The following is a 144,179-nucleotide window of genomic DNA, read 5'->3' on the forward strand; positions in this document are numbered from 1 at the left end:
CAGTGAATCACCTGCACACACATCCTCGTCTCAGAGCCAGTTTCTGGGATCCGCCCTAAGATAGGCCACCTCTGTGTGTGCCCGTGTGTTTATAATTTTATTTATTTATTTAGTTTTGGTCACACTGGGTCTTCATTGCTGTATAGGCTTTTCTCTAGTTTCGGCCAGCGGTGGCTACTCTTCAGGCCGTGCACAGGCTCTCACTGTGGTGGTTTCTCTTATTGTGGAGCATGGGCTATATAGGCTGCAAGGGCTCTGTAGTTGTGGTTCCTGGGCTCTAGAGCTCAGGCTCGATAGCTGCTCACAGGCTCAGTTGCTCTGAGGCATGTGGCAACTTCCTAGACCGGGGATTGAACCCTTGCTTCCTGCATTGGTGGGCAGATTCTTTACCACTGAGCCACCAGGGGAGCCCCCTCTCTGTGTTTTATAATATTCATGCCCATTGTGCATTCCGTCTCATAACATACCTGTGTATTTTAAATATTCTTATATACGTTTCAGGGGTACAACATTATTAAAACCTATATATACCTGTGCATTTTGATCTAAAGATGTTATCTATAACCTTCAGGGAAGGTGTTCCAAGACGTGAGTGTGGCTCCAGTGCCCCTGCAACACGCTTGGTGTGACCCAGGTTGAGCCACGGGAGGCCAGGGAAGATGTGATGTCTGGGTGCCTCCATCTGTCCTACCCACCCCTCTCTCCACAGCAAGCCCAGCCACACACGCAGGCCACAGAGCACGCTGGATCCTAACCTTGTTCAGATCTCTTTATTGAAAAATTAAAAGTCATAAGCTCTGTATATAAATACACTGACGTCGCTGGTCACCTGCAAGGCCTCTGGGATAGGCTGGGGGAGCAGTGGGAAGCTGGGGTCTTGCGATCCCCAGGGGTGTGGGATGGAAATAAATAATAAATAACATGGGGGATGAGGAGCTAGGAGAAACAGGGGTGTGAATGGGGGTGCTCGATGCTTATTTGTGGCACTGAAGGTCCCGCAAGAGGCCCCCCGGGTTGGGGGACATGTCCACGAATTCTTCCGCGACTTCATTCCAGACAAAGACTCCTGCATCGGGGGATAGGCCAGGTCCTAGCTGGCCAGGGAGCACTCAACCCAGAGTTACAGGCCCTGGGAGGCTTCAGGTGAAGACACAGGTGCTCCGCCCTTCCCCTTTCTTTCTCCCCTTCCTGAGGGTTCACGCTTGTATTGAGCGCCTACTGTATACCAGGCATTGCATCAGACCCTGACTTGACCTTCTGTTTGCCTCGCCCAGCTCTCTTCTCCTGGTTCTGGTCCAAAGGGCCAGTACGGAATGGGGGTAGGGATGTCTTCCTGCTACCCTGGCCATGCAGCTCCAGCCCCCGACGGAGCTCAGTAGTGCCAGGAGGGAGGAGGGACCAGGGCCGGGGGCTGGGCAGAGGCGGGAGGCCCTTGGGCCTCGGCCCCTAGAGCAGCACATTGAACTCCGTGACCAGAAAGTCGATGTAGTCACGCTCCTTGGTCTTGAAGGCCTCCGCGATGATGCGCGCGGCTTCCCGGTGCTCCTTGCCCCGAAGTGTCACCCCGTTCACTTCCAGGATCACGTGCCCCACCTTGAGCTGCCCACAGTTGTGGGCTGAGCCGCCTCGCTGCAGGAGTGAGACACAGGGCATGTAACCTCGGACACCCCAGGGCTGGCCTGGACTGCCCCCCACTGCCAACAGGGGAGCCACAGTCTGTGTCCACGGCCCTGATGAGGAAAACTGAGGCTATGAGCCAAGGTGCTATGAGCCGGAGGCTGCCTGTGGTGCCGGGTTCCTCTGGGCATAGCAAACCCCTGCGGATGCTGAGAGAGGGACCCTCAGGGGTAGGGAGAGACGGTCAAGCAGGTCCCTGGGGATGTACCTGAATCGTGACGATCCTAGGCAGGGGCTGGCGGGTGTTGGCACCACCCTCGATGGCAATGCCCAGGGTGGCCGCACTTTTCTTCACGCGGATGAGGGTGGACGTGGGCTCCAAGAGCCCGGGCTGCAGGTATGAGGAAGGAAAGTAGTGGAAGCCTTCTTGATGGGTGGGCCTGGCCTGGGGGCTGGCCTGGCCACGACAGGCTCTTGGGTCAGCAGGGCGCAGACTCCAGCCCTTTGCTGGGAGCCTGCCGTGTGCTAGCACTGAGCACAGCGCTTGGTGCACCCAGCTGTCTAATTCTGAGGCTCTGGAGGGTAAGCAGCTTCCCCAAGGCTGCTAGAGGTGGCCACAGGCCTTGAATCTGGCCTGACTGCCTCACCTCCACCCTACGCTGGAAGGGAGTTTAATGATCCATGAGAACAACCTTCAGCGCCTGGCCTGTCTGCATCAGTGGCAGAGCAGCAGCCTTCAGACTCTGAACACAGAGGTCTCTCCGGACACCCACATCCGGACAGCACCTCCCTTGCAGTCACTTGTCAAGCTGTACCCTGGTCGGGACTTCCTGTTGCTCACCCCCAACCAGACTTCCCCCCGCCTGCCTTTTGCACACCTCCCGTCTCACTTACAGGTTTGGTGGCCCCCTCGGCGGGCCTCTCATTCCGAGGCGTCTCCTTGCCACTCCTGCTCCTGGTGGGCGCCGTCTGTCTGCCTCGGCCAGGGACGCTGGCCTCGGCCTCGCCGGCGTCCACGCCACTATCCTCGCTCAGGGTCTGCCCGCTATCTGAGAGCTGGGAGAGTGTGGAGGCGGCTGGGGTGGGAACAGGAGGAGAGGGATTTGTAGAGCTGGGGTCAGTAAGGGCTTCCCGGAGAAGCTGAGGGACAGGCCAGAAGGCTGGGCGGGGGATTCCCTGGGCAGAGACTCCCTGCCACCCTCCACCTGTTGAGACCTGCCCTTCCAATAGGGTCTGGCCCCAAGGCTGCCACTTCCAGGATGTCTGCCTTGACAGCTTCTGGCAAAATGGTGAAAAAAAAAGAAAAAGTCAAGAGGCAAATCCAGCCCACAGATATGGGATTTTTTGTTTGTTTTAACTCTTAGTGTTATCAATGTTTAATGATGGACCAACACATTCAAATTAGGAGATTTCACATTAAAATGGAATTCTAAGCTTCTTGGGGAAAACAGGAAGGTCTGGGGGCGGGGGGGAAAGGAAGGTCTGCCATACCTGGTCTGTGCCCTTGCTGACCCCACCTGGCCTAAGCTAAGGGGAGGAAACATGCCCTCTGGTGCAATAGTCAAACCCAATCCACTCCACTAGGTATGTAATGGCTTGGCCCCTGAGTTTGAGACACTCTGGGGTCTGGCAGTGGGGTCTGAATCCCCTCTGACCAGCTGTGCAATCCTGGGTGAGTTACACAGCCTCTCTGAACCCCAGTGTTCTGATTCCAACCCAGGGGCAATGATGCCTATCCCATAAACACTAATAGACAGGACATATGGGGTGAACAGGCTTACGCTAGCCTGCCTGGCTCCACGATTACTGCGTCTCAGTCTCTTTCGCGTGGAAAATGGGGGTGATTACAGTACCAGCCTCACAGAGCTGCTGAGAGAACTGGGTGAGTTACTAACACAGGCACGTTCCAAAGAACAGTGTCCTTGGCTTACGGAGAGTGCTGTCACCTGTCAGCTTCATCATCACGTGTGTCCGGCTCAATGCCAGGTCCAGAGCCATCTATCGGACAGCTCGGGTTTCCCTCACCACATCCTGCCTTAGCAGCCTTCCCTCAACGAGCTACTGAATGCAGGAACCCCGCCTTCCGCATCCTAGTCCGACCCTTACTTGCATACCACAGGCGCTCAGCAAATGTCCCCTGACCTGGTTGGCCACCCACCCTCCTTGGCCACGGCGGGCCTACGTGTCACATTAGCCACGAGATGGCAGCAGAATCCAACAAAACGGACCCTGGCCTCGCAGTGGGCTCAGGCTTACGGGGTGGAAACCAGCGCTCCCTTCCCGCCACCTCCCCAGTTGGACATCCTCTGAAAACCCCGGGCTGCAGCCCCGGGCCGGCCTCCCAGGTGTCTGGAAGGTGGACCCTGCACTGTGACCCTGCAGCCCCGAGCCAGGAGACCTCCAGGGATCCAGAGGTGACAATTTCAATGTGCACCTGTCCCTCGGCCCCAGCTCTGTGTGACAGAGATCACAAAAGCCACCCCTGCCCTGAACAGGCTCAGTCTTCCTGGGGAGACTGGTAGGTGGGTGCAGGGTGACCAGGTCTGGGGATCCTAGAGGAGAAATCCCACCCTCACAGCCAGCTGGCAGAACTGTTGCTGTTACAGCAACAGTTACAGAACTGTTCCAGCCCGCATGGGATGGCCCAGCAGCCGTCCACAGTCAGACACGGCAGATCTCGGACTCACATTCCAGCCTCTGCCTCCAAAGCCCCTCAGAGCAGGCTCGGGGCCCTGTTCCCCGGCTCCCCTGACCCTTAATGGGAGAGGACTGGGTTCAAAGGCTTCCCACTGGGTGAGCACCTGGCCCCACCTGAGCTGTGCCAATGAGCAGATGAATCCCCCAGTGGGGCACCCCTAAGGGGGCGCAGCGGCCTCCCGAGCCCCGCCCACCGGGGCCTGCGGTACTCACTGCGTGTCTGGGGCAGCGCCCTCACTTCATTTACATCCGGCTCGCTGTCCGGGCGGTGCACCTCCACCATGACAAAATGCTGGTTCGTGCCCGCCTGGTCTGGGTGGCCGGAGGGGGAGGGTGGGGGAAGGCCACCACCGGCCAACGCAGCCTCTGCAGGGGGGCTTTTCAGGTGTGGCGGTGACTGGACCCGCGGGAAGGGGCCGATGGGGTGCTGGTTGACCAGGGCCAGGTGGGTGTCCAGCGGCCTCTTGGAGCCGAGGTTGGCCGGGGAGATGGAGGCATAGATGGGGGAGGAGGGTGAGTTCTGTGCTGTGGGGGCCTCCGGCACAGGAGCGGTACCCGCGGGCGGGCTGCGGTTCTGCGGAGCCGAGAAGACGATGCCCGAGTGGGAAGACGCGGAGGAAGGCGGCTGGAGGTCCTCTCTGCCCGGCTTCCTCGGCTGGATGAGGAGGTGGTCGTGGCCTTGGATCAGAGGGGGTGGGGGAGGCGGCGGCTTGTAGCTAGGCAGCCCCTTGGAGGTGGACTTGACATCATCCTGCCAAAAGACCCAACAGGAGTAGAAGGAGTCAGAGCCCATTGCGGCCATTAAGAGGGGAGACCCGAGCGCCCCAGTGCGCCGGACCCTGGCTGGAATTCCGTCCTTGCTCTATCAGCTCCTGGCCACGCTGCTCTGAATTATGCAACACCCGAGTGGAAAACTTCTCCTAGCATCTGAGCAGCTGATAAGCATCGGGATCTTGTCTCTGGGGATGGCATCGTTACCTTCGGGTACTGAAGATCTTGGCATCGGCCAGGGCTTGTCACAGGGAACGGGACTTAATTAGAGGTGGGATGCAAAGATGAAAACAGAAAAGGCCTCTCTTTGGCTTTTCTCTTTAGGGGATTATCACGGCTCCTGGAGCCTAGAGATATGACAGGACTGATGGGAGAGGATGGGTAGAAGGTGGACAGAGGTGGGCCAGGCTGCTATGTGGCCCTGGGCAGGGCACAGCACTTCTCTGAGTTCACCTCGGGGCCATGGAGGAAACGACCTACTCAGCAGAGTCGTGGGGAGGTGAGAAGTAGCGCGTGTGCTGCACTAGCAAGGGGCCTGAGATCCAGCAGGTGCTTGGTGAGTGGCAGATTCTGTCGTCACTATGCCCCCTCCCTATGCCAGCATCCAACACTGGCAAGGCTCTAATGGCCATGCAAGCACTGTTTCCAATGCTTTACTTAGAATAACTGATTTGCCCTTTGTTACAGGCTTATGGGGTGGTACACTATTATTGGACTTCCCTGGTGGCTCAGATGGTAAAGCGTCTGTCTACAATGTGGGAGGCTTGGGTTCGATCCCTGGGTCGGGAAGATCCCCTGGAGAAGGAAATGGCAACCCACTCCAGTACTCTGGCCTAGAAAATCCCATGGACAGAGGAGCCTGGTGTCCATGGGGTCGCAAAGAGTCAGACACGACTGAGCAACTTCACTTTCACACTATTATTACACCCCATTTTACAGATGGGAAAACTAAGGCACAGAGAAGTTGAGAAACTTGCCCAAAGTCACACAGTCAGCGGCACAGGCTGGGATTTGGACTTGGCAGTCTGGCTTCAGAGCCCAGGTCATTCAAAAGCCACGTGAGTCAGATCACAAAGCGAGGCTGCCCGGACTGCTGCTGAGTGCGCATGGGCGTGAGGTCACGTTTCACACCCTTTCCCAGCGCAGTCACAGGGCCTCCTTGAGGAGAGCTCTTGTCACACACTTCATGCTTCAGTCCTTGCTATGATAATGTTCAGATAACGTATCAAAAGTAACACCAACTCAGCAAACAGTCAAACAGCCTGACGGCCCTGCCTCAAATCCCTGGAACTCGCTAAGAGCTCTTCGCTGAGGGCCTCAGTCCTCTTCCTGTGGTCTCACCAGGGAGCCAGCCCCCAGGGGCCCCAGGCAGACCCAGGAGGGGGAAAACACAGTGAAAGGGTCTTCCCAGAGCGGGGTCTCACCAGGGAAACGTCTGAGAGGGTGTTCGCATTGCCCTGGACGGCCTCCCCGGTCTCCTCCAGGTCCAGAGTGTTCTAGAACAGAGAAGAAAGCCTGGTGAGCAAATACACATTGAGGGGGGAAAACCACTTTGCTCTCTAGGACACAGAACTCTGCAGGCCCTAAGACACCTTCGTGGGGCTTCCGTGTTTCCTGACAAGCCCCACTCCGGGGGAACTTACATGGTAAAATGAATGTTGATTTTCCTGCCTTTCACTTTGAAATCAATTTCAAGGAGTTCAATTTCTTGGAGACTTTCCAGGCCTCCCCAGAACTACGTGGAAACGTTGCGGGGTGGCTCTGGCCTTAACTAGCAATCCCCGAAGCTCGGCCCGCGCTCAACAGGCTCAACTCCTCGACCCGAGGGTTCTCTCTTCAGAACCCCAGGGAGGTGTGAAAATGGCAAGTGAGGGGCGGAGGGGGAAGGTCTCTAGCTCTTTTTAGTTCATCAGTCACTCGTTCATTTTGGCTGCATCGGGTCTTAGCTGCGCATGCGGGATCCTTCACTGTTGTGCCCAGGCTTCCTTCCAGCTGTGGCTGGCGGGCTTAGTTGCTCCCTGGCAGGCATGTGACATTCTAATTCCCCGAACAGGGACTGAACCCTTGTCCCCTACACTGGAAGGCGGATTCTTAACCACTGGACCACCAGGGAAGTCCTTCTCTCTCTTTTTTAATTTTAAGGGTTTTAATGGTGTATCCTGGGGGAGGGGGGAAGGGTTATGGTTTCAGTGGTGCTTATTTTGCAAAGATGCTCATTTCTTCCTTCTTTTCCTAACTTCAGTTCAGTTCAGTCGCTCAGTTGTGTCCGACTCTTTGCGACCCCATGAATCGCAGCATGCCAGGCCTCCCTGTCCATCACCAACTCCCGGAGTTCACTCAAACTCACGTCCATCGAGTCGGTGATGCCATCCAGCCATCTCATCCTCTGTTGTCCCCTTCTCCTCCTGCCCTCAATCCCTCCCAGCATCAGAGTCTTTTCCAATGAGTCAACTCTTTGCATGAGGTGGCCAAAGTACTTTCCTACCTAACTTACCAGACGCCTAATGCTTCCTCAAGTGACACTGAGCTGCCGTGAGGCCATGGCTAGACACCCCACACCAGGAGGTTGAGCAGAGCTCTTCTTTAAACTCCTGAGGGGGCTCCTGAGGGCTCTGCAATCACTTCTCTCCACCCCACAGGACCCAGGCTTGCAAACAAACTTCCCTGACCATCACCCAGCTCAAGTCTCAAGTTCAGGGATTAATACTGGGCAGTCTCAGTGCTCCTGACTGAGGGCCTGGGGACTTAGAGGAAGTGAGACACCTCCCCTGCCTTCAGTAGCTTAGAGACAGTGTGCGCACTCAGCTGCTCAGTCGTGTATGACTCTGTGACCCCAGGGACTGTAACTCGCCAGGCTCCTCTGTCCATGGGATTTTCCAGGCAAGAATACTGCAGTGGGTTGCTGTCTCCTACTCCAGGGGGATCTTCCCAATTCAGGGATCAAACTCGAGTCTCTTGTATCTCCTGCATTGGCAGGCAGATTCTTTACCATTGCCCCACCTGGGAAGCCCTAGAGAGAGCAGGGTCGACACAAATTAGCCAGGAGGAGGCTGCACAGGGTGAGGAAACACAGTTATATAATGCAGCTAAGGAAGAGTCATCCAGGAAGTCTTCCTGGAGGAAGGAGCATGGGTTAAAGCTGGGAAAAGTAAAGAATGATGGGTGTTTCAGAGGGTGGGGGGTGTGCATAAAGCTGGGAGGATAGAGGATGCTTGAGAATCTTCAGCGGTTCTACAGCAGTCAAGAGCTGCTTAGACCTAAGCCTGAGGACAGTGGGTTGCCATGGAGATGTAGTCAAGTCTCCCTTCTAAGAAGATCCCCTTTGCTCACTTCCCTTCGAGTCACACTAGAGCTGTGCAGGCATGTCAGGGCTTTTATACTGGCCCTTCCATCTGGAACATTCTTCCCCAGAACTATCCACAAAGCGAGCTCTGTTTGTTCACCTCCTTCAAGACCTTACTCAAATATCACCTCCACAAAAAGATCTACTCTGACAACCCCACCTAAAATCACAACCTTCACCCCTGCCCTGCTTTATTTTTTTCCTTTGCACTGATCACTGTTCCTTACCCAGCAGCCAGGATGTAATCTTGAAACACAAGTCAGATGATGTCTCACGCCAGCTCATAACCCTCCAGGCTCCTTCCATCTTAAGTGGAGGGAATTCCAAACTGCATTCACTGGGCACAACGAATTCTGGGCCCTTTCTTGCTACTCTTGCAGCAGGACGGGGTGGTTCCTGCCTCAGGGCCTTTGCACTCACTGCTCTGCCTGCAGAGCACTCCTGGTTCATTCCTTCATTTTAGACCTGGGTGAGGCTTTCTTTGACCAGCCCTGTTTCAAACAGCACCCCCTCCACCCCCACACCTCTGTCTAACCCTTGACCCTGCTTCATTTTTCTGTGTAAGATTTATCACCACCTGATGGGATACTATTGATTTGCTCATTGTATGTCTTCCTACTAGGATAACTCCTCAAAGGCAGGACTTGTGACCACCTGGTCCCTACTGTATCCTCAGTATTCAGGATAGTAACTGCTTGATAAATATTTACTGAGCAAATTAATTAACCCATGAATGAATCGATGGGTGAATGAATTAATCAATAACTCTGTCTGTCATGGGGAGGAGGCCTGAGTAGACAGAGAATTGAGCCAGGCTGCTACAGTAGGTCATGGAGAGCAGCGATGATGGTTTGAATGAAAGTGAAGGTATAGTGAGAGTGAAGGTGTGGGGGGATGGGAGGAGCCCCCTGACTCCATACCCCCAGAGCAGAGGCTGCCAGGTCACTCCATACTGATCCCCGTCTCAAATAAGCCTCCTGAAGCCTTGAGTATTCTGGGCAGGCACCATGGGAACCCACTGGCCAATAAGATGCTCTGTCCTCCCAACCATGAGCCTTTCTCACCCAAGACACCTCATCTGGTCTTGTGACGCCTCTGGGGCAGTGTCACGCCAGGTCAACTGCCTTTCACCCGCAAAGCTGAGGCTTGTGCAAACATCCTGACATCTCCTGCCCTCCCCACCCTGATCTCTCACATACCGCTTCGCAGGAAGATGTTCCTGACAGCCCCGGTGATACAAGGACAGGGGCACCCTTGAGGAGGGGAGGGCTGCTCCTCCCCACCTTGCTCAGAGGCACCAGTTGTGGCTTCTCTGAGATCACTCCCAGCTCTGCCACTCACAGCTGAGTGACAGCGGACAACCCACTGGACTGCTCTGTGCCTCACTTTCCTCATCTGTAAAATGGGGAAATAGCAGTCCCTCCCTCATGGAGTGGATGCATTAACACTTGAAAAGTGCTCAAACAGAGCCTGGCACAGTATCTGAAGGGAGGTGACTGTCACACTAGAATCCTGGGATCTTGTAAATCTGCCCCAGGAACTGAATGGCTGCAGGTACCCTGGCCTAGGTGAGCACATCGATGGAAAGAAACAGTGGTCCTCCAATAAGCCCCTCCCCCAAAACCGCAATGTGTCCAGTGCTCCCAGGAATCAGTCCGCCTGGGCAACACAAGCCATCTAGGGTGAAGGTGAATGGCAAGGCAGGCTACATGCAAAGACTTCCCAAGACTGGGCAGTCACTGCCTTGGCCTCAGCAGGAGGCCCCCAGGAGGTCAGAGACCTGGGAGCTGTCAATAGCAAGGACGAGAGGGGCCTCCATCACCTGCAATGCAGCTAGCTACTGCCACCTGCCCCCAAACTCAGCCTGCAGACACCCTGGGGGCTTAGGTGACAGTCCATGGTTGGGCCAAAGATATAGGATTCTGTCCTGTTCTGGTATCAGGAGCTTTGAACATTCATTTAGTTGATCAACAAGCATTTAACAGGCAGCCTTGACTTATGAGAAAAGCTCATGGGGATAAAAGATGAGCAGGTCCCCGTGTTCCCAAGACCCACCAGAGGGCCATGCACACAGGAGCTGCCCACAAACTCTTGTTCGGAATCACTGATGGAAGCTGGCATTGTGATAGGGCCAAAGGGAGGGAGCAAGGAAAGAACCCAGAGTCTGATAACACCAGCACGTCTTTGCCCAGCACTACAGGGCGGCTGTGACTTAGAAAGGGCGTGGGAAAACTCCAAACTGCGGCAGGCCTTACTGCATGCTAGGCCCCTGCTGGGCATTTTATTTACACGGTCTCACTGATTCTCCTTATGACCCTGTAAGGTAGGCACTCTGATTGTCCCAGCTCACAATTTTTACACTTAAGTTCAGAGAAAGCAGTGACTTGTCCAAGGCAACAGGACTATTCTACAGCAGATTAGGTTTCTAACCCACATCAGGGTGACCCCAAAGCCCATGCAACCTTAGCAGGACCCCAGAATTAGATGCTGTAGGAACCAAGGGACTCCAGGAGGAGGACCCTCTCTGAAACAAGAGAGAACACGGCCATCACTGGCCCCTGACCTCAGTCACTCCCTGTTATTAATGGCATCCTGGAGCCAAGATGGAAGGCAGGGATGGATGGGTGGGAGGGTGAGGGTGGAGTGTGGACAGGCATCCAGCCCTGGGAGGAAGGCCTGAAGTGGAGCAAACGGCAGACGGGTTGGAGCCCAGCCCTGCCAGACTCCATCTGCCGAATCCAGACGCTCAGGAGCCCCGAGTCCCCGAGCCATGTTCCTTGTGCGTCTGAAATAGCTGCAGACAGCAGGCTAAGAACCCGGGGGATGCGTCAGCAGAAACGCTTCCGGGACAGGCTTCGAGAAGAGGATCAAGGTCAGAGCTCACGCAGGAGCCGGCCAGAGCATCTTGGCCTCCTTCCCATCCCCCTCTCAGCCCCAGCTGCTCAGTGGATGGGGGTGGGGGGCTCCTCCTGCACCCACGGGGGCCAGAGACTAGCTGAGGGTTTAGATCTGGCAGCTCAATCAATCCTACCAGGTGGGACCCTTTTTCATCAGTTCTACAGCTGAGGTGACTGAGGCTCAGAGACGGAAGGCCACTTGCCCAAGGTCACACAGCAAGGACAGAGCAGAAAGCTGAGCCCTATTCAAGGTCTGCGTCTGCCATCCAGAGAGAGGACTTCCCACAAGAGCCGGGATGCTCTCAGGACCTGCGGCGGTGGCTCCCTCATCCCCTTCCTCCTCAAATCTGTGGCGGTTCAGGAAATCTCCCTTTCAGACAGAACTTGTTATTTTTATTTTCTTGTCTGAGTTGGCCCCATCAGGGTTCTAGATATTCCAGGGTCTGGTTTGGGGGCACTGTGGGGCGAATACGAAGTCACGAGGGGCCATCACCGAGCTGGCCTCTGCCAGATGGACTCACGGTTCTGGAAACGGACGCCCAAAAGGCCTTGGGTGGCCCAGGTACCACCCCCAGCAGAAGGCTCTCTGCTCCCCGCCCCCTCCTCCCTTCTCTCTCCCCTCCCCCCCAGCCCATTCCCGGGCTAAGCAACCCCGCCCTCTCATTACAAGGGGAGGGCTCTTACATAAAGGTGCTATTTCCAGCTCTTTGTTCTTCTGGCTTCTTTACTCTGAAGTCTGGACAACAGGCTCCCCATCACCTCTGCCCCCACCCCTGCCAAATGCACCAGAAGCCTGAGACTGGGAGTGCCCTCCTCTCTCTGTCTCTGGAAAACTGAGGCAGGGAGTCACAGGGGCTTCTGGAAGGTCGCATCAGGGGGCTGCTGAGCGGAAGAGGGCCACAGGAGAGAGACAAACTAGAGAAGGGGGAGTGAGCATCAGAGGGGACAAGAGAAGGGAGGAGACCAGGGAGAAAAGACCTAGAAGAGGAGGACAAAGGGAGGACGAGGAGGAAAAGCCAGAGGCGGTGGCCCTGCTGGAGCTGGAGAAGAGGAGCTTGTTGGCCCAGCCACGGTGTGGGCGGTGGCAGGGGGCGGGCAGGAGTGACCGCAGCCGGGGGGGGGGGGGGGAGCCGGAGAGTCCTGGCGTTCTTGGCAGGTGGTGGGGCTGCCCAGAGTGAAGGGGACAGGTCTGGGGATCCAAAAGGATCAAGGGGTGGACCCCGGGGCGCTGGCTGTGCTGGTGGAGACCCATCGATCGAGCAGCCCCCAGCCTCTCTGAGCACCGGCTGGGGTGGAAGTCTGGATGCTGGAGGGAAGGGTGGAAGACAGGACCGGGGAGAGGAACAATCCCCGCACTCACAGAGGGCTGGGAGCCCGCGCTCGCAGACCAGGCTGAGGCTGTGGGAACCAGCACGGGGTCTTGGAGCAGCTGGCCCACTGCTGCTACCATGTTTGGCCACCGAAGCACAGAAGCAGAAAGGGCCCAGGGAAACCAGCGAACAAAGTCCTCCCGAGATGAGGGTGTCCCTCGTCCCAGCACAGCCCGGGCTTCCTTCTACCCCTTTGCATCTCCCTCCCAACGCTCTTAAGAAAAGGATGTCATTCAGCAGGCAGAGGGCATGAGGCAGAATCTCCAGGTCAGGCCCAGAAAAGTCCTCAGGATAGGCATTGGAAAGCAGGGCTTCAGGAAGGAGTCAGAGGCCCGTGAAAAACCCTGCATCCTTTATTTTCATTAACCTCTAACTGAAATGTAGCATCTCCTTCCATTGTGAGTGGAGGCAACACAGCTTTGTGCGATCAGCAGCGCCTGGGACACTGTCACAGCTCTTTCATATCACACTGCAGATGCCTCAAAGTCCCATTTATGCTCATCACGGCCTCATAATTGCAGCTGTTACCGACCTGCCATCAGACCTTGTTATGGGGCATGCTAAGAAAAAAGCACACCTTTCAATGTTTCTTCCCATCTTTGAAAACAGCATTTTATGACGTTTCCTTTGTCATTCTACATGTTTTCTTTTTAAATATTTAAAACTGTTACTCTGAGAAAGGTCCCCAGGGCTTTGCCAGCCTGCCAGAGGGGTCCATGGCACAGAAAAGGTGAACCCCCCTCCACCAGTCCTAAATCAGTGTTTAGTCTAGCTCTCCTAGGGGGTAGCTGGAAAAACGCAAGCTCCGAGGGGCGCGGGGGCTGGCCATGTTCCAGCAGGCTCTGACCTCCATGGACTTGGTTTTGTTTTCTGGAAGCAGTTCCCTCACCCCCAGTCCCCACACAGAGGGGAGGATTCTCCTCAATGCACCGGCTTGGAGGAAGGGTCCTTATTTCAGACACCAGCCCAGGGAAAGCTGCACCCGCCCAGAAGGTTATTAACATCCTCTGGTGAATCTATGGTTCTGGGGAGGTAAAGGGCATTGCTGAGGCCTCTCAGAAGGGAATGGGATGTTCTACTCAAGGGAAAAGACTAATTCCAGCTTCACCATGTCCCTGTCTGTGCACGGGGGAGCTTCCTTGGAGAGGGGCTATAGACAGCATCTCTGTGTGAATGAAGACATTGCTATCGTAGCAGTAAACAAAGGGAGGCAGTGGCCATCAAGCCACCACGTTAGAGCTGTGGGCCCCGAGGGAACTCGGGACGAGAAAATATGGGATACTGGCCCCAGAGAGCCGAGGCGCACAGCCAAGGAATGGTTTCAGTGAGCCCAGACTCTTGCATCTTCCCATATACAGAAAAGCATCAAATTCCTTGAGATACCTGGTTTTCTTTAGTGAACAGTAATCTCTTGTGGGTCTGACTACCTGATTTTTGTTACAAAAACTCCTATATATCCTGGCTCCTCTGGCCCTTGCCTCTTCGGAGCAGTCTCTTGAGTTTTCTGAGATGTTATATCCTCAGTTCTGTCCACCAAATAAAACACAACTCTCAACTTCTAGGCTGTGAGTATTTTTAAAGTTGCTATCATGTAAATAAGGAGCCACAGAGTGACTGGGCTCCTTAGATGGGCTCCTTCCTGCTCCCCTACTAGGAGGGGCCTGCCCAGCAGAGGAGCTAACCCAACCAGGCTGGACCAGAGGCCGATGCAGTAGGTGGGATGTCAACCTCTCATCACTTGCTCCCTCTTTCTGGGAAGGGGTGCTTTGACAGTCAGGGGTCTCTGCAGCAGGAGGCATCTGAAACAGGCTGGAGCTTCTCCATCCTTCTCTGGCCCCGGATGAGCAGGAAGGCATGGAGGCCAAGGGGAAGAGGCTGGCGCTACCAAGGGCTGCCAGCCACGCCCACACCCCCTTCTAGCCTTATTGCAGGGGAGATGGCAATGGCCTTTAGAGGCAATGACCGCATCCCAAGCATCCTTTGACAAGACTGGAGAGCCCCATTCTAGACACATGAGGGGCCTGGAGGGCAAATCCAGGAGGAGAAGGGCTCTAGTTAAGGCCCTCAGCAGGGCAAGTTCCACTGCACCCCGACCTGAGTGACATCTACCCGGTGGGCACAAGCTTGGCCTTGGCCTCTCAACCCCTTTTCCTCTGCAGTCCTCTTCAGTGCCCTTTGCCAGCCTTAATTTCCTTCCTTCCTTCCTTCTTTTCTTTTGCTGAGGTGGGTCTTAGTTGAGGCATGTGGAATCTGACTTGCAGCATGCAAACTCTTAGTTGCAGCAATGTGGGATTTAGTTCCCTGACCAGGAGGCAAACCCAGGTCTGCTGCATTGGGAGCTTGGAGTCTTAGCCCCTGGGCCACCAGGGAAGTCCCTGCTGGCCTTTAGAGTATCAGCAGAACCAATGCTGAGTATTCCACACCTGTAAGCCCACCCTGGATCTCACTTGATCTCCACAGCAACACACAGATGGCTGATCTTATCAGCTAATTGTGCAGATGCAGAAGCTGAGGCTTCAAAAGCTTAAGTCACCTGCCCAAGGTGACACGGCTACCAGTTGGGAGAGCCAACCCTAGTGTGTGAGATTCCAGAGCCTATACATTTAAGCCCCTCTGCCTCAGGCCTGTTTGCACCAGATGAGGAATTCAAGAAATGTCAGGCAGCCCTTTCTTCTTTTGCAAAGCTCTTCTGGCCGACATCTTTATGGGAGGGTGATGATACTGTCTGGAGGCAGCAGAAAACTGCCAGGGCTGACTCTTATTAGACAAATGGAAACTAAACACAATTTGTTGAAGCGGGAGGCTGCATCTGATTTCCTCTGATCGATTGTGTCTGGTTTGAGAGAAAACGGCTGCAGAATGAGCCTTGTTGAACCTGGGATGGATAACCTGTGCAGCACGACCCAGGGATTCTGGGCTAAATGGGAACCGGCTCCAACTGGCGCATCCATCTGGGGCATCTGGGTCACGAGAGCCAGCTGCCTGCCACCCTGCCCGTCTGAGCGCCAGAGCAGAGGACAGTTTCCTATGACAGAGGAGGTAACTGTTCAGGAGGCTGGAAAGGGAGACGATGATCCTGAGTGACCAGGGAATGAGGTTTCACTCCAGTTTCTGCTTCGCATTTCCTTGGCCTCCACCCTGTCCCAGGCCCTGGGCTGGCACTGGGGACGCAGACAGGAGAAAGCTGAGGTCCCTGCCGGTGGACCCCACCAGCTCTCCCTGTGTGCCGAAGAAAACTCAGCAAGAGGTTAAAGCAACGGGGTGGGCATTTTAACGGAGACATGAAAAACACGTGTGTTCCCTGGGCGAAAGAATTTTTGCACATGAGCAAGAAATGTTTTGAGTTGATGTCCATCTAGATTGTGGGGCTTGTTTGTTACTCAGCATCTCTGCGGCAAAAGCTCACTCATACATGGTGGTTTTGTGGGCTAGTGCTGGGCACTTAGCAGGGAATAAGTGAATGTCATTTCGACCCCTTAGGAAGAGGTTCCTTAGGAGGAATGATGCAACCCTTGTTCAAAAACAGGAAAGTAGCGGGAACACAGGGCAGCCATTCCTTGCGGTGCCTCCCCTGGAATATTTTCTAGAATCTCTCGACAGAGAGGACTCTCAGGGTTGGAGGAGCTTTGGGAGCCTACCTGGGTTGTACAGATGGGAAGACAGGCCGGTGGTGGGTGAGGGGCTTTCCCGAGGGCGCCACTGCGTGGTGGGGACAGGGCAGAGGAAGGGTGTGGGCTCCTACTTCCAGGATGGGTCTGGTGCCCTGCATTCCCACACAGAGGGGCTTCCAGGAAGAGGTGTCTGTCCTGTGGCTCCGCATGCAGGCAGCGTGGGGTGTCTAGCCCGAGACCTGCTGTGTGTGTTTGGAGGGAGGGGGTTCCTAAGAGACACTGAGGCCAGGGTTGACCAGGCAGCAGGAAGAGCTGGCCCCTGCAAAGCCTGTTATCACATCTCTTAGCAGCTTGGGCTGCACAACCTCCCCAGCACCTGCCTGGGAATGAACCCGTTCTGGGTTCAAACCCACGCTCATCTACTCTCAACAACTAAGGCAGACCAGTCAGACCAGTTGGCCCCTGTTCCAACCTCCCAACAGCTCCCATCTCGCTCAGACACAAACTCCAAGGCGGCAGCACTAACCCGCCACCGCCCTTCCCCTCACTTACTGCTCCAGTCTCTGGCTTCCTGGACTTTGCTCAGACACTCCGGGCTCCCCCTCAAAGCCTCTGCACTTGCTCTTCCCTCTGCTGGAAATGCTCTTCCCCCAGCTGTGGGCAGGACCGTCCTCCTTACCTCTTTCGAGTCCTACTGAGGTGTCACTTCCTGACCACGCCCGTTTCCTGTTTCCTATTTTCTCCTTAGCACTTTTCACCACCTAACATACTGCGTGTTTCAGTTCTTTATCCGGTTTAGTCTGCCACTCCTGCTCCACTCTAAACCGCATAATGGAAAGGATTTCTTTGTTGTTCACCACTGTATTCCCAGCACTGCAACTGTGCACGGCAGGTAGCAATCACTCAGTCGAAATTTGCTAACGGAACAAAAGGAAGATAAGGAGGAAGAGAGTAGAAATAGATAGATGGATCAATAGATTGATAGGTAGATGATGCTTAACAAGGATCCGGTTGAGCTTCAGGGAAGAATCACAACGAGAGTGCAGTGGTAACAGCACCAGCTCGGAGGTAAGCAGGCCTGGCTTGGAATCCACACTCTACCGTTCGCTAGCTGAGCAATCTTGAGCAAGTCACTTCTCCCTGAGCCTCAGTTCTCTTCTCTGTAAAATGGAAATCATGGTAGTACTTGCCACAGCTAGTTACCGAGAGGATCAAAGAAGATATACTTGGAAAGCATTATCACCGTGCCATGGAGACTCTTGACATGCCAGCTACCATTATTATTAAGAAAGGCCCAAATTATCAATGTGGACCAGGCTCTATGCAGAGCACTAGGGAATCAACGCTGACTCCAGACACGATTGCACCCTCAAGCAGCCCATGGTTGAGGGGGGTAACTGACCAGGCTGGTAAATATTATTAAAATATAATGACACAGGAGCCATAACAGCAGGAAGCCCAGGGGGCTGAAGGGTCCAGAGACTCAAAGTCACCCCTCTTGAGAGGATCAGGGAAGTCTGCTTGGAAGAAGAGGCATGTAAGCTAAGGGCTGAAGCACACACAAGAGATAGCCATGCCATATGAAGTGGGAAGAACATTCCAGACAGACAGGCTGTGTGGCACAGGCAACGGCGAAGAGGTCTCTTGACGGCTCCACAGCACAGAACTGTCATCATCATTTTATAAAACTGAGCTCAGGGAAGTGAAATCATTTCCTGAGGTCACACAGCAAGGAACTGGCAGAGCTGGGATTTGAACCACTGCAGAGCCTGAAAACCCTGATGGACTGGCAAACAGGAGAGAGAACACCAAGAAGAACCTGGTCTCCCCGCTGGGCTGGGTGCAGGCACAAAGGAGTGAGGGGAAGGGCCACAGCCCCCTGCCTCCGCCCCAGCTGAAGGACCCCCAGAGCCCCACTCGGCAAGAAGGACGGTACCTCCATCAGGTCTATAAGCCACAGCAGCCGCTCCTGGGGAGGAAGGGTGGGCAAAGGCAAAAAGAAAAATACGTCAAATAAACATAAGGGATGGAGCGGGCACAGCAAACCCCCTTCCCAAACACACATACACACACAAGGCAAAACAAACAAAAATTCCCCAAACTCCTTTTCTCTTCACGTGGACTGCTTTGGGCAGGAATAAAGGAGGGATGAGGAAGACCCCACAGGGACAGTCAGCATGGCTTCATTCTAACTGCTTCCTGGAAGGAAAACAAGAAAGGACAGTGTCCTTGAGAAGGGCCGTCAGGAGATGGCCATGCCCCCTGAGGGCAACCCTGGGAGTCTCCAGCAGGTGAAGCTAGGATCATTATTCCCACTTGGCAGATGGGAAAACTGAGGCTAAGCAAAGGGAAGTGGCTTGTCCAAGGTCACATCTGTGGCTGAAAGGCAGAGCCTGAAGGAGTGTGTTGTTTGGAAGCCTCCATCAGAGAAGACCCAGATTCCAGGGAAGCCCAGGCCCCATGTTGGCAGAGAACTTCAGTGCCATGAACAGGAGCCCAGGGCTGTGCCTGTGGAAGATGCCTAGTGTGGGATGACATTTGGAGGGGGAATGGCAGAACCTCAGCCCCGTGCTTTCCAGAAGGCCTCAAGTGCCTGCAAGTCCCCGGATACAGGGTGGTTACCTCAGCCAGGCTGGGAAACGGGGGAAGAACAGATGCTTCCTCCGCCCTCCAGGTGTGGGCAGCATGTCTGGGAGGTTACTTGTCCTTTACTCTCCCAACAAGCTGGGTAAAGGAGCATTGCTACCCCAGTGCAAGGAGGGAGAGCCAGGCGCTGCGGAGTAGGGTGCCTTTCCACACCGCCTCTCCTGCCTGCACATCGCTCTCTCAGCACCCACCTCCCAGAGCTCGGCCTGACCTTGGTCAGTCCTGATCTGACGCACCTGTGCTCTCCAGGGGTCTCAGACTCATCAGTTCAGTTCAGTCGCTCAGTTGTGTCCAACTCTTTGCGACACCATGGACTGCAGCAGGCCAGGCCTCCCTGTCCATCACCAGCTCCCGGAGTTTACTCAGACTCATAGTTATTCACATTTCAGAAGCTGGGAGACCCTTTCCATCTGTCCTACAAACTTCCTGCTCAAAATCATCCTGTAGCTTTTAGAACTGTGCCTTTCCCAGTGTGTTCCAATCTGGAAGGAAGGTGTCTTTGACAAGGCAGGGTCAGCTGCCACAGCGGGGCCTCAGATGGTCAGGGACAGTGCCTTCCAAGTACAGGAGAGACCCAGGCGCTGAGCTGGGGCTGGAACCCCTGCCGTGAGCCCTTCCTGGGGATACATCTCCAAATCCTGCAGCCTGGCCTGCCCTCGGGGCCTTGGTCTGCTGTGGCCAGAGTCACCAAGGACCTCAGGTCATTCTACCCACAGGGAAACCAAGGCCCAGAGAAGCTGGGCTTAAACCTAAGCCCCTTACCTCCCAGGCTAGAACACACCCCATCCCACCCACTGGATCTCTCATCCTCACTTCTAAAGGGATCATCCCAGAAGTACAGTATGCACCCCCTCAAGTTTTAGAGCAGTGATTTGTGGCTCCTGAATCCCCACATGGACATACTTAAGCCAATCTCAGTGCAGCTGGACGCAGAGAGAAATGAACCCTCAGGCCAGGGCTCCGCAGCCTGAAGCCAGCTCGTCACCCATGTGTGCCACATCAGAGCCAAACATGCAGCCCCAGGTGGGGGACAGCCTCCTCCCTGCCCCAGAAGTGGTCTGCAGCCGTGTCCAGAGCCTGGAGGAATGGGCGGCAGCTTCCTAGCCACCCCAGGAAGGATGAGGACTCGGGGGATGAAGGTGACTCTGGATGGTAGGGACAGGAGGTAGAGGAATAGAAGTTTCCCCAGAAGCTCAGATCCCCAGAGCTTTAAGAGAAAAAAAAAAGCCACACTGGGAGCTGAAGCCCACAAAGCGAGCATGCTGCGGGGCTGTCTCCTGGTGGCTGTGAGTGCACCTGTGCCTGCTGACCACCTGTATCTGCAGGTGGACATCATCGCATCCTCTGACCTCCTCCTCCTCCTCCAATAGGACAACCAACACTGTCTAATAGAGATTCCACCTGTAAGAGCTCCCAGTTCAGTGTCTGGGAATAACAGTGGTTAAAGAACTAGACTTCCTCCTCCCCCTCCACAGGAGAGAGGGGCTGAATGACTGACAGGCAGGGAAGCAGAGGACGGAGCCGAGCCGGCTCTCCTGACCTCCAGCTCCGACTTTTCCCACGGCATCGGTCTTGGTAACTGGCTGTGTCCTGAGATGGATAATAAGGCACTTCCCCTGCCCTTTCCTCCCCAAGGCCTCCCAGGGTTCATCTGCCTCTGAGCATCCTGGGGGCACAGCCACACCCTGAGGCGGCCCAGATGCCTTTCTGGGGGCTGGCGAGTCTGGGAGAAAGTCAGGCTGGGTTCAGGGGCTCCAGAGAATCAGGAGTGGGTCTCTCAGGGAAGATCCCGGTCACCACGACCATTACCATCAATGAGACCACCAGCGTGATGTCTCATGGGATCCTCCCACTACTGGTTCTGTTCGTCTGGTTAAGAAAAATGTTAGTCGCTCAGTCGTGTCCGACTCTTTTTGACCCCATGGACTACAGCCCAGCAGGCTACTCTGTCCATGGAACTCTCCAGGCAAGAATACTGCAGTGGGATGCCATTCCCTTCTCCAGGGGATTGAACCTAGGTTTCCCACTTTGAAGGGAAATTCTTTACCGTCTGAGCTACCGAGGAAGCCATTTGTCTCGTTACCTGCATTTTCCGCCTTTCTTCCCCAGCCCACCCGCCTGCATCCCACTCAGCCTGTGAGCCCCTGAGGCAGGGTCAATCCGTCTTGTTCCGTTGTGTCTGAGAGCCCATGCCTGGCACACAGGAGGCACCCAGCAATCAGGAGGTTTTCACAGGCGAAGAAACTGAGGCTCTGAAAGGGAAGGCCCAGAGCTGGCCAGGAGTCACATCCCAGCAGAGACTCCCAGGGCTGGATTCGAACCCAGATGGGTCTTAACTCCCTTGCTGGCTGTGAGGTCAGGCAAGGGGCAGGGGCTGCTCACCCTGGCCGAGCTGACGGTGGTGGAGGTGCCGTGGCTGCCTGTGGATGAGCCCGTGTCGCTGTAGGAGACCGTGGAGTAAGTGTCCCCGGCTGCAGGACCCGGAGGCTGCCGTGCCTTCATGGACTCAATCTCCCGTCTCAGCACCAGGTGGTCGAAGCGGTCCAGGTCTTGGGGGGAGATGGTGCCTCTCACCTCGGAGAGGAGCGAGAACTGGAGGCCGGGACAAGCCAAGCACTCAGCAGGGAGCTCCACCGGCAGGCATGACGGCCCTCTGCCACCCCAAATGCAGGCGTGCGTGCTAAGTCGCTTTAGTCACGTCCGACTCAATGGACTGTGGCCTACTAGGCTCCTCTGTCCATGGGATTCTCCAGGCATGAACACTGGAGTGGGTTGCCATGCCCTCCTCCAGGGGATCTTCTCAACCCAGGGATCGAACCCACATCTCTTGGGTCTCCTGCATTGGCAGGTGGGTTCTTTACCACTGGCACCGCCTGGGAAACCCCTGTTATCCCAAACAACCTTCGTGCAAACTTGGTCACTGCCCTCCCCTCCTTAACTCTCCATGGCTCACCACTGTCCTAGGACAAATTCCAAACCCCTAGATGCTGGGCCCAGCGTCATCGACCCCTCTCCCTGCTCACTTCTTCTTCCCTAACATCTCACCTTTCATGTCCGGCTCCAAGACCCTGAACAGGAAGCCCTTGCCTGTCCCTTCCCCTTCCTTCTTTTAAAACTGACTCCCCTCTGTTAAGTCTTCCCAAAGGTAACCACTCCCAGTGGATTTAATCACTTCTTTCTTGGTGCAGCTTCTGAACCTCAAACAGGCTTCTCCACTAGAGAAGCGTTCTCAAAGAGGGTAGCACGGTTTGGTCACGTGGGGTCTTGTGAAACATGCAGAGTTAGCCAGCCTGGGGTGTGGCCTGGGCATTGCTTTTTAAGAGCAATCCAGACGATTCTAAATGCACAGCCAGCATAAAAAGCTGCTACATTGGGACCCCAAACACAAGGCACGTGGACTGTTCCCTTGACAGTCTGAGGGGTTCAGGGGTGGGGGCTGGGGGTGGGGTCTGTCTTGGTCACCAGTCTCTGCCCAGGCTTCAGGCTGGGTCTGACTCTTTGTGGGTTCTCAGTAAAGGAGTGGGCTTCAGAGGGAGGCAGGGAAGGATGTCGAACCCCGGGGGAGCTGAAGCCAGGCCCCTCCAGCCCCGCCTTGCCCGAGGAGGCGCGGGTCACCTTGGCATGGGTGTTGAGCAGCTCGAACAGGGCCATGACTAGGGCCTCCACCGACACGCTGCCGCCGCGGTACTCCTCCAGGTAGTAGGCCATGGTGGCACGCTCCTGCTCAGTCAGCAGGTGCCGCGCCTGCTCCTCCAGCAGCACCCGCGTCTGGATCCCCAGGCTGCTCAGGGTCACCTGGGAGCCGGCTGGCCCCTTGTAAAACCCCAGCTGAAAGACAGCGAGACAGAGGTCCCGGGGGTGCCAGTCTGCTCTGGAAGCCCAGCCAGGTGCCACCCTGCAGACAGGTGGGGTGGGGCCCTCTGAGGTCTCCGCCCACGGGTAAAGCCGCAGGTGTTCCCGGACGTCCTCAGGGCACCAGGTCTCGGTTGCGTGTAGCTGCAAAGTGCTTTTCTGGCTCATGGGGCACTTTTACACGTGTTGTCTCATCAGAGCCCCGTGACCATTCAGGGTCAAGCAGTATTATTACGGTTCCCATTTTACTGTTTAGGTTGCTGTCTCTCTCTGGGTACATTGGGGATAACAGTAATGTTATTTCTGAAACGTGGCTCAGACCCGCACACACGGCATGCCTCCCAGCATGGCCTCCACCACCATCAGCCGTGTCTAAGAGGCCACCCGGTCTCCCTGCTTGTCCCCTCTACCTCTCCCTGTCGCCTACACAGAGCTGCTGAGGTGACCTCGTGAAAACATAGATCTCATGTTGCCCCCCTGGTGAAGCCTTTCAATGGCACCCCATTTGGCTTAGCAGCTAAACCTCTTCCCCGGCTCACTAAGTCCTATGGGATCTGACGATCCCACCAACAAGCCATGTGTGGCACCTGCCCCAGGGCCCTGGCACATGCTGTGCCCTCTGACTGCATCCTCCCCTCCAGCTCCTGCCCAGACTCTGATTTCACTACCACCATTTCATGTTCAGCTTACAGCCCAGACACTGTGTTGCCACCTTAGAGAGCCTTCGCCCTCTCCCTCTGCCCTCCCCGCACCTAAACATCTGCCGTTCTCTCTCCTAAGACCTGGCGCCTTTCTTGGAAGGCACTGAACGTCTTTGCTGATGAGATACGCACGCAGGTTTGCTTCACTTTGATGTGTGTCTCCTTCACTGGGTGTGACCCCCACCAGGGTGGGGACCTGATTTGTGCTGTTCGTGCCGCTAACTCCAGGGTCCAGGGTGGTGCCTGGAACCTGGTGGTCTGGAACATTCCCATGAGTGTGGGAAGGAGGCTACGCAGGCAGTCGGCGGGCTGCTCACCCTGCTGGACCCAGAGCTCCCCACTCGGGCACCAGTGAAGAAGCCAAAGATGCCCGCAGACAGAGGGCAGCGTACCTTGTTGGCCCCTTCTGCTGCGAGATCCCCGGGAAACCTACGAAGAAAGACAAGCACGTTCAGCCTGATGTCTGAGCAGTTCAAACAGGCAGGGGCCAGGGGATGGCTGCTTTACAGTGAGAGGAATGAAACTTTGGGAGAACCACGGGCCGCGCTCACCAGGCCCTCTCAAGGGAATATCAGGCCCTGGACAGACGGGCAGTTTCTGAACTCCTGATCAACCATGTGGATGGCACTTCTAAAACCAGGCAAGGTGGTCTGCTGAGTTGTTTCATGCCCTGCAGGGCCAAGTCAGGTAACACGCAGAGGAGAGACTAAATAATAAGTGCCACGTGGTCTCGGGGTCAGGCCAACCCAGGGAGGGTGAGGACGGAGGCACCTGGAGATGCTGAGAAACAGCCTGCAGGTGCCGCTCTCTTCCAGTCTGTCTCCATGAAAAAAAATGTGGTCTCAAGCTTCCAGAATCCCCGATTTTCAAGAAGCAGCCAGAAATCCAGGTGTTCCCCCCCTCCCCGCCCATGGGAAACCTGATGTCTTTTTAAATGTTGGTAACTAATTTTTAAAAATTACTGTACTGGGAAGGTGAAAGGAAGAGAGGAAGGAGGGGATGAAGAAAGGGAGAGAGAGATGCCCTGGGTGTGTTCGGCTTGGGGGACGCCAGTCAGTTCGGGATTTCAAATGGAAAGCCAAAGATGACACCTTACATTATTAGCAGCTCTGCAGCCACCTGGCAACTATCTCTCACGTTATGACTCCCAAGACCCTTTCACGCAAGTCACTCGTGGGATCCTTATCCACACACCTGGAATGCGGGCCGCAGTTAGGATTCCCACTTTTCAGACAAAGCAACTAAGGGCCAAAAAGGAAGTTATGAGATTTGCTAAACAGCAAGTAAAGAGCGAGCGAACTGGAGGCTGCGGTTCAGCTTTCCAAGGAAAACTGAGGCCAGAAGAGCAAAGGGGATGTGCCCATGGTCAGGCCCCGCAAACGGGCAGGAGCCTGGGGTGGGACCTCAGGCTCAGGGAACCGGGGCAGTCCCCACAGCTCGGGGCCCAGAGCGTGGTGCAGGGTGGAAGGGGCCGTTACTGGCTTTCAGGAACGGCCCTGGGATCCTGGGGCTCAGAGTGAGAGCGCGGCACGGCCGCACCCTGCGCAGCTGGCGGCAGCATCCCCGATCCGGGAACTGGCGATCCACTCGGTCTGATCCACGGTGGTGCGGGCGTGGGGCAGCCTCCCGACGTCCTTCACGGTCAGGATGAGATGCCGGGATGACTTGAGCAGCCTGACTGCCTCGTCATGCAGGATGTTGAGAAAGCTCCGCCCATTCACCTCCAGAATCTGGTCCCCAACCTGCCAAGCCCACAACATAACACAGTCACCTGGGCTGTCTGCAGGATAGTGACTCATGCCAGGGGCTCAGAGTCCAGATCGCAATTTTCCTCCTGGGTAGCCTAGGAAGGATGTCACCAAGGCTCAGACGGGCTATGTGGATGCTTGAGGGTCACAAAGCAAGAGACTCAAAGAGGTTATGTGAATGCCTGAGGGTCACACAGCAAATCAATGGCAGAACCAACCATCCAATCCAGATCCTCAGCCCATGACCCTGTCACTAGAAAGGGCCACCTCCCTCAACCGAACAAGGGCTTTGAGGACTGGGTCTTTGAAGTTCCCGAGGGTCTCCTTATCTAGAAAACAAAACCCATTTCAGAGGCCTGGATGCAAGTGGAATTGGGGGGAAGATGAGATGTGAAGGTACTGTTCCAGTAATTTTCCTTTTACACTTCTACATCATTAAGTTTGTCATGCATTCGTACACTGCCTTAGTGTAAACACCATTTAAATTTACTTAAGAGAAATCAGTAAATGAGAAAACTAGCCTACTGATAAAGGAATAATATATTGCTTGGATTTTTAGGACAAGACGGTGGTTTTATTTGGTAATGGAAGAACATATTTTTTAATGAAAGGATGAAAAAATAGAAGAAGAAAAAACCAGCCTTCCAATAAACATAAATATGTGACAAGACCAGAAAGGTTGTCCAGGAAGCTGTTTCAGGGTCAGCTGGGGCACTTTCAAACTCAGAGGGTTTGGTGCTTTTTTTACTTTCATTGATGGGTGACCGGAGGGGGCTACCAAGGGTCACAGCCCACCGTGGTCTTGAAGGGCAGCCCTATAACACCAGTTATTTCTGGCCCCTCTTCCTTCTTCCCTCCATCCCTGTCTGCTGATGGCACATGGTCACCCCTAGGGGCATTTTCCAGCGTTTTTAAAAGCAGAACTTGGAAAGGGTGAGCCAAACACGAATTTGGAAGAAAAAGAGAAAAGAAGATGTGGTGATGAGCCTGAGAACCAAAACTCTGGTCCCCAGTTTCCTGTCTTTTCTTTAACCCCTCACCTGCAACCGGGGAGTTTTCAGAATAGAAAGTGGTTATAAATTCAGTCTTTCTGTCTCCCCTCTGCTCCAGTGTTGATGTGTTCAGAGAAGGCCCTTTGCCTCCACAACCCCATCTAACACTTCCCGCATACCTCCTGTGTGCCAGGCTCTGCGCTGGGACACGGAGCCAAGAAAGACAGACCTCCTCCTGCTCTCAGGCTGCTCAGCGGGCTCCACCTTGTGCTATGAATGGGTTTTCCCGCCAGCCTCTCCACACCTTGTCTCCAAGGCCCAGAACACAGTGGGAATTCAATAAAAATTAATCCAATGAGTGCAGAGTCAGATACCAGTCCCCCCCAATCCTAGCTCCAGGACCATTTCTGCTGCAGCTCAGGGGGGCCAACACATGACACCAGCCTGGAGCCCCAAATTTCGAGCCACTTCTGACCAGATGCTGACTGTATGCCAAGAACCTTGTTTGTCCCTTTACATATCTATTTTTTCCCTATCTAATATCCTCCGCGTTCTGCCAAGTAGGGATCATTTGCTCTGCATCTGACCAGAGAAAAGACAGAGACTCAAACAGGTTAAGTAAACAGTTTGTGGTTACAGAGGCTAGTGAAGAGGACAGCGGGGTGGAAATCCAAGTCAGGCTCCAAGGTCCTAACGCTGTCTGATATTGGGCTGCTGTCAGGCTTCTGCTGTTCCTCCCTAGCCCTGCCTGTACCATCCAGCTCTGAAAACCCACCCTCATCATCAACTCTGCCTTTGTGCCCCCAATGCCGGAGACCCGGGTTTGATCCCTGGGATGGGAAGATCCCCAATGGCAACCCACTCCAGTATTCTTGCCTAGAGAATTCCATGGACTGAGAATCTTGGCAAGCTACAGTTCATGGGATTGCAAAGAGACAGACATGACTGAGCAACTCACACACACACACACACACACACACACTCTCTCTCTCGCCAGGAAGTCTCACCTTCCTCCCCCTACATCCGTTCCCTAACCTGTGGCCCCACCTGCTCACTCCTGGGGTCCTGGGCTGGCATTCTCCTCCGTGCATTAACTTCTAAACTGGCCCCAGACCTGGCACTGGGTTTTACTGTTTCCTGTTTCCTTAGCTTAAAAACCTGAATGGTCCCTATAACCCAGCTGGTGGCATAACCCTACAGTCAAAGGCTTCAAAGACCATCAGACTTGGGTAGACACTCTGGCTTTGCTACCTTCATGCCACATGAACTCAAGCAAATCCCCCAATAAACTTCTTTTTTTTTTAATCGATTAAAAGAACACATTCATTTTATTAAGGTACTTTTCTGTTACTTTAGGAGAGAAAAAAAAAAGCTTTCAAATAGTGGCTTGGTTTCAAAATTCATTGTTTTGGGTTTTATTTCATGCTATGTCAGTCCTGCTTCTTGGGAATAAATCTATAGCAAAACCTCAGAAGATCTATTACCTTGCATGAAGGCAGAAAAAAAAGGAAAACTATAGGTCAGGTTCGAGAGGAGTTTGGGTTACACCAGCATATTACTGCTGCTGCTGCTGCTGCTGCGTCACTTCAGTCGTGTCCGACTCTGTGTGACCCCATAGACAGCAGCCCACCAGGCTCCCCCGTCCCTGGGATTCTCCAGGCAAGAACACTGGAGTGGGTTGCCATTTCCTTCTCCAATGCATGAAGGTGAAAAGTGAAAGTGAGGTCGCTCAGTCATGCTGGACTCTTCCCGACCCCATGGACTGCAGCCCACCAGGCTCTTTTAGAGGCCTATTTAAATTTTTCTCAGGAAATTACTTTCCAAATTACATGTAGGAGCACATTTTCCACTGTTACTAAGAACAGGGGACAAAAATCCATTAAACTTTTGTCGCTTAGTTTTCTTGCACATAGGGAGGGAATCCTAGCCCAGGATTGCCCTCCAAATTTCTACAGTCATCAGTGTCATCGGTCATCAGCATTGGTTTTCAATGCCACCAGCAATATCCACAATTTTCTCTCTTTCCATATCTTTGAGCTCCCCAGTCGAAAAATCCCTGAGAACTTGTGTGTCCTAAGTCACTTCACTCATGTGCGACTCTTTACAACCCCATGGAGTGTAGCATGCCGGGCTCCTCTGTCTATGGAACTCTCCAGGCAAGAATACTGTGGTGGGCTGCCATTTCCTACTCCAGGGGATCTTCCCAACCCAGGGACTGAACCGGTGCCTCTTACACCTCCCGCTGGCGGGTTCTTTACCACTAGCGCCGCCTGGGAAGCTTAGGTAGCCTGAGTTGGTCTCCTTGTAAAGAGCTTAAGGGAAGACCCAATGTCTGATTTGAGGCTCGGCACACAGTAAGTGCTAAATAAGTGCTTATGCACAGGAGGTGTGGGTTTTGCCTCTTCCCTCTGTGCTTCTCTCCCAGTTGGTGTTTCCTGATGCTGAGAAGCAAAGCTGTGTTAAAGAAGACCTTTGCAGGCAGGTACTAGGGCCTTACTGAGAGCGGACTGCGATGCCAGCTCCCTCCAGCCCACTGTTCTGGGTCCTCACATTTCCCTGCATAGCGGCTGCACCTCTCCCCTGTGCCCCCAGCTTCCCCCTTCCCCACAGCTCTGAGCTGGAGCCAGGCTGTACTTTTCATCTGCTGAAGTGCTCTGTTTGCTTAAGTATCCCTCTCAATAGCTCTGGCTTTTGTTAAGCTAAGGGAATCAATTTTAATCTTTCCCACATACTTTATTTCATCTCAGCAGTTTAATTAAAGGAAGTAACATCTGAGAGACCAGATAAGTGGGAGCATCCTTTGTGAGCAAGCCCCTCCCTACGGGTCTAGGCCCTGGGGGCAAACAACTCAATTCCACAAACAGATACCAGGCCCTTTACAGTGAGGACTGTCCCAGATATTGCACGGGACTTAAGTACACTAAATCAAGTATTCGCTGTTTAACCGAAACTCAGATTTACACGGTGGCATCTGTTTTTATTAGCTAAAACTGGCAGCGCTGGATTGGGGGTATCAGTCTCCTCTGGAGGCAATGCTTGTGGGTGTGGGCAGGGGTGAGCCTATTTAGCGCTATGGTTTCCAAACTTCAGTTACTTTCCCTTGCCCTGGGCCGGGCACGTGTCATTTGTTCAGTCCTGTGAATCACCAGTGGACAGGTACTGCAGCTTCCTTGTAAGAATTAATATCTGGCAAATCGAAGGTCTGCTGTGCTAATCACATGCCTGTTGAATAAATCCCTACCCAGTCTGTGCATCAGCATAGGGATCATGTGCGATCCACCAGGGAACAGACTTGAAGCAGGAGTCACTTTCTGCTGCTGCTGCTGCTAAGTCACTTCAGTTGTGTCCGACTCTGTGCGACCCCATAGACGGCAGCCCACCAGGCTCCGCTGTCCCTGGGATTCTCCAGGCAAGAACACTGGAGTGGGTTGCCATCTCCTTCTCCAATGCATGAAAGTGAAAAGTGAAAGTGAAGTTGCTCAATCGTGTCCGACTCTTCGCGAACCCATGGACTGCAGCCTACCAGGCTCCTCCGTCCATGGGATCTTCCAGACAAGAGTACTGGAGTGGGTTGCCATTGCCTTCTCCAGTTCCTCTGAAAATCCCGATTTAATGGGGGTACATGAGCCTGTCCTTCCCATCTCTTTCCTCTCTTCTCCTATCTTTCTTCTTCAGTGAGTGAAAGTCGCTCAGTCGTGTCTGACTCTTTGCAACCCCATAGAATAGTCCATGGAATTCTCTAGGCCAAAATACTGGAGTGGGGTGCCTTGCCCTCTTCCAGGGGATCTTCCCAACCCAGGGATCGATCCTAGGTCTCCAACATTGCAGGCGGATTCTTTACCATCTGAGTCACCAAACCAAAACTCTAGATAGGGCTGTCTCCAGACAGCCCTTCGAAGCATCTGAGTTGGTCAGAGTGACTCCCATTTCTGTGTCCAGCTCTCTTTCATTCCTTCTACTTGTTGGAAAGCTTCCCGAGGCCTGCGAGCCCTGTCAGAAGAGTCATCTGCATGTTCAATGCCATTTAAAGTTCACCAGCAAGTTTCAAATAAATCCAGCGTCTCCCTGTTGACCCCAGCAGCCCCAGGCCAGCAGGCTCTGCAGTCTTGTCCTCGCGGTGCAGCCGAAAGATAACTGTTGTCCTAAAGCCAGGCAGCCAGGACACAGTGGCTGTGTGGCCCTGCCCAGTTCAAGGACACCCCGAGTCTGTCTCCTGCTCTGTACAAGGTACACAAGACTGCTTGCAATCCCCAGGTCACTGAGAAGCAAGTGGGACCACTTGGCACAGGGCCTGACATGAGAGAGGCTTTCCAGAGCTTTTCATTCGCTTTCTTTCCAAACCGCAGGGACAGGTCGACATGTCAGCTGGCTCAAGGTCACCGTCACATGTGAACAGTGAGCCAGCATTTGGGCCCAGCCTCTCTTGTATTCTCCCTCAACCCCGAGGCACTTGTATCCCCACGCAGTGTCTGGCACCCGGGAGACGTTTATGGGGAAGGGATGGCAGAGACCCCTCCTCCCTATTCTCTGAGGCTTACTTCCACTCGCTTCCCCTTTTCCTTTGGTTTGTGCGATGTGAAGTACAGGTGGAGTGTTTAAAGGTCTTCACCCAGCGCTTCCCCTAAAGCCCACCATTCCAGCCAACCCTTCGCCCAACCCCTCACTGCCGCCCCAGGCAACAAAAAACCCAGCTAAGAGTTCTATATGTTCAGTCATTGGAATGTTCCTCTCCTTCCCATGAAAGCCAGCTCTGAGTTAGACAGCTGGGGGCTGGGGGGCTGGAGGGGTGGGGTGCTAATCAAGGCAAAAAGTAAAGACAGGCAACGACTGTCAGGCCTTCCAGGGTCCCCTACAGATGGGGAGACTGCCCGGACAGGCAGCACAGGGACCTGTCCAGGGGACGCAGAGCAAGGCAACAGCCAAGCCCACACACCCTGAGGCTGATTAACCAAGGAAACAGCACCCACCCAGAGCTGTCAGGACACGACCCGCTAGAGAAGGGAGAGTGTGATCGAGTGTCTAATATTGCTCAGCTTGCAGACGGGCGCCGATGGGGAGGACGTGGAAGGATAAACGAATAAAGGAGGCTTATTTTATTTGTCACCACGGGCGTCCTATTCATCACCAGTGACGGAGGAGCGGAGGGCGGACCACGGGAGTGCCCTTCATTTTAAGGCAGAGCAAAGACTCCTCCATCATCCACAGCCCAGCGAGTGACAGGCTCGGGTTCAGGACGCTCCGTGGAGAGCGCAAAGGGACTTTAACAAGGACAGGACACTGATTTTCCCTGAACTTGGCCAGCCAACCACCAGGAAGCAGGAATTCATGTCCCCTGGGTCTGAAGCTCTTGGAGCAGCGGAAAGTGCTCAGGCTTGGGAGTGAGCCAGCCTTGGTAAACGGTTCCCTGTTACTCCCTGAGAGACCTGGGGAAAATACTGTTACATCTCCAAGTCTTTCTTCCCTCCAAACAAGAATAAGACCACCACTCACTAGAGTGTTACATCGTCTAAATGAGATGCCATCTGCTGTGTGGTTATTGAACACAGATTCAGGAGTCTTGTCCTCCGAGTCTAATTCCAGCTGCCACTTCCTAGCTGTGTGACCTTGGGTGATTTCCCTACCCTCTCAGTGACTCAGTTACCTTCTCTGGAAAACGGGTTAAGCATCAGTGCCTACCTCATTGTCTGATGATTAAAAATGAAGTCATGCACTCTCCACTGTAGCCCCAGCATCTAAGATAGCACTTGGCACATGCAAGGTGCTCAGTGAATATTCATGGAACGAACAACTACAAAGCAGGTAACACAGTATCCAGGATACAAAGTGCTCAATAAATGTTAGCTGCATTCTTGGAAACCATGCTTACCCTTAAGGGACCCCTTGGTCACTCACCAACCAAATGCTGCGATTCTGCCTCCTCGGACTCTCTTAAAGCCACACCACCTGCCTTTCCACCTGCTCCCTCTCTGGCCCTGCCCTCCATTTCAGCACTCACACGGACTGACCACACCTATGAGGCACATACTCATATCCCCATCTTACAGATGAGGAGACTGAGGTCAGGAAGTGAAGTGAGAAGAGCTGGCATTTGGCCGACGTTCTGCCAGCCTGCCAAGCCTCTGCTCTGACCAGTACTGGCTCCTCCTTGAAGAAAAGCCAGCCTACCCTTCCACCTCTGATATGACCCTCAGCCCCGGGGCATCCTGCCATGCACACAGTCTGTGCTCTGTTCATGCTTGGTGAAGGGAACAAATGAGCCCAAAGAACCCAGGGCAGGATGGCAGTGGGGCTATGCTCCTGCATCAGAAGGAGTTGGGGGAGAGACCTGCCAACAACTCGACCCCTGTGCTGAGCTGGGTGGGCGGGAATCTTCCCTCTCCGGACACGCACAGCAGTGGAACCCTCGCTGTGCCAGGGCCCCAAAGGAAGCTGACTTCAGCCCCTTTTTCCCCACCTTCCCAAGATTTTATTGAAATTTATTGGATTTTGCGGCTTCCAATGAGGACTCTGCTGATTGTACCATCACTGCAGTGAAAATTCAAATTCCACTGGAGAGTTTTATTGCAATTATGAATCTTTAATGGTCTACCATATCAGGTATGAAACTTTAATGGGCTTGTTTTCTTTTTTTTTTGGTACAAGTGAGCAATGCAGTTTTAATGAGACACCAGTAGTTTTTCCCAACAGTTCAGAAGTCAGTAAACCTTGTCTGTATTTAATAAAAAAGATCAAGGTAAATGCTCAGAAGGTGCCTGCAGGAACCAAGCTGGGGCTAAGAGCTGGGTTTGGGTGAGCTCAGCACACACCCTCTCTGGTTCAGGGTTAGGGTTAGGGCTCTCACAAGGCAGAACTCGCTCGAGACGCCACGGATGGAATTGGCAGTGGTGCATCCTCACCTCCCTGTGGTTCCTCCTTCTCACCGGGTGCATCCATTGTCAGTCCTTGCTCATTATTTTCAGGACACGAAATGAAATGTAAGATGCGCTGTGCTCAGTCGTGTCCAGCTCTCTGCGACCCCATGGTCTGCAGCCTGCCATGGGATCTTCCAACCCTTGCATACCCTGCACTGGCAGTGGGTCCCTTACCACTGCGTCACCTGGGCTTCCCCTTCAGAACACGAGCGGTCCTCACGGAAGGCCTGCTCTAACCCCAGGTCATCAATGGAAAAACAGGCCCAGAGAGGGGAAAGGACATGCCCAAGGTCACACTCTGAGTCCATGTCGGAGCAAGGGCAGAGAAGTCACTCCTGAGTCCTTCTCACAGAAGAGTCTGGCTTCCAAATAAACACATCAGAGCAATGACAAAGGTCAAACTCAGGAGAAAGAACAGCTACCAAAACCCCCTGAGCACCTCGCTTAGGCCAGCTACCTCGTACAATTTGACTCAACACTTAGAAAGCACCACTTGAGGCATGCATGGGTACAGCCTGTTCTAAACCAGGGCCATGAAACTCAGAGTAATGAAGTCACTTGCCCAGGGACACCCATCAGGATTTGAATCCAGAGCAGGATTTGAACCCAGTCCAACTGGTAGGCTGAGCCCCAGACTTGTATTTGCCTATGCAACATTTCAACTCAGATGACGCAAAGGCACTGGAAACCAGCACCGCCCAAAAGCACTTTGTGCAATAGCAGCTCCACAATCCTCATCGCGGTTTGAGACCACACTGGACTGTGAACATTGAGCTGTGGACCAGAGTACTGCATTCCCCTTGCATGGCACGCAGGAGGCACCGTTCCAAGGCCTGACAACATCAGTGAACTTGTGAATAAACAATCAAATAAATGGACAAGCAAATAAACAAACAGGAAAGCTAGTCCCCTTGCCCCTTCTGGCTTCTGCAGACGGGCAGGAGACATTTTCCATTTATGTAAAGGTCTAGTTTGACAAGGCCAGACTATGTAGGGAGGCTGGGTACCTGCAGCCCAGCTCTGTGCACGGCAGCGGGGAACGCATGTCCAATTTTTTCAATCACAAGGAAGGCAAAGAAGTAAAAACACAAGCCGCAATTTACTTTTGGCTGGAGTTTCACTCTGGGAAATAGTGCACGTCTATCCAGCCCTTCATTTTGGAAGAGTGAAAACTGGGATGATGGGAAGAGAAAAGATGTTAGGAGTCGGAGGCTTCCTGGTAAATCAGGGTAAAGCTGGCCTGGGCTAGCTCCCCCATCTGCTTTGGGCTTCTCCACAGACCTGTAAGAATCAGTGAGTTCTCAAGTTCAAGAGCACAGCCTTCACACACAGAGTGGCCAATCAGGAGATGAAATCCCATTTAAAACGGTGACAGAAGAGAGAAGATATTTAGGAAGAAACTTAACAGGAAATGTGCAACACATATGTGAAGAAAACAGTACACTCAAAATGACTCAACAAACAGGAAAAAAAAGATGCCCTGTTGTTGGAAAGGATTCAGCATCATTAAGATGTCAATTCTCTCTTATTTGAAAATTTAACATTATCCCCTTAAAAAGACCAACCGGCTTTTGTGAGGTAAGCTGACACAAAGGTTCATGTGGAAAAATAAAACCGCACATAGAGGAACCCTCAGTGTATATTGCTAAGTGGAGGAAGCCAATCTGCAAAGACTACATATTATATGATTCCAGCTGCATGACGTTCGGGAGAAGGTGAAACTATGGAGACAGTGGAGAGATCAGTGGTTGCCATGGGTTTGGCGAAGGAGGGAGGGCTGAGCGGGCAGAATGCAGAGCATGAAAGTATCCCATGTGATACTGTAACGGTGGGTACATTTCATTAACATTTGTCCAAACTCATAGAATGTACAAAACCCATGGTGAGACCTAATATAAACTATGGATTTTAGTTAATAATTATGTGGCTCATCAATGCAGTAAATGCAATTTATGAACACTAACGAAAGATGTTAATAACAGGAAATTGTGTGTGGAAAGGGTGAAGGGAGAAGGGATATATGAGAACTCTATATTTTCTGCTTGATTTTTTTATGAACCTAAAATCACTCTAAAATGAATCTATTAACTTTTTAATAATAGTTTTTAATTAAAATCAAATGGCAAGAATAGTTATGAAAACCCTGAGATCGAACTGCTGCAGGGAGAAGTATTAGATACTAAATCCTGTTCTAAAGCCTTTATGTGAACGATGGGGGACCGACCCATCAGAAAACAGATGGACATACAGGGGAACAGGCTAGAAATAAGTCCCAGGACACACAGAAATGCAGTATATGAGAGAGAAGCCACCACAAATCACTGTGGTAAAGATGTGCTTTGTAATACATAGCGTTGGGATAACTACGTAGCCATTTGGAAAGACAGAAGATTGAATCCATACCATATACAGCACACAAGAATAAATCAGATCCACACTCGGTTCAGGGCCAACATGTTGATCAGAGATTTAAAAAGAAAAAAATGTATTCACAAGTATTCAAAGAAAAAAATGGATAAACTAACTGCTCTATATCTAAAAAAGTTTTTCTAAGGAGAACTCAGATTCAATAGAAGGAAGAATTGGTAACCAAACTAAATGATAATCAAAAACTTGAAAAACAGCCTGGTGGGCTGCCGTCTATGGGGTCGCACAGAGTCGGACACAACTGAAGCGACTTAGCAGCAGCAGCAAGCAGTGTTGAAAGAAAATGACAATCAAGGAGAAAACATTTGCAATATTTATCACTGATAAAGGGCTAGCAAGTCCTGATATATAAAGAATTGTCAAGTTTAGGGGAAAAATCCAAAATCTTGACAACAGAAGGATAATAAAAGACACAACCACAAAACCATTTTTATGTTACAAAAAGACAAAATGGCCCACAAACCTACTAAAAGATGTTCCGTTTCTCTCATAATAAGAAAACCCCAGATTAAGCTACATCAAGATACACTCTCACCTGTCAGATTGGAAACAATAATTGGACGGCGCCTGTCGGTCGTGCTTGGACGCGTCTGCCGGGAACTCAGGAGGGAGCAGCACTTGCATCCACTTCTGCAGTGAACGCGACTTCGCAATATTGAGCAAACTATGCATGTATTCACCTGCTGACACAGAAATCTCACTTCTAGAAATCTACCCTGAAGATACACTTCCAAAATTGATAAAATACACACGCAGAGGCACTCATTGCATCGTTGTTTGCAACTGTAAGATGCTGAAAGTGGCCTGGGTGCTCAGAGGACAGCGGGTGAATTAAAGTACAGCAGAGCCACAGAAACGGAGTCCTACGCAGCTGTCTAAGAAAATGACAAAGATTTCTGTGCACTGACGTAGTGATTTCCAGGATACTAAAACTTTATAAATTAAGTGAAAAAGAATATCTACCTTCTCTATAAGAAAGGCAAAAGAATGTATCCATGTCCTTGCTTATTCTTTACAAAAAGAAACAGAAACAGGTCAGAAACTAGCTCATTTAGTTGTCTTGCAAGGAATGTCGGGGTGGGGGTGGGCAGAAGGGATATGAGGGAGAAGTAATACTCTGAGTATGCTTTTTTGGTAAAGTTTTGATGTTTTTGTTACTCAAAAAACAAAATTAAATCAGTCAAGATGCCAGTATCTTCGGTCCAAATCCTTCTCATAGAGCCATCTTTCTGGTTCTCTCATATGATTGTCTCCCCCACTTTTAGGGCCTCTTGTGATTACACTGGGCCCCCCCACCCCGGATAATCTAGAAATCTCCCCATGTAAAAGTCAGCTGATTAGCAATCCTAATTCCATCTGTAATTTTAACTCCCCTTTGTTATGGAACCTAACATACTCACAGGTCCTGGGGATCAGGATGTAGACCTCTTTGGAACTCACCATCCTGCCTACCAGATGTTGTTCAGTCGCTCAGTTGTGTCTGACTCTTTGTGACCCCATGGACTGTAGCCCACCAGGCTTCCCTGTCCTTCACCACCTCCCGGAGCTTGCTCAAACTCATGTCCGTTGAGTTGGTCATACCATCCAACCATCTCCTCCTCTGTCACCAGCTTCTCCTCCTGCCTTCAATCTTTCTCAGCATCAGGGTCTTTTCTAATGAGATGGCTCTTTGCACCAGGTACCCAGAGTATTGGAGCTTCAGCTTTAGCATCAGTCCTTCCAATGAATATTCAGAACTGATTTCCTTTAGGATTGGTTGATTTGATCTCCTTGCAGTCCAAGGGACTCTCAAGAGTCTTCTCCAACACCACAGTTCAAAAGCATCAATTCTTCGGTACTCAGCCTTCTTTATAGTCCAACTCTCATATCCATACATGACCACTGGAGAAACCATCGCCTTGACTATAGGGACCTTTGCCTACCACACGGGTGGCCCCAAACCTGGCGGCAGTCACGGCTGTCCAGAAAGAACCAGGGCATGCTACCTGTAAGCATAACACTCGGGGAGGACAGACACCACAGCTGTCGCTTGAATTTTCCCCTTAGTGTGGATCTCCCGGCATTTTCTATGGTGGACATGCTTTACTTTCAAATTCAAGTTTTTAAATGGTATCTTAAAATTGCCCATCTCACATGTCTTCCAGTGTGTTAAAGAGACTGGGAAGGAATATGCCAAAATGTTCACAGGAGCTGCCTCTGCGTGGTGAATTCCAAGCAATTTTAATTTCAAGCTCTTTAGGAATTTCCTGTGCCTTCTGGATTGCATGTGAAGACTATATTGTTGAGGCTAAAGAAAAAATATTCTAAAAAGAAATGTAAAAATTTGCTGGGAGACATGATATAACGCTAACATCTCGCTCAACATTCGGCGGCTTGGGGAGGAACAGGCCTGGGCCCTTGGCAGATCTGCTGTGCCCCCTGGAGAAGAATCTTTTTTATACCAGCCAGTCCAATCCTTGTCTCTTAGTAATTCGGGATAAGTCATTCCTGTCCCCCGCTGGGCTCAGCAGCTTGCTGGCACTGATGGGCTGAGAGATGATTTAAGCTCTTTCTGGAGGGATCCTCGGAGGTTTTTCTCCATTGATGCTCCTTTTAAAACATTATTTCAACTGGAAACAACTAAATGCATTGACTTCAAGGGAATGGTTAGGTAGATTATAATTCAGCCAGAAGATGGAGTATTATCATGCAGCTATTACAAACTGCACTTATGAGAAGTTTTTAATTATGTGGAAAAACACAAGTGAAAATGGGGGATGCAAAAGAGTGTATATTGTATAATATCAATCGTGTAAAAGCGTACAGAGGAAGGGATGAAAGAAGCTACATCAAGGTGCTAACAGATGGAGACGACCCACACGTCTATCAACTCACAAGTGGACAGACAAAATGTGGTATAGCCACACAGCAGAATATTTCACTATAAAAAGGAATTTATTGCTACACGCCACAGCATTGTGCCAAGTGAAGTGAGCCAGACACCACGGCCTTATATTCTATGATTCTATGAGGTGCCCCAAACAGGCAAACCTATAGAGGCAGAAATGGGGGGTGGCTGTTTAAAGGGTATAGGAATGGGGCCGGTGGGGGGAGTGTGAAGACATGTTTTGAAATTAGACAGTGATGACAGTTGTGCAATCTTACGAATATACTTCACTGATTTGTACACTTTAAAAGGGCAAATTTTATGATACATAAATTATATGTAAAAAAAAAAGATGTTAACAAAGGTTGTCTTTGGAAGGTAGGATGTCTGAGTCCTTTTGAGTGTATATTATGGATTGAATCTATTACTTTAATAGCTGGAAAAAAATAAAAAGAAAAAAGTCCCCCAAACAGTGTGAGTTAACAGCCCTAGGGCACAGCCCCACCCAGGCCGCTGGACCCCCCAACCTCTGAAAGCTTTGGCCTCCCTCTGTCTGCCTTGACAGCAAAGAGCCCCTTGATTCAGGAGTTAATGCAATCAGTCCAGGGCCTACGTGTGCCTCTGGGTCTGTCAGCCACCAGTGCAGTCTGGGAAAAGCCAGGGCATCCTTCCCCGCCCAGGCCCCCTCGCCCTGCCTCTCCTCTTGATCAGCCTCCAGGTCCTCCTCTGCAGACCTGTGCCCCCCAGCCCAAGCCTCTGTGTGCTGGCTTCTGCTCAGCCCGCCCTGAAGTTCTATGCCTGGTATAACTGCCCACAGCCAACACCCCAGCCAGACCACACAAGGGCCGAAAGCGCATGTCTTTTGGTCCTTGCTTCCTGGTCAGGCACACACGCACACCGGTAGCAAATCTCTAGTGAAGGCTCAGCTTAGGGAGCGACTTCTTCTCTGCAGCCACACTGACCCTCCTCCCCTGGGCTGATGGCTCCCTTCAGAGGTCCCAGCCCAGGCAGGGTGGTACAGTGGTTACTGCAAGGATTCTGAACCAGCCCTGTCTGGATTCAAGTCCTGGCTCCACCACTTCCTGGCTGCGTGACCTTGGCCAAGTCATTTAACCTCTCTGAGCCTCAAATCTGAGACCAAGGACAAAAACCCTTATTACAAAGCTTAAATCCAATCACTGGTATCCATAGAAGAGAAGAGAGATGGAGACATGCAGGGAAGAAGACCAAGTGAGCACGGAGGGAGACACTGGAGCAATGCTGCCATAAGCCAGGGAATGCTAGGGACACCAGGAGCTGGCACAGGCAGGGAGAGATTTTCCCCTAGGGCCTTCAGAAGAAGCATGACCCTGTCGACACCTTGATTTGAGTTGTTTTAAGCCGCTAAATGATCAGGGCTTCCCTCATAGCTCAGTTGGTAAAGAATCTGCCTGCAATGCAGGAGACCCAGGTTCCGTTCCTGGGTCAGGAAGATCTGCTGGTCAGGAAGATCTGCTGGAGAAGGGATAGGCTACCCACTCCAGTATTCTTGGTCTTCCCCTGTGGCTGTGGCTGTGGCTCAGCTGGAAAAGAATCTGCCTGCAATGTGGGAGACCTGGGTTCGAGACCTGGGTTGGGAAGATCCCCTGGAGAAGGAAAAAGCTACCCACTCCAGTATTCTGGCCTGGAGACTTCCAAGGACTGTATAGTCCATGGGGACACAAAGAGTCAGACACGACTAAGCGACTTTCAGTAATCACTGATGAAGCCACTGAAGTTATGACAATCATTCGCTACCACAGCCCTAGGAAATGAAAACAGGAAGTAAGTTATTCGCCCTCCCTTGAACCTACCTTCTGTTGTTGTTCAATCGCTAAGTGTTTCTGGCTCTTTGTGACCCCCAGGGACTGCAGCACACCATGCTTCCCTGTCCATCATTATCTCCTGGAGTTTGCTCAAACTCATGTCCATTGAGTTAGTGATGCCACCCAACCATCTCATCCTCTGTTGTCCCCTTTTCCTCCTGAGACTGGGTCATAAAAAGAATACAGCTCTACCTGCCTCTCTCTGGGACCCATGACTTCAGAATCCCCTTCTAAGCTGCCATGCTTAGAAGCCTGAGCTAGCCCTGTGAGAAGATGGCCCCAGCCAGCAGCCAATGTCAGTCTCCAGACACGAGACAAAACGAGCCTCCCAGCAGCTCCAGCTGCAGCCTGAAGGGTCATGGAGCCGAGACAAGCCGCCCTGCTTTGCCCCATCCACTTCTTGACTTACTGGACCCACAGCAAGGCAGAGGAGAATCCGGGGCTATTGCATATGTCTCGGTTTGGGAGTTGTTATGCAGCCATAATCGGAGAAGGCGATGGCACCCCACTCCAGTACTCTTGCCTGGAAAATCCCATGGACCCAAGAAGCCTGGTAGGCTGCAGTCCATGGAGTCTTGAAGAGCTGGACACGACTAAGCGACTTCACTTTCACTTTTCACTTTCATACATTGGAGAAGGAAATGGCAACCCACTCCAGTGTTCTTGCCTGGAGAATCCCAGGGACGGGGGAGCCTAGTTGGCTGCCGTCTATGGCGTCGCACAGAGTCAGACACGACTGAAGTGACTTAGCAGCATGCAGCCATAATAATGGTATTAATAGCACTTGCGGAATCATTATCTGCATTTGACAAGGTCCCTGACCATTCATATGCATGGTCAAGGGCCGGAAGCACTGCCCAGCCATGTTTACTGACCTCTCTCAAAGTGTGCGTGCCCCATCCTACAGCTGGGAAATGCTGCTGAAATGCTCATTGATCACTGTTTCCCCTGCAAAAAGGGAGAATAGGCTGACCTTCGATCCAGCAACCCATGCACATCCTGGATTGTTGTTTAGCTGCTAAGACGTGACGTCTGACTCTTTGTGACCCCATGGACTGTAGCCTGCCAGGCTCCTCTGTCCATGGGATTCCCCAGGCAAGAATACTGGAGTGCGTTGCCATTTCCTTCTCCAGGTGATCTGCCCGACCCAGGGAGCGAACCTGCATCTCCTGCATTGGCAGCAGATTCTCTACCACTGAGTCACCAGGGAAGCCCACACATCTTCAATATGCAGGCGCTGAACTTGGCATGGCCACAGGTGGAGCCAGAGGCAACTGCTGACCCCCTGTGCTGGTTAGTGGCCACCCAGCGTCTCAGGCTCTTCCCTTGGCCACTTGGGATGAAGGATGAGAAGGAAAGCCAGCCCTTGCTGACCCACTCCCTCCTGTGGACAGCATGGTTCACAGGGCCGTGGGAGCCTGAATGAATGCTATCACCTTTTCCTGTGACCGGGGTAAATGACAGCTGGGCTCCTGCTCCAAGTGGCCTCCATGTAGAAACTGTTACTCTTTTTGGCAGTAGCCTGCCTGGCAGCAATTACTACCCTGGCAGCGGCCCCTTTAAAAGTCAGGCAGACCTGAGTAGCAATAAGTACTGGCCAACCCTCAGCAGAGAAGGAAATGGCAACCCACTCCAGTGTTCTTGCCTGGAGAATCCCAGGGACGGGGGAGCCTGGTGGGCTGCCATCTCTTGGGTCACACAGAGTCGGACACGACTGAAGTGATGCAGCAGCAGCAGCAGCAGGACTAAGCAACTTGAACACTGCAATTTACTGAACCTCCACTCAGAGGCCAGTTCACAAACTCGGCTAAGAGAACAACTACGGAAGGACTGAGAATGTGGTCCAGCCGGCAGGGGTGGGGGCAAGTATGGGTGGGGTGGGGAGACGCTTAAACCGGGCCCAGCGTGTGCTGGGATTCCCAGGAAAGAAACCATCTTCTGGTTCCTCAGAAAGGTGTTCATCATCAGGGCAGGTTCATCAGCTACCGGAGAGTTTCAGATGGCATCAGGGGCCAGTCTCGCCCACCAGCATACACACTCGTGTGGATACTGACGATCACTCACACAACCAGAGCCATCGTTTGGGGAGGGCTTCTCCTGTGCCGGGTCCTGGACTTTCTTGCACTAGCTCATTGTGTCCTGACGATATAGGACCCAGGGCTCAGGTGGTGGCGGTACAGGTATCATTATTTTAAAAAAATTATTTTTAGAGAACCTGGAATCTATCGAAAGCACAACTCCTCTCCCACAGTCCTTGGAAGGGAAGCAAGATGCCAATTCGGAAGTTCATGGCTCATGGACTCCTGGGCAGGGAGAGAGGTGGCCACTCCACCCCAGGGAGGGGCAGCCCCCAGGGACACAGAAGGCCCTGCTCCAGCGAGGGGCTCTGGAAAGGAGGCACAGCCAGTCTTCTAAGGCGGAGCTCGGCAGCGATGTGAGAGTGTGATCCCACCTTTTGCTGAAAGAGCGGAGGACTGTCAAGACCTCCAGCAACCAGGGGCTGCTCTGCCATAATTCCTTGCGAGCAGGCTCCGTGCGGGGCCAGGGCTGGCAGGTCAACGAGGAACCGAAGGAACTGCCTGAGCTTATTCCATCCTGGAGGGGCAACACCAGATTGACCCTTCACCCAGGAGACAGGGCCCATAGTGGAAACCCCACGGATGGGCATTAGATCTGAGAGCCAGGCCTGTGACCTTGGCCAGCCCCTTCTGGACATACGACCTTGGGCAAATCACTCCCACTTTCTGATTCTCATTTTCTCATCCATATACAGAATCAATGCTATTTACATTAAACAGTCTTATACTGAAACCAGACAGACTTTTTTAAAAAGCCAGCACATTTTGAATACCTTTATCTGTATTAAGTGTTTCTATAGAGATTCTCTGGCTACATCCTCACAAGTTCCTAGGGTACTACTTTCCCAGTTTTACAGGTGGGGAAACTGAGTCCAGGCAGATACAGCTGGTAATTTTGACTCCAAAATGTGTGCATTTAACCACCTTGTGACACTGCCTGCCAACGACTCACAGTGCCTGGCACAGTGGGTATGAGGAGCGGTAGCCATCATTATTAGCTTTCTCCAAATAATGCTTTCTTGCCGGAGTACAGCTTTAGTCATAAATTCTTATTTAAATCATCTTAAAAGTTGAGCTGGGCCAGTGCTCTCACATGGAGGTGGCGCATGTCCAATCATCCGGGCCCCAGGGCCCCCTTCCGCCCACAGCAGATGCTACTGCGAGAGCCTTAGCTAAGTCCCGTCTCTGGCACAGCCCAGTTGCTAACACACAGCACAAGCGCTTTTGCAACCACACTAAGTTAGTGGTGCTGGCATACACAATGGAGATTATCTGCTGCCCTTGGGAGTGGAAAAAGCACTGAATGCAGAGGCGCAGAAACACGGACAAAGCCTTTCTCAACACACAATTTTAAAAACCACGTGACCAATCGGAGACATTCATCCAGTTGGCAGCCGAGGTGAACATGTGACCTTGGAGAGCCCTGCATTTGAATTGCCAACTCTCTGCCAGCTAAGAACACACTTTGGGGCAAGCTGTTTAAACTCACTGCGCCTTAGTCTCTTCATCCACAAAATATGGATGATGACAATCAATACCTCTGCGTGGGGCTGAGATGAGGATAGAACGAGATGATTCTCGCCACCCCCTCCCCCACCTCCCTCCGCCCGGCTCCCAGACAGGACTGGGCTGGGAGAGGTCAGTTACTACTAGGGCTTTTGTGCTGTTGCTATTATGTAGATTTTGGGAATATCACTGGGAGTGTGTGGACATGAGCACACACACCACATATACAGAGAAATAACCCAAAGTTGTGGGGCTTCCCTGGAGGCTCAGTCGGTAAAGAATCCGCCTGCAAGGCAGGAGGCCTAGGTTCAATCCCTGGGTTGGGAAGATCCCCTGGAGCAGGGCATGGCAACCCACTCAAGTATTCTTGCCTGGAAAACCCAATGGACAGAGGAGCCTGGCAGACAGCAGTCCATGGGGTCGCAAGAGTCAGATACAACTGAGCAACTAAACACACTAATGACTCACCTCCAGGGGACAGTAAGCTCAAGATGCCCCATTGTGAGAACCATTTTGCAAGGGGATGAACTTCTAAGTCTTGTAAGAGCCACTGGAGCTGGCCAGAGGAGGAGTTGTGAGGGGAGGAAGTGATGAGAACTGGATTTCTGTGACTAAGCTCCAGAGCCACCTGAGTTTTCAACCCCAGCTCCTCCACCTACCCAGCTGTGTGACCTTGGGCATATTGCTTAATCTCTCTGGGTCTTGGGTACCCACCTCTAAAATGAGGATGATTCTGCTCCCTCCTCACAGGGTTGCTGGGAGAATCAAATGACTCAGAGCAGGAGCAGCCTTCACTGAGCACCCTGGTTGACACAGAGGGAGCACTCCCTGGATGCTCATGATTCCTATGAGTATTACTGTTAATCAGAAACAGTAGACGACTCCTCTGCCCTAACTTATTTCCATTATTATTTTCCCCTATCATTATCATCACTACCCTCGCACTGCCATACCTTCTGCTACTTCCACCACACTTTTACTTAAGCATATTCTGAACAGCCAGGAGAATCCTCCAGGCCCCAAATTCAAAAGCAGAGTGTGCAGAAACCCCCAGCAGGTGTCACAACTGTGCTGACGGTAGAGAACCCGAGCAGAAGCAGGGAAGACTGAGGGCCCGGCCGCCAAGGATCGTCAGGCTGCTTGTTTTTTTCCATTACATAAGCTCAGGGGTTTAACATCTTGTGGCTAACAGGGGAGGCCTTAGGGCCAATCTCCACCCAGTTTCACCACTTCCTTGCTGTGTGATCGTGAGCAAGTGATGACCTCTCTGAGCCTCGGTTTGTTCATCTTCAATTAATGGTACAGCGTCTATGTCAAGAATTGTTCAGGGATTCATTAAGGCGGAACATAAAAAAAGCACTTAGCAGGGTCAGGCCTGGAATGATCACTCAGTGGACACTCACTGTCACCATTTCTGTCACCGATGCTCAGCAGCTCATCACCTGGGGCACCAGGAGTCTTCACTGCCCTCTGTAGCCCACTCCCACCGCCCCCGCCCCCCCGCCCCTCAATTCAACACGAGTTCCATGCAGACCACACAGGGGGCATAGATCCAGGCTCTGCATTGCACACACCTCGTTCTGGCCCCCAGATCACCAGTGCCTGATGCCCACCGCGCTCTCACCACAAGAAAGACTCCGAGGGCCCTGGGGTGCCCGGGGAGGGACACGGCTGCCCACCCTCCCTGCCACTCAGCCAGCAAGCCTCTCTCCAAACCCCGCTCAGGGTGAGAAAACGGACACGCTCAGGAGACATCCTGCCGTTTCTCCTTTGTTTTGGCTCTCTCTAGCCGGCAGCAGGAGAACACTGTAGATACTAAATAGCAGCAGTAAAAAATGATCACGAGATGGCTAAGACACATTTTTTTTTTTTTTGCTACATTTTGTGCTTCGACTTTTGAGGAGGGCCTTCTATGACACTCTCAGGGGGCAACAACTTAGTCCAAATCTTATTAATCAGAGACGAAAGTTTTGAACTGAGAAAGGAAGCACTTTTCTAAAAAGCCAGTGGTTGGATCATCAAAGGAACAGAATGAACAAGGGCCCCCAAGTCACTGCGTGCACAGCAGGTCAGGGAGAAAGGGGTCTGGAAGGACGTGCCAGCTGCTGACAGCTGTCACATCCTGGGCTGGCAGGTGCAGGGGGGAAGGACGGTCACTGCGCACCCGAGTCTGCCTGCGCATGATCGGACTCCTTCACAACCAGCAAGCGTTACATTTACAATTAGAAACAAGTTAAGATTTTTTATTAATACTTATTACACTTGGCTAACTTGATACCTGCCAGGATTCTCCACTGTGAACTTAACAGTTTTCCCCTTTATTATTACAAAATATATGGATAGAGGTACTTTGAAATTATGCAAAACATCCTGTTTCTGCTATTTAGCATCCTTTGGTGCTCCTTGCCTATAGCAATGTAATATAATGCTCTAACTGTGATTTTCTCTTCCTGTATTCCTTCTATGCTTTTTCATGGCAATGTTTCTTTAAGCAGGAGTTGTTGCTTCTCCCCCATTATTTATCCTGTTCTTTATGTAATTACGTTAGTATGGATCCCTGGATATTTACTTCTCCTTTGGCCATGGCTGACTGTACACATATGATAGGCTGATTGATTGATTGGGTAGTACATCTTTATCTTCTGGTCCTAAAAGATAGCCCAGGGTCCTCTGCCCTAGACCTGGAATCAATGATTCCTACAAAGAGCCGTGGTTCCTTTTATTTGGAGAATAGTATTTAGAAACTAAGATCTCAGTACTAGCTGTTCCCATTTTTATTGGGTACAACCCCCATCAACGGATGGAGTAAGGAATTATATGTATATGTACTAACTCATGCATACATACACAGCTGAATTGATTTCTGCATCTATTTGTGTATATACGTACAGATTTTTTTCTTTTTTGTGAATGAGTCCATATTGACATCTCCGATGAGTCCAGCACCACGGGGTTTATTCTATTCCCAACCCTTTCCTTCCTTGTGACTTTCTTTGAAAGTAACAACCTGGCTCTCACTATCTAAAATGTATTTATTTTTTCAACCTGTACAAATGAAGTAGTTGCAGAATTCCTAATCCATTCCCCTCCGAGGCAAAGACATTTGCCAACTGGAATACAGTGTTTGAGGGCAGTTCTTCTTGTCTTTCTTTGCCTTATAGTATCAGTTGAAACGATGTTTCTCAAAATCACTTAGGTCAGCTTCCTCCTTCTCCACTCCCTTTCAGTGTGGCTACATGAATCATTTGTAATACAGTTAGATTCCTTTGTCTTCATTTGTCTCAGTCTGCACTCCATCTATCCTCCAACAACCAGGCTGAGTTTTTAAAAATTTTATATATAGCAACATCCCTCTGTGTAGAGTTCTGTGGGTGTTGACAAGTGCCCAGATTCATGCGTCCATCACTACATACAACCACCTTTCCATACAGAACCATTTCCCAGGTCTTCTGCCCGTTTTGAGAGTTCTTTTGCATTCTCAGTACAAGTCCTTTGTCAGAAATGTAATTAGAAAACACTGACTTCTCCAACTCTGTGGTGTGTCTTTTCATTCTCTTAAGAGTGTGTCTTTTGCAGGGCAACGTTTTTAACTTTCATAAAGCCCATTTTGTCAGTTTTTTTCCCTTATGGGCCATGCTTTTGGTGTCTCATCTGCAAACTCTTTGCCCAATGCGAGGCCCCACAGATTTCCTCCTAGGCATTCCTGTAGCAGCAGTGCGGTGTTATTTTATCTTTAGGGCTATGGTGTATTTTGAGTTCATTTTCATAGAAGGTGTGAGGTTGAGGTTGAGGCTCATTTGTTGGCATGTAAATGTCCAACTGTTCCAGCACCATGTTGAAAGGACCATCATCCTTCCTTTCTCCATTGACTTACCTCTTCACTTTTGCCAAGCGTCGGTTCAGTATGCAAAGGGGGCTTTGTTTCTGAACGCTCTGCTCCGTCCCACTGGCCTACACGTCCGTCCTTTCACGAGCACTGCACTGTCTCGTTCATTGCAGTTTTATAGCAAGTCTTGACATGGGGTACTAAGTCCTCTAACTGCTCTTCGGCTTCAGGATTATTTGAGCTCCTCTAGTTTCTTTGCCTTTCCAGTACAAAATTTACAGTCAGTGTGTAAATATCTATAAACATTCCTGCTGGGATTGGAATTGGGATTGAATCAAGATTCAATTGATTCGTTGAATCAAGATCAAACTAGGGAGACCTGGCTTTGTAATAATACTGAGTCTTTGTATTCCATGAACACAGTATATACCCATTTATTTAGGTCTTTTTCAGAGTTTTCAGCATACAAATAACTGTACATATTTTATTATTTATTTCTACCCTAAACTGTGTTTTTTTAAATTGATGCTGAATTTCACTTGTTCATTGCTAGCATATTGAAATGGAGGTGACTTGTGGAAACAGTGTCAGACTTTTATTTTTGGGGGCTCCAAAATCACTGTAGATGGTGATTGCAGCCATGAAATTAAAAGACACTTACTCCTTGGAAGGAAAGTTATGCCCAACCTAGACAGCATATTCAAAAGCAGAGACATTACTTTGTCAACAAAGGTCCGTCTAGTCAAGGCTATGGTTTTTCCAGTAGTCATGTATGAATGTGAGAGTTGTACTGTGAAGAAAGCTGAGCTCTGAAGAACTGATGCTTTTGAACTGTGGTGTTGGAGAAGACTCTTGAGAGTCCCTTGGACTGCAAGGAGGTCCAACCAGTCCATCCTAGAGGAGATCAGTCCTGGGTGTTCATTGGAAGGACTGATGTTGAAGCTGAAACTTCAATACTTTGGCCACCTCATGCTAAGAGTTGACTTATTGGAAAAGACTCTGATGCTGGGAGGGATTGGGGGCAGGAGGAGAAGGGGACAACAGAGGATGAGATGGCTGGATGGCATCACCAACTCGATGGACATGAGTTTGAGTGAACTCCGGGAATTGGTGATGGACAGGGAAGCCTGGCGTGCTGCAATTCATGGGGTCACAAAGAGTCGGACACGACTGAGCGACTCAACTGAACTGAACTGAACTGTGTATGCTAACTTTGTGTCCCTCCATCTTGCTAAACTCATTATTTCTTGGAGTTTTTTTTTGTAGATTCTTTGGAATTTTCTATGCAGACGAGCAGTCTCTGTAAATAGAGTTTTATTTCTTCTTTTCAGATATGTATGCCTTTTCTTTCTTTCTATTGACTTCTTGCACTGACTACAGCTTCTAGTATGATACTGAATAGGAGTGGTGAGGGAAGATATTTTTGCCTTATTTCAATCTTAGAAGAAACTGTATAGTTTTCACCATTAAATATATTATCTATTGCTTTGTGAAGATGCTCTTCATCAGGTTAAGGAAGTCCCTTTTGACTCCTAATTTAATTAGAGTTTTTAAAAATCATAAATGGATATTGTGCTGTGCTTAGTCACTCAGTTGTGTCCGACTCTTTGTGACCTCATGGACAGAGCCCACCAGGCTCCTCTGTCCATGGCGATTCCCCAGGCAGGAATACTGGAGTGGGTTGCCATGCCCTCCTCCAGGGGCATGGTGGATACTGAATACTGTTAAATGCCTTTTCTGATTATATGGTTTTTCTCAGTAACACTAATTTTCAAATGTCGAACTAGCCTTGCGTTCCTTGGATAAAGCTCATTTGGTCATGGTATATATATTTTTAATAGATTGTTGGGGTTGTTAAATTTCGTTGGGGGTTTTCACATCTAAGTTCGTGAAGAATAGTGATCTGTAATTTTCTTTTCCTGAAATGTGTTTGTTCTTGCTGTTCTATTATACTGGTTTCATAAAATGAGTTGGGAAGTATTCCCTCACTTTTTATTTTCAGAGAGAGATTGTGTAATAGTTCTTCCTTAACTATTTGCAAGAGATCATTAGTGAAGGCAACTGGGCTTTCGTTTTCTTTTTTTGGATGGTTTTTAACTACAAATTCAGTTTCTTTGACACACATATAGAATTTTCAGGTTATCTATTTTTCTTTCTTGAGTGTTAGTGGTTTATATCTTTCAAGAAATTGGTTCATTCATTTAAGTTGTAAAATTTACAGGCAGAGAGTTGCTTGTAACACACCCTTATTTTTTTTTTTTTCTGAATATAATCAGCGAATCCTCCCAAACCCTGTTTTCCTGCAGCAGCGCTGTCAACCGGATCCTCTAGCCTTCCCTCAAGGGACTCCTTACGTCAGGCATTCGTAGGCCTGGTGGCGCAGGACGCCAGCTCAGCAGCCCCCAGCCAGGGAGGTGCGTCACAGGTGCTCAAGGATGCCTAAATGTCCTCCCACACAGAAACATCGTTTCCAGCAGACCCTCTCCTGGTCAATCCCACCGGACCCAAGCTTGCCGTTTGCCTGTCCGCTCCCTCGGTCCTCCCCGGCCTTCTGTGCACGTGGGAACAAGGGGCTCCCTCGTGCGGTGCCCACTGATGTTCGGCTACAAACCATTCTTAGTGCCCATGGTTGAGCACTGAGCGTATAAATAGCCGCTTCCTCTCTGCCCCAACGGCACGGGCACAGCAGGGCAGCCGCACCCGTGGTGCCAGCAAATCTGGCATCTGCAGGGTAGTTAACACACCCTTATTATCTAAGGTTTTTTCTTATTGTTAGAAATATGAAGAGGTAATTTTTATCATCTTCATTAGGGCTGCTATAAAATCAGTCGTCAGATCAGATCAGATCAGATCAGTCGCTCAGTTGTGTCCGACTCTTTGCGACCCCATGAATCGCAGCACACCAGGCCTCCCTGTCCATCACCAAATCACAAATAAAAATACTTTAAAAATATCTTTACTAAACAAGTATTATGTAGCAGCCACACCCTTTTTCCCCACTGAGAATATGCAGACTGCATCCTTGGAGAGTATGCCAGGCTTATTCTCTCCCAGCAGGACTATTTCAGGGACTCACGGAGACAGAGTCAGCAGGCAAAGGAGCTGCCTGATGATGAAGAGGCTCTGTCCAGGGCTCTGTGCTGGGGATTCAGACACCTGGACCTACTTCTCCATGATCCTCAGTCAGTCCTTCCCCTCCCTCTGGTCTTCAGTCTCCCCAGGTGGGAAATGGGAAGCTTGGAGGCTGAGATCTATGCATATAGATGGGTTCCTGCCACCACCTACCCTCCATCAGGGAAGAGCTGAAGGTGGTCCTGAATGTCCACCGGTACCTTTGATGAGCAAACCTCACTGTGGGCCATGGTGCTATTCAGCTTTTTCATCATGAAGGCACGTGTCTCTAAAGGAAAGGGTCTGATTGCTCAGGTCCATCCCAGGTGGTTATAAAAACCACTAAGGCCTCTTAGCAGGATTCATTCCTCAACAGAAGTCCAGCTCTGTGCTGTGTTCAGACCAGGATGAACATGAAGCAGTGGTCAAGATTGGAGCTTTGGAGTCAAAAAGACCTGGCCTGGGGCCTGCCTCAGCTGTAGCCTCCCTCCTTCATTCAGGACATCCACCGTGGGCCAGGTGCTGTCTGCACAGCGTGTTGAGAGCATGCAGTCTCTGCTCCACGCTGCCGGGACCTCAGGGGAGAGACAGTCATTAACGTCACGTCTGACTGTGTGACCCCATGGGCTGTAGCCCGCCAGCCTCTTCTGTCTATGGAATTTTCCAAGCAAGAACACTGGAATGGGTTGCCATTTCCTCCTCCAGGGGATCTGCCAGACCCAGGGATCGAATCCAAGTCTTCTGCATCTCCTGCATTGGCAGGCGAATTCTTTACCCATGAGCCACCTGGGAAGCCATTATCAGTTTAGTTCAGTCGCTCAGTCGTGTCCGACTCTTTGCGACCCCATGAATCGCAGCACGCCAGGCCTCCCTGTCTATCACCAACTCCCGGAGTTCACTCAGATTCACGTCCATCAAGTCGGTGATGCCATCTAGCCATCTCATCCTCTGTCGTCCCCTTTTTCTCCTGCCCCCAATCCCTCCTAGCATCAGAGTCTTTTCCAATGAGTCAACTCTTCGAATGAGGTGGCCAAAGTACTGGAGTTTCAGCTTTAGCATCATTCCTTCCAAACAAATCCCAGGGCTGATCTCCTTCAGAATGGACTGGGTGGATCTCCTTGCAGTCCCAGGGGCTCTCAAGAGTCTTCTCCAACACCACAGTTCAAAAGCACTAATTCTTCGGCGCTCAGCTTTCTTCACAGTCCAACTCTCACATCCATACATGACCACTGGAAAAACCATAGCCTTGACTAGACAGAAGCCATTATAAATAAACCCAAATTATGATGAGATTATAAGTTTCTATCTCACAGAGCTGCAGTGAGGGTCAGAGCTGACAAGTGGAGATCACCAGCTCCTGGGTGAGTGCTCCATGAAGGACGCCATCCCAGGCTCAGGCCAGAGAGGACCAGTCAGCAGAACAGACCTTGGTAAAAGCCAGTCCACAGAGAGGTCAGCCCAACCCAGTTGATACACAGCACACACGACAGATCTGGAAATAGTGATTCATCCCTATAGTCACCGAGACACCAAATCAGCAACAGATGCTCCATGGCCAGCCCCAAGGCCACAAGCAGCACAGTGGTGACCCCAAGAGTGGGGCATTCATGGGAACAGAGTTCCTGCCCCCCAAAAACCCCATCCAGGATGGAAGCCTGGCTCCCACTGGCAGAAACCAAATAGGTCTTCCACCCTGGGATGACCTCAAGGGTGAAGGCCATGGAGCCTGGCAGGATAAGATACAAGCACCCTGGGCTTCAGAAACTCAGTGATTCATAAGAAGACTAAATGGCCTTTGTTTCCTCCTTCTGCATTCTTTTGATATTTGACCAATACAGGGTCCTAGGGAGGTGGTGGAACAAAGTCCACAGCTTTTAGAGGGCCTGAAGAGCTAGGGCTGGATCCCTGTGTGAGCCCAAGCAAGGTACTACGCCTCTCTGAGCCTCAGTGATGCATCTATGAAGTGTCCACTTACTAAATGCCATCTATTAATGCCCACCAAAGGGCTACTGGGAGGATTAAATAAGCGTGTATCTAAAGTGTTTAGCACAATGCCTGGTTCATAATAACTGGTTAATAAATAGCATTATTATTATTAAATGCCAGTCAACTCTGGCTGTCCTTAAAGGAACAAACAAGGTTTTATGGCCCCTTCTCTGGTGGGGTTTGCTGGGGGCAGGTGTAAAGGCATGAGAGAGGCCTAAAGGTAAATGCAGAGGCAGGAGTCACCCCTGCCGGGAGGGCGGGACAGTTCCAAGTTCCAGGCGGCCACCCCTGGGTGAAGGCTGGCAAGTGCAGGGCCTCCTCCTCTGAGCTCTTTTCCCAGCAGTGTTCCAGGACTCACAGGGCCCCTCAGGAGCGAAGGGAGCGGCTGGAAGCCAGGCACAAGGTGCGCTATCACCCCAGGAAAGCTCTGCACGGTGGCAAGGAGCCCTATTTACAAATAAAGTTTGTTCTTGGCTCCACCACCCACACAGCCAAGCCCCTTTATTCCATTTCAATATGCTTAATTACGTGGAAAGTGCACTGGCAATAAAACAGAATGAATCAGTCCCGGACGCCTGAGTGAGTGTAGGCAGGTGTTAGCATATGCGAGGGCCCTGGGAGGGGAAAGTCCAAGAGTGGCAGGGAATATACTGATAAAATGTTTTACTACGGTGGGGATGGAAGATGCAAGGGCCTTTACTGAAGGGGGGCATTTTAGGAGCAAATAAAGCTTCTGATCGCCTGCAACTGAGAAGCAGACTAAAGTAAATGAAAAACTTCTTCTACGGAATATTTTTCTTCTGCCTTGTTTCAAAATGGAAATCACTTTCTTGTTGCTGCTTCCATGATTATAAAAGTAGCATTTGCTCCATTGAGACACTGTATAAGGATATAAAGAATTAAATGAAAATCATCCATAATCTTACCACCTCAGGATACCCACTATGGACATCTTGGTGTGTGCTGCTGTAGAGGGTTCTCTGGATATGTTTTTGCATACGTATACAATATGCATGAGATCCTGTAGACACGTGGTTTGGCAGCCTGGTTTCCATCGAATAACACACTGCGGACGTCCTTCCGTAGTAATAACAGAAGATCTCGAGCATCATCTTTTTACGGCTGCAGAGTCCTGTGTGCATTATATCATCTGTGTGATCCAGCTATTTGCCTCCTCAGCATGGTCTGGCACCTTCTCCCCGCCTGGCTTTCTGCTTTCAGCCAACACCAGTCTTCCTTTGCATCCTAGAACACTTCTTTCTGCTTCAGGGACTCAGCGTTAGGTGTCCTTTCTGCCCCAAATTCTCCTTCCTCCTTCACATAATTCATCTTTTTCCTTTCAAATTTCCACTGAAATGTTTCTTTCTCCAGGAAGTCCTCCTGGATATCTACCCCCAGACACTGAGAGTTCCATTTATCACATCTTGGTATTTATTGCATTTAAATACACAGTCGTGAAACTTACTCCCCCTCCCCCTTGTCTTCCCACTGGAAAATAAGCTCTCGGAGGGCAGGGACTGTGTCTGTCTTTCTCAGCTGAGAAGCCACAGGGCAAGTACAGTGTCTGGCATGCAGAAGTGCTCAGTATATATGTGCTGATCACGTGGAAGGAATCGAAGGATAGGCAGCCAGGGAGCCCCGCTTCCCGCATTAATACCTACTTCCTGCCTGCCTGCCAAACGATCTGCCAGCAGGTCACCTACTTTGGCACCTCTCTGTGGGTACAGGAGCCTCCAGGTGAAGGAGAATAGATCACGGTCCTGTGCCTGGGCGCCCGCTGGTGCTCCCCGGCCAGAGATAGTCCCAGAGATCTGCCTGCCCAACTGTTAAACTGCTCACGGCCCAAGCTGGGAAACCAAGGCCCAGAGATGGTGACTGCAACCACCAAACTAAAGTATGTTTGCTCCTTGGAAGAAAAGCTATGACAAACCGAGACGGCTTATTCAAAAGCAGAGACATCACTTTGCTGACAAAGGTCTGTTTAGTCAAAGCTATGGTAGTCATGTAAAGGATGTGAGAGTTGGACCATAAAGAAGGCTGAGTGCTGAAGAATTGGTGCTTTCAAACTGTGGTGCTAGAGAAGACTCTTGAGAGTCCCCTGGACTGCAAGGAGATCAAACCAGTCAATCCTAAAGGAAATCAGTCCTGAATACTCATTGGAAGGACTGATGCTGAAGCTGAAGCTCCAATACTTTGGCCACCTGATGTGAAGAGCTGACTCATTGGAAAAGACACTGATGCTGGGAAAGACTGAGGGCAGGAGAAGAAGGGGGTGACAGAGGGTGAGATGGTTGGCAGGCATTACTGACTCAATGGACATGAGTTTGAGCAAACTCTGGGAGATAGTGAAGGACAGGGAAGCCTGGCGTGCTGCAGACCACGGGGTCACAAAGAGTCAGACACGACTTAGCAACTGAACAACAACAACAACAAATAATTGCTTTGTTAATATTGTGTTAGTTTCTGTTGTACAACAGCATGAATCAACTATATGTATACATACATCCCTCCCTCTTGAACCTCCCTCCCACCCACCTGCTTCCCACCCCTCTAGGTCATCACAAAGCACCAAGCTGTTTCCTGTGCTATACAGCAGCTTCCCACTAGCTATCTGTTTTACACATCAGTTCAGTTTAGTCTTCTCCAACACCACAGTTCAAAGGCATCAATTCTTCGGTGCTCAGCTTTCTTTATGGTCCAACTCTCACATCCATACATGACTACTCGAAAAACCATAGCTTTGACAAGATGGACCTTTGTCGACAAAGTAATGTCTCTGCTTTTTAGGTATGAGAAGGAAATGGCAACCCACTCCAGTGTTCTTGCCTGGAGAATCCCAGGGACGGGGGAGCCTGGTGGGCTGCCGTCTATGGGGTTGCACAGAGTCGGACACGACTGAAGTGACTTAGCAGCAGCAGCATATGTATGTCAATGCTACTCTAAATCCATTCATGGGGCTACACCTTTATAACCTAATCACCTTCCAAAGACCTCACCTCCTAGTATCATCACTTTGGGAGTTAAGAGTTTCAAGGTATGAATTTGGGAGGAACACATTCAGTCTGTAACACAGACACACAATAATTTTAACCTTTATCATTAATGCCATCGAGTGTATTCTTCATTTTCTTCTGAGAAAGAGATGCTGTATATTATCATTATCTAGGAAGGGGAAGGGGAACAGTGAGGTGGAGGGATTCTCCAAGGTCACAAGGCTTTGACAACAAAAGCAGCAACGCTGGGATCCGGCCTCCAGACCCAGAGCTTGCCTCATCGTGTTGTGTTTCCTAGGGGAATCCCCCTGAGCCACGTCACGGAGGAGGAGGTGCGGGCAGCCTCCTGACCCCCACTCTGACCTGCCGTGACCCTTCTTCTCATCCACATGGAGAACCAGCTTCCCCGGGTCAGTAGAGCACTCAGGCCCTCTGTTACAAAGACGCAATCTCATCTCCTGCCTTCTTCCCCAGCCTCACACGTGGCTAGTGGCCCATCGGGTCACACCTGGTCAAACCACATGGCTCCTTCAGCCAGAAAGCCCTGCAGCCCAGCCCCTTCACCCATATCCTCTCGTCCACCGGACTTGGCTCAAATGCCACCTGTACCCAGGGTCACTGCCACCACAGCACCTTTGGCCATAGGATTTAGCCACAAAGCATGCTGCTACTTATCTAAGGAATCTGTGTCTGGGGTCCAGTGTAACACAGTCTCCGCCTCACCCACTGTACCTCCCCAAAGCCCTGGGGCAGTTCCTGGCCCTCCTCACTGGGGGATACAGTGTAGCGGTTAAGCCCATGGGCTTTGGAGCTAAGGCTGCTGGGCTCAAACCCTGCTCTGCTCGCCATCGGCTGCATGACCTTGGACAAGTCTGTTTAACCTCTACAGCCTCAGTTTCCCCAACTGGACAATGGGGGTAAGAACATCTCACCCCACAAGGCAGGATAATGTTCAGAGAGATGATATGTGTGACATTAAGGACAAATCCCGGGCACGCAGCTGGCCCTCTTCAAGATGAGCGCTAACTGCTGGTTGCCCTGGATCAAATGCCAGCCCTGAAGCTGCCCAATGCAACCCCATCTCAGCCCACAGCTGCCTCTCCTCTTCCCTTTCCAGGTGTCACAAGAAACCCCAAAGTCAGGGCCATCGCCCGTGTTTACAAAACAGCAGCCTCAAAGAGCTCAGGCTGGCCCGCTGCCCTCAGCATGTGGGAGGGTGCCCTGTGGGAGGATCACTAGGAGAACTCGAGGCCTGGGAGTGGGGGGGTGAGGTGTTCTGAGCTGTGAGCTGTGAAGGAGAGTCGTGGAGCCAGGGGAGGGCTCCCGGCTGGGAAGGTCCTTGAGGCGGGGTGCTGACCGCTCTGCCGGACGTCCCATTGCAATCAGCGGCCCAGAGTTCCACACATAGGAACCTTCCCTCCCTCTCTCCCAGGCCTGCAGCCCAGCGCCCCATCCCTCTCCCTGGAGTCATGGGTCTCTCACCTTGAGCCCGCTGCTCTCTGCTTCGGAACCTGGGTCCACGCCGGTGACGTAAATGCCCAGGCCATACTCCGCTCCCCCGCGGATGGTGAGGCCCAGGGACCGGCCGTCCCCCAGCACCAGGTTCACCTGCAGGGGGAGAGGAGACAGTATTGGAGGGCCTGGAGGGCACCGGGAACTTCGGGGTGCAGGGGGCGGCCGCTTGAAGGGCCCCCTCCCGTACTCTGAAGGGCACACCTACTCGGGCTTGCAAGGTGTCCTGGAACATTCTGGTTTCTGCCCCAGCTCTGCCCCCGACTCACTGAGTGACGCGGGGAAGTCCCTCTCCCTTCCTGGGTCACAGGCACAAGTGAAGTAAAGGGAAGGCCCCGAGGAAGCGACCTCTAGGGACCCCCCAGTATTGACACCCCAGGTTTTCATGTTTCCCTCACACCACGGGGGCCCGGACTCTCTCGGCCCCCACTGGCCGCCCTTGACTTCACACCCTTCAGTCAAGGAGTACCTGTCAGGCCCAAGGCCTCCACCCAGCTCCCCCACCTCCCGTCCTCTGATCTGAGGATCCAGGCTGAGTCCAGGATCAGGGCCCACCACCAGGCAGGCCACCCGCAGCGTCCCCCGCCTCCCAGGGGCCTGGTCTCCTGCCTCCCTGGGGGTATCCTGCTCTGCCACCCGTCCTCCCAGGCCACGGCAGTGTCACTTCAGCAGCCCTTCATCTCACAAACACGGGGAGTGCCCACCGAGTGCAGACCCAGTGCCAGGCCAGGGATGTGGAGATGACCCAGACACAGGTCTGCCCCCAAGGGCACCGAGTCCTGAGGGGCAGAGAGACCAGCAAACAAACCTTCAGGGTGCCGCGTGATCAGAGCCGGATGGGGTGACCTGGGGGCCATGTGGGTGCAGAGAAGGAGCAATGGCCCTGCCTGGAGATGGGGGTTGGATGGGGGGAGCTTTCTGGAGAAGTGACATCCTTCACGAAGAACCGGAGAAGGGAGGCATGGTGGCTGGAGCAGGAAGCGCTGCAGGTGGTGGGGGAGGCTGAGGGGGGTTTGTCAAGAGGCTAGCGCAGAAGCCTCAGTATCCATGAGGGAGACTGGTGTGCTTGGCCAATTACAAAAAGAAGTCGCCAAACAGTTGAAAGTGCTAGTTGCTCAGTCATGTCCGACTCTTTGCAACCCCATGGACTATAGCCTGCCAGGCTCCGCTGTCCATGGGATGCTCCAGGCAGGAATACTGGAGTGGGTTGCTATTCCCTTCTCCAGGGGATCTTCCTGACCCAGGGATAGAACCCAGGTCTCCCTCATTGCAGGCAGATTCTTTACTGTCTGAGCCACCGGAGAAGCAGAACGGCTGAAAACTTACCCCAAAAAAGGGCAGAAAACACCCCGAAACAAGTTAAGACCCAGTGGCATGTAAGGGACCCAAACAGAGCACAGTGTGACCGCTCACAGGAGATGGGGAGGTGGAGGTTGCGGCAGGCATTGGGGAGGGCAAATGTCATGGAGTCAGTTAGGAAGCCATTCAACTAGCTCTCTCTTTCTGAAAAGTCATTCACCCGACAGTTATCAGGGGCTCTGCACCCATCAGGCGCCCCTTACATCTATTATCTCACTTCATTCTTCAGTCCTCCCCTCTGGAGATCAGGGGGGAAGTAACTTGCCCAGGGTCACGTAGCCAGTCCCCTACTGGTCAGGGGGAGGTCCTGGAGAAGACAGACTCAAGTCCAAACTGACCACGAAGATTGTCAGCGGAGAGAGCAGAAAGGAACCCGGGAGCACACAGATGGCTGTGTCCCCTTCAAATACTAAAGATGAAACAAGCCCCACGGCTTGCCGGTCACTTCCCCGTAAATCCTTTACATGGGAATAAAATGGAGTCTTCATCACAGGACTATAATAACAGACCTACCCACAGCAGGGTATCTGCTTCAATCACCTGCTGGCAACTCCACCAGCACTTGGCAGGAAACAAAACTCATCTAAGGGAAAGGGCACTCACTATGTGAGAGGCATCCTGGCACAGTGAAAAGAAGACCATTCAGGCAAATAATAAGAATATAAAAATAATAACTCATTAAAGCAATTGGTTACTGAATGTACTGCGTCTTTCCTAAATCCCTACTCAACACTTCACATGCCTTACCCCCTTTAGTTCTCTTTCCTCTTCTGTGGTTTCTCTTATTATCCCCAGTTTCCAGATAAGGAAACTGAGGCTGGAGACGTGAAATGGCCTGGCCAAGATCACAGAGCTGGCAGCTGGCAGAGCCCAGCCGTTTAACCAGCTTGCCGCATTGCCTCCCAGAGGACTGAGTTCACATCCTGCTTCTGCCCTTTACTCCTGGGCAACTCTGGGGCAAGGCCCAATGCTTTTCTGATCTTCAGTTTCCCCATCAGTGAAATGAGAGCCACACAGCCTAGCTGGGGCAGGCACTGCCATCCTTCTTCCAGCCCCTGCTTAGAACCCCAAGGAAGCAATGTGAACAGCCCTGGGAGATGACGTCCATAAATATTTGGGGGCAAAAAAACGATATGAAAGGTACCTAGCACGTAGGCAGTGATGGATAAATGATGGTTGTTGCTGCCATGAATTACTGTGTCCCAGGCACCATCCTCTGTGCACACGATTTATTGATTCTTGAAACAGCCCCGTGTGGCTCCTGTGATCACCCCCAAATCACGGCTAGGGAAGCTTAAGTGACACACCCAAGGTCAGGTGACTCACCCAAGGTCACACAGTCCGGGAATTCTGAAACCAGGGGTGATACTGTGATTTATACTAAGAAATACATATTTTTGTCTTTGTCCTCCTTCCTGGCAATAAGCTCCGGAAACTTTGTAGATTCCTAAGTGATAAGACCACTAGGGGCATCTTTTGTTCTCATAAGGCGACTCTGGGTGCCTGGAAGGCGTCTGGTCACCAGAAAGACCCAGCCATGATCAGAAGCTTGGAATTTTCAACACCACCCCCATCTGCTTCAATGACCTGCTGGAAACTCCACCTTCCCCACTCTCCAGAGACGGAAGAAGCGCTAGAAATGGAGTTAATAACTGGTCATGCCTATATGATGAAGGCTCCATAAAAATCCCAATTGTATGGGGTTCAGAGAGCTTCCGGCTCAGTGGACAGGTGGAGGTATGGGGAGTGTGGTACATCCGGAAGGGGCGTGGAAGCTCTGAAACCCTCCCACACACCCTGCCCTACGCACCCCTTCCGTCTGGATGTTCATCTATCCTTTATCATGTCCTTTATGATAAACTGGTAAACAGTAAGTAAACTATCTACCTGAGTCCCATGAGTCATTTTAGCAAATTAATCAAGCCGAGACAGGGTCATGGGAACCTCTGAGTTATGCCAATTGGTCAGAAGCACAGGTGATAAGCTAAACTTGAAACTGGCATCTGGAGTGTGGCAGTGGGGGAGGTGTCCATTGGACTGAGTCTTTAACCTGTGCGACTGGACACTGTCTCCAGGAAGAGCGTGTCAGAATTGAGTTAAATTATAAGACACCCAGCTGGTGTTCCAGAGAATTACTTGGTGGAGAAAACTTGCACACATCTGGTGTCAGAGCACCCTGAATGTGATGATAAAGGAGAAACACAGGAGGAGCACTGTAGGATTTCCTTATACGGACTTCAGATCCAGTTCCAAACCCTCCTCACCTTCCATACCCAGCTGGTTCCCAGCTGGGAACCAAAGGGTTCCCAAAGGGGCAGGTCCCACCTTGTCTCTGCAGTTACTGAAGGGATGAGCTTGGGGGAGGGAATAGCTGCTGCTTCAGAGGATCTGCCTGCTTAGCCCAGATTGGGGCCGTGGCTCTGAGAAGCCACTGAGACTTGCCCACTTGCTCAGTGACCCTGGTCAGGGGTGGGCAGTAGGGGACATTTGAGTCCTGCATTTTAAAACAGTCACTCATGCAATTAATACTTCTGACTAGTCAAGGCTATGGTTTTTCCAGTGGTCATGTATGGATGTGAGAGTTGGACTGTGAAGAAAGCTGAGCACTGAAGAATTGATGCTTTTGAACTATAGTGTTGGAGAAGACTCTTGAGAGTCCCTTGGACTGCAAGGAGATCCAACCAGTCCATCCTAGAGGAGATCAGTCCTGGGTGTTCATTGGAAGGACTGATGTTGAAGCTGAAACTCCAATACTTTGGCCACCTCATGCCAAGAGCTGACTCATTTGAAAAGACCCTGATGCTGGGAAAGATTGAAGGCAGGAGGAGAAGGGGGCAACAGAGGATGAGGTGGTTGGATGGCATCACCAACTTGATGGTCATGGGTTTGAGTGGACTCCGGGAGTTGGTGATGGACAGGGAGGCCTGGTGTGCTCTGGTTCATGGGGTTGCAAAGAGTCAAATACGATTGAGTGACTGAACTGAACTGAACTGAAGCATGTGCACTGTGCCAGGCCCTGATTCAGGCCCTGTGAGTGCACCAAAGCACAGCACCAGTGGTGGGGAGGAGGCCCTACCCTTGTCTCCATTTTATAGAAGAGGAGGTTGAGGCTCAGAGGGGTTACGTAACTTCTCCAAGGTCACACAGCTGGCAAGTGGTGGGGTCAGGATTTGAAGCCAGGCAGTCTGGATCCAGTGTCTTACTCTTCCTGTCATGCTGACGAGATCCCGTCTAACCCCCACAGCAGATCTGTCCTAGGTTTTTTATACGGAGACCACATCTGTACCATACAGACTACGGGTCAGCACAGAATGGGAAGCTGGAATGAGGAACAACTCTGCACCCTATTCACCTCTGAGCATGTGACCGTGACTTGGGAGCAGACAGGCCTGATTCTCGCAGGAGTTACCTGTGTTCCTCCCTTCTGTTCCGTCCTGCAGCCTCTGGGATGGTTCTCACACTCCAGTGTAGAGAAGAGCCTTACTAGCAAGGGCTGCAAAATCAGAACTAGCTTGGGACAGTGGAGCAGCTTTCAAGGACAATATCATACCGGGGATTTTTACATCACTTTTGCCTTGAGAACTCATTTGCCTAGAAGGTGTGTCCCCACGAGGGTTGAGGTTAGGCTTTTTGGAGTTTGGCATGGGAAGTCCAGAGTCTGGGGTGGCTATTTGGAATACCGGATGAGACCAGGCGGCTGGAGAGAAGAGAATCGGGCCAAGGAGCCAAAAGTGAGGGCTCCGGAGACATTTCCCCTATGCCCGTCCTCAGTGGCAAAACAGGGGCTACAGACTGTATCAGCAGGAGGAGGAAGGGGACGATGGAGAAGCTTCTCTGGTGTGGGTCAGGGCACTTCCTGCCTCCCGAACTGTGTTCCCTCTGGAGCCTGACTGTCTCAGCTTCTGCCTTCTGCACACTCGAGTTCGTGTATGCTCAGTCACTTCAGTTGTGTTCGACTCTTTGCAACCCTATGGACTATAGTCTGCCAGGCTCCTCTTCTCTCGACAAGAATGCTGGAGTAGATTGCCATTTCCTCCTCCAGGGGATCTTCCTGACACAGGGATCAAACCCGTGACACTTACATCTACTGCACTGGCCACTAGCACCACCTGGGAAGCCCTTCTGCCTTCTACATTCCTATATAAGTTACTCCAAGACACCCACAGGGCACCTTACATCCTCCCAACCTTCCCACCCACTCAATTCCAGTGCCAGGATCCTTTTCTCTAAGCCTTGAAGATGCCACATTTATTCCCACTTCAGGGCCTTTGCACTGGTGTCCTAGCTGCCTGGTATTTTCAACGCTCAGAATGATACACAGCAGCTCCATCTTCCTCTCGGTCTCAGCTCAGAAGTCACCTCCTCAGGGAGACCCTCCCAGCCCACCTCATCTGAAGCAGGGGCTCCCTCCCCATCACTCTCCATCACCCTTCCTGATTTTATTTCCTTCCATCAAGCCTCACCATCTTAATTATCTTGTTCAAATATGCTCATTTCTGGACCATCGTCTCATTCCTCCTGTGACGTCCAAACTCACCAGTAGCTTCCCCAGAGCAGGGCTTCATGTCTTCTGGCCATTTCTCCATTCCCACCTCCCATGACAACACCAGGAATACCACAGGTGCTCACTAAGCATGGGCTGACTCACTCAGTGGATCCTAGTTGCTGCGGCACCTGAGTCTTGGATTTTGCATCTCCAAAATGTTGCTAAGGGCACCTATTCCATAGAGCAGCCACAAGGATATAGGAAGATGCTGTAAGCAAAAGCCAGCACATGGCGAGCTCTTCCCTGATCATAATTACTACCCTAAGATCATGCCCTCCAGAGGGAAGGCTTGAGAAAAAGATACAAGTTCTCTGCCCAGCCCTGGAAGGCTGGCCTTGAAAATGACTCAATGCCATAGGCTGTGCCGCTTTCTCGAGATGGCCAGAGAACAGCAGCGCCTGGCGGGAGGCGGGCATGAGCCCCTTTCTGCGGCCAACCAGCCCCGGCCCCCTTGAAGAAGCCCAGGCAGGTGCTGGTGGTGCACACGAACTGGCTACCCCGCTGCCTCTCTGCCGGCAGAAAACCCCGCACCTCTGCTGGATCCAGCATACTGATATTTGAGCAAAGAACACAAAACACATTAAATAAATGTTATGGTCTTATCGACAGGAAAGGAGAGCTAAGAAAGAGTCTCCGGAGGGAAGGCGCTTGGCTCAGAGCCCCAAGCTGCGTCAAGGTCTTAAAACGTCAGAGAGCTGCTTACAGGAAGGACTTTCTTGGTCCCAGGAGCAACGAAAGGGTGCAAGGCAAACAGCACCCCGAGTTAACCTTAAAATATCAGGGGGGACCATCTCTCAGTCCTTTCTCAATTTTATTAAAGAAACAATCATGGTCTTGGGGAAGGAAGGCTCTGTAGGGGGCATTGAGGCCCCTGACCTCTTCTTCGGGTTACAGCATCCCATGGTGCTTTGGGCTACAACCCATCCCCCACCAGCCACAGTACTGGTTTGATTCTGTCAATCAAAGGCACCTCCCTGCCAGCCAATCAGGTGCTCCCTTCCCGATACACGAATCTTGAGCAAAAGGATGCAGAGAACAGAAACCGTGGGGACCCCTTTCTTCCTGGGGGCTGTATCTTGAGTTCCTCAGCTTCAGTTCTGGGCTTGCCCACACACTGCCAGTCAATTCTGACTTTGTGGAAGGTGACCAGGACCAGTTTCCGTTCCTTACAACCCGAGACCCACACTGCAAAAGGTGCCCTGTGAGGCTTGGAGTCCTGGCAGCTGCATGTGGCCATGCGCCTGGATCTGGGGCACTGAGGAGTTAAATCATCGCGAGTGTAAATCATCTGAGCATCTTCTCTTCCTCTGTCCACTCTCGGGGCTACATGAAGACTAGGCTTCAACCATAAGGGGCAAAATATCACAGAAGACAGCAGAGGGAGAACAGAGTTGCCCCCCAAGCCTAAAGGATCCCCTATACTCTGCCATGGAGAACTGATGCTTTCTAACTGTGGTTTGGGACTCTTGAGAGTCCCTTGGACTGCAAGGAGATCAAACCAGTCAACCCTAAAGGAAATCAACCCTGAATATACATTGGAAGGACTGATGCTGAAGCTGAAACTCCAATACTTTGGCCACTTGATGCGAACAGCTGACTCATTAGAAAAGACCCTGATGCTGGGAAAGATTGAAGGCAGGAGGAGAAGGGGACAACAGAGGATGAGATAGTGGGATGGCATCACTGACTCAAAGGACATGAATTTGAGCAAACTCTGGGAGATGGTGAAGGACAGGGGAAACCTGGCGTGATGCAGTCCATGGAGTCACAAAGAGCTGGACATGACTGAGCAACTGAACAAATAACAACATGGGAATTGAGGTAGATGAAGCCCAGAGCCCCTACAAAACCAAGGCCTTTCTTCCAGGCTCTAAGAAGTTTCCCTGTTCTGGGTTTGGCAAGAAGAATGGCATCTCAGTGGCCAGCTCCCCCACCCCGACTCCCACCAGCCCTCCATCTCCAGGAGGCCCTGAGAGGCCAAGGCCAGGAGGCTTACCTTTTTCTCATCCCCGCCTTGCAGGAGGTGTAGGGTGCTCCTTCGGTCACCCTCATGCTGCCGCAGGGCGCTGCCGTGGGGCTGGGGCAGGCCTGAAGGTGGGGAGATGCTGCGGCCCTGGGGGTCCACCCAGGTGTAGATGTGGTTGGTGACGTAGCCACCGGGGATGCGCCCCGCTGAGTACACCGACAGCACCAGCTTCTTGGAGCCCTTGAGAGCCTAGAGAGAGAGAGAGACACCTGTTAGCAGGAAAGGGGATGGTGAGAGATTGTCCAGAACTTGCTTCCTCTTAGGACACTGCACACAGAGGAGGCAGCCAGCCCCTATGTCTCTTCCCTTTCCCAGCCCTCAGTTTTGTCTTAGGGAAATGAGGACATCTGTCCCACCCCACCCCATCCCTTACCTTGAAGTGGTCCAAACACAAGAAATAAGACCTCTCAGCAAATCTTTGCTGAAGAGTCGATGGAACAGGCCTACAACTGCATCCTTAGAAAGGCCTGCTGGGCTGCCCTCTGGGAACATGGACTCTGAATGTTCCCACCATTCCTTACTTGATATGGGAGGCTCACCGTGCCGGGACTATTTGTGCAAACAACGTAGTGGTCTGGAAGGTGGGTACAGGCAGAGGCACCTACATGACCAGCCCCCAGATCAAAGCCCCCTGGTGTGAGTCTGTAAAGAGTGTGCCTGGAAGGCATTTCACACATCAACACGACTCAGTGCCGGCGGAATCAAGCGCACCCTGTGTGACTGCACAGGGACAGGACTCAGGAGCCATGCCTGGTCTCCTGCCGTCCAGCCCCGTGTGCTGTTCTCCACGCTCACTGTGCTGTGTACCCTTTCTCTGTAACAAATCTTAGCCACTAGCACAACCATATGCTGAACCCACGAGCCCTCACGGAAACTAGGGAAGATCTCGACGACCCCAATAGAGAGTTAAGAGATAAAAATACTGATAATAATGGCCATCACTTTATGGCAAATAGAAGGGGAAAAAATGGAAACAGTGGCAGATTTTATTTTCTTGGGCTCCAAAATCACTGTGGATGGTAATTGCAGCCATGAAATTAAAAGACACTTGCTCCTTGGAAGAAAAGCTATGACAAACCTAGACAGAGGGTTCAAAAGCAGAGACATCACTTTGCTAACAAAGGTGCATAAGTCAAGAGTTATGGTTTTCCCAGTAGTCATGTTTGGATGTAAGAGTTGGACCATAAAGAAGGCTGAGCGCTGAAGAATTGATGCTTTCAAACTGTCGTGTGGAAGAAGACGCTTGAGAGTCCCTTGGACACCAAAGAGATCAAACCAGTCAACCCTAAAGGAAATCAACCCTGAATGTTCATTAGGACTGATGCTGAAGCTGAAGCTCCAATACTTTGGCCACCTGATGTGAAGAGTTGATTCAATGGAAAAGACCCTGATGCTGGGAAAGATTGAGGGCAAGAGGAGAAGGGGGCAATAGAGGATGAGATGGTTGGATGGCATCATCGACACAATGGACATGAGTTTGAGCAAGCTCAGGGAGATAGTGAAGGACAGGGAAGCCTGGTGCTACAGTCCATGGAGCTGCAGAGTCACACATGACTTAGTAATGGAACAACAGCAACAATGGTAGCTTAACAATGATAAAAGGCCTGTATGTGTGAGACATTCTGCCGTGTACCTGACGTGCTTTATCTCCTGAAATCCTTATGGAATCCAATCTTGGTGAGGAGGGATTCCATGACTCAGTTGAAGTAAAGGAGGAGAAATGACCTGCCCACACAGCTAGTAACGGATTTCTTTCCCACAGCAACTAATGTTGAGTGTAGGTACCACCTTGACTTGACACTTTCTAGTCCGGGGATGGAAGGACCACAGGGAGAGGTGAACCCAAACTCTGCCCCTGGAGCAGCCATACTGCTTTCCCATGATGCACCTGTACTGACATGAAGCCCTTTATTCTGGGAGGTGGTCACTCAGCACTGGGATTAACAAGCATACACACCCCAGAACCTGGGATTTTGTATCAGTGATAGTACCTACACATGGGTAAGCTCATGTGTATTAAAATCACATTTACAATCATTACAAAGCATTTTAATGTGATAGATCTTACAATCATTACAAAGCATTTTAATGTGATAGATTTTAATGTTAAGTGGGGTCAGAGGATATAAATCCTGTCTCACAGTGTGATCTCAGTTAAGAGAAAAATTACACAGGGAAAAAAAATTGAAACCGAGGAGTAATGTGCCAAGATGCCAGCAGTCCTTCTCTCTGGGGGGCAGGATTATGGGTGGTTATTATTTTGTTCTTCCTGTTTCTCTATATTTTCCAAATGTTCCAGAAGGAAGGTGTAGTGCTTTCAATATCAGAAAATAGCAATATGCATAAAAGGGGAGGGTGGCACTTAACTCTCTGAACCTGCAGAGCACTGTGTAATACTGACCCCCAGTTCTCTCCATGGACAAAAGGGGTCAAGGGCGTGGCTTTCAGAGACAGTGGAGAGCCCTGCTTGGGTAGAGTTTCCGGACAAGGACACTGGACCACAGGCCTGGACACTCTGACACCTGAACCTCTTCCAGAGGAGGAAGGTCGGGCTGGGAGGGCCCCTCGATCCCACAGTTAAATGCCAGTCCCAGGGCAGTGGGATAACGAGCAGATGGCAGCTCTCCAAAATTCTGCTTGTAAAAAACATTTCTGAGAAGATGAGCAAAGAAAGATTTACAGTGTTCTTTTCCCATTCCCCGGGACTCCCCTGACAGCACAATTGGGAAAATAAAATTTCTGTGAAGTTTAAGATGCAGGATGGAGGAAGCCTGAAACCAAGTAAGCTTTTGCTGGAATTTAGTGCACAGCATCCGCAGAAGCCACTGTGGCCTTTGAGGGGTCTTCCTAACCCCTCTGCCCCGCCTCTGGCTCCCTCCTCCATGAAGGCGTTGCTGAAGCTCTGATGCTGCTTCGATGGGCTTGCCTCTTCTCTGCTTCCTCCCTGGGATAGACGGTGAGTCTGAGCCCTCACTCATTCCACAAGGGCTGGCCAAGAGCCTACTGTGTGCCGGGCCTGGAGAGAGAAATGTGAGCATATCTTCAGGGCACCTGCGGCCTGAAGAGAGACAAGGCTTCGCTGGGCCCAGAGTGCGTGCCTGCCCGCGAAGCCGCTTCAGCCGTGTCTGACTCTTTGTGACTCTGTGAACTGTAGCCCCCCAGGCTCCCCTGTCCATGGGATTCTCCAGGCAAGAATACTGGAGTGGGTTGCATGTCCTCCTCCAAGGGATCCTCCTGACCCAGGGATCGAACTCAAATCTCCTGTGACTCCCGTGTTGCAGGTGGATTCTTTACCTGCAGAGCCACTGGGGAAGCCCAGGCCCAGAGTAGGTCCTCAGAAAAACCTGTTTGCCCTGACTGGGTGAAAAAGCAGATTTTTGGCCTCCAAATGAACCATAACACGCACAGGCATCACCCCGCAGCCACCTTCCTCGTCGGATCTGGAAGGCTGCGCTGGAATTGGGGACAGGGGAAGGCAAGTGGAAAGAACGGGACCTTGTGGATCTGGGCAGAACTGGATTTAAGTCGCCTCTGTCACTTGTGAGTCCGGGGTCACTGAGGCCGGCTGCTTCTGCTCTCAAAGCAGCACAAGTTGGTGGGGGAGAGGCGCGGACAATGCCCACCTCTCAGAATCCTGTGGGTAAAACGGAACACATAGAGGGTGGGCGTCTGCACACAGTGGGGGGTCAGCACGTGGCGAAGCCCACTCCCTTCTCCTAGCAGTGACTGCGCATTGAGAAGGCAAACCAGGTGTAGAAAAGCGTTATCCAAGGAGTGGAAAGAAAAAGAAGGTGTCTGAGAGAATGAAAATCAATGCACAGTGCACGATTTGTATTCTGTATCACTGGCAATAGTGGCATTTTCTTGGTCAGTTCTATAAATAGGCGAGCAGCAACCTTGAGAATGGAGAGGAGATTAATGCCTTTGATGAGAACAAGAGGGAAGGCTGGCACCGGAGAGGGCCTGGCAGGTCACTGAGTCTCCCATGCACCGCCAGCCCCCAGCGTGCTGCAGAAAGGGACCCTGGCAACCCGAGAAGGGAAGGGACACAGAAGTACAGCCCGGACACAGGAAGCCAGCCCTGGGCAAGCGGCTTCCCCTGTGCACCTCGGTCTCCCTGTCACCAGCCTGTGGGGCCAGAAAATCTGAAGGCCACTCCAGCCTGGACCATTCCAGAACCTCTGATGTTGGCTCTTTAGGGGCAGGGGGTACATGTGGGCTTTCACTGGGTCTTGGAGAGCTTGAATATCATCATCCACTGCTGCTTTATTTTTCTGGGAAAACTGCAGAAAAAAAGGATTCCTGAGACAGCACTTTCCACACCTAAACAGGCTCTGCGAACACGGTCCTGGTGCCGGGGCCATTAGAATGCAGCGAGGAGGGCTCCATCCATGGCGCTTTGACCAAACTGTGTGTGTCATGCAGGGAAGGCGGGAGGAGGGGAAGGTCTAGGAGTGCAGTTTCTGCTTTTTCCTGGCTGTCTTATCTCTCTCTCTCTTTTTTTTTAAACAACCATTTGCTTATTTTTAAAAGGTGTCCCTGGCAGGAGGCGAAGGGGACAACAGAGGATGAGATGGTTGGATGGCATCACTGATTTGATGGACATGAGTCTGAGCAAACTCCGGGAGCTGGTGAAGGACAGGGAAGCCTGGCATGCTGCAGTCCATGGGGTCGCAAAGAGTTGGACACAACTGAGCAAATGAACTGACTGAATGGAAGGATTAATTCATAAAGAGAGCTGGCTGGCGCTTTCTTGCCCCGAAAGCCCTTCCACCTGCCTACCTCACTCACTCACCATTGCCACCTTGATCCCTGAGGCTCAGGCCATCTGGAGGATAATGTGGTTCTCGTTCCCGGTTAGGTGCCCAGAACTGGTGGCTTCTCTCACTGGCATGCCTCAGTAGCAAGCAGCCTTATACAGCAAGGCAAACTAGAAAGGACTCTGGTTGTGAAACAGACACTCAGGCATATCTCCATTGTGTTCTGCTGCATGGTCGAGGGCTATGCCCTCCTCTTGCTGGCCTCAGTTTTGCCAACTGGCAATGAGCAGGTTCCTAGGTGGCGCTATTGGTAAAGAAACCACCTGCCAATGCAGGAGACATAAGAGACGCGGGTTCCATCCTGGGTAAGGAAGATCCCCTGGAGGAGGGCATGGCAACCCACTCCAGTATTCTTACCTGGAGAATCCCATGGACAGAGGAGCTGGGCGGGCTACAGTCCATGCGGTCACAAACAGTCAGGCACGACCAAAGTGACTTAGCAGCAGCAATGAGCAGAAGGGAATCTCTGATTGCTAAGGTCCTGCCCCAAGTTAAATTTGAATGTCCTCTGGTTCATTGCTATATTTAGGAGAAATGACGTTGCTACCAGGTCCTTGAACCAGATCTTGAATCTCGGGGCTCTGAGGTTCCACATCAGTTGGGAGGGACCAAAAGGGTTTAAGAAAACACCAGAAGGGCAGATGGAGCATCTCAGGTGTGGCAGGATATGCACCCCAACTCGGCATTATCACAGCAGCAGGGACCTTCAAAGGGACCCGATGGCTGGGGAGACAGCCTCCAATGGGACCGCAACCATGCGTCTTTGTTCTTCACAGACAGCAGCCTGTGTGTGGTAGACAACCTCCAAAAGCTACCTAAAAGCAGTGTACCAGTGCCTGCTGGCGACTGGCGACCACACCCCTCTCCTGCTGCAGCAGCCGGCAGAACGAGCCAGTCTCTTGAATCAAATGCTTTTAAGTTGTGCCACCTCACGCAAGTGACCAAACCTCTGTTCATCTGCTTCCCTCCTGGAAAATTAAGATCTGTTTTCCCCAGTCTCTAGGTAGAAGAAGCCTATTAGCATAGTGCCTCGTACTTAAGAATTCAATGAGCTAAGGCTAAACAAATCCCATGAGATCTGGGAAGAGTCCACTGCAAGCAAGAGCCGTCATCAGAGCCCCCTGCTCCCTTGCTTGCTATCACGTTTACTGGTGAAACTCCACCGGGGGGTTTGCCAGCATGCCACCAGGTCATATCACAGAGGAATCTCGATCTGCCCAGGCAGATGGCACGGCTGAGACATTACCCATCACCAGATGATGACGCAGGCAGCATGCTATGATTGCGGGAATGTAAATTATATGTGGATGTCTTCAAACTTAATAACTGGCTAGTTGGATTAATGCTCTCAGGAGGCACATCTGCCTCACTCAGCTCTTCAGAGCTGACTCTAACACCCCAAAATCACAGACCAGGCGACAGAATTCTCTGCTCAGCAGAAGACTGAGAAATAGACTGGAGATAGTTACAGTATGAAGAGACTGGGGAGTGGGGAGGAACTGTGTTAACAAGCAGGTGCACACATGTTCCCGTGTTTAAAAACATGCACCAAAGTGCAAGCACAGGGTCACAAGACCATGAGACTACTGCCTGGAGAGGCAGGTGCGAAAGAAGCGTTCCAGAAAAGTCTTGAGTGAGGACACATCATGGTGAGTCATCCAGCTTATTTCAGGGCAAGGTCTTCTCTTCTGGGGAACAGATCACTCAGAACAGAAACTCAGGAGGGAGGGCTGGTCTAAGACCCAGGTTAGTGACGGGGAAGAGAGGGAAGGATCGTGCTGGCCTGCTCTTCCTAATTCTACCTTGCCTAGCTGGGTTTTGGGTTCCGAGTCTCTGGGCTCCCATCCTGGCTCTGCTGTTGACTTACTGTGTGACACAGAGCAAATGACTTAAGCTCTCTGTACCTGTGTCTGCATTCAAAATGCCACTGTTTTAAGGATGATCAAGATAATATAAACTACCTATAGAGTATATATAGCCGCACAGCAGTAAAGAATCCGCCTGGCAATTCAGGAGACAAGGGTTCGATTCCTGGGTCGGGAAGATCCCCTGGAGGAGGAAGTGGCAACCCACTCCATTATTTTTGTCTGAGAAATCCCCTGGACAGAGGAGCCTGGCAGGCTATAGTCCACTGGGTTGCAAGGAGTGGGACAGTACAGAGCGACTGAGGAACAACATAGTACGCGGCACAGAGTAGGTACTAAAGGCACGTGAACTCCTTTCCTGGGCCTGCCAGCTCCTTCTCTGAACAGAAGCCCTAGAAAACCTCTAAAACTCTCATCTGCGTGGACACCAATACCCGAGCAACTCTACCCTCTCCCTCCCAACTTGCCTCCTCTTCAGAAACGTCCTCTCTTTTGATCGATACGTCCTCATATCGGCCCTGACTGACACTCAGCCCCTTTCTCACCACCTCCAGGAAGCCTTCTTAGACAGTGACTGACTTTCCTTTTCCGAGAGCAGCCGGCACACTTGTATGTTTTTGTTGCCATCTATACTCCAGCTTCTGTATCACCTTCATGCATTCTGTCTCTAAGACTGCAAGAGCAGCTCCTTGAGGCACACTGCCTATTCTGTTTTCTTTATCCCCTCTCCCTGCTCCTTCTCCTCCACTCACTACCCCTTCATTCATTTCATTCATGTGCTCATTCATTCAAGATATCCGTTGGGCTTTGAAGATGCTAGGCAGCCCCAGGAATCTGTTAAAAGAGGCCACAGAAAGAGCAGTGCACTGGCCTGGGGCCCAAATGCCCTGGATCACCATCCCATGCTTGTTCACACTCATGTGAGCATGTCTCAGACACACGTGGAATTCAGAGAAGCAGAAGGGGTAGTGCTTTAGAGCCACAGCTCTGAAACAAGACTTCAAGGATTCCGTTCCTGGCTCTGCCATTCACCAGCGGCAACCCCAGGCAAGTTACCTAGCCAGCCTGTGTTCCAGTTTCCCAGGCATGAGATGGGATAATAGTAGTATTATCTCACAGGGCCGTGGGGACGATTAAATTAGTTAATATGCATAAAGTGTTTAGTGTCTGGAAGATAGGTAAGAGGTACAGAAGGGTGAGGTGTTGTTATTACTATGGAGAGCCCAGAGCAGAAGTCACAACCCACCATCCACAGCAACCACGGCTACATTCTGGTGTCTGTCCATCTCGGTTTGTTCTGTATATTTTACAAACACACGGATGTTCACACACAAAACTATTGTTGTCTGAGGTTTGCATAGGATGACTCATGCTTAACATTTCATTGACATCTTTTTTCAGCTAAAAAAACGTATTTTGAGGATCTTTCCTTAAAAAGATCATCTCTTCCCATAATACACGGCATTCCCTGGCTGAGATGCACCACCACTGAATTCCAGCTCCCCTATTGCTGGAAATTTATGTTGCTTCTAAGTTTTTGCCAGCACGAACAATGCTGCGATAACATATTTATACTTGCATCCAATTTTCTACACCAAAGAAAAGTGGAATCCCAGAGACTGTGTTTTTTCATATGCAAACCTGTCCCTCTCTGTGTAGTTCCTCTAACTACCTGCAGGGGGCAGCACTATGACACCTTAGTCTGTAAAAGGCATGAATTCCCCCTATCTAACAATGGCACCCCACTCCAGTACTCTTGCCTGAAAAATCCTATGGACGGAGGAGCCTGGTAGGCTGCAGTCCAAGGGGTCGCTAAGAGTCGGACACAACTGAGCAACTTCACTTTCACTTTTCACTTTCATGCATTGGAGAAGGAAATGGCAACCCACTCCAGTGTTCTTGCCTGGAGAATCCCAGGGACGGGAGAGCCTGGTGGGCTGCCGTTTATGGGGTCGCACAGAGTCGGACACGACTGAAGCGACTTAGCAGCAGTAGCAGCATGGGCACTGCGGATGGGACTGAGTCAGGGCTTTCCAGTGATTTTTTCCTGAAGCAGAGTTCACTGATGCAGGGATCCAGCCTACTATGTGCCTTCTTCCATAGGATCCAGAAATCTCCTAGTGTATGCAAATCTTTGCTCTGTCTTCCAATTTCTCCTAGAGATGAAGTACTGTATTGCAAAACACCAAAATAAAAAGGTGGCTTAGGGGGAAGACCCCTCAAGAGTTTTAAAGTCATAGATGTGCTCACTAGAAAACTATTCCCAGACAGAGGACCACGTCGTCCTAGCTGCGAGACTTCAGGCCAGTTCCTTAAGCCCTCCGGGCTGCACCCTTCTCACCTGTTTTGTGGTTGCTGTTTAGTCACTAAGTCGTGTGCAACTCTTCTGTGACCCCACGTACTGTAGCTGGGCTCCTCTGTCCATGGGATTTCCCAGGCAAGAATACTAGAGTGGGTTGCCATTTCCTTCTCCAGGGCACCTTCCTGACCCAGGGTTCGAACACACATCTCCTGCACGCATCTCTGGCATCACAGGCAAATTCTTTCACTGCTGAGCCACGAGGGAAGGCCTCTCACTTGTTAAATGGGGTTATTCATGCCTACCATCACGGAGTTGAGTGGATAAAAGGAGGACAGACAAGATACTGGACACAAGACATCTTGCACTGGGCATGGTGCATAGCAAGTGCCCAGTAAATGATGGTTAACATTATTGATCACAGCAAATTACAGTGATGACTATGGGTTATATTCTTCCCACTGCACCTATGAAGAAAGACTGTCTGGGTGGTCAAGTGTCTTATGCAAGGTCAGAAAGAGGAAGAGAGGCAAGGCTTGAACTTGAATCCTGGATTCTTCAAACTCATGCATCTTTTACCAGTAGTTCAAGAGGGTTCAAATAGGGACTTCCCTGGTGGTCCAGTGGTTAAGACTACAGGCTCCCAGTGCAGAGGGCCCAGGTTCGATCCCTGGTCAGGGAAGTAGATCCCACATTCCACAACTAAAAGATTCTGCTTGCTGCAATTAAGACCCAGCACAGCCAGATAAATTTTTTTTTTTTAAGTAAGTTCAGATAACACAAGGCCAACCATATGTCAAAGCCACATAAGATGGACAAGGAGAGGGCCTGAAAAGGGGGCTTGGACTTACAGGTTGCAAGTAAATGAGACACCTTGGCCTCTGGAACCCTGAGCTGGTCCCAGGCGCAGCACAGACACTGGAAAGACCCTCTCCGCTCAGCCCCACTGGGAGGGAGGGCGGAAACTGGCGCGTGGACTCCCTCTCTCTGTGGCATATTTTAATGTCATGAGAAAGTAAAGCCCTAATTAACACTCTGTCTTCAGAGCTCCTTCCTCTGCACCACGTTTTATCTGTGTTAATTATCACCTCTTACAGGGACCACTAACTGCAACAGCTTTCCAGCCTCCTCTCCCAGCCTCCAAAATTAGTCTCTGCAGGGCAATCTGGACATCCTTTTAAAATGAAGTGGGCCCTGTCCCTGCCCTGCCCCAAACCCTCCCAGTGCCTCTCCAGCCTGCACAGCCAACTCTGCTGCCCAGCCGGCCTCCTCTCCTGCCCTGCCGCCTGGCCTTTTTATAGTATCAAGAGCTCCAAGCTACTTACATGTTCTGCTCCCTGTCCCTCAATATTCATATCTCAACGTGCATGCATGCTCCATCGATTCAGTCATGTCTGACTCTTTTCGACCCTATGGACTATAGCCCACTAGACTCTTCTGTCCATGGGATTCTCCAGGCAAGAATACTGGAGTGGGTTGCCATGCACTACCCAGGGGATCTTCCTGACCCAGGGATTGAACCCGAGTCTCCTGCATCTCCTGCACTGCAGGCAGATTCTTTACTGCTGAGCCACTGGTGAAGCCCTACCTCAACATACTCACCTTACATATAAGTGATTATTTTATCAACATCTTTCACAACAGAGAAGACAGGAGATTCTGGTTTGGTCATAGATGTGACCAAATGTATCAGTGACCAGATGTATCAGTAAATATGTAAACCAGTAAATATGAAAGATAGGAGACTGTGGGTGATCCCACGTAAAATGAGAGACACTGAAAAAAAACAACTAAAATTGCCTTCCTCCTGAAATTGACCTCCTTCCTCTTGAAATTGAGTGCCAATGAGGAGTTTTTACCTCTGCTGAGGTACCAGTGAGTTTTCTATAGAATCTGAAAGAATGTATTAATTTCTCTTTTTGCCTTGGTTTTACTAGGAATTTCAGAATTCCATTTGAATATGTAATATCAATCCTATAAAGGCAACACCTTGCACATGCCTATGTGTGTCAACACACACACACACAATACACTTTCCAATATTGTTTCTGATCTCTCTGCCTCTTTCACGATAAGCTTTTTAGGTTAATTCACTCAGTTATTTTTGAAACAGGACGTAATATTAATTACAAATATATTAACAAATAAGTAAATGGGATACATGGCTTCCCACGTGGCTCAGCAGTCAAGAACCCTCCTGCCAATGTAGGAGACGCGGTTTCGATCCCTGGGTCAGGGAATGGAACCCACTCCAGTATTCTTGCCTGGAAAATCCCCTGGACAGAGGAGCGTGGCGGACTACAGTCCATGGAGTCTCAAGGAGTCAGACATGACTGAGTGCACACACGCACACAAATGGGATTCAAAGAGTTAAAAGAAAGTGTTAACCATTTCTTTGCTCACTTCTACTTCTTGCATCCCCAACCTCACTCCTGGGAATTCATCTTCTATTATTCTTTCATGAAGGTAATAGATTCTCTCGATTTTTAAAAACAAACAAACAGGGAGTTTGGAGGAGAATGGATACGTGCATCTGTCTGGCTGAGTCCCTTCGCTGGTCACTTGAAACTATCACAATGTTGTTAACTGGCTGTACCCCGATACAAAATAAAAAGTTTAAAATAAATAAAGAGGATGTTCAATCACACCAATCACATAGGAGGTGCTCAATAAAACAACTGCGAAGCGGATGAATGAAGGCTAAAGGCCATCTCGACGATTACATCTCCTCCACATGCAGTTGGAAGCAGAGATACTTTTCACAGACACTTGGGCAGTAACTGGGCTTTCTCATCCAACCTCTGTATCTCCCTCCACCTCTCAGAAATCCTTTGCTGCTGCTGACTTTGGTCTAAGAATGCACGTCATTTACAAACAGAAGTCCAAACATCGTCAGTCTAAATTCTTGTGGAATGTTGACATCAGTTGGGTGGCAGCGTGGTGAGAATTCACTTGGTCTCCAAGAAGGTCAGCTTCGTTGTCATGTACCTGAGGTCTGCATGCCCACTGGGGGCTAGATCGAGACCAAGACGAGCCCTGACATGGCCCATCCGTTCTGGCTCTTTGAGGCCACTTCACCACCTTGAGCTGCTGCGTCCAGGGAAAAGCAACTTAACTGCAGAGCAGCTGCGTGAGCCCAACCAAACGACCTCTCAGAAACGCAGCTCCACATAAAGGTCAGGAGGTGCCATGACAACATACGTAGGAAGCAAACATGAAAGGAGGAAGGTAATTAAACCACTGGGAAAATGTGAATGCATAGAGATACAGGCCAGGGGAGGTGTAGAGAAATGATGACTAGCTGACATCTTCTTTCCCCCTTTGCAGTTTTCTTAATGATGTTTAGATTTGCCTTGGAACCTAAGTAGATTTTCCAAAATCAACTGTGCATCCCCCCCTCCTTCTCTTTTCTTTATAAGTTTGACCTTCTCCAAAGGCTCCAGTGTGAAGATACAGAAGCAAATCTTTGCTCCAGTGCTGAGAATGCCAGGATCCCAAAGGCTGGAACGGGCACCTGACATTTCAAAGCCCCTGCTCTCCAGCGTCTTTGCTCCTAAATGTCTGGGTGAGCTAAGGCTGGGCAAAAAGGAAAAACACGGAGGATCAAAGAGAGGGAAAAAAGTGCTGTCTTTGGGGATAATGCCATGAGAAATTTACAAGAAGATAGTGACAGAGTGACCCTACCTTTGCAAAACATCTCACAAGATGAGGACAGAGCCAATTCCAGAAAGATATTGATTCCTTTTTAATGCAATTCTTCAATTATCCACTAAGCCTGGCTTTTAGTCTCTTATAATTTAAGTGAATTGCTTTACAAATGTTCTCTTAAATTTTGTCTCTTTATTCTTTTCTTTTTTTCCTTTAAGGAGGAACTAACAAGATTCTAGGAGTCATAGATAAAATCATGAGATGCACCTCGATGGGTTTGCAATGGACTGTTTGCTGTCCAGAATCAATGTCCATAGCACATCCATCCATCAGGAAAATCAGTTTCTATCAATATTGTTTTCTTGGTGTACAAGTGGATACACAGATGGGGAGTGGTAAAGAATCCTCCTGACAATGCAGGAGATGCAGGTTCAATCCCTGGGTCTGGAATATTCCCCTGGAGGAGGAAATGGCAAACTACTCCAATATTCTTGCCTGGGAAATCCCACGGACAGAGGAGCCTGGCGGACTACAGTCCATGGGGTCACAAAGAGTCCAACAAGACTTAGCGACTAAACAAATAGCAATTATGTATGTATATATGCATTTAATATATGATATATTCTATATACCATTTATATGTACGTGTGTGTGCTCAGTGGCTCAGTAGCATTTGACTCTTTGCGACTCCACAGACTGTAGCCCACCAGGCTCCTCTGTCCACAAAATTTTTCAGGAAAGAATACTGGAGTGGGTTGCCATTTCCTTCTCAAGGGGATCTTCCCGACCCAAGGATGGAACCCACATCTCCTGCATTGGCAGGCAGATTCTTTACCACTGAACCACTTTGGAAACCCCTATATATGTATATACAGCTATACAAACACTAAATATGCAAAGGGGTTCAACTTCATTATATAAATTAGAGTAGGATATTATATAAATTAGAGTAGGATACATTTTGTCTATCAGATTGGCAAAAATGAAAAAGGAATATGATATCCAGTGTTGGCAAGGCTGGAGAAAAATGAGGCATCTCATACACTGCTAATGTTGGAGGAGGGACTGTAAAAAAACAAACTCTTCCCCAAGAGCACTTTGGCAACAGTTACCAAGCCTGAAAAATCTGCCTATTCCCGGAGCCAATGCCACCTCTAGAAAGACAGTCCAAAGAATTATTAGAGATGCGCTTCAATATTAATGTACAAGGATGTTTAAAGCAGAAATAAAGATAATGCTTTAAAAAAAAAACAGTCCAACAAGAAGAAATTGGTTAAATAAATCATGTCTCTCTTTGTTGTGATATATTATGCAAGCATTAAAAATCATTTTTAAGAAATATTTATCAAGGTGGGAAAAAAAACAGTTGTGATACATTGTCTGGTGAAAGAGGCAGGCTTCGTGACTATGTTCAGAATGGCAGTTTTCTAGGAGGTTCCCAGGGCAAATTTACAGGCACAGACACACGGGGGACTGGAGAGACAGGAATCAATTGTCCACAGTGATGGTTTAAGGGAGGATTATCAAGATTTGGGGTTTCTTCCTTTGTGTTTTTCTGGGTTTCTAAGTTTTCTAAATGGAACCTATCTCTCTTAGGTCATTAAAACCCACACACTTGTGCACACACATACACATTGGTATTTTAAAAGCTCAAACAGACTCCTCTGCTCCTCATGTTTCCTATGAGCTAAAGAAAACGGCCTTTGATGCGCCCAGTCCGCGATGGGGCTGACAGCCACCAGTCTTCTACGCAAGGCCCGGCAGACTCTGTCCTCATCCTGCCCAGAGGGCAGACAGCAAGACAGATTCAAGCCTCCACCAGTCAGCGAGATGATTTCATAAGTTACGGGTTTATCCTAATGGGGGTGCAGTTGAGGTCACAGTTATCTATTTAAGGAATTTCCACAGACAATGCACAAAATAAAATCCTGTCAAAGACCAGGGCATAGTGAGAGGGATGAGAGGAGGGACAAGGAGGGGCAGGTGGCCGTGCCACCTCCGTGCCTGCCATCCAGCAAAGGACACGCGTAAAGGCTTCCTGGGAAGGGTAGGGCGGCCACGGCCTGGGTTGTCTGGCTCCTTGTGGCTTTTCTTGCTAAGTGGAAAAAACTGGGGGAAAGACGTACATGTACTGACCCAGCTCTGACCAGCACCACGGCTCATGCACCCCGCTTCTCAGTTACTAATAGAAGCTGTCGAGGGCAGTGGCTGTGAGCAACGCCTTGGAGGCAGAAAGACCTGGGTTCAAATCTTAGGCCTGCCACCTCCCATCTGTATGCAGGCGGCCGATCACTTCCTATTCCAGATGCTGTTTCCTCTCCCTGGGGACTGTGAAAAGTCAGTATGCGAAGCCCCGGCAGAGTTCCTGGAGCCACACAGAAGACCCTCCATGTGGCCATACGTATTAGTGTGCTCGGTACTGCAAGCTTGTAAGCATCTTGTGTTACATATTTTATACCAAGTAGAACATCATTTGGCAGGAAAACAGACCCCAACACAGTGGGTAATCATTCAGTGTTCGAATGAATAGATATGCGCGGTGCTTCAGTATGTTACCTGTAAGGCCGTCAATATGGAGGAAATTGAACAGAGAAGGAACACAGAAGCTTAGTAACTTGTCTGCCATCTGACTACTCTTTCCATCACAATTTTATGGAAGAGGAATTTGAAAATCAGAAAGGTTAAGAAGTTTGCTCAAGACCCTACAGGTCCAAAGTGGCAGAGTTGAGCTTGGAACCCAGAATGTCTGACTCCAGAGCCCAGATTCAAGCACAGTAGGCTGCTCCCTCTCTCTGGTGTTGGGGTGATGGTCACAGTCCCTCAAATGGACAAAACCTGGGCTTAAATCCTGGCTTTGCCACTTTCCATCTTGGTGACAACAGGCAAGTGACAAATTCTTGGCAGTTTTGCAAAATTAAGTGAAAAACGTGGTGCCTATTAATAAGGCTGTCGTAATGGTCAATGAATTTTATATGTACAAAGGTTATTATTGTTCACAGAGCAACACTAGGAAATACATACTCTGTAATGATGAGAGAAAAGGAGGCCACCACCCAGAGGAAGCAGAGGGGAGAAGAGAAGGTTTCCCATAGATGGAGTAGCTGCCTGTGGGCAGCAGGTCTGCTAGGGGGAGGCACAGGGGCCATAAGACCATGGGTGGAGAGAAACGGACCCTTGCTGCTTGTCTGACCAAGTGTGAACTACACTCTGGCACAGCTGGGGAAAAGGACTGTCTGTGGGTAAGAAAGGATCGGCTCATGAGCAGCACGAACGTCAGGGTCAGGAGCTCGGCCTCTGCCCCACAGGTTCCCAGCTCCACTGTGAAGCGCTAGGCAGACCCAAGTTTCTAAAGTTCACTTTGCCTCCAGGACGCGGAATGGACTGGCAAGTAGATGAGCAAGATGGGAGACAGACAGGTGGACAGCAGGGAGGCCTCTGCCGTTTGGCAGTGGTGATAGGGGTCGGGGGGAGTGGTCTGAGACCTGCTGGAGAGAGGTCAGGCCAGAGAGTCGAACTCACCACGAGCAGGCGCAATCCCCAACAGGGATCGTGGAGAAGTTTTCGAACTGTGGTGTTGGAGAAGATGCTTGAGACTGCAAGGAGATCAGATTAGTCCATCCTAAAGGAAATCAACCCTGAATATTCATTGGAAGGACTGATGCTGAAGCTGAAGCTCCAATACTTTGGCCACCTGATGCAAAGAGTCGACTCATTGGAAAAGACCCTGAGGCTGGGAAAGACTGGGGGCAGGAGGAGAAGGAGATGACAGGATGAGATGGTTCGATGGCATCACCGACTTGGTGGACATGAGTTTGAGCAAGCTCCTGGAGATGGTGAAGGACAGGGAAGCCTGGCGTGCTGCAGTCCACGGGGTCGCAAAGAGTCGGACACGACTGAGCCACTGAACAACAGCAGAGAGGTGCCATCAGAGGGTCAGAGATAAGCCAGGGCTTCCAGGCCAATAATACAGAAGAGCTGAAAACATAAGTAAAAATAAATACACTAAAGGGAGGAACAGATCCTGTTCAGAGACGACACAGGTAGAAGATGGGTGAAGAGACAGACATTTGGGGAGAAAGAGGAAGGAATCTGTGGGTGACCTGGACATTCTGACATGCCCCGTTGACTTAAAAAATCTCAGGATTTGGAAGAACTCTTGGAAGGGGGAGATGCTTCAGGAGAGTTGGGGAAAAAATCTGGGAGAAGGCTGGGGAACCCAAGGAGAAACAGGAAGGAGGAAGAAGAGAGAAGAAGAAAAGGATAAAGATGATGCTGGGTCCAGACACACCACAGGACCCCACACCCTCTATCTGGGTCTGGGAGGACAGAAATGGAAGAAGGACTTGCGAGCAGTTTCTGATAGCTGGATCACTTTTCTATTCTCTTATTAATCAGAAACCTCTTAGTGAAGCCTAGAACACCATTTCAGAAGTGGTTCAAATCAACTGCAGAGGGTTTTTTTTTTATTGTTTAAGAGTGGATGCCCTTGTTGTCAAATTACCACTTTCACCTGTATTAACTGCTTAAATGGGTTCTGCAAACAGCTTTATCTCCTCCACCTCCTCATCAGGGCCCCTGGGGAGCCCATCAGGGAAGGATGCTGGGGAACAAGGCTGGGGACGCAGCTGACCGGGGGGCTGTCACACACTGGCCTCTGGGCCACGCATCTATCTTGCCTCCCCACATTTTTAAGGGAGGTCGAGACATACAATTCCACTCAACACCTGGGCCTGATGACTGCTGCAAAATGAAAACGCAGATGCTGACATCCAGATAGGAGCAAATACATTTTTAAAGAAACTCTGTCTACGTGGGAACATTGATTACATTTAGTAAATGACCCTGCAATTCAAACAGTTACGATGGAACACGAGAGCCTCAAGTTCCAATATTTTCTGCCAAGTATATTTTTGCTTTAAAAAAAAAAAAAAACAGGCACAACAAAAAACTGTCAAAGCCAAGCAAATTCAGTCGATAACATTTTTCATTTCACTTCTTGCAGTGGGACCTCCATGGCCTTATTTCTCAAACTTTTGATGTGCAACAGTGTCAGTAAGCTGTTCGTGAGGGCAGTGAGCCGGGCTCACCGGTGGGGGAGTCTGAGTCACAGAGAGGCAAAGGGAGTTAGCTGCCCAAGGTCACAGCCAAGTACACTCTCAGATGAACCCAGGTCCATCTCCAAAAGCTGCCTCTTGGGTACAGACCTCCCTTCCCTTGATTTTCCAATTTATCAGCTGACCTTGCGCATCTGGGATTGTGCTCTGAAATAGTTAAAGATGGGGACAGGGTGGATCCACGTCTCTGATCAAATCTTTGTGTGGATAAATGGGGGTAGGGAGGGGAGGAGGGATGGAATCCAAAAGAAAGACAGGCTTTCCAAACTTCAGAGTGGTTAAGAATTACCTAGGGGGCTTGCTGGGCTTCCCTGGTGGCTCAGTGGTAAAGAATCTGTCTGCCAGTGCAGAAGATATGGGTTCCATCCCTGGCCAGGGAAGCTCCCCTGGAGAAGGAAATGGCAACTCATTCCAGTATACTTGCTTGGAGAATTCCAAGGACAGAGGAGCTTGGTGGGGCTACAGTCTATGGGGTCGCAAAAAAGTCAGACACGAATTAGCAACTAAACAATGGGGGCTTGTTAATTTGTGAATCACCTCTTCTAAGGCCCCAACTCCTGGGTGTTTGAAAACACCCTTTGATGTCACTGTACTCTCTTCTTCCCTGTAGCCTGCATCTTTAAAGTCCTGTAAAGAGGACATCTTGGGACCTGTTTATGGGAGGCTGATGTATTTGCTTTGCACTCAAAGTTGAGAGGATGCTGATATTATGAAAACTCAGGTAGAGAGGAAAAATAACTATGAAACTGGCTGCCAGCTGAAGCAAAGCCACAGCCAATTTAGCAGCAGGAACACAAATTCTCAAAGGGGAAGGAGGCAAAGGGGCAGGGACTGGAAAAGAAGAAGGGAAAAAAAAAGAAATTATGCATTCTCAGATAAAGCAGCTTTGAAACACACATGTGATTAACAGAAACTTGCCCTTCACCTAAAATGCTGAGGTTTCTTGAAACCCGCCAGAACGGTGTTTCTTTTTTTCTTTTTAATAACAAAAAACCAGAAGATACAGAAGATATATCTCATCACCCGAAATTGGTTCATTGATTGCTTCAGAATGCATAAATGGTTCTATTTTGGAAGCTCACACAGTCAGGCTGTGAAAATAACCCACTTTGGGGAATGTGATTTTAAAATTAAGAGCAAAATGACAAATTAAATAACCGAAGGGGTCTCATAAGGTAGACTTGGGAGGGTAGAGGATGGGAAAGACTATTGCCCACCAAGTCAGACTACACTATTTTAAAGACTTTTCATTGAAACAGTTTCCTACTTACCAATGTTTTCACACTTGTTCAGTCATTTGATCCCTACAGCCCTGGGAAGGAGGCAGGTGGGAGATTGCTGTTGTTGTTTAGTGGCTAAGGTATGTCCAACTCTTTTGCGGTAGCTATGCCCATTTCACAGTTGCAAAGCTGAGGTTCAGAGAGTCACATGACCTGCCTGCAGCCACACAGCTGATTTCCTGGCACACGACACTAGAGTTGATGGCTTTCCTTGAGTTTTCTATTCAGCACCCACTACATTGCAACCCCCAGACTTTCTTAAGCTATTACACTCAAGAACCAAGGTGTCCTGAACTCTCCAGCATGGCATTAGTAGTAAGAGCATTCCATTCATTCAGCAAATATTTATTTATGTATTAAAACACCTACTCTGCACCGGTCACCGTGGAGGTATTGGGGTATGTGAGTGAGCAATGCAGATCAAATTTCGGTTCTCACAGAGCTTACGCACAGGGGGGAAAGCAGACGATAAACAGTTAAAATGTCCTTCTAGTAGTGACAAGTGTGCTGAAGGAAACTGAAGCAGGTTATGAGGATGGATGCGGGGGAGTGCGGGAGCGGGCGATGCCTTTGGAGAGGGTGGCAGGGAGGCAGAGGCAGGCCGGCATCACAGCTCTTAAAACACTTGGTGTCCTGTGCCAATGAGTAGTTCCAAGTCTCCCTCATGACTCCCTGAGGGCACAGGCTGTATACATTCATCTCTGATTTCCAAGTACCAGCCTGGGTGCAGTAAGCGCTGTTCAGAGCGCCTGTGGACAAAAGACTGTGCCTGAAGACAGGAGGACTAAAACATGCTGCTTTCTCTGGACGTGTGAGCATCAGACTCCCCACTTGGTCGAATGAAGCCTTTGAAAGACACCCTGAATGTCAGGCACAAAATGTGCCTTTTGCCTGCCTTCCAGCAGGGGGCTGGCACTGCCTTCTATGCGGATGGCTGTTTAACCCTAGGGCTGAGTTCCAGGGTAGGGAGGTAAGGAAAAAGGGCCACTGAAGTCCTGATCCCATTGGTGACTCCAGCCTAGTCAGTTTTACCTCCTTGAGCACCAGGCTCCCGACTTCCCTGCCTCCCCTGGGAGGCAGAAAGCATGAAGCAGTGTAGGCACACACTAAGCCTCTTCTCTTCCCGACAGAGTTCCGGTGATGCAAAGTTAAAATACAAGCCCCAGGGGGCTACCTCCTGCAGTGACGCCAGGAGTGCAGGGAGTGGAATGCAGAGTCTGTTTCCTGCTCTTTGCGCCCTTTCCATCCGCCCTGCTGGAAAAGTAAAATGGCAATGTCTGCAGCCCAGGAATCTTGAAAAGGTGGCCCCCACCCTGGGGGGCGCAATTAGAAGTCCTTGTGAGCTCTACATTAACAGCAAGAAACTGATGTTTCTTGCTTGGGGGTTTTTAAAGAAACAGAAAGAAAAAGAATTGGCTTTGAAAGATCTGTATTGCAGCCTCCAGCTACCTCTAGCCATGAAATGCCATTCTTCCCATCAGAGCCTCTGGTCTGGAGTCCCTAAACGGTGGACACCAGACGCTGTCCTTCCAGGTCATCAAAGAACCTTGCGGGAAAGCCAGTTGGAGCCTAATCCCCATGGATGACTGCTTCAGTGCAAAGCCCTCTGAAGGACGGCGGGAGGATTACGGCTCGGAGAAGCTTGTGTGCGGTGAGCACGAGCAGACAGGCAGGCGAGGGGCTGCGAGCGTTTGACAGGTGCATACAGGCTGTGTGCCGTGTGGCTTGAGGCAGGCAGAGGTGGGAGGCAAGAACACGGACAGAATCCAATTGGTCGAGGGTTAAAGGATCATACTTATCTTTGCAGCTCCATCCACACGATGAATCTGTGGCAGGTAATAAACATTGCCGTTGGTCGGGAGGGGGTGGGGTGACAGAGAAACAAGAAGCTGGCGCTGGAGTGATTACTATATCTCTTTCCTGTCCAGCTTAAGTCAGGAGGCAGGAATCGTCTACTATAAAAATAACAATTCTGAAAAAAAAAGTGTTCTCTTCTACCTTGCAAAATGTTTCTTTGATTTGAACAGTAAATAACCAGTTGAAAGGCACCATCATTTTCTAAAGCCTTCAGGATCTACTTAAGCCAAATAAATACATAAGGTTAAATTAAAGAAATGGACTCTCCCAAGGTACTGCATCACACTCTGGATCCAGCAAGCAAACATCTATTCAATAAAGGTTTTATTAATAGTGAGCTTTCAACATGTCATGGCTGGCAGGACTCAGAGGACCCAAGAATGAATGCAGGGCCAAAGGAAAGTCTGTGTGTCCCCATGAACACATTAGCCAGGGTTTTCCAAACTGGAAGACAGGAATGAGATAGGGAAGGAGCTGCGTTTCACACACCAAGTTGGAAGCAGCAATAATTTGTCATGGCTTCAGCTAACCGTGTACAATGTGAAAATGACAAATGTGTCGTTGAGAATGTGCCGGACCAAATACAATAACATATTATTATGGGCAGGTTCTCCCTGGGTTATTATGCAAAGGAAGGGGGGGTGGGCAGATTCTCCCTGGGTTATTATGCAAAGGAAGGGGGGGTGGGATAACTCTAATTAAATGAAAGGGCCAGCCCCTGCTTTAAACTTCTGGAACATTTCAAATTCTAATATGCTCCTTGGATATACCCAGCGGTGGTGGGGGGTGGAAATTCAGAGACTGTAATAAAGCTGTTTAATTTTTATCGAGATGAAACACAGGCATTCATACACACATCCCAGTAACACATAGATACCCCTCCCTTTCTACTACCCGATGAATCAGGGACTCAGAAAGCAAGCCAAGAGCGCGAGTGAATTTGATTTTGAATACTCACAGGGTGGTGCTGTGTGTGCCACAATCTAACTGTCGCTTTCTCATGTACCCTGGAATGTCACAAGGGCTAGTGTTCCTGGGCTGAGGAGAGCGGTCAAGTTCCTATCAGCACAATGTGTAACCCACCATTTTTTTAATTTCGTAGCAGGCTACCCAAGAGTGCCAAGATTCTTGTCTCCCAATCCTTAGCCAACTTCCTTTACTCTGCCTTAAACGAAAGCAATTCCAAAAGAACAAAGAAACCCCCGCCGAATTAGACTTCTAAATGCCTTCTGGGTGGTACACATGAAGCAAACCACAGATTGTCTGGCTGGAAGGGACCTCGGGCAGTCCCTGGCTCATCCACCCAGGACCCAGAGAGGGTCCGTGACTGGCCCAAGGTCACACAGCAAATGTGCCGCAGAGTCCAATACAGCATCCTTGGCCTGGGGACTTCATGGCCAATTTATCAAGCATTTTTGGCTGAAAATCTTTGAAAGGTCTTCTTTTTTGTTAGTATTGGCTTGGCTCCTGTTCGTTCAAGATAGACTTCTCAAAAATCCAACGTTTCAACATAATTGCAAATAGTAAATGGCTTGCCTTATCTGCGCCTGTCACTGCTGATTTAGCAAATAGGCTTCAAGAGAGGGCTGGGAGCTTCAGCAGACAGAGGATAAAGCCCTCCTTAAATTCGCTGTAATGGTGGATACTTGATTTGTCTGACAGAGAAGTAGAAGAACCTTTGTATATTCAATCTCCTCTGTTCACTGAGAGGAGGTGACCCTCTCTGATTCATAAACTATTAAGTAACCTGATTTCTAAAATTTAATTTTCTTTTGACACGCACACACACACACACAGGTGTGCACGCGCACAATCTCTCCTTTGAGAAGCTCAGAGGATCTTTTCCCCCTTTCTACCTGCAGAAGAAAAATAAAGATTTAAGACTGAAGCCGTATTGCCTCAATAGGCAAGTGTCTACTGACAGTGAACAGAGAAGGTAAAGGTGGCATCTATTTACACACAACGGAATATTATTCAGCCACTAAAAAAGGAAATCTTGCCATTTGTGACAACACAGATGAACATGGAGGACATACTAAGTAAAACAAGCCAGACACAGAAAAATATTGTATGATTTCAATTATAAATGGAATATAAAAACGTTGAGCTCACGAAAGCAGAGAGGAGGATGGTGGTTACCAGGGTTTAGGGTTGGTGGAAAACGGGAGATATTGGTAGAAACTTCCAGTTATGAGTAGCTTCTGGGGATCTCATGCACAGCAAGGTGACCACATTTATTAATAATAATTCTAAATTGTATTCTTAAAATTTTCTAAGTGTTTACATCTTAAGTGTTCTTACCACAGAAATAAAATAACATGTAAAGTGATGGATATGTGAATTAGCTTAATTGTGGTCATCATTTTGCAATATAAAGGTGATCAAATATCCCATATTCCATTGTATACCTTAAATAACCTACTCCAGTATTCTTGCCTGGAGAATCCCATTGACAGAGGAGCGGGGCAGGCTACAGTCCATAGGGTCGCAAAGAGTCAGGACATGACTGAAGCAACTTAGCATGCAACAACACACCTTAAATATATACAGTTTTTACTTGCCAGTTAGTTACACTTCAATAAAACTGTGGGAGGAAGCAAAAAATAAATGAATACAGTTGAAGAGGACAAAGGAAAACATATCTCCTACTAAAGGCAATGTGGTATCCTGGAACAGGAAAAGGACAGAAGCAGAAACACTGATGCCATTTGAATAAAACCCGAAGTTAAAAAATCCCTACACCACAGCTTTTAAAGAGGGGCTGGCAGTGCAGAAATCCTGATTAAGGGCAGCAAACTGGGGCCTCCCAGTTTAGAGAAGCTGGGGGACTTTCAGTTAAGGGGACTCTGCACCCTGAATTTTGTGGAAATGTGTCAATAGCTGCACGTGTTCTAAACTGTCCCTGAAATCCCCGCCCATCCCGCATGCCTAGGGCTCCTGAGGCCTCCAAGATGAGGTTCCGCCTCCTCCGTTTTAAATTCCACCCATGGAAAGTCCGTCCCCCTCTCGTCCCTGGAGTTAAGGTGACACAGAGCTGCTCATTTGCCTGTTGCTTCTGAAGGGTCCAAAGGGGTGTGTTCCAGGCAGGTTACACGTCTGGCGTTGGCCGGGAGGAAGCGGGTCACCTAAGAGGATGGTGTTCCCCAGCCTGTGCAGGGAAAGTTTCAGGGACAAGGAACTGCCTGGCTCCCACTGGCTCCCACCTGTCCAAGGGCTGTTCCGCTCTGATCAACCCCTCCCTTCCTCAAGGAGAGTTCTGGAGCTTCAAAAGCTATGCCCAGTGAGTTTAGGTCTGACTCCGGAGGCAACAAGAATAAACACACTAGCGAAGGCCTGGTGCCCGGGGGCAGCAGCACTTTGGTGTAGTGGAGGGAGGTTGGGGAGAAGATGCAGGGCGCCATCGACAGATGGGGAGGGCAGAACGGAAACTCTGGAGCGTCTCCAGCCTCAGAGGCGTGGCTGAGTCTGGGGTGGGAACTGAAGGGGCACTTGGTGTTCTTAACGCCCAGGTTTCCTGAGGCCTTTCCCAAGTCTATCACCTCCTGATGATTAAGCTACCCGAGTCCTTTTAAACTGCCACTAAAATTGAATCCACGTTTATAAATGACCATTGGATCAAATATCTTTCAAGTAAAAATTTGTCATCTGGGAACTCCAGACCTTTCAGGATCAAAGGCTAATGGACTATTTCTTTTTTTAAAATACGTGGAATGTCAGATAATGGGAAGAGATGAACTGTTGGGGGGTGGGGAGGAGACAGAGAGGAGGATGTTTGCTGGAAACCCAGAGGGAGCTTTATCCTCAGTACCCCCAAGCAGTGTGAACTCGTCAGCCTTTTTTCTGGGAGCAGCAGGGAAGTTTCTAAAATCCTCAGGGGCCTCCCTGAGGGGCAGATAGGTCAGGAAGCAGAGGGAAGCCAAGGTCAGAGGATGGTTGTGCCCGGGGTGAACAGTCAGGAAATGAGCTCTAGAGGCACCTGGTCACAGGTCATTAACAGACATGGGAAACAGCCCAGGGACCTCTGCTGCCTGAGTGTTTCCCAGCAGCCTGCGGTCCCTCCGCTGGAGTCCAAACACCTGCATGGAGGGGACCAGAGACTTGGATGAGGGATGGGTGGTGAGAAGCTGGGTCAGAAGCCTGCCCAATCCCCTGGGAAGCATTTTCCTTGCAGAAGCAAACTGTGCCACTGTTCCTTTTCCCCAAAACTCTTCACTTCTTGACACAAAGGCGGGTGTGTGTGTGTGTGTGAGTGTGTGTGTGAGAGTGTGTGAGTGTGTGAGTGTGTGAGTGTGTGTGTGTGTGTGTGTGTGTGTGTGTGTGTGTGTGTGTGTGTGTGTGTTCGCGCGCATGCGCAGGGCATGCACCTGCAAAGCATCGCTGAATCCACACATAAACCAAACACTGTCCCATACTTCAACTGATTTTCAACAGCCCTGGGCGTGAGATTAGCAAACACACACAGTCCTTTAAAGAGCATGTTAAATTCCTAAGAGTTAGTTGCCATGAGGTTATTTTTCTCAATTAACAGACACAAAAAGCACAACCACTCTCCAGGGGGTGGGAGATTCATTCTTGGCATTCAGGCAAACACCCCATCAAGGCTAGGGACACTTACGGTCCAAATGGAGAACCAGAGGTTCTGAGGGACCTGTCCCAGGATACACAGCCTGGTCCGTAAACAGAAGGTCAGGCCAGACCTCAGTGGCTCACCAGCACAGCCTCCTTGGACCACTCTGGAGTTCACAAAACTTTCAGGAGCAAAAGCCTCCAGAATAATGAGAATAACAACAGCAGAAGGGGAGCTCGCCCACTGATTACTAACCATATGCCGAGCAGACACAGTACCTCTTTTAAAGCTCATAAGAATCCTTTTCCCACTCCGTGGGAATCATACCTTTGCAGGAGCGTTTGATAACGCCTGTCTCCCGCACACTAACCTTTATGCCCCATGAAGGCAGGGTCCCTGTCTTTTCGCCCATCACTATGTCCCAAGTGCCTGGTATCTATATGCTCAAAAAACCCTAGATGTTCGTGTTTTAAGGAAATACTTTTAAGAAAAACGGGGCCCAGAAAGGTCAAGCGATTTGGCTAAGGACACACAGCATGGAGTTACTACTAATATGAGGTGCTTCGCCACTCTGCCCCGAAGTCAATCCCAAATCAGAGCCCTACCTTGACGGCTTCAGCGTGGGTCACTCGGGCCAGGGATTTGTCGTTGACACGCAGAATCTGGTCCCCGACTCTCAGCCCCTCCTTCTCGGCCAGAGAGCCCGGCTCCACCAGCGACACATAGATGCCCACGCCATGCTCCGAGCCCCCGCGGATGCTGAAGCCTAAGCCCTCGTGGGCCTTGGCGCGCCGCAGGCTCACCAGGCGCACCTCCCCGGGCCCCGCGCCGTCGGGGCCGCCCCAGACGGGTTGCCTGTAGGGGGTGGTGGCGGGCAGGTAGAGGCCCTCCGCCGTATACTGGTCGAAGAGCAGCTGGTCAGAGCGCGGGATGACCAGCCGCAGCATCGGCAGCAGGCGCCGCTTGACCGGGCTGTCCAGCAGCACGCGCAGGGTGCGCACCAGGTCGAAGACGTTGCGGCGCGCGTGGTAGGCGTTCAAGCAGTGCGTGAACTGCTCCCGCTCCGCCTCGCTCAGCAGCGCGGTCAGCGCCTGGTGCAGCTGGCGCACGTTGGCAGACAGCAGTCGCAGCCCCGCGCCCCCGCTGCCGCCCGCCCCGGCCGCCGAGCCCAGCGAGCCGGTGGAGGACGAGCCCACCGACAGGCCGTCCAGCTGCGCGTTCATCTCCCCGCCGAGGCCCGGGCGGAATCGGGGCGCGCGGTGGGACACCCGCGGCACTCGCCGGCACTGGCGCGACAGCTGGATCCCGGGAGCGCGGAGATCGCGGCTGGAGTCTGGGTCTGGGAGCTGAGGATGGCGGGGTGGGGGGGCGCCGGGGGATTGCCGAGACAGGGGCTGGATCCGGGAAGACCTGGAGAAGGCTGGAGTCTAGGTTTGGAGGGCACGGAAACGGTGCCTTAATCCCGGGGCGGGATCGCGGAGACCAATGCTAGATTCCCAGGCGCGCGAAGACCGAGGGGGTCGCAAAACTGGAGTCCAGAGGACGCGGAGACAGCGGCTGGAGTCCCGGCAAGGCGGAGACGGCGGCGGGGTCCCCAGGGACAAGGAGTTGGCGGCTGGAGCCCGGAGGTCGCGGAGACTGCGGCTGGAGTCCGAGGGGACGAGGAGAGAGCAGCTACATTCTGAGGGGCACAGAGACCACGAGTGGCCAGAGCCGGGAGGAGGGGTGCAGCAAAGCCGACCGCCCCGTCACACCATACCCGGGGCTCCCCCAGCCGGGACTCCTGTTCCTCTCGGGCTGGGGGACCCCGAAGTCATAAATTGGGGTGGGGGCGCTCTAGACCCGGAGTCTCCAGGATCGCAGCCGGTGGAGCCGCGCGGACGTCCGGCAGGGGGTGCGAGGCATGTCCAAGGCAGCCCCGGGATGCAAACAGCCCGGGGACCCCTGCGCCCCTGCACCGCCCGCGCGCAGACGGAGCCGCGCGGCCGCGAGCCGGGACTTTGAGAACTGTTGAGCCGCCCGGGGCCGATCTTCCAGTGAGTTCCGACGCCGTCGCCGTCGCCGTCGCCAGCCCAGTCTAGGCCCCGCCCCTCGCCCCTCCCCCTCTCTACCCTCCCCCCCCGCCCCGCGCGGGCTCTTCAGGAAATGACGTCCCGCCTCGCGCCTGGCGGTTGCCTGGAGACGGGGTGAAACAGTCTAGCCCCAGGGAAGAAAGGGGTGAAAGTGGGGGTTAGGGGTGGGAGGAGCTCCAGGGTTGATGAGAGTTACCCCCACTTCTCCAGCAGGTGGCCGGGGGGGGGAAGGGTGTACCTCAAAAACTGTTCTCTTCCACGATCGAGGCATGGTCATCTGGATCGCTTTGGAGCAACTGGCCAGTAAGCTAATTCACAACTCTGGGGGAAAATAATCAACATCTTGCCCCTAAAATGTTAAATGCCTCAGGCTCAGTTTTCTACCTTAAAACCTTGAGGTCCCTTCTTGCACGCACTAACATTCAAGTTCATGTGTTTATACGGACGATTGTTGAGCACCTACTGTGTGCAAGAGATCTGTTTATTCAAGCATATTCGGTATCTGTGGGGTCCAACTCCAATGCAAGGCTAGATCAGACTGGACCCCTGCCCTATATTCAGTAGGTAGGAAAAACGTTTTCACAAATATAAAGTGGACAACACACACACACATGGGCATATGAAATATAAAAGCATAAAACATAAAATATTAAAGTTTTACACAAAATATTTCAAGTTCCAAATAAGGTGGGTGGATTTTATCAGTGTCAAGATCAGAGCTGTGATCTTGTCAGCATTAGGGGACACTAGGGGAAGGGCGCATGGGACCTCTGTGTATTATTCCTTACAACTGTGTGTGAATCTACAATTATCTCAAACACTTAAAAATGTGTTTTAAGAGTGTTGGGGAAAAACTATTCAGTTCCTTTCCATCCCAAGACAAATGGGAAGATTCTCCAAGGTACCCCCTCCCTCAAATATAATCTAAGGGCACTCATTCTGTCCTGACTCTTGTGCTGAGTGCTGGAGACTCTAGTTAAAAAGATGAAATCTATTACCTCAAGGAGGTTATCGTCTAGCAGGGGAGAAAGCCCACATAAATAAATAAAGTTAAAAATCAGAATGATAAGTTGTTGCAACGGCTGAGAGAGCCCAGGTTTAGGGGAAGAGAAAATGGCCAGGACTTTATCAGTCAAAGAGCTGACACCTGAATGAAGGGAACGGATTTTCTTTTCTGGACCACGGGGAACCATGGAGGGATTTTTCAGCTCTGTAGGTTTAGAGCATTTCTGAAACCAAGGCTGGGAACTGAAGCTATATTCAGTTCAGTTCAGTTCAGTCGCTCAGTCATGTCCAACTCTTCACAGACCCATGGATTGCAGCATGCCAGGCTTCCCTGTCCATCACCAACTTCCAGAGCTTACTCAAACTCATGTCCATCGAGTTGGTGATGTCATCCAACAACCTCATCCTCTGTTGTCCCCTTCTCCTCTCGCCTTCAATCTTTCCCAGCATCGGGGTCTTTTCAAATGAGTCAGCTGTGTGCATCAGGTGGCCAAAGTATTGGAGTTTCAGCTTCAACATCAGTCCCTCCAATGAACAACCAGGACTGATCTCCTTTAGGATGGACTGGTTGGATCTCCTTGCAGTCCAAGGGACTCTTAAGAGTCTTCTCCAACACCACAGTTCAAAAGTGTCAATTCTTTGGCATTCAGCTTTCTTTATACATTATCCCCCTCAAATTGCCAATTCTCTTCATTTCCCTAAAACAGGCCTCGATTAAATTAATGCCCAAAGAACATATGTGAAAGGGTGTCTGTTTAAAGATTTATGTGTTTCTTTTGTGTCTGGCTGTGCGGGGTCTTTGTTGCTGCGCGAGTCCTTCTTCGGGGCAGGGGCTACTCTCCAGTTGTGGTGCGCAGTCTTCTCAGGGCAGCGGTTTCTCTTGTTGCAGATCACAGGCTCTAGGTGTGCGGTCTTCAGCAGTTTCCGCTCATGGGCTCTAGAGTTCTGACTCAGTAGTTGTGGCACACAGGTTTAACTGCTCTGCCGCATGTGGGATCTTCCTACACCAGGGATCGAACCCATGTCCCCTGCATTGGCAGGCAGATTCTTTACCACCAAGCCACCAGGGAAGCCAGACAGGGTGTCTAAACAGCCAGTTAAGCTACCTTGGACATCCATCTGGCAGCTCTGTTACAGCAGTTCATAATGTGCATTCTTCTTTCTCATTGAAGGCTTTGATATAACTAGCCAAAGATAGTTTTTAAAAAATCAATCTCGCTAACCCCTAAAATATATTAATGGCAAACCTCAAAATGCCACCAAACAGGGCTTAATTGTATGCAGTTCAGGTTTTCTGCAAATGTATTTCATGCTAGGCTTTCACTTAGTTTGTGTTCTAATTATAATTACTGTGATTGGCTTGATAAATGCATCCCAGGAGCTAAGAACCCCATTCCCAACATTTTATTTCTGTGCAAAGGATATTTGCAAGAAGGTACTTTGCTTTAGGCAGCAGAAACTACTGTTGCACACACGTTTGAGTAGGAAAAGCAACACCTTCTTCTGCAAACATCAGAAACCCATCTGGGATGCTGGGCTATTGCTTAGTCATAGAGGCTGATTGGGTGGGGGCAGACAAGTTCAAGGACATGGAAAAAGAACTCACTGGGTCTTCTTCCATCCATCTTGCAAAACCTCCTTCATATCAGTTTGCCCTGTGTACTCTTGGATACAAGGCAGTGTGTAACTGTGCTCAAACCTCAAGAATCCTATTTCATGTCTGAAGATGTGTTTGTCGTTCAGAAATAAGCTCTTGGAAACCCAAGATGCCTGGGCTCCTGAGGGCTGCCCAGCCTCCGGCCTTGAAGACCTGGAAGGAAATCCTGAGTACTTGAGCAGACCTGGCCTTGGCTGCATACTGCCCTCTTCAGAAGGAAAATAAAATTTTCTGGTATCCGCTGCAGGCTTCCTTTGGCTGTCTTCACCAAAGCGCCTTTTTGTATAGTCCACTGTCATTCCCTAACTCTGGCAAATCACTGCCCTTCTCCTGTGGATGTTCCGGGAAACTCGGACACATTGGTGTGGTTGAAAAGGCAGAGGGAAGAAGACTGACTTGTCTTCAACTGAGAAGTTGTTTGTGTGGAACTGAATTTTTGGTTGTTTATTTCTCATGCGTTTGTTTTAACCAAGAGACAACATATTAAATTGCACCCTAAATATTGGGCAGAAAACGTGGTTTCAACTTCATAATGTCCCTTTACTAGTTGAGTGACCCATGGCAAATGGCTTCCCTGCTCAATTGCAAAATGAAGTTTCTAAGCCTTCCCTGTCTCTCCTGAGGACAGCTGTAAATACCACATCCTGTGCGGTAAGTGAAAACGTGACGCAGTGCACAGGGAGGGCTGCCATTGTCAGTTTCTCCTCTTTTCAATAACAATTTTTAAATTCTTTTTCTATTTTATAGTCATTTGGCGCTTCCCCCCGCCCTTCCCTCTTATCTACTGAAACATATCCTTAGAAGTCAATAGAGATTCATTTCATTTGAGATGCATTTCCCATGGGACATATAAAAAAATAGAGCAAATGTTTATTGAGTGCCAGACACTGTTTTAAATACTTGTAAACATTTTAACTCACTGAATCTCCCAATTATTCTGTAAAAAAAAAAAGATACCACCATCATCCTTGTAAAAAAGACAGAAAACTGAGACGTAGGGACATGGCTATCTATCCCCAAGGTTACAGAGGTAGCTAATGAAAGAGTTGGGATTTGAACCCAGGCTATTTGACTCTAGGGTTCTTACTCAATCACTGTGCCACGCAGCCTGTCACCTGTCTGGTTCAAAGATGCTAAAAGGCCCCCAATGGGAATGGCATAAAGACCGCATCTTCTTGAAAGTAGGGCTGGGAATGTCAGAAGTTTAAAAATAAGGCACATCCTAATGATTCTTGGTTGGTAAGCTGACAGTTTGTGGTGGAGAGAATAAGTGGGGGGATGATAAAAAGATATCCTTGAGAGGACTTCCCTGGTGGCGCAGCAGATAAGAATCCACCTGCCAACGCAGGGGACATGGGTTCAATCTCTGGTTCGGGAGGATTCCACATGCCTCGGAGCAACTGAACCTCTGTGCCACAACTACTGAGCCTGCACTCTAGGGCCAGTGCTCTGCAACAGGAGAAGCTATGCAATGAGAATTCTGGGCACTGCGATGCAAAGTAACCCCTGCTTGCCTGCCGCATCTAGAGAAAGCCCATGCAAAGCAACGAAGACCCAATACAGCCAGAAATAAATAAATAAATAGTTTTTAAAAGTATCATTCAGAGAGATGGAGATGGAGAGGTTTGGGGGACCCCCGGGGCTCTCAGCCTGGACACAGGAGGAAGATACTCAAAGCCATTCAGTTCAGGGCATCCTAGGGAGCCTCTCCCAGCTCTGGGATCCGTAAAAAAAAGGAGAGTAGCAAGCCAAGTCATGACTTCTGCTCCAAGACCTCAGCCTGTCTCTTCCCTGCAGTGAGTATGAAATCAGCAGAGAAAAGGGACACGTTCACCTCTGTGACTGGTAGATAATACAGACAATGTTGGTGGAAGTGCCAGGAGATAAGAGAGAGGTGAGAAAAAGAGAAAGAACAAAGCATCAGGAAAAGAAAAGAGATATAAGTCTTTATCTTAGCCTGGATATAATCTCCAGAGTCTGTCTCATGGTAACAGAGAATCATGTGATGTTTGCGCTGGAAAGGCATTAGAGCACAGCGCTGATCTCCAGGTTCAAAGCCCGTCTCTGATAGTTGTTACCTGTGTGACCTTGGGCAAGTCACTGGAGGGCTTTTGTGCCTGGGTGCCCTTTCCTGTAAAATGGGATCAGTGACACTGGCATCAGTGTTACAATGAATATCGATGGAACTCAGGTATGCAAAGTACTTACCACCCTGCCTGGCATGTAATAGGCACTCCCACAAGGCTTGGCATGAATCTTGGGTAAAGCTCTTACCGCACAGGAGGTGCTCAAGAATAGGACCAGAGCTGGTTTACCTCTGTGTGCAGTGCTCAGCTAAAGGACAAGCACACAGCAGGTGCTCAGTGATCACTGTTGACTGCATCCTTAGTTCTCTCCCTCTGCCGCCGTTGGTTACGGATAGGACAACCAAGGTCAGAGGAGGTCATTGTCTTGTCCACAGTCCCAGTGGCAGCTAGAGCCGTCTGTCCCAGGCTTTCTCATCTGTAACTAAAAGGAAAATTTACTGAGTGCTTCCAGAGAGCTCAGCCCTTTACAGGCATTTCTTTCAATCCTCATTGACGGATTCTGTGAAACGGATATTATTGTCCCCACTTAACAGATGAGGAAAACTGAGTGTCTGAGCTATGAAGTGATTTCTCCAAGGTCTGGGCAGTTAGCCACCCACCATGTCAGCCCACTACCTACTCTCACTGTACCTCGTATTAAGATAGATGAAATTGAGACTCACTTTTCTCACACAGCTTTGGGGAAACAGAGAACTGTGATGGCAATAATAAACGGCAGGGAGCTGATCTGTCGGCTGGAAAGAGGCAAAACAGTGGAAGTGACCTTATCAGGAGTGCTGTGTGTAATCCGATTGCTATGAGGTCTGGAAGAGCTTCTTTAATCAGAGGATTATATATTGGTTAACACAGGGACACTCACTCCAAACATCAGCTTGGTTCAGATTGGAAGAGCCCCCAGCGAAAACATCTTCTCTATGCACATGTCTCGTGTTAACTGGAACATCCAATTCATGCCTTCACTCTGTCCATCATTCATCATTCAAACAACTGTTCTTAGCTCGTCCTCTGTTCTGCCAGGGAACTGTTCTGGGAGACCCAGTAGGAACAAGATCACCATGGTTCCTGCCCTCCTGGAGCAGTCGAGAGCTGTTGTGTTTCATGCATTAAGTGTACTATTAGGTGGCTGGAGGGGGAGCGTGATGAGCCCTGGCATGAGGGTCCCAGACCAGACTCCCCAGCTGGCAGCCCCTTCTCTGTACCTTCCTTTGGCATTACAGCAAAGGATCAGTACTACAGACAGACTGAGTTCAGTTATTCCTGCTTGTGTAACCCTGGAGGAATCAGATCACCTCTAGGAGCCTCAGTTTCTTCATTTATTAAAAAATAAAGAAACAGCTATAAAAACAGCTTAAAAAAAAAAAAAAAGGAATAGTTGGAAGGCTGGTGATGCCTTTCCAACTTTCCAACTTTCCATGCCTTTTCATGCATGTAAAGCAGGTAGCTTGGTGCCTGGGACTAGGGCAGTTTGGGGCTGCTATAAGAATTGCTTTGAGAAAGTAACTCCTTAGCGTGCCTTACCTGTATCGATCTCCTAAAGCTTTTTGTTTTTAAAAGCTAGGTGCTTTGAATTTCCGGTTAACTGACTCAGTTCCTCACTGTTTCTCAGGGAAACTTTTTGTTTCCTGTGTTTCTATTTTTAACTCCACAGTCTTCTGCGAATTCTGAAACAGAACACTGTTCTTAGGACCCTCTGTACGTTGTTGATCAAATCCTTTCTCTCCGTGCCTCAGTCTTTCCATCTGTACAATGAGGAGCCTGGAGGCAGGGATCAGCCGGCTTTTCTAGTTCTAAGAATTGAGTTTTTCTTTCTAGGGCAGAAGAAGAGAAAGGGAGGGGGAGACAAGGACAAGGGGGAGACTTGAAGAGTTTTCTGGAGGATCTGAGCAGATTTAGATTTAGAATTCTGTCTCCATGACTGACTGATGACTCTTCCTCTGACTGGTTTGAGGCTCATAATGTCACCTTGCCTCCAGGTTTCAAATAGCAGCTAATGGTCTTAGCTGCCTTTCAGCAAGTTCTGTGATTTTTTGCCCTTGACTTTGACCATCTTCAAAGACACTTGACAGACATTGTTATTACATTTATAGGGCCCAGTGCGCCCAACTGCTTGGCAAATTGTGTCAGAGAATCTGTAACTGTTACAGAAGAATGCTTGCTGTCTGCATTCTTCTTTGTTCTTTGGAAATTTGATATTCTTATTGACCTTCTATGAAGGTAACAGTACATGGAATTCCAACATCCCAGAATCATAGTGATGTTTTAAAAATAAAGTGGATCCTTAAAGATCACACTTATTCATTCATTCAACAAACATATATCAGGTACCTACTATGTGCCAAGCACCGAGTGGGGCTGAAAGACCTGAGCTCTAATTCTTGCTTGCATGGCTCCCATCTACTTGGGAATAATACATAAAGAATAATACTGGCCATGTGTTGTAACAGTGTACTAGTTATTATCTATTGCTCAACTGAAGCAACTTAGCATGCATGCATACACTGCAGAGGGAAATGGCAACCCACTCCAATGTTCTTGCCTGGAGAATCTCAGGGACGGAGGAGCCTGGTGGGCTGCCGTCTACGGGGTTGCACAGAGTCGGACAGGACTGAAGTGACTTAGCAACATGTAGCAAATTATAACAAACTTGGGAGTTTAAACAATACACATTTATTATCTCATAGTTTCCAGGGATCAGGAGTCTGGTTTAGCTGGTTCCTCTGCTCAGTATCTCGAAAGACTGCAACCAGGGTGTCGTCAGGGCTGTGTTCTCATTCGAAGGCTTGATTAGGGAAGGATCCACTTCCAAACTCAATCAGCTGATGACAGAGTTTATCTTTTGTGACCGTGCCTTTTTGCTAGGGTCAAAAGGCCCCACTTTTTTGCTAACTGTTGGCTGGGGATTTCTCTCTGATTCTAGGCGTCAGTCACAGCTCCTTTGCACGTGGCCCACTAGGGCAGCTGACATCTGCAAAGCTAGCAGAGAAATCTCTGTCTCTAGTCCACTAAGACTAGGCTAGAGCCTAGACTAAAATCAAGGCTTTTACAGTGTCAGGTAATCTCAGGACTGCCAAACCATTATCTTTGTCATAAAAGGTAACCTAATCAAGGGAACGGTTCACTGTCAGTTTCACCATATATTGTTGGTTAGAAAAGCCAGTCAGTGTTTCTGAGCATAGTGATGGGGTGAGGAATGTAAAAGGGCGTGACTCACTGTGGGAGTCACCTTAGGAGGTGTCCGTCACAAAGAAAATGGGCAAAGTATAGCAAGTGCCCAGAGGAGGAAGCCCTGATTCTTCCAGGTGAAGTCACGAAGGCTTCCTGAAAGAGGGGAGATGTGACGGGCGACACTGGGAGAATGAGTCAGAGATCACCAGGTAGGCATGCTGCGAAGGAGACTCTAAGAAGGAACAGCATGAAAAAAGACATGGAGGCAGGAAAGAGTGCAGACTGTTCAGGAAACAACAAGGAAGTTCTGTATAGTTGAGTTCAGCAAGCATGTGGCCAGAGATTTGGCTGGAGACAGGGTGGGCAAGGGCAAATCATGACAAACAGGGAAGGCTAAGTTTGGCGAGTTTGACAATATCCTAAAAGCAATAGAGAGCCATCAATTTGCAGGTGCGGATTCCGAATCTTCCTAGAGGAGCATCCCGTATCTTCTCCAGCAGCTCTCGAAGATTTATAGCAACACTTGTATTTCATAAAGAATTCTCAGCGAAGGTGGCACTCTTTCAAGAGCATGACAGACAGTGGAGCTGGTTAAAAATATGTCTGCGCACAAAACCATAGACTGTTTACCTTGGAAGGGACTTTTAAAATTCATGCAGGCTAGTGACTGCCTTGTCTCCTCATCTCAAAATTTGATGCAGCAGTGGGTGGCAGGCAGTGAAGTCGGACTGGGCTGGATTCAAATCCTGGTTCTGCCTCTCACCTGCTGAGAAGACCTTGAGCAAGTGACTAACCGCTCTGGTCTGTTTCCTTGTCCATTCAATGCCGATAGTAAAGAATGCAATGAGGATTCAATGTAATCATATTTGCCAGGCACTCATCTGCCATATGACACATATATTAGTTTGCTGGGGCTGCCATAACAGAATGCCACAGGCTGAGCAGCTTAAACAGCAGAACTTTCTTTTCTTACAATTCTAGAGGTTAGACGTCTGAAATCAAGGTGTCAGCAGCATTGCTTCTTCTGTGGTCTTTCTCCGTGGCTTGTAGATAGCTATTTTCTCCCTATATCTTCACAGTGTCTTCCCTCTGTGTCTATCGGCATGTCTCTATTCAAATTTCCTCTTCCTGTTGTTCGGTTGCGAAGCCATGTCAGATTCTTTGCAACTCCATGAACTGCAGCACGCCAGGCTTCCCTGTCCTTCACCATCTCCCGGAGTTTGCTCAAATTTGTGTCCATTGAGTTGGTGTGCTATCTAACTGTAACCGTTTCATCCTCTGCCGCCCCCTTCTCCTTTTGCCTTCAGTCTTTATCAGCATCAATGTCTTCTCCAGTGAGTTGGCTCTTCACATCAGGTGGCCAAAGTATTGGAGCTTCAGCTTTAGCATCTAGTCCTTCCAATGAATATTCAAGGTTGATTTCCTCTTCTTGTAAGGGCACAAAGCATATTAGATTCAGGATTACCCTAAAGATCTCCTCTTATTCACTTTTTCAATGACCTTGTCTCCAAATATAGTCATATTCTGAAGTTATGTTACCTCCTGGGGTTAAGACATCAGTGTATGAATTTGGGGGTACACATTTCAGCGCACAAGAGTATACTCTCAATTCATGTTAGCTACTTCTTCCTCTACCTCTGATTGGTGAAAACCCTTATCTTCCAATTTCAGACATGATTTCTCAGCCTCTCCTAACTATTCCATGAGAATTAGTTTGTCTCATCAATAATCTTTCAGAAGGACGTGTGTTCATGCCTCACTCTGTAAATGACAGTAATAGCCAGACAGTCGGTGATGCTATCCCACCACCACTGGGATATGCCTAACGAATCAGTTGAATAACCTTTCTTTAATTTAACTCGATGGCAGTCATTTTCTGGAACACACCATTACAAGGGAGCAGTATGATCTCCAGGGCTTTTTGATGCTTAATTAAAAGGCAGTGTAGCAAGGAGACTGCAGTTACATCTCAGAATCATGTCCTGATTTGGGAGTTGGAGGGAAGGAGTTTTTTACTGAATTGTAAGGAGGTTGGGCAGGGTGGCCAAGGGAGACTATGGTGGGCCGTGGCTCTGCTGGTCTCATGGAGAAGGCCTTGTGCTATTATTTTTGCTTGTTAGAGTAAGCCAAGGTCATTCCTCATTCCTTACAGGTGATGGGCCTGGAAGACCTTCTCATGGGCTGAGATGGTCGTTGACTAAAAAATTTCAGGAGAGTTGATCCATTTTTAATACTAACTCATTCAGCAGCACCTCCTTATGGAGCATTTATTAGGTACTCCTTGGAAGGAAAGTTATGACCAACCTAGATAGCATATTCAAAAGCAGAGACATTACTTTGCCAACAAAGGTCCATTTAGTCAAGGCTATGATTTTTCCTGTGGTCATGTATGGATGTGAGAGTTGGACTGTGAGGAAGGCTGAGCTCCGAAGAATTGATGCTTTTGAACTGTGGTGTTGGAGAAGACTCTTGAGAGTCCCTTGGACTGCAAGGAGATCCAACAAGTCCATCCTAAAGGAGATGAGTCCTGGGTGTTCATTGGAAGGACTGATGCTAAAGCTGAAACTCCAGTACTTTGGCCACCTCATGCGAAGAGTTGACTCATTGGAAAAGACTCTGATGCTGGGAGGAATTGGGGGCAGGAGGAGAAGGGGACGCCAGAGGATGAGATGGCTGGATGGCATCACTGACTCGATGGACGTGAGTCTGAGTGAACTCCGGGAGTTGGTGAGGGACAGGGAGGCCTGGCATGCTGCAATTTATGGGGTCGCAAAGAGTTGGACACGACTGAGTGACTGAACTGAACTGATAGTGGACATAATAAAAAAGACAACCGATAATTTCTGAAAGTCACTCAGTCGTGTCTGACTCTTTGTGACCCCATGGACTATACAGTCCATGGAATTCTCCAGGCCAGAATACTGGAGTGGTAGCCTTTCGCTTCTCCAGGGGATCTTCCCAACCCAGGGATCGAACTCAAGTCTTCCGCATTGCAGGCAGATTCTTTACCAGCTGAGACACCAGGGAAGCCAAATAATTTATAAATACCTCTAAACTACGGTCTGTTAACCTCGGGCTGGTGCTTCAGTGCATCTGTTAAATCCTTGGAACTGTGCACATATTTTTCCATGTGTGTGTATTAATGTTTTGTTTCTCTAAATTCTGCTGTCCATGACCCCCAAAGATTAAGACCTCCCTATTCCAAATAATGGGCTTCCTGGGTGGCTCAGTGGTAAAGAAATTGCCTGCCAATGCAGGAGACAAAGGAGACTCAAGTTGTATCCTTGGGTCAGAAACATCCCCTGGAGTAGGAAATGGCAACTCACTCCAGTATTCTTGCCTGGAGAATTCCATGGACAGAGGAGGCTGGTGGGACACAGTCCATGGAGTCACAGGAGTCAGACACAACTGAGCAACTGAGCACGCATGCATGCATGCATGCATTCCAAATAACACTTCCTTCTCTTTAGAGCTTACTCTGTATCAGGTACGTTAGGTTGCTTTCTTCATTTAAAACTCAAGTCAGCTCTCCCATCTTTCTGCATTATCCCTGTTTAATAGATAAGAAAACTGAGGCCAGAAATCTAAACCTTCAAGAGGCAGAGCCTGGATTTTGTCCATCCATGCAACGAATACTAAGTACCGTGCATTATTCCAAGAAGAGGAGATGTAGTGGAAAATAAAATAGAAAAAGTCTTAGTTCTCCTGAAATTTGCATAGTAGGGAGATTTGAATAATCTATTGAGATTACAACTACTGGACTGAAACTTGCTGTTATACTATTTTACTTGTAAAATTTATATGATGTCATATAACAGTTATCAATTGCCACGATAATATTGCATAACAAACAACCACAAAGTTTCAGTGGCATACAATAATAAATACTCATGGGGGGTGGGCTGAGTGTTCTGCTGATCTGAGCCTGCTTGGCCGCTTTTGGCTAGGCTCGCATATGCATCTCTGGCCAGCTGGCAAATCAGCTAGAGTCTGGCTGGCTGTACTGACCTCAGCCAAGAGGCCTCTTCTCTGCACCATGTGGACTGCTCATCCTCCAGTCAGCTAACTTGACCCGACTCGTATGTTGGAAAAAGCAATCCAAGAGAGAGAGAACGGAACCACATTTCCACCACATTCTGTCGGCAAAGCAAGTCACAAGGCCTGTCTATGGATGGGAACAATTGGGACTCTTTTGACAATTCATCTACACATAACAAGCTGCAGTGGGTTGAATGGTGTCCCCCATCCACAAATTCATGTGTACCCAGAACTTCAGAATACGACCTTATTTGGAATAAGGGTCTTTGAAGGAAATGGCAGCCCACTCCAGCATTTCCGCCTAGAGAATCCCACGGTCGGAGGAGCCTGATAGGTTACAATCCATGGGGTCACAAAGAGTTGGACACGACTAAGCGACTTCACTTTCACTTTCCAGTGTGAGAATCCACCTGCCAAAGCAGGAGACACAAAAGACGCAAGTTTAAGCCCTGGGTCAGGAAGATCCCCTGGAGAAGGAGATGGCCACCCACTCCAATACTCTTGCCTGGAAAATCCCATGGACAGAGGTGCCTAGTGGGCTATACAGTCCACAGGGCTGCAGAGAGTCAGACAGGACTGAGCAACTAACACACAATTAAGTTAAAGATCCTGAGATGAGATCAACCTGAAGGGGAGCCCTAAACCCAATGGCTGGCGTCCTAATAAGAGAGAAAAGAGGGAGACTTGACTCACAGGGACATGAAAGGAGACCCGATGAGGGCTAAAGCAGAGGCTGAATGTAAGCTGCCAGCGGCCAAGGATACCGTGGGTCGCCAGCAGCCACCAGAGCCGGAAGACGGGATGGAATGGATCCTCTCTCAGAGCATCTAGCAGGAGCCCACCCAGTCAGTGGCTTGATTTGGGGCTTCTGGCCTCCAGACTGGGAAAGAATACATTTATGTCCTCTTAAGCCACTCGTCTGTCGTTGTCATTGCCGTCTTCTGTTACAGCAGGCCTGGGAAACGGATACCCGTGGTTAGTAACAATTGTTTAAAGTTGCTGTGTTTCAAGCGTTACAGTATTTGACTCTCCCCATTTTAGGGATGGGCCTCCGAAGTTGAAAGAGTATGATGACTTGCTCAGGGTCCTTCCCTCAGACGGGTGGCGGAGGACTCAAATTCAAGCAGCCTGGTTGGGCAGGGCTTCTCATACACAGGCACAGGAATCTCCCAGGTTCCTGTTACAATGTAGACCCCAGATGGAGATCTGAGATGGGACCCGACGCTCTGAGCTTCTCACGGGCTCCGGGCGATTCCGGTGCTGTGGTGCCTGGACCCTCACCTGGGTCTGCACCTGGACCATTTGCAAAGAGGTAGTGGCCGACAGGTCCCAAGCACTGAAGATCCAGATTCAGGATTCCGGTTTCGAGTCCTAGCTGCCGCATCACTTCAGCGTGCAACCAGGGGCGAGTGGCTGAATCACTCCGCTTTTCACAGTGGGAGTGAACTAAGGGTGATCAATCCCACCTCCCTCAGCTTAAACGAGACGAGGGGACGATGAAGGCTGAGCAGTGGAAACTCATGGAAGGTTTGCAGGGCTAACTTCCCTTTTTTGTGCGTCTTGATCTCAGGTTCATAGATGCAATACGGCTGCATGACTAAGAGCAAAACACAGGCTGTAGAGTCAGACAGACCTTGGATTAAACCCAGATTCAGCGACCTCTGAGAGCCTCATTTTCTGGGCCTATAAAATGGACATAAACATTGTACCTGTCTTCCTTGTGTGGTCTCTGAGAATTCAGTCATAAAATGAGTGTAATATGCTAAGCGCAGTGCCCCTCACATGGCTAGTCTTCATTAAATGCCATAAACATAATAACAATTTATTCAGCAGTATTATTATTGCTAAGTCAAAGTGAGATGAACTTGCAACCCCTCTATAAACCATCAAGACAACAAACAAAGGTTAAGATATGGTCTCAGGGTTTGTGAGGTTCATTCAAATTTGCCCTTTTGAGCCCTCCCCACAGAGAGCTGTTTGGGACAGAGCCCGCCCAGGGCTCTGTGCTGAGCTGAGAGGGCAGGCCCTGGAAAGAACACTGATTCCCTGGTTCTCTGACCTCTTCTGAAGGAGGGGAGTTAGTCACACAGCAGTGAGGTGGGTGCTTAGAGGCAAGGAGCCGAGCCTGGCACAGAAGGGCCTGATCAAACGGAGGGGCTGGAAGTCAGGAAAGGCTTCCTAGAGAGACAGTGCCTGAGCTGAATCTTAAGGGAGAAGGGAGTGGAAGAGAGTTGGTTGGAGAGGGTACTCCGGAATTGAAGCCTTACTTCTTCGTGCGTCTTAAGGAATGAGTGGGGATCTTTTCCATAGCAGGTGGAAAAATGCAGAAACCCCATCCAACCAATAAATGTCAGGGAAGACATTCCAGCTCATTTGTGAGCAGGAAATTGCAGATTAAAACAACAATAAGACATTATTTCACACCTATCAGATTGGCAAAAATCAAAATATCTGACATTATTGAGTATTAGCAAGAGGATGGTACAAGAGGTACCACCTACAGGGCTGGTGGGAGTGTAAATTGGCACAACGACTGTGGAAAACTACTTGGCAATCTCTAATAGGCTTGAAGACATGCCCAAGCTGTAACCCAGAAGCTCCACAGCTTGATACATTCTCCGAAGGAACTCTCGGATTTCTGTATGAAAAGTGTGTCAGTTAGTTTCTGCTGCATAACAAACTACCCTTAGACAGCAATCATTTATTTAGCTCATACTTCTGTGGGTCAGCTGGGCAGTTCTTCTGGTATGGTTCAGCTTAACTGATCTCTGCTGGGTTCTGTCATTAGCAGGACTGGCAGCTGGAAGAACTAGGGTGGCTTCGCTCACATACCTGTGGACTGTTGGCTGGGGTAAAAGGAGTGACTGGGCAACATGTCTCTTGTCCTCCAGCTCCATGCGTGATTAACACCTTTGCCTGGTACAGGGGTGTCCTTAAGAAATGGGAGCTGTCATCACACTTGCCTAAAGGATAAACTGATAAACTAGTTTGGGGAAGACTCTTGAGAGTCCTTTGGACTGCAAGGAGATCCAATCAGTCCATCCTAAAGGAGATCAGTCCTGGGTGTTCACTGGAAGGTCTGATGTTGAAGCTGAAACTCCAGTACTTTGGCCACCTGATGCACACAGCTGACTCATTTGAAAAGACCCTGATGCTGGGAAAGATTGAGGGCAGGAGGAGAAGGGGATGACTGCGGATGAGATGGTTGGATGTCATCACTGACTCAATGGACATGAGTTTGGGTGGGCTCCGGGAGTTGGTATTGGACAGGGAGGCCTGGCGTGCTGCAGCTCATGGGGTTGCAAAGAGTCGGACACGACTGAGCCACTGAACTGAACTGAACTAATTTGGGGAAAGGCAGCCTTAGAGGTTTTATTCTTTTTCTTTCTTACTTTAGCAACAGCTTTATTAAAGTATTATTCATGTACCATACAATATACCCATTTAAACAATTCAATAGTTTAGAATATATTCCCAGAATTGTGAAAGCATCACCATAATCAATTTTAGAACATATTCAATCACCCTAAAACGAAGCTCCATACCCTTTGGCTCCCAGACCTTCCAGTACACTATCCCCCTGATCCCTAGGCAACCACCAATCTGCTTTCTCTAGAGATTTGCTTATTCTCGACAGTTCACATAAATACCACCAAACCACATGTGGCACTTTGTGACTGGCTTCTTTCACTTAGCACAAAGTTTTCAGGGCTCCTCCATGTGATAGCATGTAGTAGTACTGCATTCCTTTTTAAAATTTTGTTTAAAACTTTTTATTTTATAGTGGGGTATAGTCAATTAACAATTTTGTGATAATTTCAGGAGGGCAGCAAAGTGACTCAGCCATGTATATATTTGTATCCATTCTCCCCAAAACACCCCTCCTATCCAGGCTGCCAAATAACATTGAGCAGAGTTCCCTGTGCTCTATTATACAGTAGGTCCTTGTTGGCTATTCATTTTATATATTTATTTTTTAATTAGAAGATAATTGCTTTACGATGTTGTGTTGGTTTCTGCCATTCGACAGCGTGAGTCAGCCCCAAGTATACATCTATCCCCCTCTCTGGAAACTCCCTCCCACCCCAAGCCCATCCCCCTGCTCTAGGTCATCACATCGTAAGGACAGACTATGTTCTGTTTATCCACGCAGCCGTTGACGTACATTTGGATTGTTTCTACCTTTTGGCTATTACAAATGGTGCTGTTTGGCACATTCATGTACAGGTTTTTGTGTGAATATACATTTTCATTTCTCTTAGGAGTAGAGCTCCTGGGTGTTACAGAAGCTCCACGTTTAATCATTTGAAGAGCTACTAGGGTTTTTTTTTTGTTTTTCCAGAGTGGCTGCAGTAAGCCTTACAGAGATCTATAGCTCTTGAGAGGCAGTCCTTTGGGTTCTCCTAAGCCAACCTCTGTTGGTATAACTTTTAGTTCCTATTCTTGTTTGTTTGGCTTCTCTGCTGGCTTTTTACAAACCAGGATTCAGGTGTGATGTGGCTTCAGGCCCAGTTAAGCTGACAGTGTTTGGGCAGCTCTGACGTGCCTCGTGTTGGTCTCTGAGGCCCCAGCAGGGTTTACAGTCACAGGTTCCCTCACCAACGTGCTTTCACTGAGCTCCTGAGGGATCTTTCTGTTCCCAGTTCTGTTTCATTCCTGTTCCCTCTTCTATAGAGCCTTCCACACCCGACTCCTCCACCAGACCACCAAAAGGGCGTGGAGGTCATCGAACCAACCCTCACTTCTTGCTGGGAACAGAGGCAGGGTGAAGGGAAGAGGGAAGTTATGATTTTAAAAAATAAGTTGATAGCAGAATGGAAATAGACACCCAAGGGTTTTTTTTTTTTTTCTTTCTTTTCCTCTTAGTATAGATGTAACACATGCTTATTATGTAGAAATGAGAAAATAGATATAATTTAAAAACAATAAAAGCGCATTTAAAAAAAGATCACCCATAGTTTCACCACCTACAGAAAACTAGTTTTAGTTTATAATTCATTTTTTTTAGTCTTTTTTTTTTTTTTAGTTTATAACTCTTATTCATGATTCATTAATTTATTCAGTAAATGTTTATTGGGTATCTACTAATTGCCAAGGGCTTCCCAGGTGGCGCTAGTGATAAAGAACCTGCCTGCCAATGCAGGGCATGTAAGAGATGTGGGTTCAATCCCTGGGTTGGGAAGATCCCCTGGAGAAGGAAGGGGCAACCCAGTCCAGTATTCTTGCCTGGAGAATCCTGTGGACAGAGGAACCTGGCAGGCTACAGTCCATAGCGTCGCACAGAGTCAGACATGACTGAAGTGACTTGGCACGCACCACACTAACTAACTGCCAAGTACTTTACTAAACCCTGGAGTCATTTTTCTTTGCACATGTATGTGTGTGAATATATATGTCTTTCCGTACAGAAAACACTATCATCTGTATATGTACTTCATCATTTAAATTTCTCTAGCATTCCTACAATATGTTATAAAGCCTTTTCTGGGGCAATATATTATATTATTTTAATGAATGCAAAGAATAGGCTATGATTTATTTAAGCAATCCCTTATTTTGTACATATAGATTATTTTATAACTTCCCCTATTATCAGTGTAGCTGTAATCATCTTTTCATTTTCTTAGTTCTCCAGATAAATTTGTAGAAATATACCTGCTGGATCAAAAGGTATATGTGTATTTTAAGGCTGTTAAATTGATACCCTTTACCAATTCATTCATCAAAAAAAACTACCCAAGCACAGTCTCTCATCAGCAGTGCAGAAGAGTGCATATTCCTCACCCCTCAGGAACAGTCTAGTAAACCCTGGGGAACTTACTCTTCTCCAGTGTGAGAAGTGAAAAGTGGTTTTCTTAGTTTCCTAGGGTTGTTCTTACCACAAACCACGTGACTGAAAATACCAGAAGCTTATTGTCTTACGGTTCTGAAGGCTAATGTCCAAAATCAAGGTGTTGGCAGGACCACGCCCCTTCTGAAAACTGCAGGGGAACCCTTCCTGCTTTTCCTGGCTTCTGGTGGTTTGCTGGTAATCTCTGGTGTTCCTTGACTGTACTGCCTAACTCCAGTCTCTGCCCTCATCATCAAGCGGCTTTCTCCCTCTGCCTCTGTCTTCGAAAGGCCATCTTACTGTAAGGACACCCATCATATTGGATTAGGAACCTCCCTGCTCCATTGTGACCTCAACTGCCCGCAACTGCAAAGACCTTATTTCCAAATAAGATCACATTCTGAATACTAGGGGTTAAGACTTTCCAGTTTTTCATTTTACATGATTTCTTTTTTTAAATTGAAGTGTAGTTAATTTAGAATGCTGCATTAGTTTCAAGTGTACAGCAAAGGGATTCGATGAAACAGATACATACATACGTGTACACACATATAAATGAATCTTTCAGATTCTTTCTAAGATATTCAGTATATTTCCCTGTGCTATGCAATAAGTCCTTGTTGGTTACCTATTTTATATATAGTAGTGTGTGTATATTAATCCTAATTTATCTAATTTATCTCTCCTTCATCACATACAAAATTATGTGTTGGGTTGCTGTTTTTTAATTACTGGTAAAATTGAGCATTTTTTCATGTATACCTTAGGTCATTTTTCTACAAAGATGTTTGTCTTTTTCTTATCTATAAAACTGTTTTTATAGAACTATGAAACCATTTTATTTATACAATTAAAATATTAATCACATGCATAAATACATACATAAATCACAGGTTTTTGTTTTTTACCCAATTTGAAACACTGGAAGGTCTATCCAGACTCTGGAGTATTTGTAAAGCAGCTAGAGGATGTGTCTGGCTCTGGGTGCAGCTCTCTGCCCACAGCACGGTGCAACAATCCTCTGAACATAGTTCCAGCTGGAAGACAGTGAGCCTTTATGGCTTCTGTATTAATCAAGATAAGTTAGATTGTGCCCCATCCAAAAAACTAACCTCAGGAAACTTGCTGGGTCACAGCACAAACGTGTGTGTGTGTTTCTTGCTCAGACTATGTGTCCACTACTGAAGCCTGTGTGCGTGCCTAGAGCCCCTGCTCCACGAGAGAAGCCACCACAACGAACAGCCTGCACACTGCAGGGAAGAGCAGCCACTGCTCACGGCGATTCAAGAAAGCCCGCACAAAACAACGAAGACCCGGTGCAGCCATAAATAAATAATTTTTTAAAGGAACTATTTCCATGTAAAGTCACATTCTGAGGTTCCAGGTAGACATGGATTTAGGGGGAATCTATTTAACACACATGTGTGCTGCAGGAGCAGTTCTCTGGGACATACTCCAAGTGTAAAATCCCTCTGTGGGCTGCATGATTTCTTTTCGGAATGCTTCAGGGCACCCTGGCCTCATACCTCACCTACAGCGAGGCCCTGTGGTGACAAGGGACAAATGTCTTTCCTGCAGGTGAGATTGTACTAAACCTCAGATGCAAATACTGTAAGATAATTAAGAACAAATCTCTTTGTCTTTACAGCATGCAAATCCATGGATGTCTTCTGCAATTGACTGTTCCGTTCTGTTGCTCAGTCGAGTCCATCTCTGCGTGACCCTATGACTGCAACACCCTAGGCCTCCCTGTCCATCACTAACTGCCAGAGCTTACTCAAACTCATGTCCATCAAGTTGGTGATGCCATCAAACCATCTCATCCTCTGTCACCCCCTTCTCCTGTCTTCAAACTTTCCCAGCATCAGGGTTTTTTCCAATGAGTCAGTTCTTCACATCTGGTGGCCAAAGTATTGGGGTTTCAGCTTCAGCATCAGTCCTCCCAATGAATATTCAGGACTGATTTCCTTTAGGATGGACTGGTTGGATCTCCTTGCAGTTCAAGCGACTCTCAAGAGTCTCCTCCAAACCACAGTTCAAAAGTGTCAATGCTTCGGTGCTCAGCTTTTTTTATAGTCCAACTCTCGCATGCATACATGACTACTGGGAAAATCATAGCTTTGACTAGACAGAACTTTGTCAGCAAAGTAATGTCTGCAAAGCCAATTATTTTTAAAACTCCTCTTAATTTTCCATGTGTTGTGGATTCTCCTCAAAGTGGCAGTCTTGGGCAGCTTTGAGGAACAAGGCAGTTCAGGCGGGTCAGTTGAGCACTTGGGTAGCTGCTCTGTTGCCCAAGCTACGAGGGAGCATGGTTATTTGCAGAGAGAGGGCCCAGAACTATGTAGTCCCACCAGACTGTAAGCTCTCAAAAGGTAGAGGATATGTCTTAATCCTTTCTGTGTTCACAAGACAGTTTCCGACACGAGGCACTTACTCAGTTGATGTCGATCAGATCTCCCATAAACAGACCTTGAGATGAAGATTTGTGGGCACGTGGGTAGTTCTGGAAGAACTGCCAGGAGAACCCTGTAAAAGAGTAGGGGAAGGAGATAGGAAAGAGGAGGAAAGCCAGCAAGCAGGCTGCAGGGCTGGGGGAGCCGAGTGAGGCCCCAGGGTACAAGACACATGGAGGTTTGTGCACGAACCTGGGAATAAATGTCCCCGTAAATTTTGCAGCCCATTGCCTCACCTGCCTCACCCTAGTCCCAGCCCTCTGGGCCCAAATGCAGTTTCAGACAAAATCCCTCAGAGGGCAGCTTCAGCCTGATCCTTTGGGGGACCCTAGAGTGTAAATTGCACCTCAGTTTTCCTGATTAGAGGTTTCCCTTGTGGTTCAGCTGGTAAAGAATCCACCTGCACTGTGGGAGATCTGGATTCGATCCCTGGGTTGGGAAGATCCCCTGGAGAAGGGGAAGGCTACCCCTCCAGTATTCTGACCTGGAGAATTCCATGGACTGTATAGTAGACACGACTATATGGACACTACTGAGCCGCTTTCACTTTTCCTGATTAGAGGCCAGCAGTCTGGGACTTTCTGAATCCTGCACTCCACAGTCATTGGTAAAGTCACCCTGGGGGTTTCCAGGATGTAAATTCCCCAAAAGAGCCACAGATGTTTGCTGTTGGAAGAGAACGCACAGCTAAGGAGAGGGAATGGGCACAGAACAGTAAGAAGGGATCTGGGCAGGTAATTAACCATATGGCTTGCCTATGTTTGTAGAATGAATGAATGAAAGAAGGAGATCATTTATGAGTGAATTAACACTTGAGCAAATGAATGAATGCACTGTAAGTTGAGAATGCTCATAAAAATCCTGTCCTTCAACCACCTCTGAGCTCCTACCTGACTCAGCCTGTGGACTGCATGGAGCTAGTGTCTATTTAAAGCTGAGTGGCAAGCATGGGGGTGGGGGGTGGACATTTTTACAGCGAAGACCAGGACATTTCCCGTCACTGGTGGAAGTACAGAGGGCCCAGTGACATGATCCAAATGCTGTGGACATAACAGCCCCAAAGAGAGCGGGTTAGGGTGTCCTTCCTTTCCCTGGGAGATTCCCCTGAGGAAGAGGAAGGGAACAAGGAATGTAGTCACTGGCTGATTGGTGTCCTGGATGCTGGCCTCTTGTTCTCCCAGTTTCTCCATCCTGCTCATTACTAGGCCTCCCCAAAGCAGCCCAGTATATGTGTCACTGTTTAAATGCCATCACATCTCCCTGATGACTCTCATTCCTAAATATTTATTCATCTGATGGCTCAGAATAGTTGCCTGAGTCCCCAGCCTCTGAGACTGGCAGTGCAAAGCGGCACATAATTCCCATCTTTACCTGGCTATCTTGCTGCCAGGGGATCAATTGTGGCACCAACAGCTCTGGGGCAACATGAGACACTCAAGACATCTGCCCAGCACAGCCCCTTCACTCTAGAACCCCATTTCCTATCCATACTCTCACTTTTTGTCAGGGACATCCTCATTGTTCTATTGACCCAGACTTAAGACTGAGGGTCATCGATTAATTCACTCAAACACGTATTCAGTACCTAGTTTGGACCAAGCCCTGATCCTGCCTTTTAGCTATATGCTAGGTGATCTATACGTGAGTGCCTGCAGAGTGCCAAGCACAGAAAAAGCTTTAACTAAATGCTTGTTAGATAGAAAAGTAGATGGATGATGGATAGCTGGATGGAAGGGTAGATGGATGCATGGATGCATGGAAGGGTTAAATGGTAGGATCTGTTTACTGTGTCTCTTCAATATACTGTACACATTCCTTGTGATTAGATGGGGCTGAACTTGACCCCTCATACTCTCCAACATGGCCCTGTGTCCCAGGCCAAACTAATCAGACTATTCCAAACCTCCAGCTACAAAAATTGGTTTTAGGCAAGCACATGTAACAGGAGCCACATCGGAGTTTTCCTTGGGATTTTTCAGCTGGGGTGAGCAATAGACAGTCTCTTCCCTGGATTGCTAAGCTGCTAAGATGTTTACTTAGGGCTCCTGGAGCCTCTTTTACTTGCTGTAAGGAGAGGACCCGACTAAAGGAGGGGAAGGTGAGAGGTGGGAGAAGGTGAAAAGGAAAGGAGAGAAAGAGGAGGAAGAAGACAGACACTTGGGGACATAATTTAAGTCCCCAGTGTGGGAAGCCAGTTGAACTCTTGGACTTTCGAGGTACGTAAGCCAATGAATTCCTTTTCTCTGGCTTAAGACAGCTTGAGTTGTGTTTCTTTTACTTGTAACCAAGAGAATCTTGCCAGTGCAGAGCAAGGAAGTGAATAAATGAATGAACACTTGGTTGAATGACTGAATGAACTCCGTAAATATCCAACTAGACAATGTTATTTTTGTCCCTTGAGAACTAGACCTGAAAATGTAGAGATTTAATTAGATGTTCCTGGTTTCCATGGGGCCTGTTTGATTGTTTCTATTATGCATGGTGTTGATGCTAACTCTTGAAATGTAAATGAAAAGTGAAAAGGGAAAACAGCCCACTAAAATTAATGAAGTTCTGGGGTGGACTTTCAACTCTGGCCTCAGATCCCAGACTCTAGAAATTATTATAAAAGGAGGAAAGTAAAAGGGTTAGTTGCTCAATCATGTCTGACTCTTTGCGACTCTATGGACTATAGCCTGCCAGGCTCCTCTGTCCATGGAATTCTCCAGGCAAGAGTACTGGAGTGGGTAGCCATTCCCTCCTCCAGGAGATCTTCCCAACCCGGGACTGAACCTGGGTCTCCTGCATTGCAGGCAGATTTTTTCCCATCTGAGCCACCAGGGAAACCCATAAAAAGAGAACTGAAACTAAAACCAAAAAAATTAAAAATTCCTCCCAAATATTCTTCCCTATCCTCCCACCTCTGTTCAAACCAAAGAAGTGGGAACAGGTGGGCGGGCAGATCTGCCCATGCATACATTTTGTTCCTCCTTCCCTGCCCCTATCTTCTAGAAATGTATCTCCATTCAGAACTTTTCAAGGGCTCCTCAATGACTGACAACAAGCACAGTCTGAGGGTTCATGGAAGCTTTCCAGGTTGAGAGGATGACTGAGCTGCATCTTGGGGGCTGGGAAGGATCCAGGTCCAGAAAGGTGGGAAGAGCTTCATAGAAATGCAAACAGCACAAGTCAAGTCACCAAATGGTAAGTAACGGTAGTGAGAGTGGCCAGAGATGACACTGGAGAAGCGGCAGAAGCCAACTCACAAAATCCCTCATAAATTCAGAGTTTGCATGCTTCCTTAACCAATTGTAATTTTTAGAATTTGGTGTTTCTCTAATTCTCTTACACGGAATATCTATAATAGGAGCTCCTGGGAGCTTCTAGGATTCTTTTATATAATACTGGTCCCTGGGCCCCACTGCAGATCTACTTAGGAGAGAGTCCATCGGGGCGAAGTCCCCACTGTGAATTTGTGTCAAGCACCCCACTGGTTTGGACACTTACTGAAGTTTACAAACTGCTTCTGTAGTTGATGGGAGAGTCTATCAGTTAAGACTGAATCTGACTTCAGTAACAGAAACCAAGATTCAATTACTTAACCTAATAGAGATTTATCTTCCTTGTGTAGGAATGGAAGTCTGGAGCTTGACGGTCCTAGGTTACCACTCCTGCTCCAAGAAGTCATCAAGAAAACAGGCTTTCGTAGCTTCCTGCTTCACCAAATTGATTCATAACATTCATCCCCCCTGGGGTCAAGATGATTCCTTCTTCTCCAGTCATCAATCTGTGTGTCAGACAAAAACAGGGAAGAGAGAAAGGTGATGTGTACCACTTGAAGCCATCTCTTTTTGATCAAGAAAATCACAGATTCTCTAGAAACGCCACTCCATAGACTTCTGCTTACATCTTTTGGACCAGAGCATGCCAGAACCTGGTTGTAGCTGGATGTCAATCATCCTCTCTGCAGAGCAGAGATTGAGTTGACAATGGACAAGGCAGAAGCAGGGGGCTCAGGGTGGAGGTGGAGCAGGGGCAGGTGGAGGGTGTGAAGTGGCGTTGCTGCAGCCCATCAGGCGAAAGCTGACAGTGATCTACATGGGGTCATGGCTGTGGTTGAATTCAGGAAACAGCAGATAAGACTTGGTTGTACAAGATTGGAATGAGGGGATGGGCAGAATGGTAGATGATACAAGGTAAAGGAAAGGAGGAAAAGGAAATACCAAGGAGGTCAATAAGGTTTTTGGCTTCAATCCCTGAGAGGATGATGTCATTTATAAACAAGTTCGCAACCACAGAGAGTGGAATATTTCATCTGAGACAAACTACATTGTCCAGAAATGCAAAATCTTAGCATCTTGGGTGGGAGTTCAAACTCCTGGGGTTTATGTGATTGTCAAGGAACACAAGCTAGGAAAAGCAGTGGAGGAAGACTTCCCTGGTGGCTCAGTGGATGAGAATCTGCCTGCCAATGCAGGGGACACAGGTTCGATCCCTGGCCTGGGAAGATTCCACATGCTGCCGGACAACTAGGCCCGAGTGCCTAGAGCCTGCGCTCCACAACCAAGAGAAGCCACCACCGGTGAGAAGTCTGAAAACTGGAGCAAAGAGTAGCCCCCACTCACTGCAAGGAAAGCCCATGTGTAGCGACAAAGACCCAGTGCAGCCAAAAATAGAGGAAATAAAATTATTTTTAAAGTATTTTAAAATAATTTGAGGTTTTTTTGAACCCTTGGGCCAATGACGAGCAGAAATATTTGAGGTTTTTTGAAACCTTGGGCCAACAGGGAGCAGAAATATTTGAGTTTTTTTGAAAGCTTGGGCCATCAGGGAGCAGAAGTAGAATGCTACAGCTTCCAGCATCTCCCAGGTCCAGGGAGCCACCAAGTAGCTGCTGCTGCTTATGGGGAACCATCTAAGATCCTTTCCTCTGGACTGGAAAAAAAAAAACAAAAAAACCCAATGAATAGTAATAGCTGACTTGGAGTGATGTACTAAGTACATTACTTATCTTGTTTAAGTCACACAACTGCTCTCTCTCCATTTTAAAAAACAGAAAACAAACGAGGAATAAAATGACTCAGGTAATCAAATGACTTGCCCAAAGACACACAGTCAGTCAAGGTCAAAACAAGTCTGACTCTAAAGTTCAGAATTGTAACCACTATGCCATCCAACTTTTTAACATGAAGTATTTTCTACAGTGAGTTTCAGTAATTTTCGTCCTTGTTTTATATTCCTATTGAACTACAGCCATCTGAGACTATGAGGTTATCTTAGACCTTTTCTTTCTAACTGTTGAGTAAAGGAATCAAAGCAGGTTCCCAGTGAAGGCCCAAGTTTAAGTGCAGACATGCTCCCTGAACATCATGGATTCTTTTGTACCCCATCAACCCTAAAACAGCCCTCGGGACCAAACTTAACCCTTTTATACAGATAATTGTGAAAATTCTGTTTGTGATTATCTTGCTTTCAGAGATGAAAATAGGGAAAATGACTTTTTATTAATGAACTGCAGGTACCATTATGCAAAACCATTGTACTAGAGGTCACTGCTGATTTGAGCATAAGAATTTTAGTTCTTAATGACAAAATGACTTTTCTTAAACAATATAAAGCAGGACAAGGGCTCCTGCTTCTTAAGAAATTGTGTGGGGCATTATAAGCCCCTGAAGCATAAGTCTCTGTACCACTAGGGCAGGATGAGACATGGGGAACAGACCCTATTTCTGATGACTGAACCAGGTGGGAAGAGTCTTACAGGAAGACTGAAATGAGGGCTGTCTGAGGCTGTCATAGAATACATCCTACTTGTTCAGGTGACACATTTGTGTCCTGCCTCAGAACTGGCTTTCCTCAGGCCTCCTGAAGGATGCAGGCAGATGTCTGGTCCATAAAGAGTTATAAATACTGCATTTGACAGCACCTGCATCAACACTGATGGAAGATGTCTGAAGGTTAGGAGCTGGAAATAAGGAGATTGAGGAGCTGAGCCACTATTTCCTTCATTTCCGCTGCATATCCCAAATAGGTTTCTCTCTTTTTTTCCTTTGTTTTAAATATTTATTTAGCTGCGCTGGGTCTTAGTCGTGGCACGTGGGATCTTCCATCTTCATTGCAGAATGTGGGATATAATTCCCTGATCAGGGATTGAACCCAGGCCCCCTGCATTAGGAGCACAGAGTCTCAGCCAGTGGACCACCAGCGAAGTCCTTCTCTCTTTTTTAAAGAGCCGAGTTCTCTATCTTATTTGCCCATACGACTAGCCTGGGAAGGATTGGAATAAGCTTTTTCTTTCCTGCCCTGAATTCCTCTTGCTAACTCAGAGACTGACCTCCAGACTCATATGAATTAAACTCTGGTTTGCTCTTCTGAATACCCTTGTTACATTAACTTAGGGGGCATAATAAATCTGGAGTGAAATATGTTTGCTGCAAATGCTAATTTGCTCCATGAGAATATCAATTAGATCTCTGAGGCATAGAAATGATGGCTGTTAAAGATCTCAAAGGTCATTCTTAGCCTGCTCCAAAGTAGGAGGCTCAGTAGCTATCTACTGCAGAGGTCTGGGATAGAGCAGTAAAGGTACAAATATTTAATACCTTGGAAGTGTCAGGGACTGTGTTTGGAATTGAAAATTCAGGAGGTTTACAGATCCTAGAAACCCATCCATAGATAATAATAACAATAACAGTACAACAGCAATAACAATTAAAACAAAAATGATAACTTCCACTTATTGAGCAATTAACAGGTGTTAGATTCAAGTATTAAAGCATTTAATTGTTGCAACAATTAAATGTTGCAAAGTTCTGTGACATTGCCACTATTTTTATTTGCATTTTATAGGTAAGGAAATGGAGTCTTAGAGAGTTTTAAAATTTTTCCTGGCTTCTGCTTCTGGCCAAACTGGAGAAACAGGTATCAGATGTACTTTCCTCCTTAAATAACTGAGAAACCAAACAACATTCTCAATAAAGGGGCTTCCCTGGTGGCTCAGATGGTAAAGAATCCACATGCAGTGCAGGAGACTCTGGATTGATTCCTGGGTCAGGAAGATCCCCTGGAGAAGGGAATGGCTTTCCACTCCAGTGTTCTTGCCTGGAGAATTCCATGCACAGAGGAGTCTGGCAGGCTATAGTCCATGGGCTCGCAGAGTTAGACACAACTGAGCAACTAATGGCACCCCACTCCAGTACTCTTGCCTGGAAAATCCCATGGATGGAGGAGCCTGGTGGGCTGCAGTCCATGGGGTTGCTAGGAGTCAGACATGACTGAGAGACTTCACTTTCACTTTTCACTTTCATGCATTGGAGAAGGAAATGGCAACCCGCTCCAGTGTTCTTGCCTGGAGAATCCCAGGGACAGGGGAGCCTGGTGGGCTGCCATCTACAGGGTCGCACAGGGTCGGACACGACTGAAGCGACTCAGCAGCAGCAGCAGCAGAGCAACTAATACTTTCACTTTCAACAAAGGACAGTAATCCCTGAGAGATGGGAAATGAATGAAGTGTCTCACCCACGCTCCAGCTTTCCACCTGGAGAAAGTTTCCAGTCTATAGTGCTGATGGGAGAATCAGGTCAAGCCAAGTAGGCTCCTTGAGTTGAGGATACAGACCTGGGAGTTTGAGAAAGTCAAGGTGGCTTGCATTTGTAGGGCAGAGTACCAGAGGGAAGAGAGCTGAACAGAGAGAGCTCTGGCTGTCAGCAGGGGTCACTCACAAGTATCCCATTTACTGACACCTGCCTGTGTGTGTGGAAATCGCCAAGACTGAGGAAAGAAAATCTGAGAGAACTACGGGGAATATCGCTGAGCGTTCACACAGCATTGGGAGCAGCCAGAGCGGAAAACTCTCATAATACATGAAGCATCAGCAAGAAGACTGAAAGGGGATTGCCTCATTAGTAAAGAAAATTAACACTAGACTAAATATTTCTCTGGTCACGCTTAATAAAATATAGAGTAAAGCCATGAAAGGATGAAACTGCTGCCAAGTAACTGAAACACATCTCAGAAAAACAGCTCAAAGTATTTTATAGAAATAAGTGACTGTGACCTGGCCAGATAAAATGCTAAGTGGATGGGCTAAATGTGTACAAAGTTTAAAAGTAATACATTTTTTCATTTCTGATTTCAAGTGTAGTAAATTAAAATGGTCATGATTCAAATTTGCTTGTTTAATAAAACAATGTCCAGTACCCAACATGGCAAAATTTACAATGTCTGGCATTCAATAAAAAGTGACGAGGTGGGCTACCCAGGGGGAGGTAGTGGTAAATAACCTATCTGCAAATGCAGGAGATGTAAGAAATGGGAGTTTGATCCCTGGGTCAGGAAGATCCTTTGGAGGAGGGCATGGCAACCCACTCCAGTATTCTTGCCTGGAGAATCCCATGGACAGTGGAGCCTGGTGGGCTACAATCTCAAGAGTCGGGTCTCTTGATAGGGTCTCAAAGAGTCAGACATGACTAAAGCGACTTAGCACGCACACAGGCAAAAGCAGTAAAATAGGGAGAAAAATCAATTAAACCTGACCCACAATTAGTGAACTTAAAGTTTAGCAGTAGAAACTATCCAAAAGTAAACAGAGAAAATGCAAATCAATCTTTTATGACAGAAATCAGGTCAGTGGTTTTCTGGGAATGAGGGTGACTGGGAGGGTGGGTAGGGCAGGAGGGAACGTCCAGAGGTGGAGGATATGTTCACTGTCTTGGTGGTGGTGATGGTTTCACACGTGTTCACATGTGTTGAAATTTGTAAAATTGCATGCTTTGAACATATGCAGTTTATTTTATGTCAATCATGCCTTCATAAATCTATTTTACAAAACAGGTTTACAAAGGCCATACAGCTAATAAATTGCAGTCTGGCTCCAGATGCTAAACACTTAAACACTACTTTATACCTCAAGGTAGATAATATTATTCCCATTTTATAGACGAAAGAGTAAGACTCAGAAATGATATGACTTCTCCAGGGTCACACAGCTGGTAACTGAGCTGAAAGTCAGCTCTCTGTCTGTTTTAGCCCAAATCAGTGCTCTCTGTGTCCCATCCTCTGTTTCTGCTGTTTGACGTCTGTAGACACCATACACACAGCCTCTGCGCTCCCCTGAGACTCTGGGTCACCTCCTCCTCACTCTATGCCTCTTCCTGCATATACAAAGCCCCCCCATGGACTCCTAGTCCTCACCCGTGGATCATTACTCAGCTGCTTACCTTCTCCACCTGGAAACATGGGAACAAATCAATTTGTAAATGCCTAGAAGAGAACAGACTCTGAGTAATTGCCAATGCATCTTTGTGAAAGCAAGAGCTTGCTGGGCACTTGGAAAGCAGCCCCTGCCTGTTTTAAAGAAATAGGCACTCTGAATCGAGACAAATAGACCAGCATGTATGCAGCACTTAGCATCAAGAGAATCTTTTCTCCTCTCTCGTGTCTTTACAACAGCTCAGTAAGCTCTGTTTTCTCACTCCCCTTTTCTTTTTTTCAAAATGAGGCAATGGATGGTAAAATTGGTTATAAGGCATAGAAAAACATAAGTAGCTAAGTTTGCCCTGAAATTCATCCTTGTTATGGGAGGGAGTTTGCTTTAAATCCTAAATCTTATTTAGGTCAGACCAGAGTGGACATCTGACCACTTTTTTCAGTGTAGGCATGCAACTTATATAGTCAGCATTAAAAACGAAAAGAAATAAAACAAAACAGAAAAAAGGAAACCTCTAACCACCTGGTTCCTGGAGTACGTGTGTGTGCCCTCAGTTGTGTCCGACTCTGTGACCCCATGGACTGCCCGCCAGGCTCCTCTGTCCATGGGAATTTTCCAGGCAAGACTACTGGAGTGGGTTGCCATTTCCTTCTCAAGGGGATCTTCTCGATCCAAGGACCAAATCCGTGTCTCTTGTGTCTCCTGCATTGGAAGGCGGATTCTTTACCTGCCATGTCACCAGAGAAGCTCTTGGAGTGGGAGAGAGCTTTCTATTCCAAGTGGGGATTTCCAATGTATGGCTCCTATCAAGAAGTATACTAAGGAGACCCCTGCACAGAGTGGGTCCAGTCCTGAAAACTTTTGAGGTTCCTTCCTTAGCTGGTGGTCTCTGATAACAAGGGTGCTAAGCTCACACTTTCTTTGTGACCCCATGGACTGTAGCCCACCAGGCTTCTCTGTCCATGGGATTCTCCAGGTAAGAATACTGGAGTGGGTTACCATTTCCTTCTCCAGGGGATCTTCCCGACCCAGGGATCGAACCCGGGTCTCCCCGTCTGCATTGGAGGCAGACGCTTTAACCTCTGAGCCACCAGGGAAGCCCACTTAAAACACTAGTACTGTTTATATACGAGATTAGGGGTTAAAGAAAAATGTCTGCCTGTCTTCTATCCTCTTCCCGGTTCCTGACTCATAGCATTTCTCAACACCAGACTGTCTCTGCATGTGTAATGCAAAGCTTTAATCATTACATTAAAACTATTTGTAATAACTAAGAAAAGATACCATTGCGTACTGTCTGTTGGATGTAATGTTGAGTGGTTACGAGAGGCAGGGCAGAGCAGGGCAAGCATCACCCCTCCAAGGACACATCTCGTGTACATCCGAATTTTATGAACTACAAATGTCGTAATGTAAAATGTGTAATTAAGCTTTCATTCTGTGGGCAAAATTGGAAATATGCAAATCCTCTAAATCGGAAAAAAAAAAGTTCATCATGTAAAGAGTGATTTTCAAACTGGAAAGAGGTTGGGATGATATATCCTGGGTCTATGCTATTGATTCATGGCTGTACATTTTTGGCAGGTAAAGATTCTGAGCACTTCCCTTGACCAGGATCTGTCTTCAATCAGGTGTCGCTTTCAGGAACTATGTTCCTTGCCCTGTCCTGTTAAAAAGTGAGAAGCAACACCAAGTCGGCTCTGACGTGGTGGTGTACATTTTCAGGAACATGAGGGAACTTGGTCTCCAGAGCAGCTTGGTCCAATGGAAAGACAATGCTAACTGCATACATAATTTTAACTTTTCTAGTGGCCACATTAAAAGACCTTAAGACAAACAGATGAAATTAATTTTAATGATTTTTATTTAACCCAATATTCCCAGATTGTTATCTTAACATGGAGTCAATAGAAAAAATTAATTTTGACATATTTTACATTCTCTCTTTCATACTAAATTTTCAAATCATGTGTATATTTTACAATGACAGTGCATCTCAGTTCAGAACGACCACATTTCAGATGCTCAGTAGTCACGCATGAACGATGACTGCTGTACTGGGCTAGAATATGTGAGGGGTGGGGTCGGAGCTCTAAAGAAGTTTACTTGGTGAGGGGACTAGTTGTGGGTATGGTTCCTTTCAGAATACAGCATGGTACCTGCCTCCCTTGCTGCTGCTGCTGCTAAGTCACTTCAGCCGTGTCCGACTCTGTGCGATCCCATAAACGGCAGCCCACCAGGCTCCCCCATCCCTGGGATTCTCTAGGCAAGAATACTGGAGTGGGTTGCCATTTCCTTCTCCAATGCATGAAAGTGAAAAGTCAGAGTGAAGTCACTCAGTCGTGTCCGACTCTTAGCAACCTCATGGACTGCAGCCTACCAGGCTCCTCTGTCCATGTGATTTTCCAGGCAAGAGTACTGGAGTGGGGTGCCATTGCCTTCTCTGACCTGCCTCCCTTGATGATGCTCTAAAACGTTCTCTGACTGGCTGCCATTGTACCATGATTACTGCTCCCTTTATCTTGCGTGTGTGCGTGCGTGCATGCTAAGTCACTTCAGTCGTGTCCTACTCCGTGCGGTGACGAGTGCTATGGACTGTAGCACACCAGGCTTCTCTCTCCATGGGGATTCGCCAGGCAAGAACACTGGAGTGGGTTGCCATGCCCTCCTCTAGGGGATCTTCCCAATGCAGGGATCAAACCCGTGACTCTCGTCTCCTACATTGACAGGGGGGTTCTTTAAAACTAGTACCACCTGGGAAGCCCCCCCTCCCCCCGCCGCCACCGCTTTATCTTAGTATGTCTTATAATCCTGCTGAGTGACCTGCTCCAAACTCTGGTATTCAAAGGAATCTTCTCACTCAAGAAGACTCAGAACCACTGGATATGATATTGGACAAACCAGAAGTCAATTAACTACTTTTTACAATAAACTCATCTGTAGAATGATGATAGACAAGAATACAAGAGGATAAAATGAGGCAGCTGATATGAGTGTATAATTTAATTTTTATTATGGATGGTTAAAGTTATACTCCTTGGCCATATTGCTGTGTTCATGTCCCTGTATAATTTCATATTTCACCCTACCTTCAAAGCAGGTATTTGAACTTAAAGCAAGCAAAAACAAATCCAAACAAATAAAAACCAAATGAATTGCACGTGTTTGTTGAATCTCTAACAAACCAAATCCAATTTCTAAAAAAAATTTGAGGACTTCCCTGGTGGTACAGTGGATATGAATCTGCCTGCCAATGCAGGGGACATGGGTTCAGTCTCTGATTTGGGAAGATCCCACGTGCTACCGAGCAGCCAAGCCACGTGCCACAAGTACTGAGCTGGTGCTCTAGAGCCGGCGAGCTGCAACTACCGAGCCCATGAGCCACAAGTACTGAAGCCTTCACCCTAGAGCCTGTGCCCCACAGCAGGGGAAGCCACTGCAACAAGAAGCCACAACCAGGAAAAAGTCCATGTGCAGCAGCAAAGACTCAGTGCAATCAAAGATAAAACAAATAGAAGTTTTAAAAATACATATTTTTTAAAAAAAGTTTAGAACCGAACCAATCTCCCCCAAACAATAACAACAATAAAACTAACAAGACCTAGTGAGTCACCCCTAAGTGGTCTGATGTACTTTTGGTCTTTCCTGTTGCTGCCCAACCTGTGTCATAGAGCCCGGTCCAGGCCCAAGACACCAATACATGCAGCTCTGGGAAGGCACAGAGGCATTATCAGGATAATCATTCTTTTCTTACGATGTGATGCAAATGCAACGAGGCTTATCTGCCGATTTTATGGAATGTGTAAAAAAAAAAAAAAAAGGATCATTTCCTTTTAGAGGAACTTCCATGCTGCCAGGACAGGGCACTCTGTTCCAAGTCAATTATTCCAACATGTCTGGGTACCCTGATTGAGTACTCACTGAAAGGAAATTGCCCTGAGTGAGAATCCATTCAGGAGCCCATTCCACTCTGCCCTGCTCAGAATCAGATTATTTTCCTTCCATTTGAATGATAGGTTGTTATTATGTACCCAAGAAAAGATTTGAAGCTACTGAATGTGGGTGTTGTACAATATTTCACTCAATGCAGTTTAATGAAGAACAACCAGAATAAATGTGTTTGGTCTTCTTTGCTTAAAAAACCAGTGGCACGTCCGAGTGCTAAGTCGTAAAGAACTCATCTACCATGCTCCAGTGGAAAATCAATGGGTTTTAGAGTGGGGCATACCTGGTATGTATTGTTATTTTCCTCCTTACACTCTATTTTAGTTTTTTCCATGAGTAAACTAGAGATAATGCTGGCTACCCATCAAGAGATAAAATGAGGTCATAGAAGTAACTTTTTGGCACACAGAAGGTGCTCAGTAAATACTTTCCTTTCCAGTTACCAACCCCAGAATTCCCCTCCCAAACTGATCTTTCAAGTAATCGTTGGACGTCTTTCAACAAGAACAGCAGGTGATGAATTTGTGGACCCTGTATAAATCCTGATCGGTTTTATTACAGCAACTTACTAAAGGCTTCCCACTGGCTAGTAACCAATAATCAAACCACTACCCAACTAGAGGATTTTTCTGCTCTTGTCCCTAAATTAGTGGTTAGACACTATCAGCTCCATGCTTGTAGTATTGGTCTGTTCTTAGAGGTAGAGTGATCAATCAAAAAGTCGTGAGAAACTAATGGGAGCTCTATGTGAAGATGTGTGTGTATTACTGTTTAATTCCTTGGAATAAAAATTCTAGAAGTGGAATAGTTGGTTAACAGAGCCTGCACATTTAGAAGATTTTAGAACATATTGTCAAAATACGAGCTCAGGAGGGACTTCGCTGCTTGTCCAGTGGTCAAGACTTCTCTCCTCCCAATGCAGGGGATATGGGTTTGATCCCTGGGCAAGAAGCTAAGACCCCACATGCCTCCAAGGCCAAAAAACTACAACATAAAACAGAAGCAATATTGTAACAAATTTAATAAAGGCTTTATCAACCCACTCTAATATTCTTGCCTGGAAAATTCCATGGACAGAGGAACCTGGCAGGCTACAGTCCATGGGGTTGCAAAGAGTCAGACATGCCTGAACACACGGCACATTAAAAAAAAAAAATGAGCTTGGGAATATTCTGCCAGCAGTGGAAGAGAGTCTTCATTTTCTTTCAACCTCATTAAAACCAAGTCTTGCCATTTTTCACATTTACCAATATGAAACATGAAATGGTATAATGCTTAATGTATAAGGCTTTATTGGACTTTTTTTCCCCAAATGTTTATTGGCCATTTGTGTTTATTTTATGTTCATGTTTTTAGCCTCATGCTCTTTGGAGGTTAAGTTTTCCTTATTCGTTCATAAAAGATCTTTGTAATATAGATATATTAACTATTTATCATATGTAAAACAACTGTTTTTCCCCAGTGTGTTATTTGACTTTTAAGATTTATTATTCTACTTTTCAAAATTGTCTACAAAGTAATGAGCAAGCCATTTATCCACCCAATAAACATTTTCTGTGCCAGGCATTGGTGTTAGAAAAAAAGCTCAAATCTCTGCCCTCTAAAAGATCATAGTCTAGAGGGGGACAGACATTTTTGTTTAAGTGCCATCAGCCCAGTGTAATGGTTGCTGTGGCCAAGAGAAGCACTAGATTCCACAGGAGCAGAGTAAGGGCATTCTAACCCAGTTGGGAGAGGAGGAAGGGAATGAGGGAAGGCTTCATGGAGGTGGTGACATTAGAGCCTAGACTCAATTAGACACAGCAAAGAGGACATTCCAGGAGGAGGAAAGAGCACAGACAAAGGGCCCAGGACATTGAAGAGGTTTGATCTTTTCAGAGATTTTAAGTGCTTCAGAGTGACATGATACAATGGGATAAGGGAATGCTCATTTATGGAGACATATTTGACAGCAGTGAAGCTGGGCAAGTATGCAAGAGCCAGATTATGAAGTTCCCTGGGCATCAGGGTGAGAAGCTTAAATGTGATTCCAAGGAACATGGGTTGCCACTGAAGCGTTCTGGGCTGGGAAGGGACCAGGTCAGAGTTATGTATAAATGTTAAGGCACAGACCAGAAGCAAAAATCCAGTTAGCTGGGGAAGCAAACCAAGTCAAGAAGGAAACTTGATTTCTAATGGGGCAGACAATTCTTCAGTTTCCTCTGGGATAAGCTGAAGTTGGACCCTGTTTACATGCATAAGCCTTTCCTGGAAAGATTAGCTGCTTTTGCTAATAGCCTAACATCAGAATCAAGAGACACAAGAGGAAAACTCCTAAGCCAGGGAAGTTGCAGTCCTAGTTCCTGGGATTGCTCATACTGTGGAAGCAAGACAGAGGGGTGAGAAGGAGGTGGAAGTTCATATTTCTGTTGGTTTCCATTCACCAGGCTCTTTCCAAGCACTCTCTTGGAAGCCAAGAGATCAAGCCATGGAGGGACCATAAGTTACGGTCCTTGAAGGCAGGAATAGAGACGAGAAGGGACATGTGGACACAGGGTGGGAAAGGCAGGTGGGATGAACTGGGAGAGCGGCACTGCCATATGCACTATCATGTGTGAAGTCAGGAGCTATGGGAAGCTGCTGTATAGCACAGGGAGCTCAGTTTCATGCTCTGTGATGACCTGGGGGGGTGGGATGTGGGGCAGGAAAGGAGGTCAAGAGGGAAGGGGTATATGTATACACACAGCTGATTCACTTTGTTTACAGCAGAAACTAACACAACATCATAAAGCAATGATACTCCAATAATAAAATAAAAAATAAAATTATGATCCCTGTATATAGTCCAGGGATAAGAAAAGCACATAGGAGAAGATCTAAGTTGGCCTAAGCTTCCCACCAGGTAATAAAAGCCATACAATTAGAGTCTAAGCCACCTGATGCTAAGAACTGAGTCATTTGAAAAGACCCTGATGCTGGGAAAGATTGAAGCGGGAAGAGAAGGAGACGACAGAGGATGAGCTGGTTGGATGGCATCATCGACTCAATGGACATGAGTTTGAGTAAACTCTGGGAGTTGCTGATGGACAGGGAGGCCTGGCGTGCTGCAGTCCATGGGGTCACAAAGAGTCGGACACGACTGAGCGACTGAACGGAACTGAACTGAGAGTCTAAGAATTAGGAAAAGCATCAAGGGGCTTTTGGAGGCTGGCCCTAAATGCCTTGGTTACATTTCATTGTAAGAGAGATCAGATCAGATTAGATCAGATCAGTCGCTCAGTCGTGTCCGACTCTTTTCGACCCCATGAATCGCAGCACGCCAGGCCTCCCTGTCCATCACCAACTCCCAGAGTTCACTCAGACTCACGTCCATCGAGTCAGTGATGCCATCCAGCCATCTCATCCTCTGTCATCCCCTTCTCCTCTTGCCCCCAATCCCTCCCAGCATCAGAGTCTTTTCCAATAAGTCAACTCTTTTCGTGAGGTGGCCAAAGTACTGGAGTTTCAGCTTTAGCATCATTCCTTCCAAAGAAATCCCAGGGCTGATCTCCTTCAGAATGGACTGGTTGGATCTCCTTGCAGTCCAAGGGACTCTCAAGAGTCTTCTCCAATACCACAGTTCAAAAGCATCAGTTCTTCGGTGCTCAGCCTTCTTCACAGTCCAACTCTCACATCCATACATGACCACAGGAAAAACCATAGCCTTGACTAGACGGACCTTTGTTGGCAAAGTAATGTCTCTGCTTTTGAATATGCTATCTAGGTTGGTCATAACTTTCCTTCCAAGGAGTAAGCGCCTTTTAATTTCATGGCTGCAGTCACCATCTGTAGTGATTCTGGAGCCCAGAAAAATAAAGTCTGACACTGTTTCCACTGTTTCCCCATCTATTTCCCATGAAGTGGTGGGACCGGATGCCATGATCTTCGTTTTCTGAATGTTGAGCTTTAAGCCAACTTTTTCACTCTCCACTTTCACTTTTATCAAGAGGCTTTTGAGTTCCTCTTAAGAGAGATAAGAGAGATAATTAAACATTTCATACGATGTTCCTTTTCAGCCTGAAAGAAGTATTCCAAAGTCAGAAAGAAAAAGAAAAAAAAAACAAAGTCAGAAAGAAAGTGGAGCCAATCTGGCAGCGGGAAGTCACTGACGATTTTGCCTAGGGAGCATAAGAGAGGTGTTTAGGAGGATGACTTTGGAAGCATATGTGGATAGAATGGGAGCCAAGAGACTGGGTAAGAGGGCACTGTGACATTCAGGCCGCTGTACACGGTGGTGGTGGGCACGGAGAATGGGAGAAATTGTAGGACACTATAAAGGTCGAGGGACCTGAGGGATTCAGGTACAGGTTACCTGAGGTTCTCTTACAGGGTCAGTTTAAGGAATTAGACAATTGCTCCTGGAATCCAAGGCCAGACTGTTGAGTTTTTGAACCAAGAGACATCTGAACTAGCAGAGCCCTTGGAGGTCATTGTGATAGACTGTATGTGGCTGCAAACTCTTGGACATTCCTTCTATTGCGAGGTGGAAACTTTGTCTCCTCTGCTTGGATCTGAGTGGGCTCTGTGACTGCTTGACCAGTAATAGCAGAGGGTGGAAGTTGCCTTGTCCCAATTTTTAGACTCAGACCTTGAGACACTGGCCATTTCCACTTTTCATCTGTTGGAATGCTCTTAGAACACAGCTACCATACTGTGAGGAAGCACAAGCAGCCCTGTGCAAAAGTCCACATGAAGACGTATCTTTTTTTTTTTTCTCTCTTCTTTTCTTTTTTTAAAAGATATCTGTATGAGATGACAGATGTTATAATAATTAATCTTATTGCAGTAATCATTTCATGATATCTATGTTGTTTTTTTGTTAAGTCTCTAAGTCATGTCTGACCCTTTGAGACCCCATGGACTATAGCCCCCCAGGCTCCTCTGTCCATGGTATTTCCCAGGCAAGAATACTGGAGTGGGTTGCCACTTCCTTCTCTACAGGACATCTATAACTCAACCATTATGCTCTACACCTTAAATTTATGTAAGGCTATAAATCACTGCAGATGGTGACTGCAGCCATGAAATTAAAAGACACTTACTCCTTGGAAGAGAAGTTATGACCAACCTAGATAGCATATTCAAAAGCAGAGACATTACTTTGTCAACAAAGGTCCGTCTAGTCAAGGCTATGGTTTTTCCTCTGGTCATGTATGGATGTGAGAATTGGACTGTGAAGAAAGCTGAGCACCGAAGAACTGATGCTTTTGAACTGTGGTGTTGGAGAAGACTCTTGAGAGTCCCTTGGACTGCAAGGAGATCCAACCAGTCCATTCTGAAGGAGATCAGCCCTGGGATTTCTTTGGAAGGAATGATGCTAAAGCTGAAACTCCAGTACTTTGGCTACCTCATGCAAAGAGTTGACTCATTGGAAAAGACTCTGATGCTGGGAGGGATTGGGGGCGGGAGGAGAAGGGGACAACAGAGGATGAGATGGCTGGATGGCATCACTGACTCGATGGACGTGAGTCTGAGTGAACTCCGGGAGTTGGTGATGGACAGGGAGGCCTGGCGTGCTGCGATTCATGGGGTCGCAAAGAGTCGGACACGACTGAGCGACTCAACTGAACTGAACTGAAGATGTCAATTATATGTCAATAAACCTGGGGGGAAAAAGGATCAAGCCTCTTGCTGGCAGCCCCAGAGGAGTTCCCAGCTGATCGTGAGCACAAGCTTGCCCACCAGGTGAGTGAAATATCTTGAAAGTAGATCATCCCATCTCAGTTATGCTTCCCCCGCTGACATTGCCTGCAGCAGAGATAAGCCATATTTGACAAGTCTCTTAAATTGCAGATTCACAGGCAAAACAACTGCTTCCTGTGGTTTTAGGCTGCTACAGTTCTGAGAGTGACCTGTCACACAGCAATAGATAAAGGAATGATCATCTACTAGAGGAGTGGCAAACACTGGCTACACTGACAAATTTGGGCCATCATGCATTTTTTAAGTCACATAATATAAGACAGACTGTTTTAACTGTAGTTAACTGTACAGTTCAGTGGTACAAAGTACATTCACATTGTCCTGCAACTCTCACCATCATCCATCTCCTGAATTTTTCACCTTCCTAAACTGAAACTCAGTCCCCATTAAATACTAACCCCTCATCCCCCACACTCCCCCTCCCCCACCCAGCCCCTGGCATCTATCAGTGTAATTTCTGACTCTATGAATTTGACTATTCTAGCTACCTTGTAGCACCACTTGTTTTTGTAAATAAAATGTTATTGAAACACAGCAATGCCCACTTGGTTCACAGATTATCTGTCTGCTTTCATGCTGCCGCTGCAGAGCTGAGTAATTGTGACAGAGACCCACGGCTCTAGAAGCCTAAAGTGTTTACTGTCTTGCCCTAAATGGACAAAGTTTGCAAACCCCTCATCTGGTATATTAGAAAGAGGCCCAAAGGGAAGAAGGCACTGCTCAAAGTTAACATACAAGTTAGGGACAGAAACCAAGACCAAAACTCAGGATTCTCTGATCCCACTTCTTTGCTAGTTACATCATTCCACTCAGGTTTAATAAGCACCTACTACATAGAAGGGTGGCGGTGAGGAGATACCCCTCGTCCAAGGTAAGGAGCAATGGCTGCGCTTTGCTGGAGCAGCCGTGAAGAGATACCCCACGCCCAAGGTAAGAGAAACCTAAGTAAGATGGTAGGTGTTGCAAGAGGGCATCAGAGGGCAAACACACTGAAACCATACTCACAGAAAACTAGTCAATCTAATCACACTAGGACCACAGCCTTGTCTAACTCAATGAAACTAAGCCATGCCTGTGGGGCAACCCAAGATGGGCGGGTCATGGTGGAGAGATCTGACAGAATGTGGTCCACTGGAGAAGAGAATGGCAAACCACTTCAGTATTCTTGCCTTGAGAACCCCATGAACAATATGAAAAGGCAAAATGATAGGATACTGAAAGAGGAACTCCCCAGGTCAGTAGGTGCCGAATATGCTACTGGAGATCAGTGGAGAAATAACTCCAGAAAGAAGGAAGGGATGGAGCCAAAGCAAAAAGAATACCCAGCTGTGGATGTGACTGATGATAGAAGCAAGGTCCGATGCTGTAAAGAGCAATATTGCATAGGAACCTGGAATGTCAGGTCCATGAATCAAGGCAAATTGGAAGTGGTCAAACAAGAGATGGCAAGAGTGAATGTCAACATTCTAGGAATCAGCGAACTGAAATGGACTGTAATGGTGAATTTAACTCAGATGGCCATTATATCTACTACTGCGGGCAGGAATCCCTGAGAAGAAATGGAATAGCCATCATGGTCAACAAAAGAGTCCGAAATGCAGTACTTGAATGCAATCTCAAAAACGACAGAATGATCTCTGTTCGTTTCAAAGGCAAACCATTCAATATCACAGTAATCCAAGTCTATGCTCCAACCAGTAACGCTGAAGAAGCTGAAGTTGAACGGTTCTATGAAGACCTACAAGACCTTTTAGAACTAACACCCAAAAAAGATGTCCTTTTCATTATAGGGGACTGGAATGCAAAAGTAGGAAGTCAAGAAACACCTGGAGTAACAGGCAAACTTGGCCTTGGAATACGGAATGAAGCAGGGCAAAGACTAATAGAGTTTTGCCAAGAAAATGCACTGGTCATAGCAAACACCCTCTTCCAACAACACAAGAGAAGACTCTATACATGAACATCACCAGATGGTCAACACCGAAATCAGATTGATTATATTCTTTGCAACCAAAGATGGAAAAGCTCTATACAGTCAGCAAAAATAAGACCAGGAGCTGACTGTGGCTCAGACCATGAACTCCTTATTGCCAAAATCAGACTTAAATTGAAGAAAGTAGGGAAAACCACTAGACCATTCAGGTATGACCTAAATCAAATCCCTTATGATTATACAGTGGAAGTGAGAAATAGATTTAAGGACCTAGATCTGATAGAGTGCCTGATGAACTATGGAATGAGGCTCGTGACATTGTACAGGAGACAGGGATCAAGACCATCCCCATGGAAAAGAAATGCAAAAAAGCAAGATGGCTGTCTGGGGAGGCCTTATAATTAGCTGTGAAAAGAAGAGAAGCGAAAAGCAAAGGAGAAAAGGAAAGATATAAACATCTGAATGCAGAGTTCCAAAGAATAGCAAGAAGAGATAAGAAAGCCTTCTTCAGCGATCAATGCAAAGAAATAGAGGAAAACAACAGAATGGGAAAGACTAGAGATCTCTTCAAGAAAATCAGAGATACCAAGGAAACATTTCATGCAAAGATGGGCTTGATAAAGGACAGAAATGGTATGGACCTAACAGAAGCAGAAGATATTAAGAAGAGATGGCAAGAATACACAGAAGAACTGTACAAAAAAGATCTTCACGACCAAGATAATCACGATGGTGTGATCACTGACCTAGAGCCAGACATCCTGGAATGTGAAGTCAAGTGGGCCTTAGAAAGCACCACTACAAACAAAGCTAGTGGAGGTGATAGAATTCCAGTTGAGCTATTCCAAATCCTGAAAGATGATGCTGTGAAAGTGCTGCACTCAATATGCCAGCAAATTTGGAAAACTCAGCAGTGGCCACAGGACTGGAAAAGGTCAGTTTTCATTCCAATCCCAAAGAAAGGCAATGCCAAAGAATGTTCAAACTACCACACAATTGCACTCATCTCACATGCTAGTAAAGTAATGCTGAAAATTCTCCAAGCCAGGCTTCAGCAATATGTGAACTGTGAACTTCCTCATGTTCAAGCTGGTTTTAGAAAAGGCAGAGGAACCAGAGATCAAATTGCCAGCATCCGCTGGATCATGGAAAAAGCAAGAGAGTTCCAGAAAAACACCTATTTCTGCTTTATTGACTATGCCAAAGCCTTTGACTGTGTGGATCACAATAAACTGTGGAAAATTCTGAAAAAGATGGGAATACCAGACCACCTGACCTACCTCTTGAGAAACCTAAATCAGGTCAGGAAGCAACAGTTAGAATTGAACATGGAACAACAGACTAGTTCCAAATAGGAAAAGGAGTACATCAAGACTGTATATTGTCACCCTGTTTATTTACCTTATATGCAGAGTACATCATGAGAAACGCTGGACTGGAAGAAACACAAGCTGGAATCAAGATTGCCGGGAGAAATATCAATAACCTCAGATATGCAGATGACACCACCCTTATGGCAGAAAGTGAAGAGGAACTCAAAAGCCTCTTGATGAAAGTGAAAGAGGAGAGTGAAAAAGTTGGCTTAAAACTCAACATTCAGAAAATGAAGATCATGGCATCCTGTCCCAGCACTTCATGGGAAATAGATGGGGCAACAGTGGAAACAGTGTCAGACTTTATTTTTCTGGGCTCCAAAATCACTACAGATGGTGACTGCAGCCATGAAATTAAAAGACACTTACTCCTTGGAAGGAAAATTATGACCAACCTAGATAGCATATTCAAAAGCAGAGACATTACTTTGCCAATAGAGGTCCGTGTAGTCAAGGCTATGGTTTTTCCCGTGGTCATGTATGGATGTGAGAGTTGGACTGTGAAGAAGGCTGAGCACCAAAGAATTGATGCTTTTGAACTGTGGTGTTGGAGAAGACTCTTGAGAGTCCCTTGGACTGCAAGGAGATCCAACCAGTCCATTCTGAAGGAGATCAGCCCTGGGATTTCTTTGGAAGGAATGATGCTAAAGCTGAAACTCCAGTACTTTGGCCACCTCATGCGAAGAGTTGACTCATTGGAAAAGACTCTGATGCTGGGAGGGATTTGGGGGCGGGAGGAGAAGGGGACGACAGAGGATGAGATGGCTGGATGGCATCACTGACTCGATGGACGTGAGTCTGAGTGAACTCCGGGAGTTGGTGATGGACAGGGAGGCCTGGCGTGCTGAGATTCATGGGGTCGCAGAGTCGGACACGACTGAGCGACTGATCTGATCTGATCTGATCTGATATAGTAGGCTTTAAAATGCTAGTGTCCAGATGATAAGGATCATGGCTGTACCCTTAAAGCATACGAGCAGGTAAGGAAATAACCACCTAGAAAAACCTATGGTAGGTGAGTACAACATAGGCAGAGCGAGCACTTTTCATTCCTGCTGTGGGGACAGGACTGAGTGGATTCAGCATGCACATGGTGACTAGAAAGAGCTCCTGGGTTCCTCCCCAGCATCTGGTCCCCCTTCTTCCAACAGCAGCACCCTAATTTCCCCTTAAAATGCCATTGTCATCCTGTCAGTTCGCATGGTTTGGGGTGGTGGGGGCGGTTGCTGACCTTGCCTTTTGCCTCCAGGCTTGGCTACTGTGCTTTGCTCTGCTCTGGGAATCCAGATGACACGCCTGCCAATGAAATTCTACCCTCAGACTTTGGCTGCAGCTTTCAGACAAAGAGGAATTCTTTCCCTGCTGTGGATAAGCTGGTGGCCTGGAGCCACTGGGGCCATCTCTGCCACCACAATGGGAAGATCTGGCCAGGACTTAAGCCCCCATAAGACGAAAGCAGAACCAGAAGCTAAAGAAAGGTTCCTTATGACACTGAATCAGATATAACTCTGGGCTCTTCTGTAGATGATAATAAGTTTCCTTTTTTCTTAAACCACATAGAATCTGTCGTTGTAACTAAACAATTCCAGCCACTATCGGTTTTTTCCCTAGGCAGCCACCACCCGGCACACGTCTGAATGCTTCCCTTCCCCACCCCATCTCAGCCACCAGCTATCTACATCCCCATCTTCCATCTAGGAATGCAAATTTCAGAAACAAATGGTGCCAAGGGCACAAGGGAGAGGAGCGGGGCCAAGTCTGATAATGAATTCCCATGCACTCTGTGAGCCATTTGGTGGTTATTCAAAAACCCATTCAATGTTTTTCTCCAGTGATGATAAGTACACTGTTCTTGGTATTGTGTCTGTCACCAGCTGAATGATAGTGATATTTCCACTTAGGATCTTGGTAGACTCGTGGCTCTGAAAATAATGTTTCTCAGAGAGAGATTAGCAGTGCAACAGATGTGTGTGAGCAGAATGCCCCCAGCCCCACCCAGCCGAGCAGCTGGCTGCCCGAGATTCGCTGCCCTCAGATTCGCTGAGGTCTGGACCCTATTATTTTCAGAGATTCCTGGCTTCAGAAGGCTTTTTCTTTCCCTTTGAAATGGGGTCTGCCTCCTGAAATTGGTGTCTCCCATGTGGGCAGTATGCAGCTGGGAAGGAAGTGGTTAGCAGTGCAATGGGGGACTTCCCTGGTAGCCCAATGGCTAAGACTCCACCATCCCAATGCAGAGGGCCCAGGTTCAATCCCTGATCAGGGAACTAAGGTCCCATGTGCCACAACTAAGAATTTACATGCCTGAACAAAGATGGGAGATCCCACATGCTGCAACTAAGACCTGGTGTAGCCAATAAATAAAGAAATCCAGTATTCTTGCCCGAAAAATACCATGGACTGAAGAGCCTGATGGGCTACAGTCCAAATGGTCACAAAGAGTCCAACACAACTGAGGGACTAAGCGCGTGCATGTGCGCGCGTGCGCGCACACACACACACACACACAAATATTAAGCAAGATGATGGGTTGGCTCAGATCTTGGATCTCTACACCTGCTGCTTCAGAATTTCCTGGGGAGCTTTCTGAAAGTGCCTCTTCCAGTCCCCATTCCCTGCAAGATTCTTAATCAGTAGGTCTGGGAGCTAACCTGATATTTATCAAGGTGTCTGATTCCAAAGGGCAGCCTTGATGCAGAATCATAGGTATGAGATGTCCAGAGGCCAGCGTTCCTCTGTTTCCTCTTTGGGAGGGCCCTCTTCTTCCAGCCTTTAAGGTCCCTCGTGGGAACCCTCCCAGAGTAACTTTTGTGAGATCAGATGGTGTAGGGAGCAATAGTAGAGACCACTGATGTAGTGAAACCCTGTAACTTCCAAATAAGAACCAGAAAGGCCAAATGAATTTCCAAAGATCACACAGCAAGTCTACAGATTAACCAGGGTACAAACCAGGGAGGCTAAACATAGAAAGCTCTCCTGGGCCTGGTTTCCCACGCTGAATTATGGATGGGGGTGATATCCCCTGATTGGGCTTCCCAGGTGTTTCAGAGGTTAAAGAATCCACCTGCCAATGCAGGAGATGCAGGAGATGTGGGTTTGATCCCTGGGTCTGGAAGATCCCCTGGAGGAAGAAATGGCAACTCACTTCAGTATTCTTGCCAGGATAATCCCATGGACAGAGGAACCTGGCGGGTTACAGTCCATGGAGTCACAAAGATTTGGACAGCACTGAGCAACTGAGCACACAGATATGCTATCCTCTGATTACCACACTCAGCCTCCAGTGCAGACTCAGCAGCCTTTTTCTCCATCCTCATAAGAGAGGGGAAGCTGCCAACTGAGGCAGGGGTAGAGAGGGGCTTCTCTCAGTTCCTCACTCCCAAGCACAAGCTTTGGGCTCTGCAGAAGTTGCTTGGAATTTAACATGCATCTCACCAGCATCTATAAGTAAACTTTCCTTTCCTCTTCCAGCCTGGGGTGGTTCTGTATGGTGGATATGCCCCTCTACCTCCATCCCTCCTCCTTTCTTAAGCTGCTACTCCTGCTGCTGCTGCTGCTGCTGCTGCTGCTAAGTCGCTTCAGTCATGTCCGACTCTGTGTGACCCCATAGACGGCAGCCCACCAGGCTCTGCCATCCCTGGGATTCTCCAGGCAAGAACACTGGAGTGGGTTGCCATTTCCTTCTCCAATGCATGAAACTGAAAAGTGAAAGTGAAGTCGCTCAGTGGTGTCTGACCCTCAGTGACCCCATGGAGTGCAGCCCACCAGGCTCCTCCATCCGTGGGATTTTCCAGGCAAGAGTACTGGAGTGGGGTGCCATTGCCTTCTCCGAAGCTGCTACTTCTAGTACTCCATAAAGCCACACCACCACTTAGAATCGGCTCTTTCCAGGCCAGTGTGTCAGCAAGCATGAGTGATGGAGCCCACAGACCATTGTTCAGAGGAGGATGGTAGTGAGTCAGCAGGAGAGACTTTCCAGGCTGGCTGGGAGGTAGAATAATGACACCTTTGCTCCGGCTTCCTAAAAATAGAACAGATGGAGAAGGCAATCATCTAGGGATAAGTCCTAGGAATCCAGTGCCCTAGGCACTTGATCAGTTAGGTTATAATTCACCATAGGACGCTAGCTTCTGGTTTGCCCTCTGGGAATTGAAGAGTTGTTTCAGGCCATTCGAGGTGGAGCTTCTGAGCCTTTGGGGGGTTTCAGGAACTTTCAGGATGCGATATAAACCACAGAACACTCCATACCCAAGATTCATATACACATTTATTCAAACATTCCCTAGAGTTTCAGGGACTCATGGAATCCCGGACACTCAGTCATGGGCTCTAGCAAAGAATTCCTTTTCTACAGACTTTAATGTTCATTAAGTCTATGAAACATATTTCTTCCAAATTCTCCCTTCCTTCTGCTTCATAAAACCAAACCTTTTCTTCTTTTTTGTTGTCATTTATTCATAAAACACTTACCAAGTGCTCTCCAGCTCCTTGGGGGGACTTTGAGCATTCCTGGGACTAGGGGAGAGGAGGCCTGTCCCTTGCGGTGTTTGCAAGAAGGGCCAAGGTCTTGGAGATGCAGAGGCACTGAAGAAGTGATGGCCAAGGGGAAACAGATGGTCAGAGTTGGCTGGCTTCAAAGCCCAGAAGCCATTCTCCATTCTCCACCCTCCATCCCTTCCCCTGGGATGTTGTAAGGGCAGAGATCCCTCTTCCAACCCTAGGAAGAGTCATGTTTGTCTTAGGCACCCTGGAAATCCCATCCCTCTATGTGAGTATTCTTGGCCCCAGTACTGGTCAAAGAGACCTGTGTGTGTGTGTGTGTGTGTGTGTATAAAACTGATCCACATTTCTGTACATTATAAATAACCTATATTTTCATTAAAAAAATACACATTGAATTTTTTAAAATTGCTTTGGGAGGTTGGTATGAGGATTTCTGCCTAATTGCTATGACCATCTTGTGACTTCAAGACGACAAGAGTGAAAATGAAAAAAACTTACAGTTTAGGAAGGAGGAACAAAAAGGCAAGAAGAGACTGGGCTCCCGAAGGATCTCACTGGGCCTCCGACTGGCCCTGGATCCTCAGATTCTGAGTCTTCTTATGAAGCGAGATAATAAGTGTGTATTTAATTTAAGGTACTACTGGATGAGTTTTAACAGAAAACATTCCTGATGCCAGGGAACAGTCGGGGTCTTCAGTAGGAGTATGAACCTTGTCAACCACCAGGGCTCAGAGAAGGAAGTGATCTACTCTAGTTGGAGGTGAAGGAGGGGATTAAGGGAGACTCGAAGCAGGTGGCAGCTTTGGGTCAAGTCAAAAAGGATTGCTTCTTCTTTTTCTTTTTTTGGATGAGGTTGAAATGACTAGTGACAGATGAAAAGGTGGATAAGAGAGGAGAAGTGTCCAGAGTGCAGTTGCCTTTGTCCCCATGGAGACGGGATGAGCCACGCTCTTAGCACATAGATATGTTCACCGACTGAGAAGATCCCCCAAACCCCCTGTTTCGGGTTTTAATGGATGTTTCATTGTGTAGGCATGATTGATAAATCATTGTCCATTGGTGATTGAACTCAACTGGCAGCCCCTCTCCCTTCCCCTGAAATGAAGTGAGGCTGAAAATTCCAGTCCTGTAGTCACAGGGTTGGTTCCTCTGAGAACCAGTCTCCATCCTAAGTTATCTAAGGGCCCAGCAAGAGTAACCTCATTAGCGTAAACTCATAAGCTCATTGCGAATAATAAAAGACATTCCTATATCTTAGGAAATTCCGAGGGTTTTAGAACCTAGGAACATGGTGTCGGGAACCAGGGACAGAGACCAAATACATATTTTTTATTATACCACAGGTTGTTTAACCAACTGTTTATTAAGGAGTCTCAACTTTTAGAATATAAATAGGATGAGCAGGTCCCTTTTGAAAATAAAGGGGGCACAGGGCACATTAACCAAGACTGTCCCGGGTACATTGGGGTGTGTGGTTACCTTAGTACAGAAATAGCTTTCATTCCCTGGTAGATGCTTCTGCTAGCACCTACCTCTTCTTCCCCTGCCCTTTTTCTATTGAGCTTTGTTTTTGATCTTCAGTTGCTCAGTCATCTCCGACTCTTTGCTACCCTTTGGACTGTAGTCTGCCTGGTTTCTCTGTCCATGGAATGCTCCAGGCAAGAACACTGGAGTGGGTAGCCTTTTCCTCCTCCAGGGGATCTTCCCAACTCAGGAATCGAACCCTCATCTCCTGTGTCTCCTGCTTTGCAGGAGGATTCTTTACCCACTGAGCTATCAGGGGGAAGCTTCTACTGAATAGTGGTCCCATTAAACCGTTTTGGTGAGAACCTTTCATTTTATTCAGTTCAGTTGCTCAGTCGTGTCTGACTCTTTGTGACGCCATGAATTGCAACACATCAGGCCTCCCTGTCCATCACCAACTCCCGGAGTTCACTCAAACTCACGTCCATCGAGTCGGTGATGCCATCCAGCCATCTCATCCTCTGTCGTCCCCTTCTCCTCCTGCCCCCAATCCCTCCCAGCATCAGAGTCATTGGAAAACCAATGAGTCAACTCTTCACATGAGGCGGCTAAAGTATTGGAGTTTCAGCTTTAGCATCATTTCTTCCAAACAATACCCAGTACTGATCTCTTTTAGAATGGACTGGTTGGATCTCCTTGCAGTCCAAGGGACTCTCAAGAGTCTTCTCCAACACCACAGTTCAAAAGCATCAATTCTTCAGTGCTCAGCTTTCTTCACAGTCCAATTCTCACATCCATACATGACTACTGGAAAAACCATAGTCTTGACTAGACGGACCTTTGTTGGCAAAGTAATGTCTCTGCTTTTGAATATGCTATCTAGGTTGGTCATAACTTTCCTTCCAAGGAGTAAGCGTCTTTTAATTTCGTGGCTGCAATCACCATTTGCAGTGATCTTGGAGCCCAAAAAAATAAGGTCTGACATGGTTTCCACTGTTTCCCCATCTATTTCCCATGAAGTGATGGGACCAGATGCCATGATCTTCGTTTTCTGAATGTTGAGCTTTAAGCCAACTTTTTCACTCTCCTCTTTCACTTTTATCAAGAAGCTTTTTAGTTCCTCTTCATTTTCTGCCATAAGGGTGGTGTCATCTGCATATGGAGAGGCAATGGCACCCCACTCCAGTACTCTTGCCTGGAAAATCCCATGGATGGAGGAGCCTGGTAGGCTGCAGTCAATGGGGTCGCTAAGAGTCAGGCACAACTGAGCGACTTCACTTTCACTTTTCACTTTCATGCGTTGGAGAAGGAAATGGCAACCCACTCTAGTATTCTTGCCTGGAGAATCCCAGGGACAGAGGAGCCTAGTGGGCTGCCGTCTATGGGGTCACACAGAGTCGGACACGACTGAATCGACTTAGCAGCAGCAGCACCAACATCTGCATATCTGAGGTTATATTGATATATCTCCCGGCAATCCTGATTCCAGCTTGTGCTTCTTCAAGCCCAGCATTTCTCATGATGTACTTACTCTGCATAGAAGTTAAATAAGCAGGATGACAATATATAGCCTTGACATACTCCTTTTCCTATTTGGAACTAGTCTGTTGTTCCATGTCCAGTTCTAACTATTGCTTCCTGACCTGCATATAGGTTTCTCAAAAGGCAGGTCAGGTGGTCTGGTATTCCCATCTCTTTCAGAATTTTCCACAGTTTATTGTGATCCACACAGTCAAAGGCTTTGGCATAATCAATAAAGCAGAAATAGATGTTTTTCTGGAACTCTCTTGCTTTTACCATGAACCAGAGGATGTTGGCAATTTGATCTCTGGTTCCTCTGCCTTTTCTAAAACCAGCTTGAACATCTGGAAGTTCATGGTTCATGTATTGCTGAAGCCTGGCTTGGAGAATTTTGAGCATTACTTTACTAGCATGTGAGATGAGTGCAATTGTGCGGTAGTTTGAGCATTCTTTGGCATTGCCTTTCTTTGGGATTGGAATGAAAACTGACCTGTTCCAGTCCTGTGGCCACTGCTGAGTTTTCCAAATTTGCTGGCATATTGAGTGCAGCACTTTCACAGCATCATCTTTTAGGATTTGGAATAGCTCAACTGGAATTCCATCACCTCCACTGGCTTTGTTCGTAGTGATGCTTTCTAAGGCCCGCTTGACTTCACATTCCAGGATGTCTGGCTCTAGGTGAGTGATCACACCATCATGATTATCTTGGTTGTGAAGATCTTTTTTCTACAGTTCTTCTGTGTATTCTTGCCACCTCTTCTTAATATCTTCTGCTTCTGTTAGGTCCATACCATTTCTGTCCTTTATCAAGCCCATCTTTGCATGAAATGTTTCCTTGGTATCTCTAATTTTCTTGAAGAGATCTCTAGCCTTTCCCATTCTGTTGTTTTCCTCTATTTCTTTGCTTTGATCATTGAGGAAGGCTTTCTTATCTCTTCTTGCTATTCTTTGGAACTCTTCATTTTATTGGATTGGCCAAAAAGCTCATTTGGGCTTTTCTGTAACAGCCTATGGAAAAAAACTAAATGAACATTTTAGCCAACCCAGTAACCCACTTTGAGTCAAAGCTCTGCATGGCACACCAGACTCTGAAAGTGCAGGCATGTTGGATCCTTTGAGCCCTCAGAGCAGCCTGGAGGGGGCTCGGGGCAATCAGAGCTCCTGGCCAGAGCCTTGGGCCATGAGTATTCAATACACAGTGTCTGTTTCTAGAGACTTTGGAAGGACTTTTTAGGTTATTGGTAGAATCTCATTTTGGGGTGTAAGACACAATATTGTTCATTTAATTAACTCACTCCAATTCCAAATGCAATTAAAACTCCTGTCCTCCTCTTTCCTGTGCAAGTACAGGAGCTCCCTTTGAGCAGACAAAGCCACGAGTGTTTGGCAAGCAGAGCAAGCTCTGGATCCAAGCCCTGCTTCCTACCTCTGCTGGGTAGCCCTGTGTTGGACACACCGCCCTGTGCTAGACATGGAGCACAGACATGCAGAATACACACCGCAGAGACCAGTGATCCTGGGCTGGTGCAAGGCCATTGC

The 144,179-nt window shown here is 48.7% G+C and overlaps 1 protein-coding gene and 1 non-coding gene across 10 annotated transcripts; both read right to left on the reverse strand.

Moving 5' to 3' along the window:
- Positions 1–751: 751 nt before the first annotated feature.
- WHRN (whirlin) lies at positions 752–92,740 on the reverse strand. 9 transcript variants are annotated; one of them, XM_086413863.1, is made up of 14 exons: positions 91,292–92,740; positions 65,207–65,425; positions 57,276–57,401; positions 25,045–25,247; positions 23,898–23,934; positions 22,568–22,780; positions 21,335–21,544; positions 18,243–18,275; positions 6,510–6,581; positions 4,528–5,065; positions 2,833–2,895; positions 2,512–2,693; positions 1,886–2,008; positions 752–1,629 (listed from the first exon to the last, which is right to left on the reverse strand). In XM_086413863.1, exons 1-14 carry the CDS (start codon positions 91,907–91,909, stop codon positions 1,447–1,449), a joined length of 2,820 nt encoding a protein of 939 aa, XP_086269989.1. In that variant the 5' UTR covers positions 91,910–92,740; the 3' UTR covers positions 752–1,446. The 9 variants fall into 9 exon arrangements, with proteins under 9 accessions (XP_086269989.1, XP_086269991.1, XP_086269990.1 ...); XM_086413865.1 differs by lacking the exon at positions 2,833–2,895; XM_086413864.1 differs by lacking the exon at positions 18,243–18,275 and having other exon boundaries at positions 91,292–92,689.
- On the reverse strand, positions 50,297–50,428 carry LOC147367858 (small nucleolar RNA SNORA43). Its single transcript, XR_015132208.1, has one exon. It is a non-coding gene; the product is annotated as a small nucleolar RNA SNORA43 (small nucleolar RNA).
- Positions 92,741–144,179: the final 51,439 nt, after the last annotated feature.

Source organism: Bos grunniens, chromosome 8 (assembly GCF_055505025.1).
Source record: "Bos grunniens cultivar Pamir isolate PY7600 chromosome 8, Bosgru_T2T1.0, whole genome shotgun sequence".
NCBI classification, from domain to species: domain Eukaryota; kingdom Metazoa; phylum Chordata; class Mammalia; order Artiodactyla; family Bovidae; genus Bos; species Bos grunniens.

Coding starts and splice junctions, on each gene's coding strand:
- WHRN (XM_086413863.1), bottom strand. CDS start 91,909: ATGAACGCGCAGCTGGACGGCCTGTCGGTGGGCTCGTCCTCCACCGGC. Junction 22,781..23,897: donor CAGCAGAAGGGGCCAACAAG/GTACGCTGCCCT, acceptor GCTGTCTTTCAG/CTGGGGTTTTACAAGGGGCC. Junction 2,009..2,511: donor CCGAGGGGGCCACCAAACCT/GTAAGTGAGACG, acceptor TCATACCTGCAG/CCCGGGCTCTTGGAGCCCAC.